Below are 144,179 nucleotides of genomic sequence, written 5' to 3' on the forward strand. Positions count from 1 at the left end.
TACTCTGACGCTGCCTGTTAATTATGCACGCCTCTACAACGGCGTTGAAACACTCAGGCACACCTGCGTTCGCATCTCCAAATCCCCGTTATTAGTGTCCTACCCTGTTACCACCCACAAACGGCCTCTCCTGTCACTCATTACCCTGGACTGCCTTTGCTGGGCGAGTGAGAGGGTTGTGATCGCAGTGTGTAGTTCACGCACGTGCAGAAAGAATCGTGCGCATGCGCCTACGCCGAACATCGGGCCGCTTGCGAACGCACAGCACGAGTGAGCGGCTCTGAATCAGGCCTAGTTCATACACCAAAACCTTTTTTTTTTTAAACAAAATATTTTAAGATGAATTCCAATTGTCCACTTAAGTCAGTTATCTCACAGACAGTCCTCTTGCCATGGCACCGCACCTGGGGTCTCATTCAGACCTGCTCACAAGCGCCTATGCGCTCGCAAGCAGGTCGATGTCGAGGCCATGCGCACGCGCAGCGGCCGCACTGCGTGTGCGCAAGCCCCGGAGCGAGAGAGAAATTCTCTCGCTTCGGGACTCACTACAAAAGGGGCGGCTGTCGATGATGATCGACAGCTCGCCCCTTTTTGTAGGCGGGGCGGGGGAGTGGCTACACAAACAGAGGCGTTCCTGACGGAACGCCTGCCGTTTGGGGACGGCCCCACTGACATCAGTGGGGCCGCCAGTGTCAGTGGTGAGCTTTCGGTTCTAATAGAGCCGAAAGCTCACTGGGGCTTGCAGTAGACGAGACCCTACCACAAGGGTCTCGTCGCAAGCCCCGATGGTCGTGATGGTCTTGACCATCACGACCATCAACCTGCTCTTCCACTCATCCACAGTGTTTGGAAACTAGAAAAATAGTAAAAAATGGGTTATAACATGAAATTTTTTTTCTCTTTTTTCCTTTATATAGACTCCCACCCAAGAGCCAGATTTGTCCTCAACTACGGACATCAGTCTGATACACCATCCTTAAATTTTGGATTTTCTGATGGACTGTTTTGCATCCGAAAAACAAACTTTTTGGTGTACTCCAACAACTCCTCCAACGCTGCCAATTTTTGGGTCTTATTGCGGTATTGTCTACAGCTTATCCGCCATAGACATTCTTTGGACTGCAGGATCTCCAGAAATCCAGTGACAAATTTGCACTCGCTATCAATAGACGTTCCTAGGAAGGAGAAAAATATGGACATATACAGTTTTAGCAATAACTGTAAATAGCTTTGAGATTTTTAATGTTGATTTTTTAAATTTTTAGGTAAATTTTTAAGTGTTTGTTCATGTTATGGTGTTTTAATATGTTTTTTTTACAGGATTTTAATGTTTGTTTATGGTGTTGTAATATATTTGTTTATGGTGTTGTAATATATTTGTTATTGTATTTTAATATGTTTGTGGTGTTTTCATATTTTCTAAGTATTTAATAGGTGGGTCGTGACATTGGTGGGCAGTGGGTGGCTCACATTGGGGGACAGGGTGTATAATGCATGGCCGAGCCACCGCCCGCATTATAGAAGCAGGCGGTGGCTGGGTCATGCATTTATAGGGGGACAGTGGGTGGCTCACATTGGTGGGTAGGTGGGTGGCTCACATTGGGGGACAGGGTGTATAATGCATGACCCAGTCACCGCACGCCTCATATAAGCGGGCAGTGGCTGGGTCATGCATTTATAGGGGGACACTGGGTGGCTCACATTGGGGGACAGGGTGTATAACGCATGACCCAGCCGCCGCATGCCTCATATAAGCGGGCGGTGGCTGGGTCATGCATTTATAGGAGGACAGTGGGTGGCTCACATTGGGGGACAGGGTGTATAATGCATGACCCAGACACCGCACGCCTCATATAAGCGGGCGGTGGCTGGGTCATGCATTTATAGGAGGACAGTGGGTGGCTCACATTGGTGGGCAGTGGTGGTGCATTAATGCAGCAGCAATATACTTACCAAACAAATAATGTCCAGACTTAGGTGTGCAGGCTCTCAAATCGAGTCCTTCCTTCTTCAAACCACGATGCTGCACAAGATGGCGATTGGGCATGTACAGGGTCCTGTCAGTCAAATTACGCGACATACGATGGATTGTGCGATACATCGTGAGTAAAAAGTACTCATGATCGGCACCACATCGTGTCCCAGATTGGCAAATCTGCCCTACAGCATGGCAGATCTGAAGATGCGATGTACGACCAGTGGGTACATGCATCGGCATCGTGAGTGGAAACTGATGGTTTGGGCATATTTTACATGATTCGTCGTTACGATTCGATGAAATCGGGCAAAGCATGTTAAAAATCACCAAGTGTGTAGGCACCTTTAACCATAACTCTCCTTTTCTTTTTCAGGGTCCATAGGGCTCCACAGGGGAGACAATGAAGAAAGGTGTGGACAGTAGACCACGTAGCCGCCTTGCATAGTTGTTCAGCTGAGGCGCCATGCCGAGCTGCCCACGAGGGATCCACAGAGCAGAATGAGCAGATACTGTAGCTGGCACAGGAAGGACAGTCTGCACGTAACCCTGTGAGATAGTTATGCGAACCCATCTGGCCAGAGTCTGTTAGCTGGTCATCCTTTCTTATGGAATCCATATAGGATGAAAAGGGAGTCCAATTTCCTGATGGAACTAGTACAGTCCATGTAGATCTTCAGAGCATGGACCACATCCAAGGAGACCTCACCTGCCAAGAGGTCTGGTGATTGAAAGGCCGGGACCATGATTTCCTCATTAATATGGAAACGAGAAACCACTTTGGGAAGGAAACCCAGGCGCGTTCTAAGAATAGCCCTGTTCTGATGAAATATTAAAAAGGGGGAGCGACAGGAAAGTGCCCCTAAATCTTAGACCCTACGGGCAGATGCTATAGCTAGAAGAAACAGAGGGCCTGATTCAGAGCCGGACGCTCTGACAGAGCGCTCGCTGTGTCGCTCTGAATCAGGGCCGGGCATTTTTTTTTTCAGAATGGCCTCCTGGCCACTCGCATAGCTGTGGGTGACCACAACAGGTCTGGTCATAGGGGAAGTTGTAGAGGAACGACTATGGAGAGACTTTGCAGGTCGGACTACCAATGGCGTCTGGGCCAAGCCGGAGCTATCAACAGGACTGTGCCCCCTTTGAACTTCCGAAAATCTCAAGGAAGGTGTTTGTTGTAGACCCGGGGTGGTAACAGGGGTAAACACCGGAACAGGTTTAAACTGAAAAGTAGGTTGTTTAATGTGAATGTTGGTTGTCGAAGCCAGATAATTGGCTGAGACAGGATCAGTTTAAAATTAGATCAGAGCGACGCCATCTTGCAAATGGCGACAAGAATCCATCTTAGAAATAGGTCACACAGCGCCATTTAGCAAAATAGCTAATGATTAGCATGAGAACACTTTTTTTAATCCTTCTCAAAATCATACTGTCAAAACAGTATAGTCAAAACACCTAAGGATAACATTCCAACACACTGCAACACTTACACAGCGCTAGTTAGCGCTGTTCTCCCTGCACTCTCAGTAAAACACCTAGCCACGAGGTTAACACAAATCTCATAGCGCAGAGAGTGTAACATTGTTAAACTGTGCTGTGCGTCTGAACCGCATTAGAACACTTTATACAATCCCCACACAACCAATACTGACTTAGTCCCACACACTCAAAGATACCCTTCCAGCCTAGCGCTGCTTGCCAAGTACCCCACAGACTCCCAGACACACAACGCTATTTAGCATTGTTTTCCCTTGCATACATACACTTAAAGCAATAGTTCCGTAGTGCAAAAGGGTTATTACGCGATTCATTCACAATGCCAGCATGTAAAGAAATGACTGTTTTCTGCAACTAAGGTTTAGTACATGATAAACGGACCGTGTTTGGTGTTGTACTGATCTACTCTGTCTCAACAGATTTCCGGTACCATCGGTGAGAAGATCGGAACATGCATCTGCGAACTATGGACTATAGAGAGTTAAAACATTAAAATGTACTCTGTGATGTTAGCTTAGATTTGCATGCAGCGTGAAAAAGGAGACAAAAGGCTGTCGGAGGCTGACCTGTGTCCATTTGAATTGACCTGCTAACTGTCCTGTAACAGAAGCATCGTGACGGAGAACCAATGGAATCATGGCAAACTTGCCTATTGTATTGCCTATCCCTGTAAGAGTATATATGTGCGCTCTCTGATCCCAATCGGGAGTCTTCTTGCTGATGCTGTTGACGGAGGTTTCTTGCTGATGCCGGTAACTGGTCCAAGACCACGTGCGTATTTAACAACTGTACCTTGGGTCTGTATGATTTATTTGCGCTAATTGTCTTTAGATCACAGCGTGTAACCATCTGTTTTTATGTTGAATAATAACTTTTTGTGCTTTGGAAACACATTCAAAGTCTGAAGGCATTTATTTACTATATGACTCATTACCCTTAAGTACCCAGAAACAGAACGCGATATGCCAGAGAGAGCAGGTGACCCACAGACGATTGGCCTGCTATGTCACATGGCCAGACAACATGGTAGCGCCCAGACAGCCATGACGCAGAGATGCCACTAGTCTTACCCCTGTCAGGACGGCCCAACACTGGCAGAACTCTGCGCACACGCAATGCCAATCTCCACATGCCAGCTGCCTCGCCAGAAGGACCGCGCCACGGTGCCCTCACTGGTAAGGACCACAAACCTCCACGCCATGAAACCTGGGTTGTGACAGAAGATTAATTTCACAGATAATGCATCCACGAAGGCCGTGTTGGGGTCCCTTGTCCTGGCTCCATACCCTGGAAGTTTGTGGTTGTGTCTCGAGGCCATTAGATCCACATCTGGGAGACCCCATCTGTCCATCAGAAGCTGAAAGACTTCTGGATGTAGAGACCACTCTCCTGCAAGCATATCGTGACAGTTTAGGAAATCTGCCTCCCAATTGAGAATTCCTGGGATGAACACTGTGGAGATGGCTAGGAGATGGTATTTGGTCCATATGAGAATGCGGGACACTTCTGCCATTGCTGCTCAACTTCTAGTGTCTAGAGTTCTAGAATGTTGATTGGTAAGACCAGTCCAGCAGCCCTGAAAGAAGTGCTGGCCGGTCACTGCACCCCACCCTTGGAGACTTGCATCCGTGGTTAGGATTACCCAGTCCGGGATCCAAAAGTCGCGTCCCTTGTCCAAGTGGGATGTCTGTAGCCACCAGGCCAGAGACAGGTGGAGAGACTCATCATCTGTGATCTGAGCAGATGAGGCAGCTCATTCCACCTGGAGAGGTTCAGGTGTTGTAGGGGCCTGGAGTGAAACTGAGGCGAACTCCACCATTACGAAGGTGGACACCATGGATCCCAGGGTCTGCATTGCAGAGTGAATTGACACTGGGTGACTGTGTAGTAGTCTGCGCACCCGGTGCTGTAATACCAAGCTTTTGTCTGATGTTAGGAAGATTCTCTGAACCCGAGAGTCCAGGAGGGCTCCCAGATGTACCATTCTTCAAGAAGGTATCAAGGAAGACTTTTACCAGTTGATCAGCCAACCATGCGTTTGTAGAAAGGCAATGGTTATTTGTAGATGGCACTAAAGCGCTTCTGGGCAGCTGGCCAACATCAAGAGGTCATCTAAATATGGGAGCAGTCTGCTTCCCTGACGATGAAGATAGGCCGCCATAATTGCCATGATCCTGGTAAAGACCTGAGGAGCCGTTGAAAGGCCAAAGGGCAGAGCCTGAAATTGGTAATGTAGCTGTAGTATAGCAAACTGGAGATATTGTTGATGAGAAGGCATTATAGGTACATGTAGATAAGCGTCTGTTAAGCCACGGGTGTGACTCTTGAGGGTATTTTTCCTGCAACAGCCTTGAGGGCTCGTATGTCTTGGCTAGATGCGCCGTGAAGCAGCTTTGAGAGGTGATATGCCTTGGCTTGATGGGCTTGTGGGCCGTAAGATACGATGCAGCCTTTGGGCCATGCAGCAGCCTTGAGGGCTAGTATGCCTTGGCTAGCTGTGGCCTGTAGGACAAGATGCGGCCTTTGGGCTGTGCAGCAGCCTTGAGGGCTGGTATGACTTGGTTTGCTGTGGCTTGTGGGCCGTAGGACAAGATGCGGCCTTTGGGCCATGTAGCAGCCTTGAGGGCTGGTATGCCTTGGCTAGCTGTGGCCTGTGGGCCGTAGGACAAGATGCAGCCTTTGGTGCAGCAGCCTTGAGGGCTGGTATGCCTTGGCTAGCTGTGACCTGTGGGCCATAGGACAAGATGCGGCCTTTGGGCCGTGCAGTAGCCTTGAGGGCTGATATGACTTGGCTAGATGTGGCAGATGAAGGACTAGAGCCACAGAAGAGACACAGGCGTTGGTATGCAGGATTGCGTACTTTGGACGCTGTAGTGCAGCCTGTGCCGCTGGGTTGACACAAGCAGCTGATGCTGGAGTGCAGCCCGTGCCACTGAGTTGACACAAGCAGCCGCCACTGGAATGCGGCCCGTGCCACCAGGTTGACACAAGCAGCTGACACTGGAGTGCGGCTTGTGCCGCCGGGTTGACACAAGCAGTTGATGCTGGTATGGATACCTAATTAAAACCTCTATGCAATCCTGTCTATACCTTCTAAAATCCTGCCTATACCTTGAGTTGCACAGTGAATAAATGCTTTCAGACTTTGAATGTGGTTCCAAAGCACAAAAAGTTATTATTCAATATAAAAACAGATGGTCACATGCTGTGATCTAAAATCAATTAGCACAAATAAATCATACAGATCCAAGTTACAGTTATATACGCACGCGCTCTGGGCCCAGATACCGGCATCAGCATTAGAAACCTCCGTCAACAGCACAGCAAGAAGACTCAAGACTGGGGTTAGAGAGCACACATATATACTCTTACAGGGATAGGCAAAACAAAAGACAAGTTTGACATGAGTCCATTGGTTCTTCTTAAAGGTGCTTCTGTTACAGGACAGTTCATAGGTCAATTCGAATGGACACAAACAGCCTCTAACAACCATTTGTGTCCATGTTCCCGCTGCATGCTAATCTAAGCTGCTATCATTACAGAGTACATTTTAATGTTTTAACTCTCTATAGTCCATAGTTTGCAGACTCATGTTGTGATCTCACCGATGATACCGAAAATCTGTGGAGATACAGTGGATCAGTACAACACCAAACACGGTCTGCTTACCATGTACTAAACCTTAGATATCAAATAACCTTTATTACAAAACATTAATAATTACTGCATGAACCTTGAATATTACACTTTAATGCTAGGGAACCTTTTATGTAAGTGTGCAGTGTGCAAGTATTGGGGAATTGGGAAAAGACGCTAGTTAGCGCTGTGCGACTGTTTTGTGGAGTACACCATGGTACGTGTTTTGCGGGATAATCAATTTATATGTATTAGTGGCTGTCTGTATTTATGACTTTTAACTTATTTCTATTGTGTGGGAATCGCACGACGCTAAATAATAGCATCGCCGTATGTACTTATAATGGCAAGTTTCACTAAAATGGCGCTGGGCAGCCAGTAGCAAAATGGAATCTCATTGCGATTCGCAAAATGGCGTTGCCTCGATCTAATTTTAAACCGATCCTGTCTCAGCCAATTATCCGGCTTCGACACTGGAGTGCGGCCTGTGCCGCCAGGTTGACACAAGCAGCAGACGCTAGAGTGCGGCCTGTGTCACCGGGTTGACACAAGCAGCGTACGCAGGACTGCGCACTCTTGGACACAGTGCTGTCCATGCCGCCTGGATGACAAGAACGGCATAGGACAGGTATGCGGACCGTGCCGCCTAGATGACCCAAACAGCAGGTAGATTGTATGCGAACTGTGCCGCCTGGATGACACAAACAGCAGTATAACAATATTGACAGGAGAACTGGAGCTCGACTGGATAACAGGAGACAATGCCAGAATCGGAAACACGAAAACTCTATCACCGGCATCAGAGCAGCCTTCGCACTAGCAGGAAATAGCCACAGGAGCCAATCCAGATCGGGCCAGGAATGATGAACAGCTGGTAGGAGGAGTTCAGCGAACGATCACCCAGCGGCGGCTTGTGACAGCGTCCTGAATGTACAGAGACACCATAAAGTCCCCAAGGCTCCATAGCCAGAATAATAGAGCGGAGAAGTTGTGACCAGAGGTGTTGTATCTGGCGGTTCATGGTCTCTGCCTGTGCAGGTGCTTTGGTGCGGTCCTAATGGTGGGGGTGCTGGTGTCTGGAAGTTAGCGCGAGGTGTGTGTGGTTGTTCCAAGGGTACATGCCATCTGGTGACAGGTGAGACTGGCATCGCTGCCACGATGGGGGCCACCATCTTGGTTTTGGGCATGTGACCTGAATGGGACAATCAGGTTGGAGCTTCTGGCATGTGACTCTCAGCAGCCTATAATGCACTTTCCCATGGTACTTAAGGGTGTTCAGCACACCCTATAGTTGCCAGTACAACGTGTACACAGCGCAAGCTGTGTGAGAGTTCTCTGTGCTCCTTAGCTCAGTGTGATTATTGCAGTCCCAGCAGTGCTTCATTTAATGCTCTGACTCCACCTTAGGCTGTTCCCGGATACCCGTGTCTACCCTGCTATACCCAGTTACTCACCCCACGGTTTGTGATCCCTTCAGCTCTATGGACTCAAAGCCCACTCCAGTACTTCAAACCTCTGCTACTCAGTCACATCTCCATTGGACTTTGTATTCTCTACCTAAACACTTGTTTTCAGCTTCATTAATTGGACTTGGTTTCCCTGTCAGTCACTTATAATTCAGCCACACATCACTTGGGTTTGTTTATTTTCTGTCAGGTTATATATTTATCACAGTTTCATGAATCATAATACTCCTATTAAACCTGCTGCATTTCAATACTGCAAACCCATTCGTTTTCTCTCCTGCATCCATCCCAGGTTCCAAAAATAATCCAAACCTGACAGGAGGGTTTCCATACGAAACCTGGACACCCTGATAAACTTGAGGTTGAGAATGAGACCCGTTGGGTTTCTGAACTAAGAAAAGGGTACGGAGGGAACCATAATTATTACCTCTGAGAGTAGTAAGAACTGAATGGCTTTTTGGATCAGCAGGGCCTTGCTTGGGTCCGCTGGAGGGCCTGTGCAAAAGAACTGCTGGGGGGTGTTGCCTCAGGAAGGATAGTGGGAGACCACTTCTCTTACCCTAGCGTCTGTTGTGGTCTGACAACAGAACTGGGCGAATTGAAGAAGTCGGCCTCCCACCCTGGCAGCCCCCAGGGAGAGGCCCGCCCCGTCAGATTGAGGGCTTGTCCTCAGATTTGGTAGGTTGATGTCTAGTGGCCCAGGTCTGCTGGGTCCTATGCTTGGAAGCCGTAGTTGATGCCTGATGACTTGAAAAGGACTAGCTTTTAGTTTTCCCTTGAGGATGAAAGTACCAAAAGGATGATGTCCGAGGGTTGGCATTATTTGTAGAGGGCAGGAATGCCGTCTTGGAAGTTGCTAAGGTAGTCCCAATTTTGTCCAGTTCTATACCAAACCAGATAGCTACTGAATTAGGCAGAGACTCCAGAGCCTTTTTAGTGTCCGCATCTGCCTTCCAAGAGTGGAGCCAAACAAAACGGCAGGCTAATACATTGTTACGGTTCTCGCACGGTTCTGTAAGACAACTAGAGGCAGGGAGAGGATCTTCCACCAATAACAGCCACCCGCTGTTCCCTTAGTGATTTACTTACACACCGGTACTTAGGTGGCCACCCAGACTTACAACCGATGAGAGATCGCAGGACTGCTGACCAAGAACACAACAGAGATAAGGAGTGGCAGTCCTTCCACTACTGGTACTAACCGGAGTGCGAGTGAATGGTACAAGATGATATGGACTCAGTACTCAAGCAGCGACAGATGACAAGATCTCAGGAATGTCTTGAGACTTATGGTGCAGCTGGTTTGTTTAGACAAGGAGCGAGGTGACAAACAATACAGGCTGCGCAGCAGGAGTGACCTGAACGGTGTTATTGCAGGATTTAGACAGGACTCTTCCAAACAGGACTGGTAAATAAGAAGCCTAGACTAAACAGGCAAGATAACTTGCAAGGACAAGACAGGCCAATAACAGACATAAACCAGACATACAAAAACAAACAAGGACTAGGTACAAGATACGGCCTTGAAGGCCAAGGTATGACAGAAACAACACAGAGCGGCCTTGAAGGCCGTGGCGCGGCTTTGAGGGCTGAAGCACGGCTGGAGACCTAATAGATGTGCAAGCTGTGATGCGGCCTTGCGAGCTGAGGTGCGGCTATGACAGCCGAGATGCGGCTTGAGAGCCGATTGACGTACAGGCTGTGATGCGGCCTTGTGGGCCAAGGTGCACTATGACCGCCGAAATGCAGCTTGAGAGCTGATAGATGTACAGGCTGTGATGCGGCCTTGCGAGCTGAGATGCGGCTATGACCGCCGATATGCGGCTTGAGAGCAGATAGATGTACAGGCTGTGATGCGGCCTTGCGGGCCAAGATTCGGCTATGACCGCCGAGATGCAGCTTGAGAGCTGATGGATGTACAGGCTGTGAGGTGGCCTTGCGGGCCGAGGTGCGGCTATGACCGCCGAGATGCAGCTTGAGAGCCGATAGATGTACAGGCTGTGAGGTGGCCTTGCGGGCCGAAGTGTGGCTATGACTGCTGAGATGTGGCTTGAGAGCCGATAGATGTACAGGCTATGATGCGGCCTTGCGGACCGAGATGCGGCTATGACCACTGAGATGCAGCTTGAGAGCCGATGGATGTACAGGCTGTGAGGTGGCCTTGCGGGCCGAGGTGCGGCTATGACAGCCGAGATGTGGCTTGAGAGCCGATAGATGTACAGGCTATGATGCGGCCTTGTGGGCCGAGGTGCGGCTATGACCGCCGAGATGCAGCTTGAGAGCCAATAGATATACAGGCTGTGATGCGGCCTTGCGAGCCGAGATGCGGCTATGACCGCTGAGATGTGGCTTGAGAGCCGATAGATGTACAGGCTGTGGTATGGAGATGTCGCGGGCAGCAGAGAGATAAACTGCAACTGCAGAGTAACTGCTTTGGAGAGTCCAAACTGTGAGGACATAGACAGATGGATACATGGCTGGAAAACACATTGGCAGTTACAGGACACCCGAACTGAGGAAATAGGAAAACCGGCTAGAACTCAGGATTCTAAGAACAGACCAACTAACATAGTATGTCAGACAATATCACCGGCATGGAGTGAAGGGCTGGCTGTAACTTAAGGAATACAGGGTCCAATCAAAGCCATATCCTGCAGAGAGCTAGTCCTAATCACAGGCTAGTGTGCACCTGAGCAGCACACAGACAGATGGTGATTAGTGAGCACCTGAGACAAACACACAGACAGACAGGAATGACAGGCTATAAGCTAAACACAGACAACACAGGAATCTGGCTGCCTGCAACAGCGGGAACATGGATCAGGATTAGATGCAGTGTCCCAGTGACAAGAATAGCTGGGACCTGCCATCCACTTTCGCGGATCCTAACATACAGAAGTGGAAGATGCCTTGGAGGCTAGGAGAGCCATATCCATCGAAGCATCAGAGGGAAATGACTCTTCTAGGGCCTCAGGCCAACTCTCAAGGCCATTGCCACCAAGGCCATAGCCCTAGCAGGACGAGTAATAGCTCCTGAAAGAGTATATAGACTTTAGACAAGCCTCAATCCTTCTATCCATAGTCCCCTTCAAGGAGGTTGCAGCATGGATAGGTAAGGTAGCAATCTTGACTAAACATGTCACGTGGGAATCCACTGCTGGGGGAACTTCCCATTTAGTGCAATCAGTAGTGGAAAGAGGATAAAAGGAACTTAAATGCTTAGGCAGCTGAAATCTTTCAGATGGTATATTCCACGTCTCACTTATATGATCAAATAGTGCATCACAGTTGAGGGAATTCTGGTTAAATTACCTTTTGTCATTTAAAAGCTGGCTGTTTTTGCCTATGGGGCAGGTTCTGTCTCTTCTATTTGAACAATAGATTTTACAGCTCTTACAAGTGCAGGTATATTGAATTTAGAGTGGGGTTCCTCATCTCCCGAAGGAGAGTCTAAGTGAGAGAGGTCTGCATCTTTACCCTCTCCAGATGATAAATCAGAATCTAATAGCTGGGATAACACAGCACGTTTAGTAGATTTACTTGGTAAGGGTCTCTCTTTTTGCAGCATTTGCTGAATGGCTGTAGAGGTCTTTGACCGACTCTGCACTGAGGTAGAAAGTACATCTACCCATGGGGGAGGCAAAGGATTTGCAGGGAGTACCTGCTGTGGCCATCCCATAGGGGGAGCTACCAGAGGGCCAGCACCTGTGAAAAGGTTGCCCAGGGTGGGTCCTAAGGAGAGGACATATGGGCTGATGGGTCCGGGGCAGTATAACAAGATGAGCACAGGCCATCCTGAATGAGGTCTTCTGAAGTTAAGTCTGCTCAGCAGGACTTACAAGACACCAGAGTGTGGGGGGGGGGGAGTGGGCTGCTAGTCATTCTTGCCTCTGCCTGACATGGCTGCAAGAATAATGAAACACACAATCTGGCACAGTGCAGTGAGCAACCCAGATGTACAGTCAGGTGCATAAATATTGGGACATTGACAGAATTTTCATATTTTGGCCTCTATTCACCACCACAATGGCTTTGAAATGAAACAAACAAGATGTGCTTTAACTGCAGATTTTCAGATTTAATTTGAGGGTAATTACATCCAAATCAGGTGAACGGTGTAGGAATTACAACGGTTTCTATATGTGCCTCCCACTTTTTAAGGGGCCAAAAGTAATGGGACAAACTAAACAATCCTAAATCTAACTTTCACTTTGTAATACTTTGTTGCAAATCCTGTGCAGGTAATTATAGCCTGAAGTCTGGAACGCATAGACATTACCAGATGCTGGGTTTCATCCCTGGTGATGCTCTGCCAGGCCTCTACTGCAAATGTCTTCAGTTCCTGCTTGTTCTTGGGGCATTTTCCCTTCAGTTTTGTCTTCATCAAGTGAAATGCATGCTCAATCGTATTCAGGTCAGGGGATTGACTTGGCCATTGCATAACATTCCACTTTTTAGCCTTAAAAAACTCTTTGGTTGCTTTTGCAGTATGCTTCGGGTCATTGTCCATCTGCACTGTGAAGCGCCGTCCAATGAGTTTTGAAGCATTTGACTGAATATGAGCATATAATATTGCCTGAAACACTTCAGAATTCATTCTGCTGCTTTTGTCAGCAGTCACATCATCAATACAAGGGAACCAGTTCCATTGGCAGCCATACATGCCCACGCCATGACACTACCACCAGCATGCTTCACTGGTGAGGTGGTATGTTTTGGATCATGAGCAGTTCCTTTCCTTCTTCATACTCTTCTCTTCCCATCTCGTCTGGTACAAGTTGATCTTTGTCTCATCTGTCCATAGGATGTTGTTCCAGAACTGTAATTGCTTTTTTAGATTTTGTTTGGCAAACTCTAATCTGGTCTTCCTGTTTTTTTGTGGCTGACCAATGGTTTACATCTTGTGGTGAACCCTCTATATTCACTCTTGTGAAGTCTTCATTTGATTGTTGACTTTGACAAATATACACCTACCTCCTGGAGAGTGTTCTTGATTTGGCCAATTCTTGTGAAGGGGTTTTTCTTCACCAGGGAAATAATTCTTGTCATTCACCACAGTTGTTTTCCGGGTCTTTTGGTGTTGCTGAGCTCTCCGGTGCATTCTTTCTTTTTAAGAATGTTCCAAACAGTTGATTTGACCACACCTACTGTTTTTGCTATCTCTCTGATTGGTTTGTTTTGATTTTTCAGCCTAATGATGGCTTGCTTCACTGATAGTGACAGCTCTTTGGATCTCAAATTGAGAGTCGACAGCAACTGATTCCAAATGCAAATGTCACACCTAGAATCAACTCCAGACCTTTTACCTGCTTAATTGATAATGAAATAACGATGGAATAGCCCACACCTGTCCATGAAATAGCTTTTGAGTTGATAGTCCCATTACTTTTGGCCCCTTAAAAAGTGGGAGGCACATATAGAAACCGTTGTAATTCCTACACCGTTCACCTGATTTGGATGTAATTACCCTCAAATTAAATCTGAAAGTCTGCAGTTAAAGCACATCTTGTTTGTTTCATTTCAAAGCCATTGTGGTGGTGAATAGAGGCCAAAATATGAAAATTCTGTCAATGTCCAATATTTATGCACCTGACTGTATGTGCAATATGGCACAGTGAAGTGCACAACAGCAGTAGTATGTGATAGCCCTCACAAATATATGGAAATGTGACATACAATGAACCCCTTGTACCTCAGTATGCCAGGGTTATATCGGAAGAAAGGGAAAGGTATAAGCTGACAGTCATGTGAAAAAGAAAACAGACAGCAGTCACATACAATGCAGAATATACAATATAATCGCAGTGGGCACTAAAATCAACTACACAGACCGCAGTGGCTGGTAGGCTATAGCGCTGAATAACCTGGCCCTTGGGAGAGGTATACAGGGAGACTGGACCCAGTGTTCCCGGATACTTGCATGCATAAAATGGCTGCTGTGAGGGGGCAGAGGATGAGGGAGGAGCAGTTTAGGAGGCAGCAAGACTGCAGTGGAATAGCTCCCTGAGGTGGGGGAGGGGCCACAGGGAGAGCGCCTTGTTCACTATGCTGACTTTCACCACTGGGTCCCCTGGCCCTACAAAATGCCCTTCACCAGTAGTATTTATGCCCTGGTGGTCTAGTGGAGTCCCGGACAACCTGGTGTCCTCGTCAGTGCCTCTGGTCTGTCTCCCAAGACCGGAGGTAAGACTGCACATACACGCGGATCCCTGCGAGCGGGGTTCTGCCTTACCTGTCCCCTTGTTCCTGGCTGCAGTATGGGGTCCAGGGACCCTCTGCTAGCTTGGTCCCCCTCAGAGCCCTGCCAAGATTCCCTAGCCGAGGGCTGGTGTCACAGCGCAGCGGAGGTCGTGGTGGAGCAGTGCAGACGTCCCCTAGACTGTCTCGTGCTGATGCTCATAGTAGATAAATAAAAAATACATTAAATCATAAAAGTAAGCTTGGGCTGCTTAATAGCAGTCCAGTGTTAAAACGGTGGTCCAGCTCCTGCCGGATACCAAGGAAACTGAGTTGCCCTCAGGCTGTGGGTGGGGTATAGGGGGAAGGACTGGATCATCCTGGGATTGAAAAGCTTTGCTGTTGGTGTCCGGTCCTCCAGGTCCCACCTACAGCCCATTGTCTCCCCTGTGGAGCCCTATGGACCCTAAAGAAGAAATCTTGTTTATAGCACATATGTTGCTTCTATGTAGTGTTTAAGAGTGGAAAGGGCCCCCTCCTCTCCGGCAGCACAGTAGAGTCTGGCTTTGGGCCAGAATATGCTACGCATGCTCAGGTCTCTGAGACCATGGCACCCGCAGTGATCTTGAAGTATTATCTTTATTAGAATTATTACACAACAAAATTCCACAAATCTTGTAGAACTAACTTCAGTATTTGATATTACAAATTGCACGTTTATAAACATTTATGAACAAATCTTACTTAATCCCCATGCAATATAAAGGAGACTTTGTGGAACGTTTTTATGAAGCCACACTAGATTTTTGCCTTGTGTGAAAAACTGAGATGTCCCCTTGTGATTAATCTAAAAAAGAGGGGCAAGCAATAGAAAAAATTATTAGTATAAGAAATAAACCTGCAGACCTTGAGTGGTGGTGGAGACCTCTATCACAGCAAGGCATATAGACCGCTGAATTATACCAATTTTATCTGTAGTTTATTACTAATCCAACTTTTGAATTTCAAGAACACCTGAGATGTCTCCTAGCTGCCATTCCTGAGGTTGAAGAAATATCCATACTTGGAACTTTTTATTCATCACCTACCCTTTCACTGCTACCACTTACCTCACTTTCCCCCATGGATGGCCCATTATATAGGGTACCGAATCCCTTACCACCAATCTTTCTTTTTTTGTGTGTATACTTAGTTACAAGACTACGTTGCACCTTCTAGACCAGTGAATTGGATGGATAGCTATCAATTTTTGACATGTAACATTACGGGGTAAATCCTATTAGCCACGATGATCTCGGCAGTGCGGGTCATCATCTGCAGTGGCCGCACTTTATGGCAGCCCAGATTCACCTGATATTGCTCGCAGCCCCATAGGGCTTCGAGCAAAATTATGCGAATCCAGGCTCATCCTGAGTAGCGAAGGGTGCGAGATGCGGTGTCATTGCCAGCGTTTAAACACAGTTGCAAGGGCACATAGCACCCTTCACACCTAATAGGATTTACCCCTATATCTTTATAAAGAACATACCCCACTCCAAAGATATACAGGAAGTTAAAAAGTATTTACAGGATGATGGTGCTCTCAGATGTAACAAAAAATTTTGTATTCTGTAAACTTCTTACGCAAAATTATTTATGTTTTGCATTCATATTGTTATTTACAAATATGGGGGACTGCCATGGGAACCAGGTTTGTACCAAGCTGCATCAACCTCTTTATGGGACTCTTTGAGGAACAACATATGGGGTGCACCTGGTTCTGTATGGGATGGGTGTGATGTATCTATTGTTTCATCCACTGGTTGCCTCAACCACAGATTATTTTGTTTTACTAGCTTGGACAGTTTTTTTAAGCATCAATTTTTTGGCTATTGCTCTTACAAAAAGGGTGGGTACAATATTTAGAGACATGTACTAGAAATAGATTCTAACAATTATGTATCCTATAATAGCTGTCACCTCAGGAACTGGGAACAATAATCGAAAAAAGTAAATTTCTGACTATTCACAGAAATTGTTCTACAGATAATGCGTACATTGGACAGACAACAAGATTTATAGATATGTTTAAACATCAAGAAAATTCTGAAGATATTATTATTGAAGTTTTTTAGAAGTTTCAAGGATATATAGAATACTCTATTGTTCTCCACACCGAAAAGGAGAGATTAATAAAACGAGTACAAATGATAAATCTTTGCTATTTGTATCTCAATTTAATTCACACTCTTCCAGTGTTAGAATAATTCAGAAAAAAATGTTTTCTTTTAAAAATTAGTCTTAAGGAATTCTAACAGTCAAAATATATCTTCTCCATTTTTTTTTTTTTTAAAGGTACTAATACAGTATTATAAAGTCAGGACAACAACAGGAACACTTATCCCAGTTACCGGTAAAACACGATGGTTTCTATAAATGCGTCAGAGAGGTGTATCACAAGCCACTTCTGCTGAAACATTGTGTTCATTATTTTAATATGCTTTACACCTTAAATTCCTAGTTATTTCCACTTATATTTTGCCCTCCTCACATTTCTACATGAATATGTCCATCTTCATGTTGGTATTTTCTTAAATCCTATTTTTGACTTATCTGGAGGACAACCAGCACCCTTTCTAGGGGGTCTGCGAGTGGAGCAGTAATCCAGCACATGGAACAGCAACCCTGCACCAATCCTTTGGATGCTCCAGGCAGGCACCCAGTCTGTGCAGCCAGTCTTAGCATCCTCAGAAAGCTTTGGGCAGTACTGCACTTCCCGATGCTGGCAGGACCAAACCCACTGTTACATTATGGTGTCATGCACTCAGGGGGTGCGGGCCAGCAAAGGGTGCTATGCAGCCCTATTATGGCTCTGAATATTAACAGTAATAGCATCAGTATAGAACAAATATTAATCATGTTACAGTTTATCCCATACACATTTTCACAGGAGGAAGGGTCCCAGACAGTGGTGGTTTCTACCATTTTCAGTCCGGGGGGCTGCAGCTCAGTGCCAGCCCAGACTGCATTATTATCTATGTACAGAAAATCTAGCCGGGGAACTGTGCCAGATCCTACTATGACCACGCATGGCTCTGGGAAAATGGCGCCGGTGCCATTTCCTGGTGAATTCATACTGTGCATGTGCTGGCACCATCTTCCTAGATGAAGCTATGTTGCTAGATAAGTATATTGAATGAGTGCAGGGTGTTCCCCCCCTTGACTCAGGGGCTCATGTTCCCTGTACACACTGCACCCATTATAGATATGGCAGCGCATTTTACCATATTTTCTTGGCTTATACAGCAAGATTGTTGCTCATGCTCTATGATTATATATTGTCCTCTCCCCCATTTTTAGCATTCCAGATAAGTCATGGATAGTATTATAAAGATACAACTGATTCACTACTATTTCAAAGACAACATCCTGACTAGCTCAGTGCAGCCTGTTGTACAGAAGTATTAGTACGATACTACAGCCACACTAGGGATGGACATCGGAAGCCGATGGTTAGCACCCTTCGTCCCCAATCCCATGGAAATACTTTTTCCATCAAATTGCAGGTTTTCGAAGGTTGCCAGTTATCAGATACAGCTTTCTGAGGCCCATCCAATGGCTGACAATATTGTATGTAGCCATTGATGTGTATCTTGAGTCAAATTACTCTGGGTTGCTTAAGAGGAGCATTCAGGAGAGGGATTTAGTGTTGATTCATCTCATTTGGCTGCGGCCTGGATCAGAAACCGGTGGCTCAATGGTGTCTAAATTAGACACCAACCTGCGGAAAGCATTAAAGCCCTTACTCCGAGTCGTACACAAGTTCCAATGAGCATGCTCCTTAGGGTACATACGCATTTTTATGCATCTCTGAGAAATTCTGAGTAGGGCACATCCGAGATGTGTCCTCCACTCTGACCACAGCTCATTTCCTCCACTTTGGCCCCTGACCACAGCTTGTGTCCTCCTCTCTGGCCCCTGACCACAGCTCATGTCCTCCTCTCTGACACTGACCACAGCTCAGGACATGTGTCCTCTCTGTCCCCTGACCATAGCTCGTGTCCTCTCTGGCCCCTGACATGTGTCCTCCTCTCTGGCCCCTGATATGTGTCCTCTTCTCTGGCCCCTGACCACAGCTCGTGTCCTCCTCTCTGGCCCTGACCACAGCTCATGACATGTGTCCTCCTCTCTGTCCCCTGACCACAGCTTGTGACCTCCTCTCTGTCCCTGACCACAGCTTGTGTCCTCCTCTCTGGCCCCTGACCACAGCTTGTGTCCTCCTCTCTGGCCCTGACCACAGCTCATGAGTCATGACATGTGTACTCCTGACACTGACCACATCTCAGGACATATGTCCTCTGTCCCCTGACCACAGCTCATGTCCTCCTCTCTGACCCTGACCACAGCTCATGAGTCATGACATGTGTCCTCCTGACACTGACCACAGCTCAGGACATATGTCCTCTGTCCCCTGACCACAGCTCATGTCCTCCTCTCTGACCCTGACCACAGCTCATGAGTCATGACATGTGTCCTCCTGACACTGACCACAGCTCAGGACATGTGTCCTCTGCTCATGTCCTCCTCTCTGTCCCTGACCACAGCTCATGACATGTGTCCTCCTCTCTGTCCCTGACCACAGCTCGTGTCCTCTCTGGCCCCTGACCACAGCTGGTGTCCTCCTCTCTGGCCCCTGACCACAGCTCATGAGTCATGACATGTGTCCTCCTGACACTGACCACAGCTCAGGACATGTGTCCTCTGTCCCCTGACCACAGCTCGTGTCCTTCTCTCTGCCCTGACCACAGCTCATGACATGTGTCCTCCTCTCTGGCCCCTGACCACAGCTTGTGTCCTCCTCTCTGGCCCCTGACCACAGCTCGTGTCCTCCTCTCTGGCACTGACCACAGCTCATGACATGTGTCCTCCTCTCTGGCCCCTGACCACAGCTCGTGTCCTCCTCTCTGGCCCCTGACCACAGCTCGTGTCCTCCTCTCTGGTCCCTGACCACAGCTCGTGTCCTCCTCTCTAGTCCCTCACCACAGATTTCTGGCCCCCGACTATGTGGCACACGCAGGTTAGCTCTCAGCACAGGGAAGATGAGATGTGTCCGCCATGTGGGGGAGATTTGCTGCTGGACTGAAGTGGACACGGACATTAGCGGGTGCAACAAGATGGCGGGACGTGTCAACTTGTCAAGCGAACGTGGGTGGAGCAAGATGGAGACCTGGCGCTGACTGACAAACCCGGCCAGTACTTCCAGAGCGGTAAACGGCTTGTTACCATGGCAACACGTACGCTGGAACGTCACCTCTCAGAATCAATGACGTCATACGTCAAACGCGAGCCGAAAATCTGCAGAGACCTCCCGAGAGGACAAGAGACAGCGAGAGACATGCCAAATAAAGCCAAGAAAGACAAGGTGAGACAGCTCCTCCCTGTGCGGATTTATGTATAGTATAGAGAGACAGTTCCCACCCACAGTGTGTGTCCAGAGAGACAGCTCCCACCCACAGTGTGTATCCAGAGAGACAGCTCCCACCCACAGTGTGTATCCAGAGAGACAGCTCCCACCCACAGTGTGTATCCAGAGAGACAGCTCCCACCCACAGTGTGTATCCAGAGAGACAGCTCCCACCCACAGTGTGTATCCAGAGAGACAGCTCCCACCCACAGTGTGTATCCAGAGAGACAGCTCCCACCCACAGTGTGTATCCAGAGAGACAGCTCCCACCCACAGTGTGTATCCAGAGTCAGCTCCCACCCACAGTGTGTATCCAGAGAGACCGCTCCCCACCCACAGTGTGTATCCAGAGAGACCGCTCCCACCCACAGTGTGTATCCAGAGAGACCGCTCCCACCCACAGTGTGTATCCAGAGAGACCGCTCCCCACCACAGTGTGTATCCAGAGAGACCGCTCCCCACCACAGTGTGTATCCAGAGAGACAGCTCCTTCCATCAGTGTGTATCTAGAATGAGAGAGAGAAAGCTCCCCACCCACAATGTGTATTCAGAGAGACCGCTCCCTCCACCAGTGTATTTAGAGACCGTTCCCTCCTGCAGTGTGTTTCCAGAGAGTGAGAGAGACAGCTCTTATCCATAGTGTGTATCCAGAGAGACAGATTTCTTCCTCCACCAGTGTGTAACCAGAGAGAGCAGTCCCTCCAACAGTATATATCAAGGGATATTGCTCCATACACCAGTATATATCAGAGAGAGACAGCTTTCCTCCACCAGTGTGAACTTTCACTTTTTAATACTTTGTTGCAAATCCTTTGCAGGCAATTACAGCCTGAAGTCTGGAACGCATAGACATCACCAGACGCTGGGTTTCATCCCTGGTGATGCTCTGCCAGGCCTCTACTGCAAATGTCTTCAGTTCCTGCTTGTTCTTGGGGCATTTTCCCTTCAGTTTTGTCTTCATCAAGTGAAATGTAGCGTTCCCGCTAGGCTGTTTTAGCGAAGCGCGGCGCCCTGCCCTCCTTCTGGAGGGCAAAAAGCACCCTGCCCTCCAGACGGAGGGCAAAAAGCGCCTTGCCCTCACAGCCTGCGGGTGCCATCTTCACCCGCAGGTTGCAGTGTCCCGCGGGTAGAGAAATGTGCGGTGACCCGGTCACCGGCGGAGAATAGACGCCGGGCGCATGCGCCCGGCATCTATTCTCACTGTCTGCAGCGCTTGGGGGCTGCCCGGCGTGTCCGTAAGTGCCGGGCACACCCCAAGTATGATGAAAAGGGGACACGTCTTGTAGACATGCCCCCTTTTCGGACAGGCGCGCACAAAGTTGCCCTGTCTAGCTCCGGCTCCCTGCCTGCCGCCGGAGCTAGAGTGAACGCTATGAAATGCATGCTCAATCAGATTCAGGTCAGGGGATTGACTTGGCCATTGCATAACATTCCACTTTCTAGCCTTAAAAAAACTCCTTGGTTGCTTTTGCAGTATGCTTCGGGTCATTGTCCATCTGCACTGTGAAGCGCCGTCCAATGAGTTCTGAAGCATTTGACTGAATATGAGCATATAATATTGCCCGAAACACTTCAGAATTCATTCTGCTGCTTTTGCCAGCAGTCACATCATCAATAAATACAAGGGAACCAGTTCCATTGGCAGCCATACATACCCACGCCATGACACTACCACCAGCATGCTTCACTGTTGAGGTGGTATGTTTTGGATCATGAGCAGTTCCTTTCTTTCTCCATACTCTTCTCTTCCCATCACTCTGGTACAAGTTGATCTTTGGGGGTCATTCAGACCCGCTCGTGAGCGTCAGGACGCTCGCAAGCGGGTCGATGATCCCCACTGCGCATGACGGAGGGAGCTCCGTCGTGCGCATGCGCGGGACCCGGGGAGCGACGGGCCATCCATCGCTTCGGGTCTCGCACCAAAGGGGGCGTGCTGTTGATGTTGATTGACAGCACGCCCCCTTTGGTGGGCGTGCCTGCCAGACGGAGGTGTTCCCATGGGAACGCCTACCGTCTGAAGCCGGCCCCACTGACATCACTAGTGATGTCAGTGGGAGTGATTTTGGCTCAGATAGAGCCAAAATCACTCCAGGGCTTGTGGCTGGGAGACCCTATCACAGGGTCTCCGTCGCAAGTCCGATGGTCGCGATGGTCAAGACCATCGCGACCATCTTTTTGGCCTCGCATATGCTGTGGGTGGTCACCCACAGCTATACGAGCGGCCAGGAGGCCGCTCCATTTTCATGGAGGAGGGCCCTGATTCAGAGCGAGCGCTCTGGTCAGAGCGTTCAGCTCTGAATCAGGCCCTTTGTCTCATCTGTTCATAGGATGTTGTTCCAGAACTGTAATGGCTTTTTTAGATGTTGTTTGTCAAACTCTAATCTGGTCTTCCTGTTTTTGAGGCTCACCAATGGTTTACATCTTGTGGTGAACCATCTATATTCACTCTTGTGAAGTCTTCTCTTGATTGTTGACTTTGACACTTATACACCTACCTCCTGGAGAGTTTTCTTGATTTGGCCAACTGTTGTGAAGGGGTTTTTCTTCACAGGGAAATAATTCTTCTGTCATCCACCACAGTTGTTTTCCCTGGTCTTCCGGGTCTTTTGGTGTTGCTGAGCTCTCCGGTGCGTTCTTTCTTTTTAAGAATGTTCCAAACAGTTGATTTGGCCACACCTAATGTTTTTGCTATCTCTCTGATGGGTTTGTTTTGATTTTTCAGCCTAATGATGGCTTGCTTCACTGATAGTGACAGCTCTTTGGATCTCATATTGAGAGTTGACAGCAACTGATTCCAAATGCAAATTTCACACCTAGAATCAACTCCCAGACCTTTTACCAGCTTAATTGATAATGAAATAACGAGGGAATAGCCCACACCTGTCCATGAAATAGCTTTTGAGTTGATAGTCCCATTACTTTTGGCCCCTTTCAAAGCCATTGTGGTGGTGAATAGAGGCCAAAATATGAAAATTCTGTCAGTGTCCCAATATTTATGCACCTGACTGTACATTGCTAAATTAGCGACCATGACACCCAAATAGCAACAGAGCATAAGCAACCAAGTGTTAGGTGCCCTAGTGGGGAGTAAGGAGTAGATGAAAGTAAAGAGAAGCACAAGAATGTAGAGGGCCCTGCTCGTAAGAGCTTACATGGGGAGGAGCAGACAAACAGGCGTGACACAGATGGTGTAGACAGGGAGGAATGATCATCCGGAGGGAGACTGCACCCCCACCTGTATGTATCCAGAGAGAGACCACTCCCTCCAACAGTGGCTGTCCGGAGAGAACGGACACCACACTAGTGTGTATCTGGAAAGACCTCACCCCCCCCCCCCAGCAGTGTATATCTGGGCAGACCTCTACCCCCACCAGTGTGTATCTGGGGAGACTGCCCCCCCGCCCATATCTGTGTTTATCTGGGTAGAGTGGTAGACCTTTACCCCCACCATTGTGTATCCAGAGGGAGACAGCCTTCCCCACCAGTGTGTGTCCACAGAGACAGCTCCCACCCATAGAGTATATCCATAGCAAAATAGCTCCAAAAGTTTGTATCCAGGGAGGCAGCTCCCCCCCCTTCCCCGCTGTATATCCAGAGAGACAGTTACCTCCCCATGTGTATCCTATCTGTGTATCCAGAGAGAGTTACAGCCCCTCCTACAGTGTGTATCCAGTGAGAGAGAGAGACGGTCCCTCTCGCAGTATGCATCCAGAGAGGCCGCCCCTCTCGCAGTGTGCATCCAGAGAGGCCGCCCCTCTCGCAGTGTGCTTCCAGAGAGGCCGCCCCTCTCGCAGTGTGCTTCCAGAGAGGCCGCCCCTCTCGCAGTGTGCATCCAGAGAGGCCGCCCCTCTCGCAGTGTGCATCCAGAGAGGCCGCCCCTCTCGCAGTGTGCATCCAGAGAGGCCGCCCCTCTCGCAGTGTGCATCCAGAGAGGCCGCCCCTCTCGCAGTGTGCGTCCAGAGAGGCCGCCCCTCTCGCAGTGTGCGTCCAGAGAGGCCGCCCCTCTCGCAGTGTGCGTCCAGAGAGGCCGCCCCTCTCGCAGTGTGCGTCCAGAGAGGCCGCCCCTCTCGCAGTGTGCGTCCAGAGAGGCCGCCCCTCTCGCAGTGTGCGTCCAGAGAGGCCGCCCCTCTCGCAGTGTGCGTCCAGAGAGGCCGCCCCTCTCGCAGTGTGCGTCCAGAGAGGCCGCCCCTCTCGCAGTGTGCGTCCAGATAGAGAGGCCGCCCCTCTCGCAGTGTGCGTCCAGATAGAGAGGCCGCCCCTCTCGCAGTGTGCGTCCAGATAGAGAGACCGCCCCTCTCGCAGTGTGCGTCCAGATAGAGAGACAGCCCCTCTCGCAGTGTGCGTCCAGATAGAGAGACAGCCCCTCTCGCAGTGTGCGTCCAGATAGAGAGGCCGCCCCTCTCGCAGTGTGCATCCGGATAGAGAGACAGCCCCTCCTGGAGTGTCTATAAAGAGGAGGGGCTACAATGCACTTATGAAGCTGGTGCCCATTATACCAAGATATTTTTATATACGTTATGTTGTTGCTGTTTAGGAACCTGTAAAGGTGGCAGCTGGGAGACCGGCAGTGAAGAGCAGTAAAGATGGAGGAGGGATGCCTGAGGAGGTGAGTGCTGGGGCCTCTGCTATAGAATACTGGCAGACACTGTGTTCTGTGTGTTGGTTTGTTGTGAGAGAGAGAATAGTCAGTAGGTATTATCCTAAAAATCTAAACCTAGCCCTCAGAACAGCTGCATTATTAGTGGATAGCATAGGAAAGACATTGCATGCAATAGGCAATAGATCATGTCCATATAACAACTTATGTATTTTGGCCAGTAGAAGGCTCTACGGGGAATACACAGTCTATATGTGCTATTGTTCACAATATGATATCCATGACACAATTACACTGTTTGTATGGAAGAGAAATGGAACTGGAGATATCCTGCATCCTGCAGTGTCTTATACCTTCTAACCCCAATCGGTTGTCCTGTAGCAGGTGCACATCTGAGTTGGAACGTAATGGAGGCATAACTTGGTCTCTGAAGGAGGCGGTTTAGGATCACAATGGGCCTGATTCTAAGGTGCACGCAAAGCCGGTGTTCTCGCAGTTGAGTGATTTTTTTTTTTGACGCCATTGCAGCGTCCATCTCTGAATCAGGTCCAGTATTAGCTGCTGGAGGCCTGGTAATTGGGTATACCTACTGCAGTAATACACAGTATGTTAGTCAGGGAGAGACTCGTGGGACTGTAAGGAGCAGTCTCCCAATCTGTCACCCAGAATCCTTTTCACTCACTGTGATGTGGTTATGTAATAAGTTTTGAGTTTAAGGGACCAGAGTGTTTTTGTTGAGTATTTGTGAAAAACAGCCATATAGCTAAATGCCGCTTTAAATTTACCAGCGAACTCCCCGAAAATACAGCCATATAGCTAAATACTGCTTTAAATTTACCAGCGAACTCCCCGAAAATATCCTGGTTTCATAAACTCGGCAACAATGATGGCTGCAACAGATAATGCTTCACTAGAACCAGATACAGGTTTTATGAACCCAAAGGAGATGTATAATGTATGCTGTTTTTGTTTCCTGATCTCAAATCACTCTGTCTAAGGATCTAGTTGGGTGGCTGTTATAGTGGGGTGGGATGGTCATCTGCTCTGTTTAAGTAGACATGGGGAGGGGGGTTCACAGTTGATCTCTTTGTGTGGGAGGAGTGGGGTGTGAGACACATGCCCTGTGTGGGAGGAGTGGGGTATGGGGCACCTGCCCTGTGTGGGAGGAGTGGGGTATGGGGCACCTGCCCTGTATGGGAGGAGTGGAGTGTGGGACACGTGCCCTGTGTGGGAGGAGTGGGGGGCTCTTGTTCCCTTTTAGTAGGAGTGGTGGGGATCTCTCTGCATTTTAGACCACAACTTAAGCGACCAATGATCTACTCAGGAGTAAGTCAAAGCGCCACTTCTACATACTTGTCTTTTATATATTTGAGGAAGTCATATGCTAATTCTATTGTTGTTTAAACCACATGGGTACTTTGATCCTGGGTGGTAGATATATCAAAGGAGGAATTAATTTACCAGTTCCTGTGAAATGTTTGCTGTATTTATATTTTGGAAGACCGCTGTCTGAATTGTGTACTAAGGTGTATCAGCAGGATCACAGCCTGCTGTATTGGGATGTAGTCGCGGCCGCCGGTCTAAATGCCGACGCTGATATCCCGACAAGGGAGTCAAGATAGGCGTCAAAATACTGACGCCTATCTTAAACCCGATGCCGGAACGCAGATGGACGGATGCCCGAACGAGGTAAATCTGGGGCGCCCGTCCTCCTAGCTGCGGGGGTGTGGAGGATTAGGGCAGTTAGCGGGGTTAGTGATAGGATTTGGGGGGAGGGTTAGGGGTAGGCACCCCTAGGGGTGGGGGTGGGGGTTAGGGTCGGGCACCACTGAGAGGGGGGGGGATTAGGTTTAGGCACTAAGAGGGGAGGGATAGGTTTAGGCATGAAGGAGGGGGACTTAGGTTCAGGAACTAACGTTGACGGTTAGGTTACCGGGTGGGGAGGGTTAGGGTTAGGCTACCAGAAGGGAGGGTTACAGGGGGGAGGGTAAGTAATACTTACCCAACCCCTGTCGAGATACCAACCATCGGGATGCCACTGTCGGTATTCCGACAGAAGGCATCCCGACAGCTGGCATATCATACTGATTCCGCTGTATCATGTCATCTTAACTATATAAATGACTCATGTGCCTATGTAAGAGAGTGTATCCCCTGACCATCCAGAGAGGATTGTACTTCTGTATGCTGTGATTGTCCCAAGCACCTTCAGCAAGGGACTTGTCTTTTTAAAGGCATTTGAGCAATAAACATCTTGCCTTAAGATGCCAGCATCTGATTTTATCCTGTGACTACCAGAGTAGCGCCAAATGCTACTCTGTTTTGTGGCTGTTCTGGATTGAGCCCAGTGTCTCCAAGCTGAAACATTCTGCAAGCTATTCCGTGCAGACTGGCCCATAGTGAGGGACCAGTGGGAATTAGCTAACACTACCCTGGAGGGGTTGGAGCAGCCAGAAGTAGGTGGGTCATTGCATCTGACCCACGTTACATTTAGTGTTAGTTTTAGAAGTTTAAATGCACCACACATAATAATGAAGCTGAAACTCAACATTTAAAAAAAAATATGGCAAAAATATATTTGGTACGGTCATAACTAATGCTTAGAAGCAGAAAAAAAGTTTACTCTTAGTAGTAAAATGTTATTGTTTATATGTGTGACTCATGTTACAGCAGAATGGACATAGGAACTTAGGGGACTTTTATATTTATTTAAACCTTAATTATTTTTACAATATGATTGTTATACTATACACTTATAAGACCCTAAACTTATGATTGACACTCAAACAAAAAACTGAATGTTAACCAAACTATTCTTAAAATAAAATATGAAACGTGACTCATGTTACATACGAATGTGACTCACATTACATTTATGTCCCCAGTCAAAGAGCTCTGATGCAAATTACTAAAACATGTAGAATACATGTGAATTAATCAATGTAGGCACGTTTATCTTCCTGATTACTGTGAAGATGTATAAAATATTTAATAAGGTGATGATAGCCATTTCCTGTTGCTGCCAGCTTGCTCCTTTGTGCTCACTAAGGGGCGGAATTCAATTCTTTCCAGCCCCTATCATGCCCGACGGAGCTATTCAATTCTTGCTCCTGTCGGGCACGATGAGCTGCCAGCGCTACATTTCAGCTCGCAGCCCCTGGGGGATGAGAGCTGAAATGTGCGAAAAGTGACACGTTTGGGTGCCCAAACATCACTTTTCGCGATCGCGCCCATCACTTTGGTCGGGTTTAGCTGCTTTACGCGGCTAAACCCGACCTCTATGGGCGCGATCAGCATGAAAATCTAGAGCAATTGCATAGCGGCCCGCGATCTCCTGTCACTTTAGACGGGAGATGCGGGCCGCGAAAGCATTTGAATTCCGCCATAAGTATTCACCATCTCTGATGTCCTTGATCTCACCTGGGAAACTCTTTCCATCATATTCAACATGGAACCAGTCACCAACGGTAACTATATCATCTGAAGTTACTGTGACAGTTACATTAAGTTCATCAGTAGAAAGAAATGAAGTGGAAAATGTCATCTGCTGTGATACAATTTAGTTTTCATGTATTGTGTCCTATATTTCATGGTATGAGCCAGGTGGTTATAGTTGTGGATGGTAGGAGCCTGTGTGGAACTTCAGAGGTTTCAGGTGGCGGTGTAGGAGCCTGTTGGTGTCAACGAGTTACACGTCCACTTCACAGTGGGAGCAGTCAGTGACTTGCGGTTACTGATGGCGAGAGGTAATTCCTAGGAATGGTGAAATAAGTCCACTAGTTACTAAGGGACGAATAACCACCCTACGTTCTATCCGTGTCGAAAATCTATGATCGCTTCGCAGAGCGAGGTCACCCAGTCACATATACCATGCCTCCCAACATTTAGGGGTCTATTTACTACGCAGTGTTAGGAGACAGTGTGAAAAGTGATAAGGTGCCAGCCAATCAGCTCCCACCTGCCATCTCAGTGTTTGAAAAATGACAGTTGGGAGCTGATTGGCTGGCACCTTATCACTTTCTTATCACTTTTCACTCCGTCTCCTAACACTGCTTAGTAAATAGACCCCTTAGACATGCAAAATTGAAACAAAATAAACCTTTTCCCAAATTTAAATATAAAGGAAATAGGGCCTGATTCAGACCCACTCGCGAGCGGCTGTCCGCTCGCAAGTGGGTCGATGTTATGGACTGAGCATGCGCACGACGGAGGGAGCTCCGTCGTGCGCATGCGCCAGACGCGACGAGCGAAGGAAAGTCCTTCGCTCGTTGTGTCCGATCAAAGGGGGCGTGCTGTCAATGTTGATTGACAGCACGCCCCCTTTGCTAGGCGTTCCGGGGGCGTGCCTCCCTGACGGGGGCGTTCCCACGGGAACGCCTCCCGTCAGAAGCCGGCCCACTGACATCACTAGTGATGTCAGTGGGAGTGATTTTGGCTCTGATAGAGCCAAAATCACTCCGGAGCTTGCGGTTGAAAACCTCAACCGCAGGCTCCGGCTCGCAAATTCGATGGTCGCGATGGTCTCGACCATCGCGGCCATCACAATGCACGCTCGTATAGCCTGTGGGTGGTGACCCACAGCTATACGAGCGTCCAGGAGGACGCTCCATGAAAATGGAGCCCGGCCCTCATTCAGAGCGTGCGCTCTGCTCAGAGCGTACGGCTCTGAATGAGGGCCATAGTGCTTAATGGATCACACTATTTAAAGATCATCATCATCATATGCGGCTAGGTTGAAAAAGGTTTTCTAATAATATACATATAAAAGACAATTCAATTAGAATGATCAATCACAGAGGGCTGCTTCAGTTAGATTTGCAGAGAGGTGCAGCCGCCGGGTGGGGGGTCCTGCTGTGTTGCACGATCAGTGATGGGCAGCACGACAGACCCCTGGGAAATGATGCAGAGGGGCCAGGAAGTCTCTCTGCCATTGGCATCTGTTGGAAGATTAGCTTCAGGCAACTCCCCAGTGTGCGTTTCTGACTGGTTGCATTGCTTTCCGACCATGTCAGGTAACGCACAGCCTAGCGTGAAGGCAAACCATGCAAACACACCAGGCAACAGCTCAACTCACAAACAGAACAGTCATGCTCCATCTCTCCACCCCCAAACCGGCTCCAGTGTGTCAATCACTCTGCTAGAGAGTTCACAGTGCGACCGGAGCCGCAACAGCATATCTGCACATGAGCACTGCGGCTTTGGCGCAAGAACAAAGACATCGGTCAAATACGATGTAACTAAATAGCGTCTACCTCTGAATCTGCCCTTTGAATAATAATTTATTCAGATGTGTTTAAATAGTAAAATATAGCCAATAATTACATGTCATTTTCTCTTTGAAGCAGAAGAATGGATTTAATGAAGATACCTATATATAGAGGTGTTTTACTGATGGGAAAGTGGTTTTTGAACTTGTAGGTAGAAGTTACAAACTTTTTTTTTTTTCACCCTTATCTTACTACTTATATATAAACCATTATAAATCACTATAGAGATATTTTAATGCACCCTAAAATGCTGTAAACACTATGGCGTAAATTTACTAAAGTGAGAGTTTTTAGAAGTGGAGATGTTGCCCATAGCAACCAATCAGATTCTAGCTATTCTCTTCTAGAAGGTGCTAGTTAAATGTTAAGTAGAATGTAATTGGTTGCTATGGGCAACATCTCCACTTCAAAACATTCTCACTTTAATATACCCCTATGACTTGCTGAAATACAATTTCCGGCTACCATTCTTTCTTCTTTTGGTAAAAATCAACCATTTGACACCATGTCACTGCCCCCGATACATTGCTTATGACCAGTAACAGCCTCCTGCACAGTCCTGCTGTCTAATTTGTGACTATTTTGGGGTTCAGGAGGATTTCCTCACTCTTTCATGTAGTTCACTTGTTTCTCGCACACTGCGGTTAACGCTCGATATAACCATGATCCCCATGTTTTGCCATTTTCTAAGTGACTTGTCCGGAAATCGGGGATTTGTATGACTGGTATCTGGCCGATAAATGGTGAATTGGCCAGATAATTGCATAATGTATGCCCAGCATTCGATTACTGTGATATACTTGAGTCGGATTGCAAATCTTTATACAGATATTGCAGTGGTTCTCAAACTCTATCCTCAGGACCCCACACAGGACACTTTTTCGAGGTCACCCAGCAGATGCACAGGTGTATTCATTCCTCACTGACACATTTTTCACTTGTGATTCTGTGAGGAGACCTGGAAAACATGTACTTTTTGTAAACCTGTGAGATATTGAGTGTTCATAGGGGTCATATGTGTAAACCCCTGACAGGTGGGGTAGATCTTCCTGTGGATTAAATGGAAGATCAAATCAATTCTCTTTTTTTTTTTTTTTTTTTTTTTTTTGGGGAAATACATCACATTATTTCCATTTTCCGACTGTGGGACTGGTTTCTAAACTTGAACAACACAAAAGATATTTGGAAGTGAGTCTAAAATGGTGCATACACACGGTCAGATTTCCCTAGTCGATTTGAACAATAACGATATCGGTCATATGGTTATCGTGCAAATCTACCAGTTTCTGGCCCCTTCAAACGACCAAACAATGGTCGATGTGCGGGCACGGATGATCGATATCGACCATCGGCCCGTGCATTCAGGCTAACCTGGTCGATATGGACCAGATTGGCCTGGTTACTATAGGGACTCGCAATCGTTAATTGCAGGTAGTTATAGTCGATGGGGGGGTTGGTGCATGTGCTGGATGTTCGGATGCAGGACGATCAGACAACGATCGTTATCTGATCGACCAGAAGTCTGATCGTTTGTATGCACCATTATATAGGGTTTTGTTAGTGACAAAGTAACTGTTCTGCAAACAACAAGCTCTGTATTCCCTCTACCAGACACTCCTGGTAATATATGTTTGTGGCCTTATGGTTTTTTCATATTGGCACTGCGTGCCTGATGTCACTGTGAATGCAGGAACTGTATTTTTCTGGTAATTTGGTAAAAAACAAACAAACTTTGCAACTTTTTTAGATCGGAAATGTCATATTAATGAAGCATTTGGTTTGACGACGGGATGGGGCTTGCTTGACCACCAGCACAGGGGCTCCCTGCACGTCTAACCGATATAAAAGAGGAACCATCTCATTGAAGAAATATACAGATTTGGGGGTATGCAGTCGGGAAGCTGGCAGACCTAGTCCCGACAGCCGGCTTCCTGACTCTCATATCCCGGCAAGGGTCTAAAGACAGGCGTCAATATGCCGCCGTCTGTCATTAAACATACACCAGGAACCCGGCATCCTAATCGAAGTGACTCCAGGCGCCGATAGCTGCGGAGGGGGGGCTGAGGTTTAGGGTTCCCGGAGGGGACTTAGGGTTAGGCAACCCCCCTGGAGGTTACGTTTAGGCTAGGGGAAGGGGGGTTTAGCGTTAGGCACCCCTGGGCGGGACTTAGGGTTAGGCACACCCCGCCCCCCCCCCCGGGGGACTTAGGTTTAGGCGGCGGGGAAGGGGGGGTTAGGTTTAGGCACTGGGGGGGAGGGTTGGGGTTAGACACCCCTAAGGGAGGGTTGGGATTAGGGGGTAGAAATGGGTTAGTATATACTTACCTTTGACGATCGGGATTTCCTCCTCTGCCGGGATGCCACTATCTGGATTCCAACCGCCGGGCATGGGTCCGGCGGTAAATCGTACCGATTCCGATTTGGGAACCCCAGGTTACTAGCAATTGTGTTTTGCATCCAGTTTCAGATGATGCGTTGCATACTATGAACTAGATATACCTAATGATGCATTAATATTAATATGTAATAGCCCAGCCCAGACTTGGTGGCACCAGGGTGGAGGCAATGCACGACAGTGTGATAACATGCAAGATTGTGATAGCAGCCTGGATTGGATAAAAGGACAGATGGATGTATTCCTCCCTATCAGCGTATGTGAAAGGGCAGTATAGCCCCATGTAGAGAGTGTACCAGCTTGTATGTTTGGATTAATACATCAGTAGGGATATTACTGTATGAGCAATAAACACCATCCTGCTAACAAGATCCTGCACGTTTGCCTGCTGTGACCTGTGAATCCATTGCCCGGCTGTCCTGTGTTGAACCCAGTGTGCGGATTTAGCAATCTGTCTTCTACCCTGCAGTCCTGATTCTAAGTAAGCTGTCAGAACTAACAAGCCATAGTCATCTGTATTCTGGAGAGACTTCAGTTTATATAAGTCCCATTACTATCTAAATGTAGTAAACAGACAGTCCATCAGGGCCAGGACTTTCTCCTGCCTTCAACAATTTTAATTTAGTTTTCTAAATCTCCTCCTGAGTTATGTCAGTGTAAATGAGAAAGTGTAATAAGGGGGGGGTCTTACAGTGCCGGAGGAAAGATTGAGTTACCCACTTACACTCTAACGCCCAGATTTATCCTGTTTGGAAGGTCCGTCCTATTTAATCTTCTCCCCATTCAGGTGTGTGAGTTGGAACACACCTTATTAGCGGATGTCTTTGCTCGTACGTGTTACAGCACAAGACGATCAGGTTTATTAGCATGCCTGTAAAATGTTTAGTGTGGCTGCAGGAGCATGAGATTGTGAAATGTTGAGTGCTGCATTTAGCTGTTTCATTATGGGAGTATCCAGCTCACCTTCACCTATTGCCGTCTGTCCGCCCTACTGAACGATTTATGGGCGACCCACAGCCGTAGCAGGTCGTCCTCTAGTGTTTGGTCGAAGATAGATATAGTCAGTCCTGATTATGATTCCTTCTCTGTGATGGCCAAGATGGATTTGTTCAAACACCAACAGCAATTACTGTGTGATTTGGGAAGGAATATATACACTGTGGGCCTAGAGCCGCAGGCAAACCGCACAAAAATCCGATATTCACGTAGTTGACCGATTTTTTTTTTTTTATTATTATTTTTTTTGCTTGTAACTGCGCATGTGCAAAAATTCCTACAAACTCCTACAGTGCATGTGTTACACAGTGTGTACGCAGAAAGGTGCTGCTGCCATCGAGATTCACGGTTTCACAAATGTTGATGGACGTTCCTGTGTGGTGATTAGGACGTGGATACAAAATGCTGGCAAAAATAGTCTGTTCAGTGGGCCTGTTGTGGGAGTATCGTGGTTGTGTCAATGATAGCATCTGCATACACAGACGCATGGCTGCAGGCATAGGAGGCCATAGTTAGACGGAGTATCTGCACCTGCCATAGGGCTGGTGCAAGTTTCGATGGTGCGTCCTTAGACGCCACCAATCAGTGCACGGATGCTAATAGCTGGCTTCTCAGTCCTTGCACATTCGAACGCATGGATGTGCACAAGGGAAGGAGATTTTAGTGGCATTTATTATTATTATTAATATCCTTTATATGGCGCCGCAAGTGTTCCACAGCGCCTTACATAGTACGTAAAACTAATAAGTGAACAAGAAACAAGTAACTTTTACAGTACATTACTGGGCCGGACAAGGACACGATTTATATACATTGCTGCAAGAGCGATTAAAGCACTCACAATAAGCAGCCGGGAGTTGGCAGTCACGTGTTAGGTGCCCTTATGGGAAGTAAAGAGTAGAAGAAAGTGTAAGGAGAAGCACATGAGGGAAGAGGTCCCTGCTCGTGAGAGCTTACATTCTAAAGGGGAGGGGCAGACAGACAGGCGTGACACAGAAAGGGAACATGGGGAGGAAACGGCATGGTGGGTTAGGATGAGAGCTGGAAGGCCTTGATAAAGTAGTGGGTCTTGAGAGCCCGTTTGAAGATTTGTAGAGAGGTGGTGAGTTTGAGAGGGAGAGTTTCCAAAGGTAGGGAGCAGCACAGGCAAAATCTTGGAGGCGGGAGTGGGAGGAAGTAATCAGTTGGCAAGAGAGGCATTTGCATAAAGTCGCCAATAGATGCTGCTCCGTGCACTTCTGCATCCACCTCTGAATCAGGCGCACTGGGTGCTATGGGAGAAGTACGGTACTATGTGACTCTATAAAATCCATGTTCTCCCTGAATTGTTTCTGAGTGGCGTGTATTCATCTGCTCCGATGTCCTGGTCATGTAACTATAAGTAGTCACCGGTTTCTGCCATATGGGATGATCTAGGATTTGGTTCTCAGTGAATGTAATAATGCAGGTAAAACGTGGCTTGTTCTGCTGAGGATTGTGTGACGCTTGTGAAATATGTTTCGTCCTGTGATAGTGTAAAGAGACATTTTTTCCCCTCTGTACGGGCTCTTGTTTTCTATGCTGAAATATGTTGTTCTTATACTAAATATAGGTACAACAAGGGGTAAACAAACGCCCCAGCCCCAGCGCACCTCCCCCTACTCAGTTGAACAAGATCCAGTATGGTGGCGGGGGCCAGGTGGTGAAGAAAGAGCGTAGGCAAAGTTCATCCCGGTTCAGTCTCAGCAAGAACCGAGAGCTCCACAAACTGCCCCCCCTGAAAGGTAAAAAGTGAACGAGTTCCTCTCATCTGTCCTCCGTAATACCAGGAAGATACCTCAGAATCTGCTGCTAAGAATGAAGTACTATTGCTCCATAATGCCTTTTATTACGGTGGTCTTCACTCTTTCTTTTCAGATTGTCCCCCAGGTGAGGAACGGGAAACCCTCTTTGTTCAGAAGATTCGGCAATGCTGCGTCCTCTTTGACTTTGTGTCAGATCCTCTGAGTGATCTGAAATACAAGGAGGTGAAGAGGGCGGCACTCAGCGAGATGGTAGAATTCATCACACACAGCCGTGATGTGCTGACTGACTGCATCTATCCCGAGGCCGTGCATATGGTGAGAGCGTGTTATGTCTGTAAATATGTATAGTATGGACGGAGAGTGTTGGGGGATTGTGAGTTGTATATAAATAAGGGTAATGGGCAGGTTACGTTGATGACATATTGAACGTATATCAGTATCTAACCACTGAATAACCAATGTAATTGCGCTCTCTCTCTCTCTCTCTCTCTCTCTCTCTCTCAGTCTCTCTCTCTCACAGTCTCTAATGTTTTATCCCTTTTATGATTTATTTTCAGTTCTCGGTTAATTTATTCCGGCCCCTTCCTCCCTCTTCAAATCCAAGTGGAGCAGAGTTTGACCCAGAAGAGGATGAGCCAACGCTGGAGGCTGCTTGGCCCCATTTACAGGTAGAACTCTTTTTATGATGGTCTGAGTTCTGCAGTTGTTCATGACGATTTGGTGACCAGGGCACAGTTTCCTGAGTGGAGCCAGTGGTTTGTCCTGAACAAGCAGTAACCTCTACAGAAGTGGGAGAGCTGGGCAGAGAAGCGTTCTCAGGGTATCGCTGTCCTATTTCTGTGGAAGTTAATGGCAAACTGCTGTTAATTTGCGACTGGCAGTGACTTATTTGCATGTAGCGCAGATATCTGCAACAAAGTGCAACATATTGGAGGGTTCATAAATTGTAACCTCTTCCCGGCAGGAAATTGTGTGTTGTCTGATAGATGTTTATACCTCTCTGTTGTCTTTATTCTGCCGTAATTACAACATGATTCTGCCCATCATTCGCTTTCATATATCTCAGTACATTATTTTTCTTTATTGAGAACATAGCATTTTAGTATTCACTCTAGGTCAGGCTTCGGGCAGCGCATCTGTAAAGGGGGCATGGCCACAAGAAAAGGGAGTTTGACTTTAAGACACTCCCCCTTTTCATCACTCCTGGGGGAGTGCACGGCACTTACAGACTTGCCCGGCTGCCCCCAAGCTCTCCTTTTTATGTGAATAGATGCTGTGCACATGCACACGGCATCTATTCACCGGCGGTGATCGCGGCACCTCTATTTTTCCCACCGCGGGACACTGCGGCCCACGGGTGGAGGCGACATCCCGCCAGGTTGTTTTAGCGGGGCGCCGCCAAAAGGGCAGCTACCCTTTTGAAATCTGGCAGGGTGCGTTGCCCTGCTAAAACAGCCTAGCGGGAACTCTAATGTTTTACTCAGCACCGTACACACCCTGGTCAATTGAGCCTGCAATTTAATTTGGTGCCTGGTATACAAGGTCACAACAATTACAGCTGTCTGTTAGGCAGTCTTGGGGTGGGGGGGATTCAATTCAGCGCGATGGCCTCAAAGTGCCCTCTGGAACGGTTGCAGCCAGTAACATAACACATTTTCGATCACGCCCCATAGAGTTGCACGGGAATATTGCCAATGTTGGACCAGTAATGTGCACGGCCGAATAGAATAGTGGCACATTGTGGCGAATTGAAATTACTTTTTCATGTCAATGTTACCTCTCCTTCCTAACATGGTTGTTATATTACATTTTTAGGTTGGTGTTTGAATGTTGGTAGCTTACTTCCATTATCTGACATGTGTAATTATTTAAGTTATCTGTGCTGACTGCAGGACAATGTGGCTTTAAGTAGTTAAAGACGTTTACATCGATCACCCACAATCCAATGCATGCTTCTATATAATACACAAATTGTGATCTTCATGAGACGAGTGCACGACACTGACCTACATCTTCTGCCTCTGTTCTTCTCCAGTTGGTATATGAATTTTTTCTCCGATTTCTGGAATCTCCCGATTTTCAACCCAATGTGGCAAAGAAATTCATAGATCAGAAGTTTGTGCTGTCGGTAAGACCCATGTGCTGGAGGGCAAATCCCTTTATTCTATGTTCAGTGTAAACCCAGCCCTTTACAAGCACCTGTGCTATGTCATTAAGCTGATATAAGCAACCACCATACAATTTATCTTTGCTATTATTTTGTATTCCCTAAGTTCATGTGCCATTCCTATTATTATTATTTTGTTTTTATCCCTGTGTTGTTTCTCGTTCTCTCTGTTTCACAGGACACAGTTTTTATTACCCTGTGAAACAGTGAGAACGAGAAACAACACAGGGATAAAAATAATAATAGGAATGGCACATGAACTAAGGGAATACGAATTAATAGTAAAGATAAATTGCTGAAGAAATAGCCTAACCCTGTGTTTTCAAGACTATAAAAACTTGCCTGTTATATGTGTTGAATGGAAATGGCAACAAATGTTTCCTTCTTTAAATTGGTTACAATTATAAGTAACATTGTACTTTTGTATGCATGACTTGAGATAAAGACTTCGTACAAGAGCTAACAGATCCCACTTTATGTGGATAATAATTTAGAAATAGATCTAGCTAAATAGCATTTATATCTGCTAGCCTAACTAGTATGTAACGACAACTAATTGTTTTCCAATTAATAAATAACAGGAATAAACTGTCATTTTTGGCATAGACCTTATAATAAATTGCCGGTTTAAATATAATAACCTTGCAAAGTTAAACACACACGTGTATGAGAGGTAATATATATATATAGAACTGATGACAGCACGCGACCTTATTTTTAATATATTTTTAATTCTTGTCACATAAATAAAATATTTTTTTCTTTCTTGTCTATCACTCTGTACTTTTGTGTAATAAGATAATTTTTTATTGATATTTCGCTTCAGAATGCCCTATTTTAGGGCATACGGAGAAATGGGGTATAAAAGATTAGTTTTGAGCAATAGCTAGCATTTCATATTATACATTGAATGATAATTGTAAGAGGCAATATATAGCCTCTTTGTATACTTTCAAGCCAGAGTATTAAAAATAAAAGCAAAATGTAATTAATTTTTTAAAGCACACCTAATAAAATTTATATATTTTATGTGTTTAAAGGGGTTTTGAGTGCACCCTCAATTAAATTGATTCCTTTTCTTTCTTTTTTGATACAAGTATTCCTAATTTTGAATCAATGGGTAGCACCTAATGACAATAAGCACCTATGGTTTAATTATATATTGAAATTCATATGGTTAGCTGAAAGATTGTCCCTACTTATATAACAGATGTATTATAGATAGCCTGGTGCGGGATCTCTTTGACATTGTGTGGTACTTGTGTCTATACTGTACATGTGTGATCGGTGGAGGAGACACATTATGTTTGTACATGCGTGACCTGCGTGTGTTTCCCCAGCTCCTGGATTTGTTTGACAGTGAAGATCCCAGGGAGCGAGATTTCCTGAAGACTATTCTTCACCGAATCTATGGAAAGTTCCTGGGGCTACGAGCCTACATGAGACGGCACATGAACAACATATTTTACAGGTATGCACACCCTAGTCATAGACTACTCGTGGCACTGACGTGTACAGGGAAATACCTCCACCACGGTTGATGCAATTCGGGGAACTGGAAGGTTTATCTGTATAATAATGGCCTGTGAGTTAATTGCCCTCTCTCGGTGGGGACAATAGTAGCAGGGACTCTGTCATTAGTAGGAACTAGGGATGTGCAGGCTCGGATAGGTTCGAGTTTGCACGTGGAGTTCGGATTTTTCCCTCCAAAAAAAAACGGAACTCAGAACGAGGCAAAACGTCATCTTACATGGACGAACATCATCATTCCTGGTCTTTTGTCCAGGAATGATGATGTTCGTCCATGTAAGATGACGTTTTGCCTCGTTCTGAGTTCCGTTTTTTTGGAGGGAAAAATCCGAACTCCACGTGCAAACTCGAACCTATCCGAGCCTGCACATCCCTAGTAGGAACAAGTAATATTTCCGAACCTAGGGTGTCTGGTAATTCTGTATTCACTTATCTTGCAGCATTGAATGCATCTGGAGTATTAATGCAAATAATCACTTAGGAATAAATTCACCAAAGGTCGATTAATTAACATCAGTGTTCTGTTTCAGGGGCTAAATCGCACATTTACTAACCGACGAATTTTGCTTGGCCAAACCAACCTCTCAACAGCTGTGAGATTCAACTGCATAGTGACTCAGTTGTAGATGGGTAATTGCTGCAACAAACGGGCTCCTTCATTGGCTCCTGTGACTGTTTATGCTCCTAAGATGAAGCATTGCTGCTGCTGTGACTGAATCCCATCTGACTACTATAGATCAGGACTGCTGGGTAGTGGGCAGACTGCTGTTTGCAGGGCACTGGGCTGAATGCAGGATTATAATGTCACAAGAACACAGCTGGCACAGACAGGTTCTCAGTAGTGATGATGTTTATTGCTTAAATAACAAAAGCTGTCACACTGCTAGAAGGAAGTCATGTTGTTTTATACAGTGTTACACCCAGGTGCTGGTGGGGCAAACCAGCCCCCAGTCCCATTATTCCAGACTGAGCCTCTCGTGTATTTACATTAGTGGTAAGGTGGAGTATTCACCCCCCCTGTCAACATCTCTGCCCTGTACCACTGAGCCTGGGCTGGGGAAGTTAACCACAGGATCTGGTGTAACCTCAGGAACCTTGGCCAGATCCCTTGTGCACGGTCCGGAATTACAGGGAGCTGGGCTTCACTGCCAGGAAACCCAGGATTACTTTAGTTAAATATACATTAATATTCTGTTCACAATGTGCCTGGTGCACCAGTAGGTGTGGGAAGGGTTAACAAGTATTTGTCATTTCACTTTTTCTCTCTCATCAGATCTGTGTCTGTTATTACTAAACATGGCATTAACGTGAGCGTCGGCGCGTACTTCTCCAGTGGCGTTGTATTAAAGTATAAAACTGATTAGAAGTGTTAATGAGGATTTATGTATATATAATATATTTATAATATATATCATAATATATTGTCTTTTCACTGCAGGTTTATCTATGAGACTGAACATCATAATGGGATTGCTGAACTCCTGGAAATACTTGGCAGGTAAATATATATTATTATTATTCTTTATTTATATGGCGTCACAAAGGTTCCACAGCACCCTTAGCGCACAAGAAAAAACGTTACTAACAGCACAAACACTGCAGGACAAGGACATGGTTTATAAACATTGCTGCATAGCTATTAAATGAGCAGCAGGGTGTCAGCAACCAAGTGTTAGGTGCCGGGAAGTTAGCAGTAAATTATAGTATAAGTAAGGGAAGGAGAAGCACGTGAGAGAAGAAGACCCTGCTCGTGAGAGCTTACATTCTAAAGGGGAGGGGCAGACAGACAGGGGTGACAGAGATGGGGGTAGACAGAGAGAGCATGGGACAGAGGGTTAGGATGAGAGCTGGAAAGCTTTGAGGAAAAAAGTGGGGCTTGAGAGCCCGTTTGAAGATTACGAGCCAGGAAGCAAAGTTATCAAGGAATTTGGAGTAAAGGCCAGGGGAACGTTAATTGACAGCTACTTTAAGGTGAACAGGTTGGAAGAGGTGAACAGCATGAACCTGGAATAGAAAGAATGAAAGGGAGGGTTCAGAAGGTAAGAGTTGGTAGGAGTGACCAGAGGATAGTAGGACCCCAGCACCACCACCATGGTGATCCCCTGGGCGGTGTGTATGAGAGAATGCGAGGCTACCAAAGGCCTGGGCGGTGTGTGTGAGAGAATGTGAGGCCACCAAAGGCTTGGGCTGTGTTTGTGAGAGAATGTGAGGCCACCAAAGGAGATAGCTGCAGGAGAAGTAGTGTCAGAGGGGGAAATCCAGGATTCGGTGATGGCTAGGAGAGTTGGAAATGAAGCGGTCCTAGATGGGGACCAGTTTATTATAGACTGATCTGGCAATCCAGAGGGCACAGGAGAGAGGGACAGAGTTAAGAGGATATTAAAGGCTGAAACGCCCATATTAGTTCTCCGCATTTCCTCTTTCAAATACCCGCCCAATCGCCTTACATGAACATACTCAACTTAACCGTTAATAGAATGGCTGTACTCCATTTACACATATTCTCTCTGCCTCCAACCTGCGTATCATATAGAACTATGTTTCTCTGTGAAAGAATCTTCTACATTCCGTCTGTTCTGTCTCCTTCCAGTATTATTAATGGCTTTGCACTTCCACTGAAAGAAGAACACAAGATGTTTTTAATCCGTGTCCTGTTACCTCTGCACAAAGCCAAATCGCTGAGTGTCTATCACCCGCAGGTAATATGTCCATTGGGAATATTTTGAGCATTAAGCATGTAAAAGATGATCTATCATTGTTCTAGACCTAGCTGTCAGGAGCAGAACCCTCCCTGTTTATCTAGTCTGTACCTCCGTCATTAAGCTCCTGGGTGCTTGTCCTGTCTGTATTTGTAATTTGTGTTATATATGATTGTGAGTCTGACTCTGGCACGGCAAAGTTTTGTGGTGCCTTACAAATAAACAGTGATATTTGTGAGCCATGTTGATGGGTTCTTTGTATGCAGGACAGTAGGTCCAAAAGGGAGCGGGTCCTCTGTATACAGGACAGTAGGTCCAAAAGGGAGCGGGTCCTCTGTATTCAGGACAGTAGGTCCAAAAGGGAGTGTGTCCTCTGTATTCAGGATAGTCGTATCAAATGGGTAGGTTCCCCCTATTCGGGAAAATAAATTCAGAGGGGAGCGGGTCCTCTGAATACAGGACAATTGTTCCAGAATGAGGTGGGTTCTTGGTATTTAGGAGAGTAGATCTAGAAGGGAGCGGTTCCTCTGTATTCAGGACAGTAGTGGCAGAATTGGGGTGGTCTTCTGTAGTCAGAACAGTAGTTCCAGAATGTGGTTGGTCCAGAAGGGAGTATGGGGGTCATTCAGAGTCGGTAGCAAGTGCTGAGCGCTCGCAACCGACTCGATGTTGCCCCACTGGGCAAGCGCACGACACAGCCGGCTCCGTTGTGCGCATGTGCGAGACCCGGCTAGTGACGGACACTCCGTCGCTAGGGGTCTCGCAGCAGACGGGGCGAGCTGTCGACTGTGAGTGACAGCTCGCCCCGTTTGGGGGGCGTGCCTGCCCAAACTGAGGCGTTCCCACCGGAACGCTTACCGTTTGGGGGCGGCCCCACTGACATTGCTTATGTCAGTGGGCAGCTTCCTGTTCGATCAGAGCAGGAAGCTCCCTGGGTCTTACGAGTGCCCAGACCCAACCTTAGGGTCTGGTCGTAAGCCCCGATGGTCGCGATGGTCTTGACCATCGCGACCATCACCCATGTCGGTCGCTAGAGCTGTGGGTGTTAACCCACAGCTTAGCTATCGACAAGGAGGCGGTCGTTCAGGATGCATGCGGCCGCCCTGATTCAGTGCGACCGCTTGCAACTAACGACCGCCTCTGAATGAGGTCCTATGTCCTTGGAACTGAGGATAGTAGATTCAGAAGGGAGTAAGGACCTCATTCAGAGTCGGTCGTTGCGGCCGCTCGGTTGTACGCCGCCGATGTTCGCTAAACTGCGCATGCGTAAAATTCGCAATGCGCGTGCGCAAACTAGCTATTACGATCAGAAATTTCTCTCTCCTTCAACTTGGCCAGGTCATTAGTTTGAGTGACAGGATGAGGCGTTTGTGGGTGGTAACAGGGGAAGGTGCTTGTGAACGGGGGAGTGGAGATCCGAACGCAGGCGTGCCTGACTATGCAAACAGTGTTTTATGGGAGTGCATAATTAACTAAGTAGTGTCATGGCACATGTGACATGGGAGGTTTTTACACTGACTTGATCGTAGTGCTTAAGAGAGGGTATGGTCTATCTTAAGCTCTACGACCAGCTCCGATGGTCTCGATTAATCCTTATATGCCCGGAGATGACGTGTATTGCGAACGAGAAGGGGGCGTATTTTTAGTCTTACGGCCGCATCCTCCCCTCGCTTGTCCAGCTAACGATCCCAACTTAACGATGCAACTTGCGAGCGCTTCATTTGCATATCCGGCCCCTTTTACCTTATGACCGAGCGGCCGCAACAACCAACTCTGAATGAGGTCCTATGTCCTTTGTATTCATGACAATGGATCCTAAAGAGAGTGAGCCCTTGGTATTCAGGACATTTGTTCCAGAATCTGGGTGGTATTCTGTATTCAGGACAATAGATAGAGAAGGGAGCGGGTCCTCTCTATTCAGGACAGTAGTTCTAGAATGGTACGCGCCCTTGGTATTTAGGACAGTAGATACAAAAGTGAGCCGTGCTTCAGTTTTTTGGGCAGTTGATCTAGAAGGGAGCAGGTTCTCTGTACTCAGGACAGTAGAACCAGACAGAGGCAGGTCATCGTCGTTCAGGGCAGTAATTCTGGAAGTGGATGGGCCCTCAGTATTTTGGACAGTAGACCCAGTAAGTGGCCGCCCCTGGGCTTCAGTCCATTAGACCCTGAAGGGAGCGATTTCTCACTATGAGGAACAAATTCACACAGTCATCATCTTAGTGTTATTGGGGAAACAAACACTTGTTACCCCTGAGAACTGTTTGTGTGCTCGTGGCCATCATGTGCTGACTGCTGTTTTAGCCAGAAACATTCTCCTGCTCATTAACTATTGTAAAACTGTTATTTACAGAGTTGAAATAGAAGTGCAAAGAACGGTCTGAATGTTTCCCATTGTGTGAGTGAGTGTAAGCATGGAAGTGCTGATGCATTTACTGTATGCCAGTGTTTGCATTACACACAAAGTACTTTTCCTCCAGTGTTGCCTTCGTGTCTGAATTCATCTCGATTCTGCATTTCAAGTGGCATTTAAAGAAAGTGTAAAACATGTTTATTCAGGGCTTCTAAGCTTCCATAGCAGCAGGAGGCACAGGACTATCCCCTGCTCTCTCTGTCTCTCTCCTCCTCTATGTCGCTCTCCCTCTCTCTCTCTCTCTGTCTCTGCCCTTCTCTGTCTCCCTCCTGCTTTCTCCTTTCCTGCTATATGTTTGCACTCTCATGCTGTCAGGTGTAAATCATCTCTTTGTCCCTTTTTCAAGATGAAATGTTTTTATGTATGTGCGGTACCAGTGTATTGTAGAATACATTTCTACTGTATGTAATATTTGTTACCATTTACTACTATAGAACAGTGAGAAATACTATCACACATGTGGACACATTGTATGTAGCGGAGCAATGTGACATTCTGTTCTGTATACGCACAGTCATTAGAAAGGTTGAGAGATGCATGGAAGTCTCCCAAAACATGGGTATGGGGCTTGTATAGTAACCTGGGACAAACTGATTTCTATTGTCATGAAAAAAAAAAAAAACAGGACACAAACAAATGAATCTGGCAAGTAATCTTGTGTTTCAGTGATCAGCAACTGTCATATGGTAATAATTGCTGACATCTCTCTCTTTCTCTCCTGCTAGCTGGCTTACTGCGTTGTGCAGTTCCTGGAGAAGGACAGCACCCTCACTGATCCAGTAAGTACATGACTTCATGTGCCCGACTCATGCTGCACACTACAAAACTCACCACTGCTCCATTACCTCTGACATGTATACCGTGAGGTGACATCTGCACCGGCTGGCTGGTTCTAGAATAAATCATTCTAGAAGTGACGAGGACAGGCTTGTTAGGGCTAGAAGCAGAATAATCTAGAGGTGAGTCTGAGAGGTTGGCTCTAGAAAGTTTGCTGCAGTGTGTCAGGAGCAAAGGTGTGAGGCGAGTCTCAGAAGTGGACACTGATTTACACAGAGAAAAATAGTCTTCATTATCTAAATTGGGGAAGAGAAGAGAATGTGTTTGACCGTACACACAATGCAATCCTATCCAGCAAGATCCGTTCTCCGATCTCACCCTTCTTTAGCGGAAGGACATAACCTCATGTCATGTTGCCTGTCTATGTGTAACGCCGTGGAACCATAATGTTAAATAGCTTCTGTACAGCAGTCATTTTAAATCCCCAACATCATCCGTGTAGTTTCCATAAAGGACCAGTGACTCACAGAGCGTGTGCCCTCTCTCTCGTCTCCCCCCTCTCTCTCTCCCCCCCTTGCTCTCTCTCCCCCCTCTCTCTCTCTCCCCCCCTCTCTCTCTCTCCCCCCCTCTCTCTCTCTCCCCTCTCTCTCTCCTCCCCTCTCTCTCTCCCCCCCTCTCTCTCTCCCCCCCTCTCTCTCTCCCCCCCTCTCTCTCTCCCCCCCTCTCTCTCTCCCCCCCTCTCTCTCTCTCCCCCTCTCTCTCTCTCTCCCCCTCTCTCTCTCTCTCCCCCCTCTCTCTCTCTCTCCCCCTCTCTCTCTCTCTCCCCCTCTCTCTCTCCCCCCCTCTCTCTCTCTCTCCCCCTCTCTCTCTCTCTCCCCCTCTCTCTCTCCCCCCCCTCTCTCCCCCCCCCCCTCTCTCTCTCTCTCTCTCGCATTATAAATAAAAGTTATACCCAGTAAGTCTGTGGGTGATTGCAGTAGGGCGGTCACACTTTTCTACACACGAGAGGATGCGGTAGTCTGGCTGGATCATGGCCATTTGAAGAGAGCATAAATCTGAAGCTGTCGCCAGTCTCTGTAAGGACCTGCCAGCTGGTGTCTCAATGCCTGAAGGAGACTGCAGGATCAGTGTCTCAGATAATAGTGTAAGAAAGTACGTACCTGATGATTTCTGGTTAGGTCGAATGACACACATAATGGTTAGTGAATTCTTGGCCTTGATGAACATATTAAATGGGTGCACTTACTATGCTACCCATGACACAATGCGCCATTTTAACTCTAATTTGCAAATCGCTTACATTTTGAGATTTTCATACAGATCCTGCAGGGAAATTGGGATTCTATTTACAAGGGTGCGGGTTTTTAGAAGTGCAGATGTTGCCCATAGGAACCAATCATATTCTAGCTATTCTGTTTTAGAAGGTTCTAAATAAATGTTAAGTAGAATCTGATTGGCTGCTATGGGCAACATCTCCACCTCCCAAAAACCCGAACTTGGTAATAATACCCCTTGGTCTATATATATAAGTGGTGACCACTTTCAAGATAATGGCAAGCAATGTCGTACTACATAGACATAAGCACAACAGATATATAGTGCAATGTTGCATCTAAATACAAGTAAAACAGCTTATCTAATCCAAAATGTTTCTTAAAATTGTTTGTTCCACATATTAAGTCCTGGAGCTATCTGTAAATGTAAGTAGTGTCCAGTAAATGAAGAATATATCGCTGTGTTTCATTTGTTAAATAGACTATCTTAGGGGGAAAATGTAATATATAATGGCCTGGACTACCATTGACTTGCAAATGATACTCAACTGTACATAAGGGGTTAGGTATGGGATGATGGTCAGAATAGCGACAGTGGCATCCCGATGCGGGAGTGTCTAACGACATAGAAATTTGTATTACTGTATGTACGAACCTGAAAGTGGGCGTCTCAGTTCTTGCATATCAGTCACACGGAATTGTACACTATGGGAGGCGTTTGCAGTGGCATTTGCATAAAGACCTCCAAGAGACACCTCTGTGCGCACTTCTTAACGTTCCTAATTACGAGTATTTAATCTTCATGACATATAATTATTACACTTTATTTACATTCTTTTCATATCACTATTGTACAAGTATTTTTTTTTTTTTTGTTTGAAAGGTTTAGAAAAAGAAAGGTGGAACAGCGTTGTGCCTCTGTATATCGCACACACATCACTCGGATTACAGCACCGTTCACCAGGGGTGTCTTAAGAGAGGGGGTGCCATGTGCATTCCCCGTCCGGGGTCCCCTCCTTTCTCTACGGCGGCTGGCAGCTGACTGACGTGGCTGGCCGGCCACTGCAGCATCAGTAGACTCTGGGCACTAGACACATGCGCAGATCGCCGGGGGAAATAACGCGGCCACCATTTTCCCAGCGATTTCCGCACTGCGCATGAACAAAACGCTGGAAAAATGGCCGCAGCTGTTATTTTCCGGCGTTTTGAGCAGTGCTGAGGCACACGACGTGGGATCTCGGAGAGGTAAGTTTTAGATAATACGGGTGCAGGGCTTGCAGTGCGGGCTTCCCCTGGACTTTGGTATAAGGAGCCACACAGATAGCTTTTGCAGAATTGGAGATTCACATGAATGTGCAGATGACAGTTGACTATTCATTAAGAAATTGAAATGGTCAGAAATCTCTTGTCACATGACTTACGCATCTTTTGCTTGTTGCATTTCTTTTCAAACTCTTTTCCATCACAATTGTGCTAGCACTTTAGTCATCTTACTAGAAATATATGTATATAGAATATGGAAAAGTGTATGGACCAGCGCCAAACAATAAATACTCTAAAAATAACAATCTAAAATGTCTGTGTATCACAAGTGCAAAAACCACATTACCCAGTGATAAGGGGGTCCGTTCACATCAATAATAATATAGTATTGGTAATATACTATAAAAAGTTAAACTGCAAATAGTGGAATTAATAAATAGTGACCAGCGTGTTTAAAATATATATGATAAATAATATTCTTTTTCTTTTATTTTTCCCCTCTGAACACAGATAAGCATAGAACCTCCTTTTTTTTTTTTTTTTTTTTTTTTTATGATATATATATATATATATATATATATATATATATATATAATAAATATATATATATATATATATATATATATAATGTTTAAAACACGCTGGACTATATATATGTTTAAAACACGCGGGGAACCTGGACGGCGGCTAGTGGTTAGCGCTGGGGTGGCACACACTGGGACGACGGCCGCTACCATTATCTTAATCTTCTGCACATGGGCAGAGGCTCATACAGAACTATGAGGGGTAAATATACTAAAATGAGAATTTTAGAAGTGAGTTTTAAAACTGATTTTGCCCATACCATCCACTCAGATTATAGTTAACATTTAACTAGCACCTTCTCGAAGATAATAGCTAGAATCTGATCGGTTACTATGGGCAAAATCACTTTTAAAACTCACTTCTACAACTTATCACTTTAGTAAATTTACCCCTAAGTAAATGCCTGTGCCTTGAATCGGGCGGCTCTGCAGGTTGTGCTCATGCAAAGTAAATCTGGAACTGGGAGAGGGCTGTGGTGCTCACTGCTGGGAGAGGGGTGCTCTGCTGGAATAGGGTGAGGGTGGGTGCTGACACCATGCTGTGCTAGGTGGGGGTTGCCTCTGTGCTGTTAGAGGGGGTGCTGAGCTTTGTGAGGGCTTGGGTGATGAGTGCAGTGCTGGGAGAGGGGTGATGGGTGCTGTGTAATGTGTTGTGCTGGGAGAGGGGTGTTGCGATCTCTGCTGTGCTGGGAGAGGAATGCTAAGTGAGGGTTCCTGTGCTGTGATCTGTGCTGGGAGATGGGTGCTATGCTGGGAGATGGGTGAGGGACACTGTGATCTGTGCTGGGTGAGGTGTGCTAGGAGCACAGCACAGTGAGGCCACACCTCTTCCATGGAGCCACACCCCTTTTCAGGATCCCACGTGGGGGGGGCACAACCCAAAATCTTGCCTGGAGCACTAATTTGGCTAGGACCGGCTCTGCCGACGCCCATATATGATCAGCACAAAAGCGCGATCGCCTCGAAGTTCCCTCTCTGCTAAGAAGTAAAGCTAGGAGGATTCTACACCCCCGAAAAAGCAGAAGAACATCCATCTTAGTAGTTCTTTATTGGGAAAACTTTTAGCATAGTTTAGTTGGTTAGTAGGTTTCTCAGTAGATTTGCAGAGACTGTTGAAGAGAAGAAAACGAGCAAAACTCCTCACGTTTGCGCTGCATATACAAAATCTTTAGCTGATGGTGGGGCATTTATACAGTGTCGGACTAGGGCATAAAGAGCTCACCCGGGAATGCAGTAGTAGGGCCCAAACTTAAAGGGTGTGGCCAGCTAGAGCTGAGGGAATTGTCCAACCATAAGAGAGGACATGCAAAGAGTGGAGCCCCTTTCCAAAAGAGGGGAAAAGGGGAGCGTGAGGACCCACAACATTGATTTGCAGGAGAGCTATTTTTGGTGTAGTTTCCATTGGAACAAACCAACCATGATCCTGCTCCACCAATTTACTGATCCCTAGTGGAGGGGATGAGGCTCTCAGCATTGGGGCCTCTCTGGGATTTCCCCTGTACACCTGTGGGCCAGCCCAACCCTGCATTTATATGTACCGAAGACCAAAGAAACCCAGCTCTGCCTCCTCAACAAATTAAACAGTTGCCTAAGACTGTCACATCAATGCTTAATATAATGGGGCAGAAGTGTGGACATATAGGAAGTACAGCCTGTTCCCGCAGGTGCCAGTGAGTCCTTGAGGTCTCTTTATAAACTTGCTTGGTCTTGGTCACTATATATTTAGATGGCGAGAGCGATGCTGTCCCCATTGCCAGCAATGTGGACCCAGCGCTGCCTTTCAGGCTTCAGCGAAGCCTTCCAGGCACTGCTGGGTTAAAGTGCCATGCACAGACGGACCGTCGTGCATGTGCATTACACAGAAGCCCGTCAATGGCTTATTTAGGCTGCCAGCAGCTGAGCAGAGGACCTCGCCGACGAGGTGGACTTCCCTGGAGAGGTAAGTATTGTTGAACACCAGTGGCATTTTTATTAGTATCACTGCGATACTAAACGAAAAATGCCGTCGGTACTAAGCTTCATTGTTAAATGGGACCCCGAGTCTGTAAATGGCACTTGGAGTGGGTAAAAAGCTGCAGCCACCGCATCATAGCACTTTGCATGCGGATTGAGAGACTCAGTCGCACACAGATATACAAGCGTCACGTATCAAATTAATCAGCACAGTCTCCTGGTGCATCCTAGTTGCATCACATTAGGACTTGGACGCATTTTCGCCAAAAAGATGCCCAGCGCTAGCAGAGTCTCACGGGACCAGGTATGCCAAGTGGGGTTGTTTGGCGCCACTGCAGCAAAGATGAATAAGGACACATCTGTACATCTACCCCTGAGTCACAAGAGTACAGCAAAAGCCGCCTTCAGATCCAGAAGAGGATGGAGGTTCCGTTTTGATCAATGTCATTGGAGTGTTAATGAGTGACAGCAGCTGATTCTACAATGACTGGTTCTGGCTCCCTGTCTTCACTTTCTGCCTCTCTCCTTACTTTCTGTCTCTCCTTGTTTCATCCGTAATGTGACATTGGTAGTGCCACAGAAATGCCATTTACCAAGGGCTCTGCTATTGGCTACTGATAATGCTGCTGCCTTGTAGTAACACTTTCCCATCCAGCTCCCGCAGTTGCCATTCCCTCATGCACCAGGTGTTCCTTCAGCTCCTTTGGGCAGAGCCATCTTTACCTTTTTGTTTCAAGTCGTTATCCTCTCACTGTACAGTGCTAGACTGTCAGCACTTTATTAATAAAAATAATGTTGTTTATTCCCATCCATGTTGTTCGTTTGCATGATAGCGATGAGGAAGAGCCGTCGCACTATATCAGGAGGTGTTTTTATGCAGTGCACAGCCACTGAGGGGAGGGGTGTGTGTCCATGTCCTAAGGGGCATGGTCACTTCCCAAGTATATGACAGCTCCTCCCCCTGTCCCAATTTGGAATCTACCAATCTATGGCCCTGATTCAGAGCCGGACGCAATTAGCGCTCGCTCGTTCAGAAAAAGGGGGTGGCTATTCAAATGACCCGTACGCTCTTTGCGGTCTGTTGCCGCCTCCATGTCTGAACGAGCGTGCAAAACATACGCTCGTTTATTTGATAAAAACGCCCCCTGGCCGCTCGCATCATACGTCATGTCCGCTATTTATTAGATTAATCAAGTACATCGAACAGCGTATGAACTGCTCGCTATTCTTGTGGTTGGTTTTTCCTACCGCTATTTTGCGAGCAGTTCAGAGTAAAAAAAAACAAGTGACGTGGTCAATGACGCGGCTGTATTTATTATGCACTCCCTTAAAACGCCCGCTTTGACCTTTAAGCACGCCTGCGTTCTGATCTCCACTCCCCGTTTTCAAGCACCTTCCCCTGTTACCACCCACATACGCCTCATTCTGTCACTCAAAGTAGCAGGCACTCGCTATATAGCGAACAAACTATTTTCGTCCGCACTGACTGGTTCGCGCATGCGTACTAAAAACCGTACGCATGCGCAGATTTGCAAATATCGGTCGGAACGAGCGTACTGCCGCTTACGAGTGGCTCTGAATGAGGGCCTATATTCCACATTCCGGAGATATTTACTTTTCCTGTCTCTGCTCGGTTGACTAAGGCAACCCATGATGACTGCTGTTTCAAAGGAAAAGAAGTTAATGGTAATAATTGGACTATTTCAGGTGATCTCTGGACTCCTGCGGTTCTGGCCGCGTACTCACAGCCCCAAGGAGGTGATGTTCCTGAATGAACTGGAAGAGATCTTAGATGTGATGGAACCTGCAGAATTCACTAAAATTATGGAGCCCCTGTTCCGGCAGCTCGCCCAGTGTGTGTCCAGCCCTCATTTCCAGGTAATATTTATTGTGACCCACACTCGGCTGTTTCCTTAGTGACGGACATTGCAGCCAATGGACAGACTCTGCCGAACAGGGTTTTTGGAGAATACATCCGCAGCATGTTTCACCTTTTACTTACATATGTACAATAGAATCCATTTATGTAGTTTAATTAATTCAAGACCCATAATTGATTCCAAAGACTAATGCGATTGCTTTATATTTTAAAAATCTATAACTGCAATGCCCCAATTATTCTAACTTTTCTGTCTTACTGTACCTTACCCTATCCCACATATTAGTATATACTCCACCTCACTTTGCCTATGTTACTGTACCTTACCCTATCCAACATATTAGTATATACTCCACCTTACTTTGCCTATGTTACTGTACCTTACCCTATCCCACATATTAGTATATACTCCACCTCACTTTGCCTATGTTACTGTACCTTACCCTATCCCACATATTAGTATATACTCCACCTTACTTTGCCAATGTTACTGTACCTTACCCTATCCCACATATTAGTATATACTCCACCTTACTTTGCCTATGTTACTGTGCCTTACCCTATCCCACATATTAGTATATACTAAACCTCACTTTGCCTATCTTACTGTGCCTTACCCTATCCCACATATTAGTATATACTCCACCTTACTTTACCTATGTTACTGTGCCTTACCCTATCCCACATATTAGTATATACTCCACCTTACTTTGCCTATGTTACTGTGCCTTACCCTATCCCACATATTAGTATATACTCCACCTTACTTTGCCTATGTTACTGTGCCTTACCCTATCCCACATATTAGTATATACTCCATTTCACTTTGCCTATGTTACTGTGCCTTACCCTATCCCACATATTAGTATATACTCCACCTTACTTTGCCTATGTTACTGTGCCTTACCCTATCCCACATATTAGTATATACTCCACCTCACTTTGCCTATGTTACTGTGCCTTACCCTATCCCACTTATTAGTATATACTCCACCTCACTTTGCCTATGTTACTGTACCTTACCCTATCCCACATATTAGTATATACTCCACCTCACTTTGCCTATGTTACTGTGCCTTACCCTATCCCACATATTAGTATATACTCCATCTCACTTTGCCTATGTTACTGTGCCTTACCGTATCCCACTTATTAGTATATACACCACCTTACTTTGCCTATGTTACTTTGCCTTACCCTATCCCACATATTAGTATATACTCCACCTTACTTTGCCTATGTTACTGTGCCTTACCCTATCCCACATATTAGTATATACTCCACCTTACTTTGCCTATGTTACTGTGCCTTACCCTATCCCACATATTAGTATATACTCCACCTCACTTTGCCTATGTTACTGTGCCTTACCGTATCCCACTTATTAGTATATACTCCACCTTACTTTGCCTATGTTACTTTGCCTTACCCTATCCCACATATTAGTATATACTAAACCTCACTTTGCCTATCTTACTGTGCCTTCCCTATCCCACATATTAGTATATACTAAACCTCACTTTGCCTATCTTACTTTACCTTACCCTATCCCACATATTAGTATATACTCCATCTCACTTTGCCTATGTTACTGTGCCTTACCCTATCCCACATATTAGTATATACTCCATTTTACTTTGCCTATGTTACTGTAAATTACCCTATCCCACATATTAGTATATACTCCATTTTACTTTGCCTATGTTACTGTGCCTTACCCTATCCCACATATTAGTATATACTCCACCTTACTTTGCCTATGTTACTGTGCCTTACCCTATCCCACATATTAGTATATACTCCATTTCACTTTGCCTATGTTACTGTACCTTACCCTATCCCACATATTAGTATATACTCCAGCTCACTTTGCCTATGTTACTGTGCCTTACCCAATCCCACATATTAGTATATACTCCACCTCACTTTGCCTATGTTACTGTACCTTACCCTATCCAACATATTAGTATATACTCCACCTTACTTTGCCTATGTTACTGTGCCTTACCCTATCCAACATATTAGTATATACTCCACCTCACTTTGCCTTTGTTACTGTACCTTACCCTATCCAACATATTAGTATGTACTCCACCTTACTTTGCCTTTGTTACTGTACCTTACCCTATCCAACATATTAGTATATACTCCACCTTACTTTGCCTATGTTACTGTGCCTTACCCTATCCCACATATTAGTATATACTCCACCTTACTTTGCCTATGTTACTTTGCCTTACCCTATCCCACATATTAGTATATACTCCATCTCACTTTGCCTATGTTACTGTACCTTACCCTATCCCACATATTAGTATATACTCCACCTCACTTTGCCTATGTTACTGTACCTTACCGTATCCCACATATTAGTATATACTCCACCTCACTTTGCCTATGTTACTGTACCTTACCCTATCCCACATATTAGTATATACTCCACCTTACTTTGCCTATGTTACTGTGCCTTACCCTATCCCACATATTAGTATATACTCCATCTCACTTTGCCTATGTTACTGTGCCTTACCCTATCCCACATATTAGTATATACTCCAGCTCACTTTGCCTATGTTACTGTACCTTACCCTATCCCACATATTAGTATTTACTCCACCTCACTTTGCCTATGTTACTGTACCTTACCCTATCCCACATATTAGTATATACTCCACCTCACTTTGCCTATGTTACTGTACCTTACCCTATCCAACATATTAGTATATACTCCACCTTACTTTGCCTATGTTACTGTGCCTTACCCTATCCAACATATTAGTATATACTCCACCTCACTTTGCCTATGTTACTGTACCTTACCCTATCCAACATATTAGTATGTACTCCACCTTACTTTGCCTATGTTACTGTACCTTACCCTATCCCACATATTAGTATATACTCCACCTCACTTTGCCTATGTTACTGTACCTTACCCTTTCCCACATATTAGTATATACTCCACCTCACTTTGCCTATGTTACTGTACCTTACCCTATCCCACATATTAGTATATACTCCACCTCACTTTGCCTATGTTACTGTACCTTACCCTATCCCACATATTAGTATATACTCCACCTCACTTTGCCTATGTTACTGTGCCTTACCTTACTCTAACCCGTCCCAGTGCCACCCTATCTTTCTGTACCTTACACTACCCTATCCCACTCTATATTACTGTTCCATATGTTACTGTACCTTGCCTTAAACTATCCTGTCCCACCCTATCTTACTGTACCTTACCTTACACTGTTCCATCCCACCCTATCTTACTGTACCTTACCTTACACTATCCTATCACATCCTATATGACTGTACCTTACCTTACACTATCCCGTCCCACCCTATTTTACTGTACCGTACCTTACACTATCCCATCCCACCCTATCTTACTGTACCTTACCCGTCCCACCCTATCTTACTGTACCTTACCTTACACTATCCCGTCCCACCCTATCTTACTGTACCTTAAACTATCCCATCCCACCCTATATTACTGTACCTTACCTTACACTATCCTATATTACTGTACCTTACCTTACACTATCCCATCCCACCCTATATTACTGTACCTTACCTTACACTATCCCATCCCACCCTATCTTACTGTACCTTACACTTGTCCCATCCCACACTATATTACTGTACCTTACCTTACACTATCCCGTTCCACCCTATATTACTGTACCTTACCTTACACTATCCTATATTACTGTACCTTACCTTACACTATCCCATCCCATCCTATCTTACTGTACCTTACCTTACACTATCCCATCCCACACTATATTACTGTACCTTACCTTACACTATCCCATCCCACACTATATTACTGTACCTTACCTTACACTATCCCATTCCACCCTATATTACTGTACCTTACCTTACACTATCCTATATTACTGTACCTTACCTTACACTATCCCATCCCACCCTATATTACAGTCCTTACCTTACACTATCCTATATTACTGTACCTTACCTTACACTATCCCATCCCACCCTATCTTACTGTACCTTACACTATCCCATCCCACACTATATTACTGTACCTTACCTTACACTATCCCGTTCCACCCTATATTACTGTACCTTACCTTACACTATCCTATATTACTGTACCTTACCTTACACTATCCCATCCCATCCTATATTACTGTACCTTACCTTACACTATCCCATCCCACACTATTACTGTACCTTACCTTACACTATCCCATTCCACCCTATATTACTGTACCTTACCTTACACTATCCTATATTACTGTACCTTACCTTACACATCCCATCCCACCCTATATTACTGTACCTTACCTTACACTATCCTATATTACTGTACCTTACCTTACACTATCCCATCCCACCCTATCTTACTGTACCTTACCTTACACTATCCCATCCCACCCTATCTTACTGTACCTTACCTTACACTATCCCATCCCACCCTATCTTACTGTACCTTACACTATCCCATCCCATCCTATCTTACTGTACCTTACCTTACACTATCCCATCCCACCCTATCTTACTGTACCTTACACTATCCCATCCCACACTATATTACTGTACCTTACCTTACACTATCCCGTTCCACCCTATATTACTGTACCTTACATTACTCTATCCTTCACTATATTACTGTACCTTACCTTACACTATCTCATCCCATGCTAGATTATTGTTCCCTATGTTACTTTACCTTACCTTAAGCTATCCCATCCCATGCTATATTACCATAGATTACCCTATCCCACATATTGGTATATAAACCCATCTAGCACTATTTTACTGGACATTACCCTACCCTATCTGACCATACAGTACCCGCCACTACACCATCTCACCCTGTCTTACCATACATTAAATGACAGTGCCCTATCCCACCCTATCTTACTGTACACCACACTCACCCTGTACTTAATGTACTATACAATACCATGCCACATCCTATCTCACTATACCTTACATTACACTGCTCCAACCCATTCTATCTCACTGTACCTTACTTTAGAGTGTCCTACCCCATTCTATTCTACTGGACCAGTGCATTTTTTAAGGCTCATGCACACTAGACGATAAAGTGAATGATATGGACGATATCATTATCGTTCCTAGCCCCAAATATCGTCCAGTGTGTATGCACGATATCGTGCATTGCCTGAACTTGCAGGACAATCTGACGATAATATCCGATTCTGCAAGTTAGGGGATGTGGAGGGTGACATTACTGAACGATATCGTTATCGATATCGTTCAGTGTGTATGCTCAATGTCTTTCCTGACATTGGGATAACACTGAACGATATCGCGCATGGAGCATATCGTTAAGTGTGTATGAGCCTTTAATCATTTTGGTTCCATGGGCAGACCCCCAGCATCCCCTTTCTATATCAAATGTCCCCTCCCTACACAACAATGGTAAAACCCTGCCCTGATTAAGTGCTGGTTTTGCTGCCTTGCCCGTCCCCTGCCCTCCTTTTCTTTGACCTCTGTTTAACCGACTCTCCTCTTTTTCTTCTTCTATTCTTTTAATTCTGCCTCTTCACGCCTCCATCCGGCCTGCTCCTATTCACCGCTACTCTTCACACTCTCTGCTTCATATCATCATTTTTGCAGTGGGCGTGTCCTTTATTGCGCCAATTGCCTTTCACAGAATGGCCTGCGCACAAGTGAATTGGCATTGTGTCCCTGGCTGTGATCGCACGGCCGTTAGTGTGGCCCGGCACTGGAATGTTCCTGTCTCACCTTAAACTGCCTCTTTCCTTGTATCTCATATAATAAAACACAAAGTAAATCGTTTTTTTTCTTTTTTTGTTTGTGCTATAGGTAGCGGAGCGGGCTCTATATTACTGGAACAATGAGTACATTCTTAGTCTGATGAGCGACAACGCAGCACAGATTCTGCCAATCATGTTCCCATCTCTGTACCGCAACTCCAAGAACCACTGGAATAAGTAAGTGACCATTGCCAACACAGGGTAATAAAGGTAGTGTTATCATTAGGGCAGAATAAGGCAGGAGCAGTATAATGTGGTATCGAAGCATCGGACCTACTGCAGATGTAGCACAGTACTTGGGTGACAGCTGGTCACTGGGAAGCACCTCCTCACCCTTGTCTAACGAATACCATGTGAATTGTTGTAAGAAATATTTCCCAATCAATTGGAACATGATACAATAACTTTAATCTAATATGATAAGAACACAGTACAGAAAATGGGATTTAAAGCACAACACAGAAAATAAAAAAAAATGCTCATCTTAAATAAAGTCCCACATTCTCGGAAGATTGTGAGTCCTTGTACTTTAGCGTCTAATTCCAAGAGACACCAGGAGCAGGTCCCAAAGCCTTTTGTCGTTACAGACTTCTTCTGGGATGGCAGTGTGTTTGGAGTCCATTTATATACCTTCTAGTAATAGGGAGGTCCAAATGTTTAATTGGCACCTTATTTTGTACTGCGTATTTGCGCAGTTCGCCCATTTTGTGTGACATCACTCATGACGTCCATGGGTTCCCAACTGGTGTTTGGCAATTCACGTATGTGCAGTGATTTTCGCTAGATTTTCTAATCCAGAAAAAAATCCCAATACCTCTCATGCTGTCTATGGAAGGAGGAAGCAAGTAACACCTGTCTTTTTCATGTGTGCCCATTCTTCAGGCCAAATGCTGTATAGCGCACTGCTGAGATAATCTAGTCTGTCAAAGGGAAATTATTTTGAGACTTTTAATTGTTATTAAAAGTCTTGTTGATAATCTTGTTGTCCTGTACATCAATTGTTGCAATGCTTCATCAAATATATTTGGTGTAACCGGTGGAATGCAGGTTCTTTGGATACAAAAGATTAATGAAATCACTTAAAACATTTATTATGAGATGATCAAAAAGTGTAAGTAAATAATTATAAACAACTGATTATGTGAATATAAGTAACACATTGATTATTAATAAATGTAACTGAAAGCAGAGTATAAATCAACTTAACTAACAATATACAGATGAGTCCACACACATCTAGCCTCCTGGCGCGTTAAACAGCCCTTCTAGTCGCGCCATGCCGTGGTGTGACTCGGTAGCGCCGAACGTATTTTTACCTTCAAATGCGTCTTATTTGCACAACAATGTGAACAGATAGCACAAGCAGCTTCTGCTGATTAAAATGATATACACAATGCCTATGTTCTCTGAGCGAGTGCGGGTGTATCTGTATTCAAAATGCTACGTTACAATGATATAGCCACTGACACTAACATAGCGTTTCACATGCAGATACACCCACACTCGCTCAGAGAACATAGGCATGCCGCATATCATTTTAATCAGCAGAAGTTGCTTGTGCTATCTGTTCACATTGTTGTGCAAATAAGACGCATTTGAAGGTAAACAGACGCTCGGCGCTATTGAGTCACACCGAGCTCCCGCGTTGTGTGGCGCAACTTGTAGCGCACGGAGGATAGATGTATGTGGGCACATCTGTATGTATGTATATGAATTAATACAAGTAACCCACTAAATTTATATATCTTGAAAATATTAGTAAAGTTCAAACAAAGACAAACAATGTATTAGCATGGATATTAATGTGAATATACAATATAAACAGTGCCCAAAAACACTTAGCTGCAGTAATGCTTCTATGCTCTTCTCTGGATACGGCAAGTGTTACGGCAAATCACACTCTGGGTGCCCTCCTCTCGCTATGAGACCAGAGATTTCAGGCAGGAGACACGCTGTGCACTCACGCTCTCTCCACAGGACACTAACAATGACTCTAGGGACCCCTATTCCTGTCAACAGACTAGAGATTCAAATGGAAGACACACAGTCTGATTGCTCTCTTCCCACGAGGCCAAGTTGTTACACCTGTAAGCCTAGTTTATACCCTGTGTGGTGGGTGTGGTAAGGATAATATTATCTCCCTTTGAATGGTCCATATATTCATACTCTACTTTAATATCAATAGGGGCAGTATTGCCTAATATATTATTATTAGTGATGGAATTTACCATTGGATTCTAGATTTCTCTATGACCTACAACGCATTACAATGTATAAAATTATTGAGAATATATGTGAATAGCAACATTTAGCACATCTAATGTTACAATTGTAATATATCTCTCTACTCCTGCAAACAAAAGGCACACAGTGTTGGATACAAATCTATGGTGGGAGTATTGGCCAAAAGACACATTCCCATAGCTGGTACAATGAATTTCTGTTTATAAGCTTCTAAATGCTGTCACATACTTAAAGAGCAAATACAAGTATGGCTCCTTGGCAGCCATTTTGTTCACCCATAACATTTGGAGACGCAGATCGGTAGTCTTGTATTTTATGGTGGAGAATAGAACTTGAAAATGTTCCTGTAAACGGAGGAGGTTGGTTTACTTTTATACATGTGTGTTCTATTGAAGGACAAAGCATGGATTGATGTATACATGGGGCCAAAGGGGGGGTTGGAGCGGGTACAGTTTGCCCGGGCTTGCTAGAGGGGCCCGGTGGGTCCCTGGTCCGGCGTCGCCCCCCCCCCCCCCCCTTCCCACACAGCAGCTAAGCACACAGCTTGTGCTGGGCTGCAGTGTGAGACTGCTCGCGGCTGCTGCAGCAGCCAGAGCGGTATCCTATGGCTGTGGGGGGGGGAGCTGTGGCTGGGGGGCTTACAGCGCCCCCCTCACCGGCGCGCACCGCCACTATGCGGCGCTGAAAATATCTTTTTTTTTCAAGGGGGTGTGGCCACGCTTGCCGCTATTGAGCCACGACCCCTCCTTTACCCGGGCCCGGCCAGGCTGTCTACGGCCCTGGATGTATATAATATTATACTAGTAGTTCAGGACCTGTCAGAGTCCCTCTAGACAACATGGGGTGCGCGCCACAACTTACTTGACTGAGACTTGGCAGTTCATAGCACATTATTATATAAATGTCTTTTTGCGGGGACTATACATAAGCTGGTCTATGTGTTCTATTGCAGGGTCATACATGGGATGCTATGTATGTATATAATATAATGTGTTATTTCTTCTTCACGTTCCATAGGGGACAAAGGGACTACTACGCTGGGTATAGGCTGTGCAGAAGGAAGGACTGGTCACCAGTCCTTGTTTTTTTTATTTTACTTTGAGTGGACAGCGCAGAGAGGACGTTCAGCACTGCCGCTCCACCACTCCCGGCGCCGGCAACCGGGTCAGTGACCTCGGCTAGGTACCCCAAAGGCACAGAGGACCCCTGCAGCAGCCGGATGCCAAGGCATTGGGGCGGCTTCACCCGCTGGCGAAGGAGACCGCCAGCGGGTCTCTGACTAGCGGGTGGCCGGGCTGCCCTCAATCCCGCTGGACCACCAGGCACAGGTAATGGGACCACTATTATAGTTGCGGCCACTGTACTGGCGGATCCTTGTCAGAAGGGGGAGGTAGGCTCTCCCCGTTAGCTTCTCCCCCGGCGCCTGACAGGTTCCCGCATGGAGGATTCCCGCCAGTGGGTTTATTATCCTCCTTCTCTCCCTCCCATAGAGAAGCTGAGCGGCCATTTTATTGCAGCCAGCTACAGCTAGTTTCCGGAGAGCTGGGCTCATGTCTTCCTGTATTCCTCACTCCTAAAGACAGGTTATACAGTTAATTTCCTTCCAGCCGACTAGGGCTTGGACTGTGCTCTGCCTATTATATGTATTTATTGTATTGAATGTACTGTGTGCTTGTTTGTAATTGAAAAGTGTTTTCTTTTCTCTCTGTGTACCATGGCAGTTAGCCGGTGTTACTAGGGTGAGGGGCTTCATTGTGCCTCCCTATATTTACGTCCGCTTATTATCGATGGCAGGACATTACATTCATTGCACTTTCCCCTTGTTGCACACATCTGTTGCTACAGTTTCGTGTGTGGGGATTGCCTTGGATTCTAATATGTCCTCCAAGAGCAGGACACCTGTGGAGGTGACCAAGGAGGTAGGAGCTCCTGTGTTACGCACATGTCTGTTGGTCTCTCCCCGCAGGACCCAGTCAAGGCTAGTCTCTGTATCTGGTACTGCACGGATGCGCAGCGAGAGGTTCCATTCACAGTCTCCAACCAGGAGCTGGCTTGGGCAATCTCCCTGTCACAGGTAAGGTTACAGCTGCTTAACCGTTTAACTTCCCACGTGAGAGTCGGGTCCGTTATCTTTCCCCCCTCCCTCCCGACGGGGGCCCACCCTGCCGCTGGCCCACCCTTCTGCAGTCTAATCTGAAGTCACCAGTTTCAGAGACCTGCTATGGATTAGTTCCCTCCTAGTCAATTCAGGGTTGGGCACAGGTGTCCCCCACCTTCTGGCAGCTGCTGGATAAGGACTAACATGGATGGTCCAGACGGACAAGCATTTCCCTTTGGTCTGCTTATGTCTCGGAATGGTTTCCCCAGGTCCGTTATTTCAGATGTGGGGACTTCCGCTCTCCTGGAGGAATCTTTGTCTCTAGTAGTCCAGTTTTTCAAGCAGCAGAAGTGGTTTTCTGTGAATTCCCAACTAAGTCAGTACGGCTTGAGGACCTCTCAGCGGAGGGTTACACCATTCCTGTGGTCAGGTCTCCCAGAAATTGGCGGATTAGAAGTTGGAAACCTTGCCTAAAGTTTTTTTTTTTTTATTCCCATGAAGGTGCCATCGCATGTCCGGCTTTGGCTCCCGCTTGGGTGGCTAGGGCCATCGGCAGTGGACAGACGCCCTAAAAGAGGGCCTCTGCTCTGGCACTCCCAGTAACCAGTTATTGTCCCTTGTGGTGACACTAGTATCCTAACTCTAAGGTGGCAGCTTCCTCTGGCGCAGCTAGAAGAGCCCTCTGGCTTTGTTTCACTCCAGTCCACTTCAGTGGAAAGTTCTGACCTGTTGGAACGGTTTCTATCTCCTCATCAGGTCGCATCCCATCATACTCTCTCACCTTGTGGAGCTCTTGGTGTCCCACTTGGACTAGGGCTCCCCCTTTTGGACTCAAGTTTAGATCCTTCTCACCACCGCCGCAAGCCTGCGCGGGTGGGGGGCTGAGGACTGCCAACAATTTTTCTCTTTCGACTTATGTGTATATTTCCACTGATCTCGCTCATTCTGCATGTTCTCTGCAGATTTACTCGGGAAGGTGACACCCGTGCTCCTCATAGCACAGTAATCCTCGTGGCTTACGTTTGGCCACGGAGACCTTGCGCGGCTCTTCAGGGTCTCTCTCTGCCTCTTCGACTGCAGCCGGATCTTCTGTCTCAGGGCTTGTGCTTCCATCCGATTTGGGCCCGGGGTGACTCTTGAGACATCCATCCCAAGGGCCAGGGGTTTTTCAGGTCGGTCATTCATATCATGCCCCATGCCCACAAATCCGTTTCACCTAGGATTTATCACTGGGTTTGAAAGAGTTCTTTATCTTGATTTTTCATCAGGGGCCTTGACCCTGGGTCTTTTCGTCTTCCCTGGGTGTTCTCCCTTTCCTGCAGGTGGGACTGGATTGGGGTTTTTGCCTTATGTCCATTGAGGTTCAGGTGTTCGTCCTCTCTGTACTCTTTCAGAGATGGATTGCTTTGTTGCCTGACATTATGACTTTCCTTCATGGAGTCCTCCATGTGCAGCCCCCCTTTGTTCCTTGGGTGGCTCCTTGGGACTTGTACTTCGGGCTGAGGGCTCTTCAGTCTCCTCCCTTCGAGCCTTTTGAGTCGGTGGCCTTTTGATGGCTTACGTGGAAGGCTCTATGCCTTATGGCCAATGCAACGGCTCGGAGAGGGTCTGACATGAGCGCACTGTTTTGTTGCTCTCTGTTTCTGGTCATTCACCTGGGTGGTTTGGCTACCATTCCAAAGGTTGTTTCTCGGTTCCACATCAACCAGGAGATTGTGGTTCCGGCGTTTCAGTCTCCTGATTCTTCGCCGGAGGTGGCCTCTGAATGTGGTGAGGGCCTTCCGAATCTAGATGGACCACACTGAGGATCTCAATACGTCTGATCCCCTTTTTCGTACTCTATGGGTTTCCCAGACGGGCTGGCCAGTTGCAAAGTATTTGTCCCGCTGGCTTCTTTGGACCATCTGCCACATATTTGTGGTGGCAAACCTCCATACAGCGACTGTTGACACTTCTCATACCGCTGGGTCAGTAGGTACTCTTTAGGCAGCTCGCCAGGGTGTCTTGGCAGAGCAGCTTTGTAGGGCGGCGACGTGGTTTTCTTTCTACATGTTTTTCCACCTAAATTCCTGTGCCGCCTCCGCGGACCTCGGCTTTTTGGCAGCATGTTTTCAGTGCAGCTCAGGAGCGTCCCCTCCCTTGGGAGAATCGCTTTGGGACGTCCCAGCGTAGTCCCTATGTACCCTGTGGGACTTGAAGAAGAAAAGGAGACTTATATCTTACCTGGTTAAGTCCTTTTTTTCGAACTCCATAGGGGACACAGAGCACCCACCCTGACGCACCTGGCTTTCTGGGATTTGTTCTGTTCTGGTTCCCCTGTCCATCTCTCCGGTGTATTTAGATAAGTGGGTGTGCCAGTCTTCCTTTTCCTTTCTCGCTCCTGCCTTAGGCTTGCTAACTTAGCTGGCCTGGCTGGGGGCGGGGTATAAGGGAGAAGGAGGCTGGGTTGCCTGGGAAGTCAAGGACTTTGTGTTTGGTGCCCAGTCCTTCCTACTGCATTGCCCTATACCCAGGGTAGTCCCGTGTCCCCTATGGAGTTCAATGAAAAGGACTTAACCAGGTAAGACATAAGTCTCCTTATTGCAGGACTATACATGGGCTGATCTATATACAGTAATATGTGTTATATTACAGGATTATACATGGGCTGATTTATATACAGTAATATAATGTGTTATATTGCAGGATTATACATGGGCTGATCTATATACAGTAATATGTGTTATATTACAGGATTATACATGGGCTGATTTATATACAATAATATGTGTTATATTACATGACTATAAATGGGCTGATCTATATACAGTAATATGTGTTATATTACAGGATTATACATGGGCTGATTTATATACAATAATATGTGTTATATTACATGACTATAAATGGGCTGATCTATATACAGTAATATGTGTTATATTACAGGATTATACATGGGCTGATTTAAATACAGTAATATGTGTTATATTACAGGACTATAAATGGGCTGATCTATATACAGTAATATAATGTGTTATATTGCAGGATTATACATGGGCTGATCTATATACAGTAATATGTGTTATATTACAGGATTATACATGGGCTGATTTATATACAGTAATATGTGTTATATTACAGGACTATAAATGGGCTGATCTATATACAGTAATATGTGTTATATTACAGGATTATACATGGGCTGATTTATATACAGTAATATGTGTTATATTGCAGGATTATACATGGGCTGATCTATATACAGTAATATAATGTGTTATATTGCAGGATTATACATGGTCTGATTTATATACAATAATATGTGTTATATTACAGGACTATAAATGGGATGATTTATATACAGTAATAGTGTTCACTCTAGCTCCGGCGGCAGGCAGGGTGCCGGAGCTAGAGAGGGCAACTTTGTGCGCGCGGGTGAAAAGGGGGCGTGGCCATAAAAGGGGGCGTGTCTATAAGACGCGTCCCCTTTTTCATCATACTTGGGGGCGTGCCCGGCACTTACGGACATGCCAGGCAGACCCCAAGCGCTGCAAACAGGGAGAATAGATGCCGGGCGCATGCGCCCGGCGTCTATTCTCCGGCGGTGACCGGGTCACCGCACATTTCTCCACCCGCGGGACACTGCGTCCCGCGGGTGAAGACTGCACCCGCAGCCTGTGAGGGCAGGGTGCTTTTTGCCCTCCTTCGGAGGGCAAGGTGCTTTTTGTCCTCCAGAAGGAGGGCAGGGTGCCGCACCCTGCTAAAACAGCCTAGCTGGAACGCTACAGTAATATGTGTTATATTACATGACTATAAATGGGCTGATCTATATACAGTAAAATGTGTTATATTACAGGATTATACATGGGCTGATCTATATACAGTAATATAATGTTATATTACAGGACTATACATGGGCTGATCTATATACAGTAATATAATGTTATATTGCAGGATTATACATGGTCTGATTTATATACAGTAATATGTGTTATATTACAGGACTATAAATGGGCTGATTTATATACAGTAATATAATATATTATATTGCAGGATTATACATGGGGTGATTTATATACAGTAATATGTGTTATATTACAGGACTATAAATGGGCTGATCTATATACAGTAATATAATGTGTTGTATTGCAGGATTATACGTGGGCTGATTTATATACAGTAATATGTGTTATTTCTACTTCAGGGTCCATAGGGGGTCCACAGGGTTGACCTTGGGGTTATAGCTGGAACAGGATCCATGGGCACCACACAGTTAAGCTTTTAGCTCCCAGGATGCACTTGGGTCCTCCTCTATACCCTGCCCCCGAGCCACAGGCACCTCAGTGTAAGCTGGTGCCCGGCCGGACTCGGTCACCGCGCAGGGGGGCTGCAGGAGCAGCCCCCAGAAGCTTTTTATTTTTCTAATAGATTTTATTTATTTTAGTTTCTCTTTTTACTACAGACGGCAGCGAAGGGCTGTCTGTACAGACGCCCACGCTGCCGCTCTGATCCCCGACTGGCGCCGCGACGCCAGTACTGATCTGGGGATCGCGGCGGGAGGACAGAGTCCGTACTAGCCGGACTCTGTCTACCTCCCAGGACTGCTGCCGGAGTCGCGGCGGATTCAGGTAAGCCGCACGTCGCTGGCTAGCAGCGGCGCGCGGAATACCTTAAATGCAGTCCTTTAGCCTCCGGTCCTGGGGACAGACCGGAGGCTGCTGGCAATGGCGGCGGGCCCCCCCCATAACCCGTGGGACCACTAGACCACCAGGGATAACCAGCAAGCGGAAAGCCAGCATCCCTGGGGTTAATGGCCAGCCAGGGGAGGAAGCCTTCCCTGTTCAGCGGCTCCTCCCCTCAGCTCAGCGCGCTTTTCAGCCTGCATGTCTAGCGTCCCTGAGCTGCAGTTCACTCGGCCACTCCTCCTCTGAGGTCTCCAGCGGCCATTTTCCCAGTGGCAGCGCAGATCTCAGGGAGCACGCGGACCGGTCCCCCTGTGTACCTCTCCCCTGATTAAGGACAGCGTACACAGCACTATAGCCCTCCCAGACACTGAATCTGGGCAGGTTGATTGTAGTGTAAAGGTGCAGTGAGTATATCTTCCTGCATGGTATGTGACTTTTGCTAGTGCTGCCTGTCTGTGCTTATTTTCCGCTTACTGTCAGCTTATACCTATCCCTTTACTTCTCCTACGGGCCCTACAGGTGTGTGGGGGAGGGGCGTTTCTACTGACCTCACTTATATAGATCACGTATTTGTGAGGTCCGTCACATACAGTTGTGTGCTACTCAGTGCCATATTGTGGGCTGTTGTTCAGCACACCGGTGAGTGCGTTTTACTTCTACCCTGGTGCCAGATATATAATATATTCTGTCATGTCAGACGAGGAGGTTGAGCGCTCAGTGGCTCCGGTGTTGGCCTCCTGCGGACGCTGTTCTGCAGGAGTAGATAGGGAGGATTTGTCACAGGATGGCCTGTGTAGTCGATGCCAGGTGGCTCCTGGCCCATCCAGACCTTCTCTGGCGCAGGAACCACCGTGGGCGATGTTTTCTCAAGTGCTGGTGTCTATTGCGGACCGTCTGTCGGTCCCGACTGCTCTCCCTACTAGGGCGGTGCCCCAGCCGACCATCCCCCATTCCCCGGGTGTCCCGCAGTTATTGCGGAGTCCTCCTGGGTCTCAATCAGTTGGTCCCTATGCGGGGTTGCCTATGTATATACAGGCTTCCCCTGTGCCGCAACAGCCTGTGGTACCTTTTCAGGCCCCTATGGCGACGCCTCCACCATGGGTGGATGTGCTCTCCAACTCCGTGCAAAATTTGGCGGCCGCTTCCTCGGCTTTTCAGTCAATGTTGCAGACTGACATGCCTTCTAGGATTTCTAAACGCCCACTCATGACACGGGCTGATCAGGTATCGGACTCAGAGGGTTCCTCAGATGATGGGGAGGTCCCTGATGACACTGACTCGGACGCCTCGGTCCAGGAAATGGATACCAAGTCGTCCATTAATGTGCGAGCACTAGTTAGGGCGGTGCGAGCTATTCTTCTTATAGTTAATGAGGCACCGGTTCCTAAGTCGAAGTTTCCTAGTTTCAAAAAGACTAAGGTGGCTTCTGCGGTGTTTCCCCTGTCGGATCAGTTGACGGATCATATGGCGGTAGCTTGGCAGGCGCCCAGTAAGAGATTCCTTCCTCAGAAGCGGTTGGCTTCTAATTACCCCTTCCCTGAGGCACATTGTAAAAAATGGGAAACTCCACCGGCGGTGGATTCCCATGTCACCCGTTTAACTCGGGGCGCCACCTTACCATTACCGTCGATATCCTCGCTGAAGGATCCCACGGACAGGAAAGTTGAGACTTGCTTAAAGTCTATTTACTCCCTCTCCGGGGCGGTGGCCCGACCGTCCATGGCCATCTCCTGGGTGGCCAAGGCCATTGAGGGGTGGGCCAATGCATTGGAAGATACCTTCCCAGACGACGCTCCGGATGTCCAGCGGGCGTTGTTGGGACAAATGAGGGACGCTGCTTCTTACATTGGTGAAGCTTCTTTAGATGCTAGTCTGCTGACCTCGCGGGTATCGGCTGCAGCGGTGTCTGGCCGCCGATCCTTGTGGTTGCGGTCCAGGAGAGCGGACTCTGATTCAAAGAAGGGTCTGGAGGCCTTACCTTTCAATGGTGAATTACTATTTGGTCCGGACTTGGACAAAATAGTGGACACCCTGGCTAAATCCAAGTCGGCCTTCCTCCCTTCGGCGGCACTGCCTGCTAAGGTTCGGAGTTCGGCTTTTCGTTCCTTTCGGGTTCAGGGTAAGGCGAAAGGTCAGTCCTTCCCGAGACAGTCTGCGAGTAAGACTGCCTCTAAACCCAAGAAGCAAGTCTGGAGTGCTCGGCGCTCTTCTTCCAAGCAGGAAGATAAACCTGCGGCCTGATGGGACGGGCCTCCCTCTGGGGGTCCTCAGAGTGGGAGGCCGACTTCTTCTATTTGCCCAGTGCTGGCACAATACCACCACGGATGCCTGGGTTCGAGAAGTGGTCTCCCAGGGGTACGCCCTGTCTTTTCGGCACAGACCACCCCACCAGTTTTTCTGCACAAGTCCTTCTCAGGACAGGACCAAGGCGTTACAGGTTCAGGAGGCTATAGAGTCCTTGCTGAAAGCAGGGGTCATTGTTCCCGTTTCTCTATCACAACGAGGGACGGGGTATTATTCGTCTCTGTTTCTGGTGCAGAAACCCAATGGTTCTCATCGCCCTATCCTCAACTTGAAGTCTCTGAACAGATTCCTCAGAGTTCCCAAGTTCAGGATGGAAACGTTACGTTCCATCATTCTGGCGATGGAACCGGGGGATTACATGGTGTCCCTGGACATCCAGGACGCCTACCTCCATGTTCCGATAGCATCTTCACACCAGCGGTATCTGAGGTTCGCTATCCTTCAACACCACTATCAGTTCCGGGCGCTACCCTTTGGTCTCTCCACGGCACCGAGGGTGTTCACGAAGATTATGGCGGTCATGGCCGCACATCTTCGGAACCAGAATGTACGGCTGCTGCCGTATCTGGACGACCTCCTGTTGCTGGCGAGCTCCCCAGAGGTACTGCTTCAACATCTCCACCTGACGATCGCTTGCCTGCAAGCACACGGGTGGTTGATAAATTGGAAAAAGTCCTCCCTGATTCCATCTCAGCGGATGGTTCATTTGGGAACCCTGCTGGATTCGCGTCAGCAAAGGATCTTCCTGACTCCGGAGAAGGTCGCCTCCCTACAGCTGCGGATACACAGTTGCCTGAGCCGTTGCCGCCTGTCGGTCCATTCGGCTATGAGAGTTCTGGGGTCCATGGTGTCGACATTCAACATGGTGGAATTTGCCCAGTTCCATTCCCGGCCCCTGCAGGGGCTGATTCTATCAGAATGGAACGGGTTACCTCACCGGATCCGCTCTCAGATGCTGGTGTTGTCTCCGGACGTTCGGCAATCTTTGGCTTGGTGGCTTCAGACAGCTCATCTGGTCGAGGGGCGCCCATTTTGGATCCCGGACTGGGTCCTGCTCACGACGGATGCCAGTCTCCGGGGTTGGGGGGCAGTGACCGGCTCTTTGTCGCTTCAGGGTCGTTGGTCAGCGGAAGAAGCACTTCTCCCCATCAACATCCTGGAACTGCGGGCAGTATACAGGGCCCTGCAGTCGTCCGGCCCCGCTCTTCACGGAAGGGCGGTACAGGTGCAGTCCGACAACGCCACCACGGTGGCGTATATCAACCACCAAGGCGGAACTCGCAGTCGGGCAGCGATGTCGGAGGTGTCTCGTATCCTGACTTGGGCGGAGGGTCACATTCCGGCGATCTCGGTGGTCTTCTTCCCCGGAGTCCTCAATTGGGAGGCGGACTTCCTCAGCCGTCACGACGTGCATCCCGGGGAATGGTTGCTTCACCCAGAGGTGTTTCAGCTACTCGTGGACAGGTGGGGACTGCCGGAGCTGGACTTGATGGCCTCCCGTCACAATCACAAGTTGCCCGTTTACGGGTCAAGTCTGGTGGACGCGCTGTCGGTGAAATGGACGTTTCACCTGGCGTATCTGTTTCCTCCGCTATCCCTGCTTCCTCGGGTTCTGCGGAAATTCAAGCAGGACGGCGGCATGCTCGTGCTGGTAGCTCCGGCGTGGCCCAGACGTCCTTGGTACTCCGATCTCAGGAGCCTCTCCATCGACGCTCCGTACCTTCTTCCTCAGCGTCGGGACCTGTTGTCTCAGGGGCCCTGCCTTTACCCGGATCTGGGTCGGCTGTCTTTGACGGCGTGGCTCTTGAGACAGCCATCTTGAGGTCTCGGGGCTTCTCCGGTTCGGTTATTGGTACCATGCTCCGGGCACGCAAGCCTGCTTCAGCACGGATTTATCACAGAGTGTGGCACACTTACTTTCAGTGGTGTGAGTCCAGACATTATGATCCTCAGGTGTTCCGAGTTTCTAGGATCTTGGAATTTCTTCAGTCAGGATTGGATCTCGGCTTACGCCTTGCATCTCTGAAGGTTCATGTGTCCGCCTTGTCCGTGTGGTTTCAACGGCGGATTGCAATACTACCAGACGTTCACACCTTTTTCCAGGGTGTTCTCAGGATCCAGCCTCCCTTTGTGCCTCCTGTGGCTCCTTGGGACTTGGCGGTGGTGCTACGGGTCCTGCAGGGTCCTCCGTTTGAGCCTCTTGAGGCGGTGGAGCTCAAGTGGCTGACATTTAAAACGGTTTTTCTCCTGGCAATTGCTTCGGCCAGGAGGGTGTCTGAATTGGGGGCGCTTTCCTGTCGCCCTCCTTTCCTGATTTTTCACCAGGACAGAGCGGTGCTCCGCACTCGTCCTGAGTTTTTGCCCAAAGTGGTCTCGAAGTTCCACATTAATCAGGAACTTGTTGTGCCAGCTTTTCAGTCCCCTGGTCTTTCAGCTGGTGAGACTTCCTTAGATGTGGTCCGGGCGCTTAGAATTTATGTAGACCGGACGGCTTCGGTTAGGAAGTCTGATTCCTTGTTTATCCTCTTTGGTTTTCACAAGAGGGGTTGGCCTGCCAACAAACAAACATTAGCCCGTTGGCTTCGTTCCGTTATTTGTGAGGCTTATGCACAAGAGGGTTTACCTGTGCCAGCCTCTGTTAAGGCTCATTCCACTCGTTCTGTGGGTCCCTCTTGGGCTGCTAGACGTGGCGCTTCTGCTGTTCAGCTGTGTAAGGCGGCCACTTGGTCTTCTATTCAAACGTTTTTGAGGTTCTATGCGTTTGACACCTTCGCCTCTCAGGATGCTTCCTTTGGGCGCCGGGTGCTCCTTTCAGCACAGGAGCATCCCCGCCCTTAGTTGAACTGCTTTGGGACATCCCCAAGGTCAACCCTGTGGACCCCCTATGGACCCTGAAGTAGAAAACAAGAGATATGGTAAGAACTTACCTTTGTTATCTCTGTTTCTACGAAGTCCATAGGGTCCACAGGGCGCACCTGGCTTCAAATGGGCTGTGTGGCTGGTCACCGGTTTTCCGTCTCCTATTGCTGTGAGTATGGTTTCTTGTGTGTTCCAGTCTTCCTTCTCTCTGTTCCATATTCTCCTCCGGCCTAGGCTGCTTACCAACTGAGGTGCCTGTGGCTCGGGGGCGGGGTATAGAGGAGGACCCAAGTGCATCCTGGGAGCTAAAAGCTTAACTGTGTGGTGCCCATGGATCCTGTTCCAGCTATAACCCCAAGGTCAACCCTGTGGACCCTATGGACTTCGTAGAAACAGAGATAACAAAGGTAAGTTCTTACCATATCTCTTGTTATTACAGGACTATAAATGGGCTGATCTATATACAGTAATATAATGTTATATTGCAGGATTATACATGGGCTGATTTATATACAGTAATATGTGTTATATTACAGGACTATAAATGGGCTGATCTATATACAGTAATATAATGTGTTATATTGCAGGATTATACATGGGGTGATTTATATACAGTAATATGTGTTATATTACAGGACTATACATGGGCTGATATATAATGCTCTGAAGCTGTTCATGGAGATGAATCAGAAGTTATTTGATGACTGTACACAGCAGTATAAGGCGGAGAAACAGAGGTTTGTGTATTGAGCGAATGAATTCAGGCTGGAGTTGGGGGCAGTTTGGGTCAGTCTGAGAGGTCACTGGCGGGAATATCAAAGTTTAGCAGATCAGCACAGTCACTTTAAGAATAATGAACCGCTAGATTTCGACAGTGAACAGCAAATAATATGTCCACTTTGCAAACACTGACTGCTTCCTTGTAAAAAGTTGGATTGTTCAATAGTCACGTATCCATGGGCCCAGAAATAGTGAAGGTGCAATGTTTATCATTACAAAGGTATAAATGTTGCACAGAGAATTTGCACACTTTGATGTCAGATCAGTCCTGACGCTTTGTGCGTTGTTAAATAACATGAATCCCATCGTCACCTGTTGTAGTATCCAAGTGTTCTGTCTGAAGGATCTGGGTGCGCTGACGGAGGACGGGCTGTCAGTGTCGCCGCAGTTACTGCGCACACTCTTAGTCTCTTCTCTTCCAGGGGGAAGATTCGAGGGAGAGAGCGAGCAGAAATGTGGAATCGGATAGAGGAAATGGCGCGATTAAACCCACAGGTGGGAATTTACAGACAATTTGCTGTAAGTTCAAAGAAAGTACATTGCAAATTTGTTACAAGTGTTACTTGGGAGTAGAATTAATTTTAGAATTGTGTGTGATCAAATGACCAGCAATACTTTATACACACAGAGTTTATCGTAAATAACATGTTTAATCAGCTTTAATTCCTGTATAATACGGTTCCTCTACCTACAGTTTGCTTAGTATTCCATCTTTGTATAATGTTCCTGTCCCCCTACGATCTCTCTCACAATTTCTCTCTTTCTCTCTGTAATCCAAACCCTCCACAGTACACCATGTTTAATGCTCCACCTGCTCTCAGCCTGATCTGCTCCATGGAGACAGACACTCCAACTGCCGAGGATATTCAGATCTTGAAGAAGACAATGGAAACTGAGGCTGTGCAGGTGACCACTGGCCACCCTCTCCTGACCTCCTGCAGCTCACAGCCACTCCCACCCATATTCCACTCTTCCACTTGCGCACTCATTCTGCCTGAGCCCATTGTAAATATTTCACAGTTGTTCCTGGCCGGTCCCCAAACACAAGGTGTCCTAGAAGCTCTTATTCATCCTGCTGAAGTGCTTTCACGATTAAAGCTTCAGGACAAACCCACATTACCGTATCGCTGTCCCTGTCAGAAGCGTTCCCACTGGGCTGCCGACTGAACTTTTACGGTTCTTCCAGCTCGTTTGTCTTCGCATTGAAACTTCATAAGAAGTTCTCACCCCACTTCTGCTTTCTTGCTGAAGCTTTCATAGCTTGTCACAACGCAGCTTTTACACTCATAATTTCTGCCCTGTCCCGCCATAAATGTTTTACAGTCAACAGATTACATGCACATTATTCCCTCATTCAGTCTCTCCAAATACTAATCTTAATACTAATCTTTTTAATTTGTTTCTATACTTTTTTTTTTTTACCTGACATTTGTGGGTATATGACATGTTACATCTCTGGGGTGGGTTGGCTGCCTCCCTATTAGCCTATGAATGATTGATTATTGGGTGCTCTCTTCCTCTTGGCATGGATCTTGATGACTGTTGGTGGCTGCCTACCTACCTAGAAACTGGTTGACTGTTGGAGGCTGCCTTCTCGAGTAGAACTGGTGCACTGTCGGTGGCTGCCTCCCTCTTAACTTGTGGTTGGTTGACTTCAGTGACTGCCACTAAGCTTGTGATAATTGGTTGTCAGTGGCTGCCTCCTTAGAACTGGTTAAATGGTGATGACTGTTGATGGCTGCCTCCATCTCAGTTTGGGGATGGTTGACTGAATATGGTTACTTTCCTAACGAGAACTGGTTGACTGTTGGTGACTGCATACAAGCTTGGGGTGTTTGACTGTTGGTGGCTGATTCCCTGCCTAGAGTTTTTGACTTTTAGTGGATGCCTTCCTAACTGAAGCTAGTTGAATGTTATGGTTAGTTTCCTTAAATAGAACTGGTTGACTGTTGGTTGGTGGCTGCCTTCCTGATTAGAACTAGTTGTTAGTGGCTACTCCCCTGACTAGAACTAGTTGTTGGTAGCTGCTTCCTTGACTAAGCTAGATGTTGGTGGTTGCTCTCTTGACTAGAACTAGTTGCTGGTGGTTGCTTTGTTGACTAGAACTAGTTTTTGGTGGCTGCCTTCCTGACTAGAACTAGCTGTTGGTTGCTGCTTCCCTCACTAGAACTAGTTATTGGTGGCTGTTTCCCTCACTAAAACTAGTTTTTGGTGGCTGCCTTCTTGACTTGAACTAGATGTTGGTGGCTGCTTCCCTCACTAGAACTAGTTGTTGGTGAATGCTTCTCTGACTAAAATTGGTTTGACAGTCCGTGACTGCCCTGTGCCTAGAACTGGTTCACTGTTTATGTCTGCCTTTCTCTTGGGGTTAGATGGTTGTTGGTTGCCTCCCTGCCTATAACTGGATGTTAGTGGCTGCGTCCTTAGTTAGAACTAGTTGACTGATTCCCTATCTATAAATGGTTGTTGGTGGCCGATTTCCTGACTATAAATGGTTGTTGGTGGCTGATTCCCTGACTAATAGTGGTTGTTGGTGGCTGATTCCCTGACTAATAATGGTTGTTGGTGGCTGATTTCTTGACTATAAATGGTTTGTTGGTGGCTGATTCCCTGACTAATAATGGTTGTTGGTGGCTGATTTCTTGACTAGCAATGGTTGTTGGTGGCTGATTTCCTGACTATAAATGGTTGTTGGTGGCTGCATCCTTGCTTGGAACTGGTTAAAAGTTGGTAACTGCATCCCACTTGGATTGGGTCTGATTGACTGTGGCTGCATCCCTTGGCCTGGGTTGTGTGACTGTAAATAACCACTTTCTCCTTTACCGGACATACATAGGACTGCTTACCCACCTACAGTAGAACTAGACCAGATTGTGTAACCGTGCAGTCCTCCGTAACCTTGTTCTTTCTCAATACTTTCTCCTAAGCATCACTGTAATTTTGAACATTTTCCCACTGTCATATCATATGCTTTTATATGGCTGTCATCTCATCCTAAAATATTTCTACAATACAGTATATAATCATCTGTATCCAAATAGACTGACAAAAGCAGAAATTTTCAGATATCCTAAATCATTTAGACATATTTTCCCTCACTTATTAAAATTGAGGCACATATCTCCCTCCACTTGTCTCTGACAGATTGAGGGGCTCATGCTCAGTTGAACGGAATTTGTGTCTCTATATTGCAGGTGAAAAGTGCACCCCGACAGAAGGCGTATCTTACTTCATTAGCCTTATACATAAGATGCATACAACGCAGAAAGGGTAGCATATGGTCTTCCTTTACTCCAGGAGAGAACAGTAGTATATATGCCTGCTTTACTCCAGAAGAGAACAGTAGTATATGTGACAGGATTACTCCAGGAGAGAACGTATGTGCCTGGGTTACTCCAGGAGAGAATAGTAGTATATATGCCTGCTTTACTCCAGAAGAGGAGCAGTAGTATATATGCCTGCTTTACTCCAGAAGAGAACAGTAGTATATATGACTGGATTACTCCAGAAGAGAACAGTAGTATATGCACCTGCTTTAATCCAGGAGAGAACAGTAGTATATGTGTCTGGGTTACACCAGGAGAGAACAGTAGTATATGTGTCTGGGTTACACCAGGAGAGAACAGTAGTATATGTGCCTTGGTTACACCAGGAGAGAACAGTAGTATATGTGCCTGGGTTAATCCCTGGAGAGTGCAGTAGTATATGTGTCTGGGTTACACCAGGAGAGAACAGTAGTATATGTATCTGGGTTACACCAGGAGAGAACAGTAGTATATGTGCCTGGGTTAATCCCTGGAGAGTGCAGTAGTATATGTGTCTGGGTTACACCAGGAGAGAACAGTAGTATATGTGTCTGGGTTAATTCCTGGAGAGTGCAGTAGTGTCTGTGCCTGGGTTACACAAGGATAGAACAGTAGAATATGTTCCTGGTTTACTCCAAAGGAGGACATTAATATATGTGCCTGGTTAACTCCTGGAGGGAACAGTAGTATAGGCTCCTGGATAAAACATTAGTATACAGTATATGTGCCTTTGCATCCAGTTCTACATGGGTTCCTGCATGTTTATGTTTTCATTTCATCCAACCTAATGGTTGGGTGGAACTAACCAGAGCAAATATATTTTGTTATATTATGAACTTTTTGTAACCCATAAAATCAATCTGATGTTGCTTGATGACCAGTACCATATTTTTGTGAAATTCCAGCCCACTACCCCAGACCACTTATAAGTGGAGCTAAACATTCTTTAAAAAAAAATTAATTTAAGCCCCTATGTATGAGGCATCTTCCCACATGTTGGGGTTTATGTAATAAAGTGCAACTTGCAGCCATTGCGAGAACTCCTGCGAGTCTAAAGCACCAATTATTTTAAAGGCAAAAGCTGGTTTTGCCTTTTAAATTGATTGGCGCTTTAATAATACGGAAAGACTTGCAGGAGTTCTGTCAGCAGTTGCAAGTCGCACCCTATTACATAAGTCCCGTTAACTTGATAAATTAATCATGACCTCACCTTACTGGGAGCTGCTATAATATATTCTCAGAGAGGGATAACTGCGGACTAAGCTAAGTGTGCAATATAAACAGTCTGTATTCTATATTGATACTAGTGAGGGAGCCTGGATTCAGAATGAACTCTCGCGGAAATATGTCACTGTGCGGTAAGCAAATCTTGAACAGGGATGTTGTTAGCCCAGGCTAATACAGGTCACACTTCTCTTCAAAATATTAAACTTCATTTTCAGCTTAGGGTCCACAAAAGTCAATAATTAACAGCACTGTTAGCAGCGACATCTGTTACAGATCCATACTGCTTACATATCACTGAAACAGACAAATCCTTTCTCTGCTTCCTGTATGTAGAACACACCAGTCCCTATTTCAGAGGCTCAAATACTGTTCTTCTTTACTTCTATTCTCACTTTCCGGTGCTGTTACTGTACATTGGCAGCCCAGTTCTTCTCTGGTGGAAATCCCGCAGCAATGTAACTGTCTCCTCTTTTCCAGGTGCTCCGTAGCTCCCCCCAGGAGCAGATGATTCTCTGCAAGAAATCGGAACTCCCGCAGGATATTTATACGATCCGAGCTCTGGAGTCTCATAGGAGGGCGGAGGAATATTTGAGCAGCAGCAAGGAGACCCTCTGACCTACTACGATCAGGACTAACAATCTGCTAACTGTCCTGCCACCCTCTGCAAGAGAGGCCGAGACCTTCACCGGACACCGACTATACCACCAGGAGGCGCTCGGAGGCGCCATATAACTTGTCCTGGACTTAGAGATAGAGGGTTCCTTACTTTTGTTTTGTTTTTTTTGTTTTTTTATTGCAAATATACAGCTGATGAGCACTCACCCAGGAGAACTTTTAACCAGCAGCTGAAACCAGAGATCTTAATGATTCACCTGCCACCCCAGTCAAGCTCGCAGGAGAATATGTACCACCAGTATGCACTTAGACTCAATCCGTAGTGACCCACCAGTACCACAGACTTGTATATCACTTTCACTCCCAAATAACACAGATGCTGCTCAGACCTCCTCTGCAACAATAAAGAACAAGTAAAACCACTTTTGGACATTAATACAATTGCAATTGAAACTAAGTAACATAGCGAAAACCGTTCTGGTGTATCTACTTTGTTATGGCATGTTATCCGTCCCATTCCTTTGCTGAAAGCCGACAGACTAAATGTTAAGTAGAAGTACAGTTCCCCTCGTGCATCACTCTGGGATGGTGAGTTCCATAGAGACGCATAAAAGCTGAACTGGCTTTCAGTCTCCTAGGTAACAACACAAATGCTCTTTAAAAAAAAAAAATCCAAAGCTTACCGGTAAGTCTTTTAAGAATGACTTATTTATTAAATAAAGGAATAAAAAATAGTTGTTACAATGTAATATTTAGATGAATGTCCATATAAACAGGTGGCACAAAATAAGTTTCAATTAGCTGTAGATCGTTATGGTGTGAACTTCAACTCTATAGGGAAAGAGTCTGGGCACAAACACACAGTCTTCCTTATTTTTTTATTATTTTGTCCTTATGGGCGTCTCTCCATGGACAGGTTTTTCGGTTTGAGGGTCTCCGTGTTCCTTTGTCACATTCCTATGAGTTCAGAACGAGACGATTCTTATCCTCGCATGTATTAAGACGATAAACTATGCCTGGGTCACCTGCTTTGGTGGTATGATGGTAGTAAAGTTTATTTTAATTTGTATAGGTTTTAGTGCCTACGGAGGATATTTTCAACATTGTCAGTTAGAAAATGAATCCAAACCTGGTGAAAATACCCATAAATTTTGTTACTTAAAAAAAAAAAAAAACATTAAAACCGCAATGAATGTTAGAATTCTTTTTATTTATACTTAGCTATGGGATTGGCTAAAGGCAAAGTTAGTGGCAAAATAAACAAACATTGGAGTTGTATAAAAAAAAAAACTAGAAAGTTGGCTTAAATAAAATTTTTAAATGTTATCAGACCAAAGTGTTTTAAAGTGAAATGAAGGTCTGATTAAATGTTCTTAACGGAATGGGTGCGAAATACCGGTTCAAATTCCGACTAAAGCCCGACAGGACAAGATCATGACTAGAGCTGGTAAGTACCCTAACCCTCCTTTAGTGGTGCCTAACCCTAAATTCCCAGGGTGGTGCCTAACCCTAAGTTCTCCCTCCCTCTAGTCTAACCCTCCCTGGGGGGGGGAGCCTAACCCTAACACCTCCCCGAGGCTAAGTGCTAAGGCACCCCAGACTTGCCTAGCGGTCCAGCGTTCTGCATTCCGGCATCGGGATTAAGATGGGCGTCTGTATTCCGGCGCCTCTTTCAAGTCCCCCGGCGGCATCTTGTCCGCCGGTCTATTAACTACATCCCTTTTTAACAACATAACAATTTATTTCTTATTGAAACAAAAAAAAAAAAACATAAGCAACAATTGGTGATGTCCTATAAAGGAAAACGTTCCACTTGGCTGTTACTCCATCGCTCAGTTACTGTTATTCAGAAATCATACTTACATAATGCATCAGCTGCGATTTTAGACGCCTAGGGCCTGAGTCGCACACGGTGCTGATGCTCACGTAATTGAGGACAGCATGGGCCGTAGGGGTTTTCAGAGTTTATTGCACGTGTGCAGTTGCAAAAAAAAAACGCTCAATGTGCGCACAAAGGCGTGGTTGCGTTTGGGTCAGACGGTATCAGATATGTGGCAAAAAAGTGATGGGCGTTCCTTGGCGGTGGCTAAAATGCACGCGAAAATGGTCCCGTTCATTGGGCGTGTTATTGGGACTGTTGCGGACATGTCAGTGAAATCGACTGCGTTGCTAGACGCACAACCACAGACATAAGAGGCCGTGGTCAGACGGAGAAACTGCGCCTGCCATAGAGTTTCGATGGTGTCTTCTAAGGACGTACTAGTCATATTACAGCGTGCATCGCTGCGAACAGTGTTTTCTAAGGACGTACTAATCGTATTAAAGCCGCTGCTAACAGTGTCTTCTAAGGACGTACTAATCGGTATTACAGCGTGCATCGCTGCTAACAGTGTCTTCTAAGGACGTACTAATCGTATTACAGCGTGCATCGCTGCTAACAGTGTCTTCTAAGGACGTACTAATCATTACTGCGTGCATCGCTGCTAACAGTGTCTTCTAAGGACGTACTAATCGTATTACAGCGTGCATCGCTGCTAACAGTGTCTTCTAAGGACGTACTAATCGTATTACAGCGTGCATCGCTGCTAACAGTGTCTTCTAAGGACGTACTAATCGTATTACAGCGTGCATCGCTGCTAACAGTGTCTTCTAAGGACGTACTAATCGTTATTACAGCGTGCATCGCTGCTAACAGTGTCTTCTAAGGACGTACTAATCGTATTACAGCGAGCATCGCTGATAACAGTGTCTTCTAAGGACATACTAATCGTATTACAGCGTGCATCGCTGCTAACAGTGTCTTCTAAGGACGTACTAATCGTATTACAGCGTGCATAGCTGCTAACAGTGTCTTCTAAGGACGTACTAATCATTACTGCGTGCATCGCTGCTAACAGTGTCTTCTAAGGACGTACTAATCGTATTACAGCGTGCATCGCTGCTAACAGTGTCTTCTAAGGACGTACTAGTCGTATTACAGCGTGCATCGCTGCTAACAGTGTCTTCTAAGGACGTACTAATCGTATTACAGCGTGCATCGCTGCTAACAGTGTCTTCTAAGGACGTACTAATCGTATTACAGCGTGCATCGCTGCTAACTGTGTCTTCTAAGGACGTACTAATCGTATTACAGCGTGCATCGCTGCTAACAGTGTCTTCTAAGGACGTACTAATCGTATTACAGCGTGCATCGCTGCTAACAGTGTCTTCTAAGGACGTACTAATCGTATTACAGCGTGCATCGCTGCTAACAGTGTCTTCTAAGGACGTACTAATCGGTATTACAGCGTGCATAGCTGCTAACAGTGTCTTCTAAGGACGTACTAATCGTATTACAGCGTACATCGCTGCTAACAGTGTCTTCTAAGGACGTACTAATCGTATTACAGCGTGCATCGCTGCTAACAGTGTCTTCTAAGGACGTACTAGTCGTATTACAGCGTGCATCGCTGATAACAGTGTCTTCTAAGGACGTACTAATCGGTATTACAGCGTGCATAGCTGCTAACAGTGTCTTCTAAGGACGTACTAATCGTATTACAGCGTGCATCGCTGCTAACTGTGTCTTCTAAGGACGTACTAATCGTATTACAGCGTGCATCGCTGCTAACAGTGTCTTCTAAGGACGTACTAATCGTATTACAGCGTGCATCGCTGCTAACAGTGTCTTCTAAGGACGTACTAATCGTATTACAGCGTGCATCGCTGCTAACAGTGTCTTCTAAGGACGTACTAATCGGTATTACAGCGTGCATAGCTGCTAACAGTGTCTTCTAAGGACGTACTAATCGTATTACAGCGTACATCGCTGCTAACAGTGTCTTCTAAGGACGTACTAATCGTATTACAGCGTGCATCGCTGCTAACAGTGTCTTCTAAGGACGTACTAGTCGTATTACAGCGTGCATCGCTGCTAACAGTGTCTTCTAAGGACGTACTAGTCGTATTACAGCGTGCAACGCTGCTAACAGTGTCTTCTAAGGACGTACTAATCGTATTACAGCGTGCATCGCTGCTAACTGTGTCTTCTAAGGACGTACTAATAGTATTACAGCGTGCATCGCTGCTAACAGTGTCTTCTAAGGACGTACTAATCGTATTACAGCGTGCATCGCTGCTAACAGTGTCTTCTAAGGACGTACTAATCGGTATTACAGCGTGCATCGCTGCTAACAGTGTCTTCTAAGGACGTACTAATCGGTATTACAGCGTGCATCGCTGCTAACAGTGAGAGTCTCAGACCTTGCAGATTTGACTGAATGGATGTGACATCAGGGAAGGAGTCTGTAGGGCATTTGCATGAAGTGGCGATGGGCGACAGCCGGTAGGTGCTGCCGGCTGCAACTCAGAATCCGGGCCAGAGCCACCCTCATTATTAGACACCGTAATGCAGATGAAAAAAAAAATAAATCCTCACTGATTCTTAATAAAAGGATTCCTTTGGTGACCAGTCCAGCGAACCAACCTCTGTTCCCTGCCAGGAATGTGGACTGATTCATAGTTGCACGCTATTGCACAGCGACTTCGTACGCAGAGCTGCGCAATCATATGCTAATGCCGCAGGAGACGTCTTGTGTAAATAGATGCCCTCTGCTGGCGTATGTGTTCCGCAGCTGTGCCTGGAGACGTAGCATCGGATCATTCTGCGTGAGCATCAGCCATCGGAGTAACCTACTCAGGGTGGCCCGTGTTTGCACGCAGCTGCAGCCAGTCAAGGTCATAGCCGCTTTAGCAAGCCCAGAAAACGCAACACTGAAGCCAACCCAAATAACAGGCTGCGGCGTCCAGGCACTACGATACAGGTCCTGCCCATGGGCAGATCTCCAAAAATCGGAGGTGTACGTAAACCATCAGATTTACTTAGAACTCTATAACAGCCCAAAATGCATAGGAACTTCACAAACACGACACTGCGCATCCCTCTTATCAATGCATCATCCGCCTCCAGCAGACAGCATAAAATATACATCATTATTACGGGACAATACTTAGTTTAAAATACTATTAAACTCAAATTGAAACACTTACAAGAAAGCTGATGATCGTTATGATCATGAAAACCAAGTGAAACGAAAGCCTCAAAATCCATCTTGCTTCACACTGCAATAAAGCTTTATATCTGCCGGTTGAAGTGTGTGTGATGGGGGAGGGGGGGGGAGGAGAGAGGAAAATTAGATGGGCAGCACTGTTCAGGATACATTGAAGAGGGGAAAGGAGAGTTTGGGGGAGGCCTTTGAGAGGAGATGAGTGTGAGGATGAGAGTTTTGGTTGCATCGTGGGTGAGAACGGGCCTGATCTAGAGATGTTAAAATGGCAAGAGAGGGATATTTTGAATGTGAAAGAGGGAAACGTTAAGGATAACACCCCGGCAGCAGACTTCGGGTAGAGCAGGGAAGGAGATGTTATCAATAGAGGGAGAAATGTGGAGATAAAGGAGTCCTGGAACGGTGAACACAATGGTTTAGGCTATGCTTCATTTGAGAAAGCACTGGGACACACTGGATGAGTTGGTAGAGAGGCAGAAAGAGGTATGACAAAAGAGTATAGGGAAAAGGGGGAGTGGTCATGGGAGGAGCTGATGAGGTTTCCACGGGAGTATGTGTAAAGGGAGACAAGGAGGGGTCCAAGGATGGACCCTTGGGGAAACCAACAAGTAGTAGAAGTAGGTAAGAGGTGACAATGAGAGGACAGACTAAGGGAGGCAGAGGGGACGGAAACCAGATTGGTGAGGATTAAGAAGGGAGAGGGAGGACAGAGATAGACAATCCTCTCTAAGAGTTATAGAGGAGGAAATCAAATGAAGGCTTCTCAAGGATGAATGAGACAAGGGTGTGCTTGGAGGAGGGGGCAGATTGAAGAGAAGAGCAAGGTGGGAGCAAGCTCGAGGCAGGCACAAGGGACATAGAAAGGAATGGGGTCCAGGGAGCAAGTGGAGGAGGAGAGATAATTTTGTTCCATGATCTGTTGACCGTAACAGCTTATTCTAGGTACATGGAACTTGCTGACATAATATGTTGACTTGGTTTAAACCTAATTACCTGCAACTTGCTGTCAGGAGAAGCTCTGATCTTCACTATACCCCACTAAACTTGGTGCTGCGAGAATCCCTGCTCTGTTGAACATAAGAGCTTTCGGTGGCAGCAAATGTACCTCGAACTTTCATACAGATGTTCTGACCTCGCTGTGCCTAGAACCCCTTGCTGGATGAATCTCTGACCATCACTATCCTATTGTGTCTATTACTCCTGTTTTTACTTGGGCAACCTGAAAAAGCCATGTCCCACTCTTTATAAGACTGAGGACATCTCCACCGTCCACCGCCCTGATTCTGAGTTGCACGCCATGCTGTTGTTCGCAGGAGTTTAACTTTTTTTTTTGCTACTGTGTGTGCGTGAATATCTCTAACAGCTTGTACAGCGCACACAGAGGCACAGCTGTCCTAATTCTCCTAATGTCTGGGAAATGTACTGGCCATTCCTGGGAGGTGGCTATTCAGAGGTATAAAGATGGTTCATGTTATGAGTGTGTTGCTGAACTGGTTGCGAACTCAAAACACTTAATCGCTCACATTGGAGGCCATAGCCTCAGGGCGTATCTATAATTGGGTGCAGGGTGTGCAGTGCACGAGAGGCCCGCACCGCACACAGTGGCCATTTTTCTGGCGTTATGCGCAGTAGACTCCGGGCACACACTAGTGCCCACAGTCTACTAATGCTCCGGTGGCCGGCCAACCGCAAAGAGAGGAGGGGGCCCCCGGACAGGGAATGTACACGGCCCCCTCCACTCTAAAGACGCCCCTGCATAGTCTGAAGGAGAATCTGCACCTAGAATGGGGCTGGTGCAAGTGTCGATTGGTATCTTGGATTAATGTATTCACTTTCTTTCCAAGAAGGAGTTTATCTTTTCTTGTGGGGTTTATGAACACCCACGTTTTGATATTTTCCTCTGTTTGACATAACGGGGCTTATGTAATAGGGTGCGATCCGGTGCCGCTGCGGTAACTCCTGCGAGTCTTCCCGTATTTTTAAAGCGGCAATCATTTTAAAGGCAAAACCAACCTGGTTTTGCCTATAAAACAATTGCCGCTTTAAAAATACAGGAAGACTTGCAGGAGTTCCTGCAGCGGCACCGGATCGCACCCTATTATATAAGACCCAACATCGCTGCTGAATGCTGCTCATCTGCAGCAAAATACGAAACCTGTGGTTGCAGGTACAGGATCGTTTGCTGCTTACCCACCTCAGCGATCTGGCTATGCGATGTAACCAGGAACAAGCAGTCAGGGTAGGCAGTGCCTCCTCTGTCATACTCCTGAGATTTGATATAAAAATGATTACAATAATACAAAGAAGATATTTATAACTTATAACTATCTTATTTTTTATGGTAATCATATTTATAGTTAACACTCAACAGCTTTGTGGAGCTCTCTGGGACTGCAGGGAGACGAGAGATGATGCAGCAACAGCTCTGCTGCGCTTCTGTGTAGTCAAACACTGCTTGCAGAGCTGGGGGCGGGGCCACAACACGAACAGTAAGCTGCACAGAAAGAGCGCTAATAGAGGCATGCTTCTGAGTATGGGGGGGGCGTGCCTTGAGCACTGATGGACACCTTGGATGTGTCATGTGACCAGGGAGTGCACTGCAGTGTTTAGAGATCAGAGCTCACTCAGTCAGCATCAGCAAAAGAAGACACAGTGATGCAGGTAGGAGAATCAAAGGACACTGAAGCTTAGTGTAGTGAGGGGAGAGTTAAGGCCCCCATACACGGTGCGATTCAAAGTTGGTACGGTTGCCCTTGAAATTCTTCATAAGATGTACTGAAATGGTGTAAGATTGATCGTTACGATCATAGGATAAGATGCATAGAAGTGTATCACATTGTACTCAAAAGATCGTAGATCACTCTGCAAAACCATCTGATCCGCGATCCAACTAGAGGACGGCGGGGACGCGCATCGTGGTCGCAGAACACACAAAATACACCTATTTTCACACGATTGGTCTGTCCAACCTGTCTTAACTGGCCATATCGTGTAAAAAAAATCGTACCGTGTATGGGCACCTTTACAGTGAGTAGGAGTGAGACAGGCTCCCAGCACTCCACGTGTGCCTCCCCAGCCACTGACCTCACCGCACGTCACTGGATGTGACAATATATCGAGTCATCGTACACGCTACAAGATCCGCCTGACCACGACGCAATATTTAGTTACATGCTTAATGTAACTACTCCGCGTGCGACACATCAGATGGGACAATGCGACCACACAACTCATCAACTGATGGCCGTGGTCAAAGAGTGGTCGCAGGTACCATGATTGCACTACCAATCGTGTAACTGTAGTGTGTACCCAGCTTTATGGTACATTAGGGACCTCTTTTCCAATCTCATTATAAAAATATCTGGAGCATTCAGTTATTTGTAATAAAAACTATTAAAAAAAAAACAATAATAAAGAGGCACAATAGTGATCAGGGATTATGTCATAATGTTGGATTTTACATATGTGAATGCAGCGGAGTGCACGGCTGGCATAGCATTACTTCGTTTTTTTAAAGCACTGAAATACCCCTTTTTTTTTTTTATTTGTGTAAAATGTATCAAACAGTATTTCAGAAACTGTATACAGTGAATTACCAGTTTAAGCTTCCCTGTTATATACTGCTCAAGCAGAGACGGTATGCGCATTGGATCGTGTATACCTGCAAAAAAAAATGGCAGCCAGCTATCCATGGTGAACGTGGTGCGGCTGCTGTAAGATAAAGGGCACAGACTCCTGTTGTCTCATGCTGAGTGTAGGACCAGTATGTGATCCTCTAGGTGAGTGGTTCTCAAACTCGGTACCTCAGGACCCCACTCAGATCACTTTTGCAGGTCACCCAGCAGGTGCACAGGTGTATTCATTACTCACATATTCATTTGACACATTTTAAAAGATCCACAGGTGGAACTGATTATTTCCCTTGTGATTCTGTGAGGAGACCTGGAAAACATGCACTGTTCGGGGCCCTGAGGACAGAGTTTGAGAACCTGCGCTCTAGGTTACTGCTGCTCGGCGGTTGGAGGTGATTTTGTGGCACATTATATCAGATCTTTTGAAACAAGTAGAACAATAGCTGAATGGAGGACCACATTAACAGTCACTGGGGAGGATAGGACAGCAGCCCCAGGCATCCACATAATAATAGGCCTATCACCATGACAGAATGATGATGACCACTTGGCCACACGGTCGTCCATAAAGCAAAAAGTAAAATTTTTCTACTTTGACACATTTAGGGAGTTATTGGGACTGATGGTGTAGTAGGTGTATAAATGCCCAGATGGCACTGGCCACACCCAGAGCTGGAACTTGACTTTTTGATGCTGGTATTTCACATAGGGACAAAAGACGCACATCTGAAAAAGGGGTGTGGCCTGGTGTGGAAGGGGCAGGAGAAATCTGATTTGTTCCATATGGTGATGAAGGGGTACCGCATACTTACCTACATTGCTGGGCAGCTTTCCGGGAGCAGCAGGAGGGGACCTGCTGCTCTCCTCTTCGGGGGGCGGGGCCAGACGATAGACAGCATTAGGCCCTGCCCCTTTACAGAAAACCCCCGTGATTCGCGGGTCCATGAGGAGGGGGCGGGGCTAAATGACCCAATTTGCCTAATTTAGCCCCGCCCCTTCCCGACGGACCCGATAATTTCAGGTAAAATCTCCCCATCCTGCCCACTTCACTAGGAAGTGGGCGGGATGCGGGAGATATGCCTACTCTTCCGGGATCGCGGGGGGTTACCCTCGATTCCCGGGAGAGTAGGCATGTATGGGGTACCGATCCCGTTGTATCAGGTATCACTGCCAAATACAGTGTGAATCCAATGGCTGCAGTATATCTCACCAGCTCTAGATGCAGGACAGAGCTGGCGAAGCTGCACATGCAGCAGGATTTGTCCATCAGAACAGCCGTGCACTTTTGAAAAAGCATTTCAGGAAGATTGTGAAAGCAGCACCTATGATCGTGGTGGTAAAGTGGACGTGTAGGCGCTACATCTGAGAGGCGTGTCATAAAATGGATTTACATCCAAATGTAAATTAGCCCCAAAGCAGTTATGAAGATGCACGTGTTGATGAAAACACACTGATACTTTTCAGATAACGTACGTAGCCATAGGGATCATTGTGCCTTATACAGGGAAATGATACTAATGATCTTGTTTGAATGTACATCTGTTTTTTTCTTTTACATAACAGTTCATAGTGGGGGTAAGGTGCAACCTCACAAAGGTATGGACAGAGGACCACGTGGCAGCCTTGCAGATCTGGACTGCAGAGGCACCACGTCGAGCTGCCCACGAAGGACCCACAGACACAGTGGAATGAGCCCTCACAGAGGATGGAACCGGAAGGCCTTCATGAAGGTAAGCTTCCGAAATTGCCATACGAATCCAACCTGCCAAAGTTTACTTTGAAGCAGGCCAACCCTTTTAAAGGAAGCCAAAGAGGACAAACAAGGCGTCCGACTTCCTAAACGAAGAAGTGCTGTCAACATAAATCCTTAAGGCCCGCACCACGTCCAAAGTGGCCTCACCCACTGAAAGGTCAGGTGAGTTGAAAGCCGGCACAACGATTTCCTCGTTGATGTGGAAACTCGAAACAACTTTGGGAAGGAATCCAGGACGAGTGTGCAGCACCGCCCTCTTCCTATGAAAAATCAGAAAAAGGGGTCTACAAGAGAGAGCCCCTAAGTCAGAAACACGTCTGGCCGAAGCAATGGCCAGAAGGAAAATTGTTTTAGCTGTCAGCCATTTAAGGTCCACTGAGCCCAGTGGTTCAAACGGCGGTCCCTGGAGAGCCCTCAGGACCACAGCTAAATCCCCAGGCGCCACCGGTGGAACAAAGGGTGTCTGAATTCGTAGAGCACCTTGCATAAAGGTGCGCACATCAGGGATTGCAGCAATCCTACGATGGAACCAGATGGACAGGTCAGACACCTGCACCTTCAGAGACGCAAGGCGAAGCCCATGGTCCAGCCCCGCCTGTAGGAGAGCTAACACTCTAGACAGACGGAACTCCCGAGGAGCATAACCTCTCGGTCGACACCACTGGAAGAACGTATGCCACACACGATAGTATATCCTCGCAGAAGATGGTTTCCGAGCCCTTAGCATAGTTTGCACTAGAACTGGAAAACCCCCTGGACCTTAACATGGCCGTCTCAACAGCCACGCTGTCAAAGACAGCCGAGTCAGGTCCGGGTGAAGACAAGGACCCTGTGACAGTAGGTCCGGTCGCAACGGCAACCGCAGAGGAATGTCCACGGACAGCCCCCGGAGGTCTGAGAACCAGTGCTGCCTGGGCCACGCGGGAGCTATCAACAGGAGCGTCCCTCCTTCCTGTTTGAATTTCCGGATTACCCGTGGAAGAAGGGAAAACGGAGGAAATAGATAAGCAAACCGGAACGTCCACTGGACGGACAGAGCATCCACCAGAGACGCCTTTTCGTCTATTGTGCGAGACCCGTACACCGGCAACTTGTTGTTGTGCCGTGACGCCATGAGGTCGATCTCTGGAAGACCCCACCTGTCCACCAGAAGTTGAAAGACGTCCTGGTGCAGAGACCATTCCCCCGGATGAACGTCCTGGCGACTGAGAAAGTCCGCCTCCCAGTTTAGGACTCCCGGGATGAATACTGCTGATATGGCCGGGAGATTGCGCTCCGCCCAAACCAGGATTCGGGACACCTCTACGAGTGCCGCCCAACTTCGGGTTCCTCCTTGCCGATTTATGTAGGCCACGGTGGTGGCGTTGTCCGACTGGACCTGCACGGGGAGACCTTGTAGAACCCGATGTGCCTGCTGGAGAGCATTGAAAACCGCGCGGAGCTCCAAGATGTTTATTGGAAGCTCTGTTTCCACCTGAGTCCATCTGCCCTGGAACAAGTGTGGACCCGTGACTGCTCCCCAGCCCCGAAGGCTGGCGTCCGTTGTCAACAGGACCCAATTCGCCACCCAGAATGGACGACCCTTGTTGAGATGGGTCGTCTGCAACCACCAGGCTAGGGACAGGTGAACCTCCGGAGTGAGCACCATCGTCTGGGACTTTAGACTCTGAGGCAGTCCATTCCATTTGGACAGGATCAATTGCTGCAGAGGTCTGGAGTGAAACTGGGCATATTCCACCATGTCGAATACTGACACCATGGAGCCCAGTAACCTCATCGCCGAGTGCAGAGACACACGCCGACTCTGCAGACAACTGCGCACCCTCAACTGTAAGGCAGAGATCTTTTCCCCCGTCACAAAGATCCTTTGCTGTCTGGAGTCCAATAAGGCTCCGAGGTGCAGAATCCTCTGAGATGGGATCAGGGTGGACTTCTGCCAGTTTATTAACCAGCCGTGCCGTTGCAGTACCACAATCATCAGGTCCAAGTGGCGTAGAAGGAGCTCTGGAGATCCTGCTACCAACAGAAGGTCGTCTAGGTACGGCAACATGCGGACTCCCTGCAGCCGCAGGGAAGCCCCCATGACCGCCATAACCTTGGTGAACACTCGTGGTGCTGTCGCCAGGCCAAAAGGTAACGCCCGGAACTGGAAGTGATCGTTGCGGATTGCAAACCTGAGGAACTGTTGATGGCGTAAAAGAATAGGGACATGCAGGTAAGCGTCCTGTATGTCCAACGACACCATGTAATCCCCAGGTTCCAGCGCCAGAATGATGGACCGTAGGGTCTCCATCCGAAACCTCGGCACCCGCAAGGACTTGTTGAGTGCTTTGAGGTTGATGATCGGATGGTATGATCCATTGGGTTTCTGTACCAAAAACAGATTGGAATAGAAACCCTGGCCCCTCTGGGAGAATGGAACAGGCACTATAACTCCAGCCTGGAACATAGTGTGCAAAACCTTCCGCAGTTCCATGGCTTTGTTCCGGTCTGATGGAAGACCCGTGGTGAAGAATCGGGATGGGGGCCTGTGCCGAAAGGAGAGGGCACACCCGTGAGAAACCACCTCGTGAACCCAATTGTTTGTCGTGGTTACCGACCAACACTGGGTGAACTGCAGCAGGCGGCCTCCCACTTTGGGATCCCCCAAAGGGAGGCCCGGACCGTCAGGCCGCAGGCTTGTCATCTGACTTAGGGGCCGGACGTCTGGTACTCCAGGCCTGTTTCCAGGCTTGGCCGATTTTCTGGGGCCAGCCTGTCGGGGAAAAGACTGTGCTTTAGGCCTACCCTGGGCCCTGTAAGGCCGAAAGGACAACGTACCTGAACTGGAAGGAACTGCAGCAGACGGGAGACATGCAGATTTGGCTGCCGCCAGCGTGGCTACAATTTTGTCCAGATCCGGACCAAATAGGACTTCTCCATTAAAAGGCAAAGCTTCCAAGCCCTTTTTGGAATCAGCGTCCGCCTTCCAAGATCGCAACCTTAAGGTGCGACGAGCAGCTATAGCTGCCGAAGAAATCCGAGAAGTTAGGGTACTGATATCCAAGGCCGCTTCATTGATGTAAGTGGCCGAATCCCGGAGATTGCCTACCAACTCGGTCTGTTCAGCCGAACAGTAGGAATCCAAAGACGCCTCCAAACTATCCGCCCAGCGCTCCATAGCTCTGGCTACCCAACAAATGGCCATAGCCGGCCTGGCTGCCCCCCCCGCAAGGGAATAAACGGACTTTAGGCAGATCTCTACCTTACGGTCCGTAGCATCCTTCAAGGAAGACATGGAGGGCATGGGCAACGTGGCACTTCGGACTAGGCGTGTCACAAGAGAATCCACCTGTGGAGGGGATTCCCACTTAGAAAAATAATTGTCCGCAAACGGGAAAGCCACCGCCAAGTGTCTCTGAGGCTGATACCGTTTACTAGGGTGTTTCCACGCCTCCTCTAAGTGGTCTACTAACTGACCCGAAAGAGGAAACACTGTGGCGTCACCCTTAATATCCTTATAAAAGGCATATTTTGACTTGGACACTGGAGGATCTTCATCCTCAATCACTAAAGCCGTGCGGACTGCCCGAATAAGTCTAGGAATATAAACCTTGGACTTAGCGTCCGACTCTTTAGTACGGAGAGGTTCTTGGTCAGAAAGATCCAGAATCTCCCCATCATCAGACGTCCCGTCGTCATCCTCATAAGGAGCGGACAAAGACGCCACCGGCCGCTTCTGTGGCCACAACACAGACTCCCCTTGTAACACGTCCGACAAATGCTGTACAGAACTTGTCAGTGAATTAACCCACGCAGGCTCCTGAGAGACCTGGGGAGGGGAAATAGGGAGACTGTGGGGTACCATCAATTGTCTCGGGAAACCCTGCATGGGTGACGACACCACTGACTGCTGGGACAATTCCATCTGTGAAAACGCAGGCTGCGGAGCTAACTGGCCCACTAGGGTTGTAAGTGCTTTGGCAAAACAAGCCCAGGGCGGTTCCTGTACTGGAGCCGTGACAGTAATTGGCCGCGCCAATAAATAACACTGCCGACATAGCCCCTCCGCGTTACCCTCCCCCTCCGCTATTGGTACCTTACACGTAGTACACATAAGCTGGAGAGGAAAGTCACTCTCAGACATGATGGTAAGTATGTGACCCCTCTCACTGATACTTGTTAGTATAGTGGGAGAACCACCCTGCAATCACCGCACCGCAAGGGCTTTAGCAGAAGAAGAGCAGGGACAGTGAAATGGCTGACAGTAGAAAGTGAAAGTACAGGCAGCAGATGCTAGCAGAAGTCACATACAATGCAAAAAAATCAATTCCTGCACTATCAGCGCTGATCCTCAACTACGCAGACACAGAGCCTGGTAAGACACAGCGCTGCATACACAGACATGTTACCAAAGGAGGAGAGGTATGCCGGGGGACCCAGACCGCGATGCCACCGATCATCAGCGTCCAGCAGCGCTCACCATGCTTCAGCAAAGATGGCCACTGAGGAGCAGAGAGGAGGCCGGCCTGGGGGAGGAGCGCTGCCACAGGGCCAGTCAGCAGATGCAGAGAGGGCTGTGTGCAGCGGGGGATGCGCCGGCTGCGTACAGGGAAGGCGCGCTCCCCTGGCATGCAATTAACCCCTGGGATGCCGCAGCGCTACCGCTCAGCCGCGGTCCGCTGTCCCAGGGGGGTAGTGGAAGCGCAGGTTAGTTACCTGGCTCCACGCTGCAGCCAGTCCTCAGGGAGCCCCCTGCCTGGGGTCTCTGGACCATGTGCTCAGCAGGGACCCACCGGGGGACCCTAGTGCATCCTGGGAGGCTGAAAACTTTTACTCTATGGTGCCCGATGCCTGACGTAATCACCTATACCCCCAAGGTATCCTGTGGATACCCTATGGACGCTGATGTAGAAAAGAAAGAACTCTGTCCTATTGTATGGCGCATGTTTTGTTATTCATATAAAAGAATAAATCTTTATTAGGTATCCATTAAAAGAAATTGGTTATATAGTACTAATTCAGCATAATAAAAGTAAAAAAATTGGCTATGTGAGAAATAAAGTATGAATAAATGGTGAATTTTTTTGTGAAAAAGAATTATTAATAAAATCAAAATAAGAACCCGCCGTGTGTCTTCATTATCAATTTGTCTTCACTGTTATTATGAATGAAATAGAGTCAAGCAATAATATAATTGGTATATTCCTAAATAGAGTTCTAAATGAAGGAATAAGGGAACTAAAGAGGTGGTAATAAACCTCTTGTTCGCATACAGTGTGAATGTATATAAATGTATTAATGTGATATTTTATTTGGATGAAGGGGGCACCCTCCTACCCGATATCACACATATATTTATTAGTAAAATTGTATTTCACTGTAACATGCCCTTAGTTCAACCCTTTCTTTGGGTATCAAAGTTATGAAAACTGCTACTAATTTAGCACCTAAGGGGCATATGTATCAAAGCTTGATATGAGAGATATATATATCACCAACCAATCAGCTTCTAACTTACATTTTGCTGGCTGTGTTTAAGAAATGATAGTTTGGAGCCGATTGGTTAGTGATATATATTTCACAATTTTATCTCACATCAAGCTTTGATACATAGCCCCTAACTCCCTATCTCTGTAATTCACACTAGGAGATGTTTGTAATCTACTAGAATTATCGCTTTATAATGGTGATCCTTTGCTTATTATTGACTTTATGATAGGAGTCAGCAGCGGGATACACATTATATAGTGTCTTATGGATTCTGAAATGTATTCAGCTGATCGCATATGTTCAGGAGGGATCTCTAGTATATTTCACTTGTAAAGTTATTGAGATAGCAGTGTCATAAATATTGTTTAGTTAATATGCCCTATTTGGTCACTGATGCTCCTTCCCACTCCTATATACTCCCGTGTATTATTGTAGCTGAATCTAGAACATCTAATATCAGTAACATCCCCTAAACTTAAATTACTTGTGTAGTTATTTTTGGGTGGTTGTAACTTGCCTATAAATTCTTTCCCACTGCAGCCAGTCTCACTCTGGTTACAATTACACAAACATGTTTTGCAACAATGTTGCCAGCCACAGCTGTTGGTTCAATACATGAGCTCTCTCACACTGTGGCGTCCTGTCTAACAGGTTCCTTCATATAATTAGATTGCTGACATACAGAATTGTTTTACAACATATTAAATAATTCAGACATTTAGGACACAGAGCTGGCGTGCAGACGCGCGTTTCGCTGTGTGCTTTTTCAAGCTTGAAAAAGATGGCGAGTGGTCTGCGCATGTGCAGAACGGGTCCTGCAATCTCACTCACAGCCCGGCCGCAAAGCTGCTACATGATTGACATGCTGCGTCTTTTGGGGGGTGTGGCTGGGGGCATTTTCCAGGAGGGATGAGGCCAGGGTCTGCGTCCTTTGATGCAGATTTCCTGGCCTTGCAGCTACCAGGACCCGTTCAGGCTGCGGTAAGCTTCAGCTACCAAAGCCAGGCCAAAGGAGCAACCATTGGTCAGCTGCAGCAAGCAGGCGCCAGTTTCCTATAGGCACCTCCTACTGCTTTGCATTTGAGATGGAGGGAATGGCACAGCCGCTCGTGTGTGTGTGTGTGTGTGTGGCTCTGCAATTCCGTCCATTTGGTCTCACACTATGGTCTCCCCATTCTGTTTCCAGTATGGATCATCACTCACTTCCTATAAAAGGATTCCAGACATGAGACATACGAGGTCCAGTGAGGACTGTGGAGTAAGAGATCATCAGCGTACAAACACTGTCCTGGCACCCTACAAGCACGAGGAGAAACTCTCCACCACTTACAGAGAATTGTTCAATGTCAAATCCACTTTCATAGCACCCCTCCCCCACCCCATCATACCACCCGCTTGGTACTTTCCATAACCTGGGTCTCGAGGTCACAGGATCCAAGACAGATTTGTCTTCCTACAGTACCTCATTCCCCCAATCATTCCACTTTTTCAGCTTTATGTTCTTTAGTCTATTCAGCTAGCGCAGCCTTTACACCCGCCCAGTGCACCAACATTCTATCTGTTCCCACTATGGGCCTGTGTCAGACGCATCTCCCGTTCACGAGCTGACTGTGCGTGCATCTGAAACACAAAACGCGGTGTGCGTACACGCAGCACAATGTGTGAGAGGTGGCAAGCGTGTGCGTGCCGCATCTTGTGCGAACATAATCAGCGTGAAGTAGGCGTTTCTGGGCATGGATCAGCTATTTCTTCTGGGAGGGTCATGTGAATGTGGTGGGCGTGTGTGGACATCTTCGTGCGATTCTGAGTTGTGCGATTCGGAGAAGGGACATCTGTTTCTGACAGATCACTTGCACCTAGCATAGGGCTGGTGCACATGTAGGTACTAATGTTGATGCTTCGTCAGTGGATACTAGAACGGTGCTTCTCCGTAAATCCCTGAATTAGGCCCTTAGTTCGGCCGATTGTTGCATTAGTATATGAAAGCAAATACAATGCCACCTCCGGCCGCAGAAGCGTGAACTCAGGCCCGATGTCCCAAATTTAAGACACACCCACACTCCAATTTATGCACAAAATGGTGGCCCAGTGTCCATATATACAATGAATCAGCCACGGGACAATTTTATCCTCATAATGGCCACTTTTCATGTTACCATCTACCAAGATACTGTACTTTCCAGCTGCGAAGAGTTGAGGGGGTCCAATCCCTGCTCCTGCCTCACAGGATTAATAAATACCCTCACAGGTCACAGGGGATTAGATCTTTATCCAGATCTGCACGATATTTACAGACACATTAAACTGTACATACACAAAACATGTATAAAGTCCAGACATTCAGCTGTTATCCCACATTCTCATTTCTTGTGCGATGGGGGCCCTGAAGTGCGGGATTGAATGGTCTGGTGAACAAGGTGCTCCCAATCTGCGTCTGAAATCTGCTGCGCCCAGAGAGGAACGGACAGAGACGGTAACTTCACTCCGGCCATAGCGCGTTTCACTAATTCCACATGATCTGCAGAGATACAAAGTGAACATAAATAAACTAAACAAGTCTATTAACAGTTATAATATCTGACTAGAAGGTGATATCCATAAGAACAGACTACAGGTGTGATAGGCTGCCCCCACACTTATATCCCAGGGAGTGACATTATTACATAGGGTGAATTATATATTCATCCTCCCCACACACAGAGAGAGACGTGTAATATGCATATTATCTGCCAACAGGCCAACAGTGAAATGCGTTGTCCTTAATTCTAGGCCCCATGCAGCCTACGTAAAAATCTCCCAACACTTTGATCACCAGACTCCTCATCCCACACAGTTACAGAATAGCTCAATAACCACCGAGCAAGGCCTATAAGAGATGTTTGTCTCTGGCGTTCCTGAGCGATCAGGAGAGTGCTTTATGCTGCCGACAGTCACAATGGAGTCTCATCAAATGACAACAGGATAGAAATAGCTCTGCTACGTTAATCAACCCCTACATATAAGTCAACTGCTTTTAAGGGGTACTCCAACTTTAATACAATGGTATTGTCCATGCTCTCATGTACCCTTTCCAAACCCATAACGATATATTTCACCACAGCATTCCAGGCAATATTTATGCAGCCCATGGATACCGCACAAGTATTGTATTTATATGAATGGAAAGAGCAGAGCTGGGCTGTATCCAAGGGCATAAGTAAGACCTTGATGAAAAACACAGAAAGAAGCCTGAAATTGAGGACTAGTCACAAAATGGCTGAAAAAGGCTCAATAAATGTGTGTGTTACATTTGGTTTTGCTTAGGTGTGTTTTTGCTATGTCACTGACATGCAGGACGTAAGCTTGTCTGTAACCTACCACAAGTGTGTAAGACTAACCTGCGTGTTTTAGCTGAACAATGTGTGTAACGTGTATCTTATCTTACTAAGCACAAGGTTTCTGCCACGAACATGTAAAGTTATCAGTCTTGGGTCACTTGCAGCTGTATCTGAGCTGCACAGACATGTCAGATAAGGAAACCTTTGGCATTCGGCTCTTCTTACCTTATCACGAGTTATTTAGTAAAAGTTGCAGAAGGGCACATAGATACCAAGTTCCTCCCCTAACTAATAAAGAATTGACAGTGGCTGCTGTCCAATCAGTGCTCTCCAAACAAGGGGTGACAGTAATGTTGTAATGTAATATTCTGTTGTAGCAAGAGAGTGGACTATTATAAGTCAGCATGGGAGGTGGGGGTGGAGGCCCCCGGACACTGGATCTCAACATTTTGCTAGCAGATATTATAGGGGAGAGTAGGGACTCGTCTTCTGTGTGCAGCACAAAACCACAAAGTGCGAGTCCTACTAGATCTGCCACTGAAGGGTTGAGAACGCCCACCAATCACAGCTCTCCGTGGACAGTGCTTGTTTTGTAGTGCTGCAGCGGGAGATATAGGGGGTCATTCAGACCCACTCGCGAGCGGCAGTACGCTCGCAAGTGGGTCGATGTTCCCCACTGAGCATGCAGCCATCGCTCGGGGTCTCGCACCAAAGGGGGCGTGCTGTCGATGTTGATTGACAGCACGCCCCCTTTGGTGGGCGTGACGGGGGAGTGCCTGCCAGACGGAGGCGTTCCCATGGGAACGCCTACCATCTGAAGCCGGCCCCACTGACATCACTAGTGATGTCAGTGGGAGTGATTTTGGCTCTGATAGAGCCAAAATCACTCCAGGGCTTGTGGCTGGGAAACCCGACCGCAGGGTTTCCCTCGCAAGTCCGATGGTCGCGATGGTCAAGACCATCGCGACCATCTTCTTGGACGCTCGTATATGCTGTGGGTGGTGACCCACAGCTATACGAGCGTCCAGGAGGACGCTCCATTTTAATGGAGGAGGGCCCTGATTCAGAGCGAGCGCTCTGGTCAGAGCGTCCGGCTCTGAATCAGGCCCATAATGTGCACTGTGACGCCAAGAATAAGGCGAGGATCTATCAGGGATTCAGTCTCCCTACCACTGGTTCATTAAGGGGGAAGTCTGATCTCTCATAGGAAGGTGCCCCTGGTTCAGTTGTACAGTAATAATGAACAATAAAATGGTTAGGAGGAGGGGGACCCACACCTCATTCGCTGGGTCCAAAATAAATAAATCACCTGCATGATAAAGAGAAAAACCCTCTATTCCTAATCATTTCAAGGGACATCTATATAGCTACTAAATACACATCTATTTCTCAGACATTTGCGCAATTTCATTCTGCAAAGAAATTAAACATGTTCCTCTATTGCGCAACCTCCTGGAAACTATGGAATATACTGGACTAAGATGTAGAAAGGTATTTGATACCTCATTTCATGCATTAGAACGTTTCACAGAGAACAGTGCATGTTTTCCAGGACTCCTCACAGAATCACATCTGAGACCTGGAAAACATGCACCTTGTACTTTCCTACATAATACGCCTTTCACGCTGCTATTTTTTGTGCCTCTGATCTTGGGGTAAATTTACTAAGCAGCAGTTTTTGCAAGGCAAAACTTTTCGGCGTATGTAACCACATAATGTAAAATGATCACAGGAAGCCAGGAATAAGGTAGGCGGTGCCACACAACGCGGGTACATTTCCTATCGGCAGACTTGCAGCTATTCTAATAATTACTTTCAACAATTTGCTGAACTTATTTAGTGTTTAAATGAAAAAACATAATTTTGCAATATATGCCACTTTCTGGGAACGACAATCCCAGTATTGTTATAAAGACCCTACATGAAAGACAAGGTATGACAGCGAGTGTGATATAAATGCCATAGGGTTATGAGGCTGTGTACATTACACACTGCAGTAACCGCGGTATGAAGTGTAAAGGGCACGATTCAGAGATTGACACTAATGCCACCGCCATCACCAATTTGTACGCAGCGGCTCTGTGAAAATATGCAAATGTCTCAGCCGCCGTATGGAGACGCCCACTGGCTACTTTGCTACTCCAAGAGACGACGTACAAAAACGCAGCTCGGCCGCAGATCAGTCATCGGAATTCTGAGTAACTCTATGGTCGTGCAGAATGCCCGCCGGAACCGAGACGGTGCAGCCATTTACACTGCATACGGTATCACAGTCACAGGCAGAGACACGCCCTGAAAACTGTTGCGACACGCCTGCGGTTGAGTCGCCACCGCCCCTTTGACGCCCACAAACTCCGCCCTTCCTGTCAATACTTTGCGAATAAATTCTCACACTAAAAACCTGCATTTTAGTAAATATACCCCGAAGACTGGTAAAGCCCATCAATAAGCCTCTTAGTATAGAAAGAGTTTTCTCCCTTAGTCAGTGAGGTGTAAAGTGGCCACTTCCACCTGTGAAACATTTATACATCACATGAATAGCTCATACCTGCGTCCATTGGAATAGAGCTTTGTGCGGCTTCCCCATCATCCTCATCCTCACTGTCTGCGGGGGGAGCAGGAAGGTGGAGACGCATGGCCTGAAATGGAAAACAGTCACCTGTTAATCTGCACTGGGAGAAGAGGCTGTTCCAGAAGTCTTAGTGTTACAGGGATAGGAAGGGCGTAACAAGCAGGGCTGCTCCTCCCATGAGGCACAGACATTATCTGGCTGGGGGAAAAGGTTTAGGAGGGTGCAGCTGCATTGCCTGGCTAATGAGTGGGGTCTGTCGTGGTTGAGCTGCATTTCCTGGCTGATGGGAGGGGTATAGCAGTGCAAAGGTGCATTTTGTGACAGATGGGAAGGGTCTACAAACAGCTCTATTGCATTTCCTGGCCAGTGAGAGGAGTCTAGCAGAGCTCTGCTGCAATTTCTGGCTGCTGGGAGGGGCCTAGCAGTGCTCTGCTGCATTTCCTTGCTGGTGGGAGGGGCCTAGCAGAGCTCCGCCGCATTTCCTGGCTGGCGGGAGGGGCCTAGCAGTGCTCTGCCGCATTTCCTGGCTGGCGGGAGGGGCCTAGCAGAGCTCTACAGCATTTCCTGGCTGGTGGGAGGGGCCTAGCAGAGCTCTGCAGCATTTCCTGGCTGGTGGGAGGGGCCTAGCAGAGCTCTGCAGCATTTCCTGGCTGGCGGGAGGGGCCTAGCAGAGCTCCGCTGCATTTCCTGGCTGGCAGGAGGGGCCTAGCAAAGCTCTACAGCATTTCCTGGCTGGTGGGAGGGGCCTAGCAAAGTTCCACCACATTTCCTGGCTGGTGGGAGGGGCCTAGCAGAGCTCTGCTGCATTTCCTGGCTGGCGGGAAGGGCCTAGCAGAATGCTCTCATACCTGTAATCTCTCCTGTAAATCACTCTCTGTCTGAGCTCCATCCTCTGGGTCCTGGTTAAGTGGTTGATACTGGTATCCACCCTGTGCGTCTTCTTCCTCCTCTTCTTCCCCACCACTCCAGTCTACATGAAGATCCTGGGGGTCGCCTAGATCCTCGCTTTGGTTTGGGAAGATTCTCTCAGGACCCATTCTGTGCAGGGAATAGAATTCATGTTACCCAAATGTTAAATTACAAACATCTGAGATAGAAAGAGCAGAATAAGGATAAAGGATCGGTTCCAAGAAACACAGGGCCTGATTCAAACCCTCTCACAAGCGGGTTGATGGCCGGGCACTGCGCAAGCTAGCCCTGGAGCGAGTGAGAAATTCACTCGCTCCGGGGCTCGCTACAAACGGGGCGGCTGTCGATGTTGCGGGTCAGGGGGGGTGGCTTGGCAAACGAAGGCATTCCCGAAGGAACGCCTGCCGTTTGGGGGCGGCCCAACTGACATCACGAGTGATGTCAGTAGTGAGCTTCCGGCTCTATTAGAGACGGAAGCTCACTGGGGCTTGCGGCAGACAAGACCCTACCACAAGGGTCTCGTCACAAGCCCCGATGGTCGGGACCATCACCTGGCCGCTCACTAGAGCTGTGGGTGGTCACCCACAGCTTAGCGAGCGTCCAAAAAAAAACAAAAAAAAACCACCACCCTTCAGACCTGCGAGCGGGTCTGAATCAGGGACACAGCACCTAAACCATGCATAGAAGTCCAGTGTGCGAATATCCCTGCCTGAGTCTTACAATTGAATGTACTTCATAGCTTTAAACCAACTTATAATCATTCACTTATAATCTTTACCCCAGCAAGTAAAAGCAAGCAGCTTCTATACAATGGGGGTTGGGGAAGGGAGAGCAGGAGCAGCTAACAGTACTGAAACGCTCCTAAAGCCGCGTACACACTTGCCGATATTATGAACGATAACGATATTGTTATCGTTCACAATATCGGCAAGGGTGTATGCAAGATATCATTAACGCCATCTTTCAGCGCCTGAACATGCAGGCCAACCTTTGTGCAGATTGTCCATGTTCAGGGATGCCGTCGGATGACGTCACAGAACAATATCGTTCAGTGTATAGGCTCAATGTCATTAACGTCATTGAGCCCGGCAAACACTTTACAATATCACTCATGGAGCGAACAGTTAAGTGTGTTTGCGCCTTAAATGTGTTCTAATGCAGTGGTTCCAAACTTTTTCGAATCACGGCGCCCTAGAGTATCAGTATTGTTTCCACGGCATCTCGGGGCCAAAAGTTTCTTATTATGAAATTCAGCAAAAATTCCGTGAAGTAAATTGTGCTTCTATGTCACCCTTAGGGTCAGTTATGTGCTGGCTGACAGGGATGTGCTGCTTTTTGTCCCCATATTTTTTGATTGGCAGCCATTAGCAATGGTTTAGCCTATCACACTGACTAAAAATCATTTTATTTGGTACTGAACCACCAACCCAAGGCAGCCCTCTACAGGGTGCCACGGCAGCCAATTTGGGAACCACTGTTCTAATGTATATTTATTAATATTTGTCGTCAGTGCTCCTTCAATACAACGCCTTTTGTACCAATTCAAATCTGTTTGGTTACTCCTTGTGTGTCATTCATTCATTAATACATGTTGGATGTTAAACATATTACACTATTAATGCTAATATCCCCTCATTCAGTAAAGTACATTACTATAAATAGGCAGAAAGTGTTTATCTTTATACAACATCTGTACGATGGCTAGACACCCAGAGCATGTTGTTCTATTGCGATATCTCTCTTTCACAAGCAGCAATGTGATGTCCTGAAATAGATCAGGGGGCAGGCGCTCACAGTGCTATTTTTGGGTGTTAAAAGACCAGTGGGGGAGACGACAGAGTCCGGCTGGGAGGTAAGATCATTTCTCTGTATAGCCATAGGAGTGTGTCCCCCCTTGCAGCCTCTGCTAGCAGTGTCCTAGTGACAAGTGTATACCTAACAATGTCACTCACCACGTGACCTGTCCATGGGCTAGCATAAAAGTAGGGAGCACATTTCACCTGTGTCTACAACCCATTTTCATTAAGCTTGCCTTCATTACTATGCCCTGAGCATAATGTAAAGATGGGTCCTCACCCATCTAGTCTCCTTGCGCGATAAACAGCCCTTCTAGTCGCGCCATGCCGTGGCTCGGTATAGCCGAGCGTCTTTTTGTGCGACTTTTTACCTTCAAATGCATCTTATTCATACAGCGATGCACAAAAGCAGCTTCTGCTGATTAAAATGATATGCAGCATGCCTATATGCTGTGAGCGAGTGCGGCTGTAACACTGTAACGTAGCATTTTGCAGTCACACACAGAACATAGGCATAATGCATATCATTTTAATCAGCAGAATCTGCTTGTGCTAAATATTCACACTACTGTGCAAATAAGACGCACAGATCTCCCATGTTATGTGTAGCGCACGGAGGATAGAGAGATTATACAATATGTATACATATCCCTAAACTTCATCCAGGCTGTGATGTCACCCTCTAAGATCCTTACCTCCATCCAGGCTGTGCTGTATATGATATTATACAATATGTATACATATCCCTAAACTTCATCCAGGCTGTGATGTCACCCCCTAAGATCCTTACCTCCATCCAGGCTGTGCTGTATATGATATTATACAATATGTATACATATCCCTAAACTTCATCCAGGCTGTGATGTCACCCCCCTAAGATCCTTACCTCCATCCAGGCTGTGATGTCACCCCCTAACATCCTTACTTCCAACCAGGCAGTGATGTCACCCCCTAACATCCTTACCTCCATCCAGGCTGTGATGTCAGGTCCATAATTTATGCAGGCAATAGTGTCATACCAACAATCCTCCCTTCCATCCAGGCAGTGATTGCATCACCTGCAATATTTAATCTAGTCTATGGTATCATCCTATAACATCCCCCCCCCAATGTAGTCAGGCTGTGATGTCATCACCTGGGATCCTTCTTTTAATTCAGGCAATGGTACAGATGTGTCCCCATATATCTAGCCTCAATATGCCACGCAGTGCGACTAGAGTGCTACCACCATTTCCTGTGCTACTCTGCTAGCGGTTTGATTGTTTTTTTTGCTGAAAATGCATCTAAGTCGCAATACGATGCAACTAGGACGCACCAGGAGATTGTTGTGATTAATCTGACATGCGACGCTTGTATATCTGTGTGCGACTGAGTCTGTAGATGTAGCACAATGGAACTTGGAATGAAAAAGCTGTGGCCACTACAGGTTCAGAAACTCACTCACACAGACATACTAGTTTTGTATATCAAATTAATCAGCACATTCTGCTGGTGCTTCCTAGTCACATCACATTGCCAATTAGACGCATTTTCAGCAAAAAAACAAAACTCCCAGCACTCGCAGTGTCTCACAGGACCTATCATGCCGACAGGGGCTTTTTAGCATGACTGCAGCAAAGATGTATAAAGACACACATGTATCATCCCATAAAATCCTGCCCATTATCCAGGGGGTGACAACATTCCCATATTTCCACAGACTATGAAAAACTTCTGGCTTTTGATGATCTGCTCTTCCTTGGTGGAAGAGATGCGAATGTCCAACACAAAAGAAGACGGCTTCCATTTTCTGTAAGGAATGTGTGACGTAGTGTTCATTCTAGCACCCTGAGCCTGTAAAAACCCGTGCAGTTCCTCTATCCGCCTGGGGTGTCACTCACTGGTCTGGTGCGTCTAGCACACAAACTGCTGTATTTCAACAGTTTGTTGCATCCGCTGAGTGTGCGCGGGCTGTGACAGGTACAGGGTGCTAGAATGAAGACTGTGAGACGTCTGGGGTCCCCTTCCAACTGGAATTCCCATCTAGGGACGCAAACAAAGAGTGCAAGTGCGTCTCTGCACCATGTTAAAAGATCTAAGCCCACATAAGATCTTCTGGACTTTAAAGACCACCAGTCCCCAAAATGGTCATTCCAGTGCATAGCTCACTGCCCGAAAAGCGCGGCGAGCAAAGCAAACCTGCGAGAGGACAAGTTTCTTCTTTTGGTAGCCTTTATGGGCATGGTACCGCACGTCCTCCCTCACTCAAATACTGAAGGGGATCTATACACTACCCTATTGGTAGCCCAGGTTAAGAACCGCTACCATACATAAATGATAGCTAGTAGCTGATTGGTTGCTTTGGGCAACTTCCCCACTTGTCCTCTTTGGGAGGTTTGATCTCCCCCTAGCCCCTAACTATTGGGTTCCTGCGAGAGATCTCAACTGATCGGTTGGTTTTGGGAACCCTTGGACAGCGCGCAGCTCTGCATCGTATCCGGCGTCTGGTGATCCAGACTCTTCTACGGGAGGCAATACACTCGCTGGCAGCACCCAGATCTGCGCCACCACCTCGTAACTACTAACGTGGACACCACCACCATGCGCAGTTCTCCTAGTAGTGTCATCTCCAGCACCACTCACCCTGCCATGGAGCCTGTATTAATCCCAGGACACCACAGAGTAGCTTACTGCAGGCACCATACAGTGAGACTATAGAGTATATACACTGAGATCAGGTTCCGTCTCTGGGATCCTCCTGTTCTGTGACAGGAGGATTCCCCCTCACCCTAAGCCTCGTCCCTGCGGGTCCTCTGGTCTCCTCTCACAGCAGGCACAGGCCTGTAACCCTCCTCATCCTCAACTGCCGAGCCCACCCTATAACCTCTGCACCCTCCGCTGTCTGCACTCACCTGCTGGGACCGGTACTCTCGCTGTTACTGCAGTACTGTTACCGCAGTAGTATCTAAACCTGGAATTTCCGGAAGCTGAGTTCTACAAAAAAATAAAAAAAATATAGCAACTTCCGGCGTCCGCAGATAATGACTTCCGGGTGTCGTTGCTTCTGTCTCCAGTTTAGGACATAGTATGCGTTAAAATGTTACAGGACTCCGGTATAATGGCCGTCACATGCTGCCCCCTCCCATATAAAGTACCTAAAAGTCACTTCCGGCAGAGTGTGGCGTTTGGTGTCAGTCACTTCCGGCCGAGTGTGGCATTCGGTGTCAGTCACTTCCGGCAGAGTGTGGCGTTTGGTGTCAGTCACTTCCGGCAGAGTGTGGCATTTGACTGGTGCACTTCCGGCAGAGTGTGGCGTTTGACGGGTGCATTTTCGTTACAGTGTGGGAGTGGGAATAGGTTGCTTCCGAAAGAAGGGTGTCAGTAGCAGCTAGTCACTTCCGGCAGAGTGTGGCGGAAAAGGAGCTTTCCGGATGGAGGTGGCATAGAATAGGTAGCAAGTGCTGGGAGTCGGGAGCAGAGGCCGCCAGGTGATGTCTGTGTGACCTGAGTTATGTTTTCACACCCGTATCCCTGCTCTTGTGGGGTGGGGGGGGTTGTTATATGTCCTATGTGCTGCATGTGTCATATGATCCAGTCAGGTATAGTAAGTGCCCCCTCTCTTCAATGTATGTATATGGGTGACTGACACCCTCCATCCTGGTGACAGTCTGCACCCTCAGTTTTATATAGTATGAACACTCATTACCTGCCTTCTCCATTCTGATATTGGGATCCCATTATTTTCTAGCTTGCTTCATCCTGGCAAAGGGGTTTACTCATTATCTTTTCCCCTCCACCCCAGGATTTAGATCCTCCTCATTTTATTATCTGCCCCCTTCATCTCTGTTTTGGGGTCCCCTGCACCCCTTCATACCAGTAACTGGGTTCCCTCATTATCTGACCCACTTTGTACACTTATTTATTGTTTACACTTGGAGGACACTACAGTCAGTCACCGACCTTCCCAGGAGAGGTGTCCCGACAGTCCCTAACAGGTCTGGCCACATAGCGCTCTGAGAGATCACAGGGACCCCAAACACTGCATCCAGGGATCCACAGGCCTCTGTAAGACTGTGCAATTAAAGGGGAGGTAGGAAGAAGCCCCTTCTTTCTCAAAACACATCACAGAATGACTGGGGTTTGCGGAACTGCATCTGAAAAACACATGAAACTTCTGAAACTAAGCCCACCAGATAGGCCACACAAAACATTTCAAAATGCACCAAACGCAGTGTGTTACCAAAATTGTGGAATGAATCGTAACCATATGCAGTGTAGGGCTGCTATCCAGTCAAAGGACCCGTCTTCTTACAATCATTGCGTACACCGTGAATACACCGTGAACCTATCTTTATACCAGAGTAATCTGAGGCTTGGCTGAAATTGGAGTATGCACCAGGACAATGACTTTAGGGACACCAAAATCTACAGCTCCTTGGAAAAGATTCAAGGCTTTGGGATATATAACTAGGCCTGATCCCCATTGAGATGCTGTGGTGGAGGTGTAGGACAACATTCCCAAATACTATGAGAGAGGCTGATAAACTCCAGGTGTTTGACAACAGAAAGTTATTAGGCATCTGACAGCTTTCAAGATTGCCATACTAGTATTTGTGTATGCTTTGTGGTGTCTCAAATAGGTTGCAGACGTAAAGAATATGAGATGGTCTGCGGTATTGCAGACCTTAGTACAATAGAGTAAATTTTGGCCCTTCAACTTGATGTGGGGCAGAGTATCCTCCTGTTACAACACCTCCGGCGGTGGTTCATGGAGTTCGGAAAAAAGTTTGTGTATCCATGAGGGGACCAGGAAAGCGCAGATGAAGTACTATAATTTCCGCTTTTAAAGGGGAAACCAAGGTCCTTCTATGATAAGAATATGGGGTTAAGATCTCTACTGGTTCAGTATGAAATTACCTGAGGGGCTTCAATTGTGTTTAACTTTGAGTCCGGTTTGGGAAGGTGGACCTCTTCTCCTAGGTGTTGATGAGGCTCTTGTTTTGGTGAACATCTCCTAGGTGTTGATGAGGCTCTTGTTTTGGTGAACCTCTTCTCCTAGGTGTTGATGAGGCTCTTGTTTTGGTGAACCTCTTTTCCTAGGTGTTGATGAGGCTCTTGTTTTGGTGAACCTCTTTTCCTAGGTGTTGATGAGGCTCTTGTTTTGGTGAACCTCTTCTCCTAGGTGTTGATGAGGCTCTTGTTTTGGTGAACCTCTTCTCCTAGGTGTTGATGAGGCTCTTGTTTTGATGAACCTCTTCTCCTAGGTGTTGATGAGGCTCTTGTTTTGATGAACCTCTTCTCCTAGGTGTTGAGGCTCTTGTTTTGGTGAACCTCTTTTCCTAGGTGTTGATGAGGCTCTTGTTTTGATGAACCTCTTCTCCTAGGTGTTGATGAGGCTCTTGTTTTGATGAACCTCTTCTCCTAGGTGTTGATGAGGCTCTTGTTTTGATGAACCTCTTCTCCTAGGTGTTGATGAGGCTCTTGTTTTGATGAACCTCTTCTCCTAGGTGTTGATGAGGCTCTTGTTTTGCTCATTTGACTCATATCTGTTTGTTATTTTTGTAACAAATTAATTTTTTAAGGTTTTGTTGATGTGTGTCTTCAATTTTGAATAAGGGCCACAAGAAAATGGAATCCCAACCTGTATCGCACTTTCTGGTTATGAAGTATCTTTGTTACCGAGAAGATGCAGGATGTAAGTGACTGTTCCATGGGAGCTTCCGGTAGTCGTTGGGTAAATAACCCTCCAGGTAGGGGAAGAAATCTGGGATGTTAGTGGATTCTGCTATATTTCTCACTTTGAGTTTGTTACGCCTCATACAGTTCTCAAGGTTTTTCCACTTGCTCGTGGAGCAGCTCAATGTCTGTTCGCAAGTCGGTCATCTCTTGGTCCACCGAAGCCTGGAATCTACAAAGGTCATAGTGCTTGCATTCCAGGTTGTTGTGACCCAGTACCTGCTTTATGTGCTTGCTTAGTAGCTCTGTAGGATAACCCTGATTTCTTGTAACAGGATTTTGCATGAGTCTTGTTAGTAGCTTTATGTCACCATTCTCAGGGATAGGAGAGTCGTGTGCAGGCTCTGATTGTGAGCATGCAACAGGTACTGTTTTGCTCTTATTGGTGACAACAGCCTGCTGTTTCTTTGTGACATACATTTAGGTGAGGGGTGACCCTGTATACATTTACAGGACACCAGGTAATTGATCAGGTCTTAGGTTAAGGCTGATTTTGTTATGCTTGATTTCACTCGGATGAAGAAATTAAACTGTCCTGGGGGTTCAAAGGTTAACAAGTGATCTTAGTAGCGTTGGGTGGTGCAATGCGAAGAAAAGTAGAAGAGCTCCCTCTTGTGGTTAATACTCATTAAGGCTTGTATGTTTCTAATCAGTGTCTTGCACTGACAACTCTCACTGAAAATCAGGATCACGATACAGTAGAGGGATTTGGAACTCCACCCTAAAATGGGGGTCCATCTGATGGTTCCCAACCTGCAGGATACACTCCCCCTTGCTGGGTCAGTTATAAAAGTTTATTCTGCTTGATTATAATCCATAAGAGATGCTTGTACTGACTATCTTGTGCCACTAAAGACTGTAAGCAAATACTTCATGTTAGCTGAGTTGCTTGAAGTCACATGAGAATTGAGTTCACTGCAGCTAAGAGCTATGTTCAAAATACTGATCTGATCTGCTTCTTTTGTCCATGTGTAGCTCATGATGAGGTGAGTGTCGGACAGGCAGATTTATTCATATCACACTGCTGGGGGGAGAGACAACAGAGGCTGTCCGCCATCCGGAGATTGTTTGTCTCCGCTTTAGTCATTGGCTCTGTCTACGGAGCTACTGAGTCTGTTGCAATGGGTTGTCAGTATTCCTGATGTTTATTGATGCCACTGTCTCATGGGGAAGAAGTTGAAGGGGAGTCAAAGTGTGAAGGCCAAAGTCTTTCTTTAACAGAAAGCTGGAGTTTGGCAGAAGATGTCTGGCTGAACAGTGGGCTTTTTTTGGCCTATTGACTGGGGCAGTACACCTGTCAAACCGTAGCGTAGGTGTCCTAAGGCAAGCTCAGGGAGGACCGAAACCTGCTGTGGGGCAGAAGGACTCTATTAGGGATTATTTTCAGCTGTAGTCCTTCACCCGGGATGACTGCTCTTAATCTCCTTCTGATGAAGCTGGACGCACATTATCCAGCGAAACGCGTTAAGCGATTCCTACTACTGCTGCATTGGTTTTGGAAGTGACTCCTGTATTTTGCGGACTTTGGACACAATGCTGTTCAGATAGCTCCCTTTCCTATTGGACTCAGGACACAGCTACAAGTGGACCACCGAATTCAACTCTTCTGTGCGGTTATCTGCTAGTTGAACTGCTATACAAAGATTATTCCACTTCGTAAATATTTGCTGTGCATGCACTCTGCAATGACTTTTTTCTGAGGTTTCCTGAACACAGCTAGTGTCCAATCCACCATCTAATAAAGGGTCCTCCTAGCAGCTGAAAAGCTAAAGAGTACTGAGTTTACATTTATGCTCCTATGAGACTTTGCTAATATTTTTTTATTTGTATATGTAATAAATGTGAGATATGACCTTTTACACATCCGTTTCTCTACTAATGTTTGTTTTCATTTAATTTTGATACACTTGTTGTTATATGTAAGCGCTGGTTTATAGACATAGATTTTTACATATCCCAGGGGCTGACAACCTGTTGATTGACAGCGCACTTGGTGTCTTTTTACATTATCTCTGTCTACAGTAGAGGAGGCCCCAGTGAAATCGGGGGACTGCTGAGGCGAGATTCTGAGGTCAGCCTAGTTTTCTGTCTGTAGATGGTCCGAGGCTTTTATATCTTCAGCAATTCAGGGGAAGCTGACGTAGGGCCTAATTCAGATTTGGGAATAGAGTAAAGGTGCATACACACTTGCCGATATTTTGGACGACTGAACGATATCGTTATCGTTCACTATATTGCCCAGTATGTACGCTAAAACGATGAACGATAACGTCGAACGACCAATGATGTGCGCTCCCGCAGGTCGTTGGTCAATTTATTTTTTTTCTTGCTGGCCTGAAGAAAAGTTGAATTACTCGTGTGACAGGAGAAGTCATTTAGACTTCTGTGAAGCGCTTGTTTGCTCCAGCTATTTTCCTGCTTGCGCATTTGGTCTGCATGAAAATGTTTTCATCTCCGTGGCAACTCCTTGTAAACATACAAGATATGGATAAGAAACTTATCCACATCCATTTGCTTGAACATGATATATTCCTGCTTTGTCACAGATGTGCACATGTAAAGCAATTGTAAACGCTTAGCAAAGGCAATTAGTTTGTGTTTTGACTTCTGTTTTAAAGTACGTTAACAAATGCATGTCAGATGCCAGCATGTACAATGGTTAATAGCCCTTTCTGCTCCCATATATACGCCAAATGGAACCCAGGCCCTCGTGGGTTAATTATTTTATATTAGTAGTAAATGTACTAAAGTATGTGTACATAAATTTATATTATTGAGTCATAACAAACCTTTTAAACTTCCTCCTGAAATACTGCTATTCACGTGCATTTGTTTCCTATAGTAGCCAGCTTCAGGAATAGCTTTTGCAGAAATACTAGCGTTGCCACATGTCTCTTCACCAGTATAGGGAACACTGATGGGTTTTTAGACCAATTTTACCTTGGAAAAGCAGTGATTTTGCAAAATAATTTTTTGTCCATTTCGTTTCACTTTCTATGGAATGGCCCTCGTGCATTAACATTCCTAAAGGAATACGTCACGTCTGCATTCCCCTTTTTCATGTGTAGGGTTGATGCGCAGAGAAAGTAACTGCTCCATGTATAATTGTGTAGTGCACAAATGAGATCCCTTCTCAATCACTTTTTTATTTATTTTTTCTTAATTTTTGCTGTAGACCGTAATACAGGGGTTCCCAACCATGGTCCTCAAGGCACACTAACGGTCCTGGTTTTAGTGATATCCATGCTTGAGCACAGGTGTCTTAAATAGTACTACACTTATTTTGATTTAACCATCTGTGCTCAAGCCTGGATATCCCTAAAACCTGGACTGTTAGTGTGCCTTGAGGACCGAGGTTGGGAAACACTGCCGTTATATATTCATGATGGCTGTGCAGGTCTGAATGGTGACCTGGTTATTCACTACATGTAGATCTTTAACCTCTTTTCACCATCTGTTTCAACCCCTTCTCTTTCTCCACCATCAGGCTCTGATGTGTTGACACTGGCCCCCGTCGTGTTTCGGCATGCAGTGGGGGGATGCCTCGCTGGACGGTGCACCTAGAGGGGGGTCCACGACGGGTGAATCATGCTGCAGTAGCTGTGGGACATCGAGTGTTCTCCTTCGGTGGTTACTGCTCTGGAGAAGACTACGAGACATTGAGGAAAATCGACGTGCATGTGTTCAATGCTGGTAGGTGAAGTGAGGCCACTGGGTGTCTTCTGTGGCTGGGCGGGTGAGCCACTCGCAGTAATACATTGTATATCTCCTTGTAGTGTCACTCCGCTGGAGAAAACTCCCTCCAGCCAGCTGCTCTCTCTACACGGTTCCCTATATGAGGTATGGACACACGGCTGTACTCATCGATGATGTCATCTACATCTGGGGAGGACGTAACGATACAGACGGGGCCTGCAACAAGCTGTACACCTTCCACACAGGTTGGCCTTATTCTTTGTGCTTCATGCATGCTTTCATGTGTGACTATCTTAATGAGTCGGTCTTCTTTCTGTTACAGGCACTGAGCAGTGGGCAACTCCTCAGGTGGCTGGCCAGATTCCAGGTGCTCGGGACGGTCACTCGGCCTGTGTTTTGGAGAGGACCATGTACATTTTTGGTGGATACGAACAGCAGGTGAGAGCAATGCACAGTTTATTGTTGGGCAATGAAGGGTTCTTGATTCCCCTAACTTTGTAACTGAAGCGTGATTTGTAGGTGTTCCTATGTGTTGGTGCCGATCACATTTTGGGCCGAACTCAATTGGAGGTGAAAAGCCGCGATCAGCGAAAAGCGCGATGATTTCGCCAGTTTTGACGCTATGTTTTTACCATGCGTGTCCCCTCTTTTTGCCCTATTCAATTCCAAAACCAGTGCAAACGCGGATAGGCGAATGTAGTGAACAACGAAACTAGGGAAAAGGACAGCATGTTTTGGGAAAATCAGTCTGAACCCCATAAAAAGCCCAACTGACCCTGGGAATCAATTTAGAAGTGTATTAATAGCCCTAATAAAGGTATTTAGTGATCTTATATTGAGTCAAAGGGCTGTTATATGCATACTTGCATAAGTGTGGAAAAATGATATAAAGCAATGTTTTTTGAGAAAAAAAAAAGTACCGTAGTTAAATTTGGGGTACATGTAAATGAGTACTAGCATATTTTGGTGTCTCTAAAGTGAAAATGTAAAAAAATCTCAAAAATACACCTGCTGCAGCCTCGTGCATCCTAAAAACACCTGTCTTAACCTTGCAGCCCCCCCCCAAAATACCAGTCGTTTTTAGGGTGTTTTAAGGTTTTTTTTGTTTTGTTTTTTTGCCTTATTAGTCATTGTCGGTGGCGGATTGGGGGCTGTCCAAAGGGTTCTGAATCTAGTCCCCCACATTTGTACCCCAAAACAGAGATTTTGCACCTACATTTCGCTTGCCTCTGGGTGGAGAAACTTCATTGCCTCTTTTTGCCTACGGAGTTTTCGCGCAGGCAAAAACGTCCTGGTATTGAATAGGGCGGAAAACAGGCAAACTTTTCGCTGATCGTGGCCTTTTCGCCTCTAATTGAATACGGCCCTATATTTGTTTGTACAATAAGTCCATTATTTAAAGTTTAGCCATCTGATGTAGCGGCGTCCCTCCATAAGGTGACATCCGCTGCGGGGAGGGCTGTTGTGCAGTCGCGCGGGCTGGCAATAAAAGGGGCCTGGCCTCGTGGGAGGGGCTCGGCCTCATGGGTAGGGCGTGTCCCGAACCCCCGATTAAGTCACTCCGGGAGATGCGAGCTGCCCCCGAAAGACAAGTCTGTGTCAAAGTGCCAGCTGCCTCACTGTGTCAGGAGCCGAGTGCTGCACATAATGTTACCGGGGAGTCTGCACTTTGGTTTCACCCCTGAGTGGGTGACAGCCGGGTGCGGCCAGCACCCCCTTGTGACGCCACTGATATGATGTACATAACTTTTCTACATACATTCATTTATCAGCGCATTCTGTGCAATAAACAGCCCATTTGCAGTACCACCCCTGTTCTTACTGCCTCTGTAGGTAAAATCTCTCCTATAACACACACCTCTGTCGGCTCCACTTCCCTTCCTGGATGTAGGTAGAAGTACTTTACCTTTTTGTATCAGATGTTTTTATTAGAGGGGTCTACAATGTTAGAATGTCCATAAACCTTGTGCGTGTAGCAGTCTGTAAATATCTGTGGGCCCCGTCTGTGTGACAGTCCATGAATATGTCTGTGCCTGCCGGCAGCTGTCTGTGTGTGACAGTCCGTTAGTGTCTGTCGGCTCCTGCCCGTGTGTGTGACAGTCCGTTGGTGTCTGCCGGCTCCTGCCTGCGTGTGACAGTCCGTTGGTGTCTGCCGGCTCCTGCCTGCGTGTGACAGTCCGTTGGTGTCTGCCGGCTCCTGCCTGCGTGTGACTGTCCGTTGGTGTCTGCCGGCTCCTGCCTGCGTGTGACTGTCCGTTGGTGTCTGCCGGCTCCTGCCTGCGTGTGACTGTCCGTTGGTGTCTGCCGGCTCCTGCCTGCGTGTGACTGTCCGTTGGTGTCTGCCGGCTCCTGCCTGCGTGTGACTGTCCGTTGGTGTCTGCCGGCTCCTGCCTGCGTGTGACTGTCCGTTGGTGTCTGCCGGCTCCTGCCTGCGTGTGACTGTCCGTTGGTGTCTGCCGGCTCCTGCCTGCGTGTGACTGTCCGTTGGTGTCTGCCGGCTCCTGCCTGCGTGTGACTGTCCGTTGGTGTCTGCCGGCTCCTGCCTGCGTGTGACTGTCCGTTGGTGTCTGCCGGCTCCTGCCTGCGTGTGACTGTCCGTTGGTGTCTGCCGGCTCCTTCCTGCGTGTGACTGTCCGTTGGTGTCTGCCGGCTCCTTCCTGCGTGTGACAGTCTGTTTAGTGTCTGCCGGCTCCTGCCTGCGTGTGACAGTCTGTTTAGTGTCTGCCGGCTCCTGCCTGCGTGTGACAGTCTGTTTAGTGTCTGCCGGCTCCTGCCTGCGTGTGACAGTCTGTTTAGTGTCTGCCGGCTCCTGCCTGCGTGTGACAGTCTGTTTAGTGTCTGCCGGCTCCTGCCTGCGTGTGACAGTCTGTTTAGTGTCTGCCGGCTCCTGCCTGCGTGTGACAGTCTGTTTAGTGTCTGCCGGCTCCTGCCTGCGTGTGACAGTCTGTTTAGTGTCTGCCGGCTCCTGCCTGCGTGTGACAGTCTGTTTAGTGTCTGCCGGCTCCTGCCTGCGTGTGACAGTCTGTAAAGTGTCTGCCGGCTCCTGCCTGCGTGTGACAGTCTGTTTAGTGTCTGCCGGCTCCTGCCTGCGTGTGACAGTCTGTTTAGTGTCTGCCGGCTCCTGCCTGCGTGTGACAGTCTGTTTAGTGTCCGCCGGCTCCTGCCTGCGTGTGTGACAGTCTGTGAATGTTCGTCGGCCCCAAAGGTATGTGACCCTCTATGAATGTCCACTTTCGCCCGAGTGTCTGTTAAACAATGTCTTAGTCGCATCCTTCTGTTATTCTTTGGCAGGCTGATTGCTTCTCTAACGATATTCATAAACTGGATAACAAATCCTTGAGCTGGACTCTGGTGAATGCCAAAGTGAGTAACCAATTTCATACCAGGAAACTCTTCCATATCAATGTATGTTACAGCCAGGCAGGGGTGTCTGTGCACAGAGGAAAGTAAATGACAAATAAATTAGAGGTAACTTTCACTCTGTTGATCAGATAGTATTAACATTTATAAGGTGAAAAAACATAAAAACACTGCACTCTGATAACTATGTTCGGACATAGACGATAACAAATAGATGTGCACAAATATATTCTAGAAAATAGACAATTTATTCCACCTTAGCATAGGGTAAACACATAAGAAAATGTAATAAAACCTATATATTGAATTACACTAGCAGTATAACGATTAATGCAAGACAGGAGTTGATCAAGTTCCTAATCCGCACATATAATTAACCATACAAATATAGCGCACCACTTGGCAAAATAGTTAAAAATCCTAAAAGTACAAATGATTGGGATATCAATTAACAAGACAACAGATACATAATACTGTAGGGCTATTTATATGTAAGTCATGGACTAAAGTTGATTATAATGGGACACGTATGACCATAATAAAAAAGGTCTGGAGAAGTTCCAATGCAAATCCCTGCAGGTATTGATATAGTCCCGTATATTAATGCACTTGTGTATATGGAATATGGTTATACCTGTAGTTGAAAACAACGTAACCCCGAAGGGTGTCTGGACAGCTCAGGTACCTGCCACAAAAGAAACTCCTGTCTCTAATCAGACCAAATGCCGGGGACAATCGGACTAAGGGCCTGATTCAGACCCGCTCGCGAGCGATATGCGCTCGCAAGCAGGTCGATGGTGGCCCAGTGCGTATGCGCACGACGGAGCCGGCTCCGTCATGCGCGAGACCCGGATAGCGACGGGCAAGCCGTCGCTCCGGGTCTTGTACCAAAGGGGGCGTGCTGTCGATGTTGAGTGACAGCACGCCCCCTTTGGTGGGCAGGCCGGGGGCATGGCTGCCCAGACGGAGGCGTTCCCATGGGAACGCCTATCGTCTGGGGCCGGCCCCACTGACATCACTAGTGATGTCAGTGGGAGTGCTTTCGGCTCTGTAAGAGCCGAAAGCACTCTAGGGCTTGCGGCAACGAGACCCTACCACAAGGGTCTCGTCGCAAGCCCGATGGTTGCGATGGTCTTGACCATCGCGACCATCTTCCTGGCCGCTCGCTAAAGCTGTGAGTGGTCACCCACAGCTATGCGAGCAGCCAGGAGGCCGCTCTAAAAGCACAGAAGGCTGGTCCTGATTCAGAGTGAGTGCTCTGTCAGAGCGTCCGGCTCTGAATCAGGCCCTAAGTACAGGAGACAGTCGGGCACTTAAGCTGCATATATCGGCGGCTCCGTGGGTGAAATGTAATTCGTCTGAGATGTGATGGACGAAACTGCTAAAGGACGTGTAGCGGCAGGCGGCCGGCGGTTCCCGTCTCACTTAATAAGCGGAGCTGAAGGACAAGTAGCGGTAAGCAGCCGGCAGCTCCCGTCTCACTGATTTGCAAAGTAGGAAGCACAATCAGGTGATGAGTACAAGCGGGATAGCTGTATGTAATGAATCCACAGTCAACGCCTGTCTCCGTCCCAGTCTTAGCCTCTCCAACGGAATCTCACACCAGTGTAGCAGTCAATAAATCCTCATACCATGCAGGGAAGGAATTAAGGAAGAGAAACAGCAGCAACGCGTTTCGGCTACATTGTAGCCTTTTTCAAGCCAGAATGCCCTCCTTTTTTTAGTTTGAAGTATAAATAGCAGCATGATTGTAGGTATTGGATAATTGAACAACCAGTTTTAACCATTTCCAGTCCAGAAAGAGCTGAATCTAATACTGAGATTAGGAGACTAGGAAGCTGAGCACTGGGGACACTGCTAGTGCTATGGTAGAAGAAGACGTGCAGCAGCGTTAAGAATAGAAGTAAGTGGGGAGGAGTGGATAAGAGGGTGGCCAGAGAGGCGGAGGTTACAATAATCTAGGTGGGAAATGATGAGTGAGTGGAAGAGAGTTTTGGTGGCATCAGGGGTGAATTAGGGCCAGATTCTGGAGACGTTCTATTGGAAGCTGCACCATTAAGATATGGCCTGTATGTGGGTAGAGAGCGGAGTCGACAATGACACAGAGGCATCTGATTTGAAAGGCAGAAGTGAAGGTGGATTGGAGGTGGCAGAGGCCAGATTGAATAGGATCGGAAATGGAGTTGAAGGAAAAATAGTGCAGTGGAAATAAGTCCCCTCAAACTGGGAGGCATAGTGGAGCAGAGAAGTAGGGCGCTAGTTAGAGAGAGAGGCAGTGCGACCCATCCATAGAACAGTCTACCCCATTTTCCCAACTTGTTTATCCCACATTCCCAATGTAACCATTCCATACATCCGAAACAAAGAGAAAGAAAGGATAATAGTCTGGTGCACTTTAGGGATCACTGTGGTTTAGATCAATTTCTCTGTTTGCATAATTAAATATAACTTTTATTTAGATTCATTAAAAGATAATATTAGGTCCAAAATCGTTAGAAGGCGAAATAATTTAAAATAAATAGAGTAGAATGTGTAATATCTATACATAGATATAAAGAAACAAAAAGAAGTGATTTAAAATATCATTATCGCCGGTCTGTTTTCTGTATATATATAATAATTTTTCTGGATCTTATGTACTGTTAGTTTATTATATTCTTAAATAGTAGTCCTATATTTTTCTCAGTACAATTTTAATATCATGGGGAATGTGCTCCCTGATACTGTCGAGATCAATGTGAAATATCCCCAGTATTAAATAAACTGATTGTTTATTTAAAGACTCTATCAATAAACAACTATCAGTTTATTTAATACTGGGGATATTTCACATTGATCTCGACAGTATCAGGGAGCACATTCCCCATGATATTAAAATTGTACTGAGAAAAATATAGGACTACTATTTAAGAATATAATAAACTAACAGTACATAAGATCCAGAAAAATTATTATATATATATACAGAAAACAGACAGGCGATAATGATATTTTAAATCACTTCTTTTTGTTTCTTATATATCTATGTATAGATATTACACATTCTACTCTATTTATTTTAAATTATTTCGCCTTCTAACGATTTTGGACCTAATATTATCTTTTAATGAATCTAAATAAAAGTTATATTTTATTATGCAAACAGAGAAATTGATCTAAACCACAGTGATCCCTAAAGTGCACCAGACTATTATCCTTTCTTTCTCTTTGTTTCTGCTGTATTACTATAGGATTGTCAGGTAGCACCTTCATACAAATTTATTATTATTGTAAGACAAAATTTATGAAGTGTTAGGGTATTAGATCATACAATTTTATCTCTGTATTAGCAAGAATTATAGATACAGGTTGGTGCGAGATCCTATCTTCTTGTGGATGCCATTCCATACATCCATCTACCCCACATTCCCTAATGTGAGCCCTCCATACATCCATCTACCCCACATTCCGTAGTGTGAGCCCTCCATACATCCATCTACCCCACATTCCCTAATGTGAGCCCTCCATACATCCATCTACCCCACATTCCCTAATGTGAGCCCTCCATACATCCATCTACCCCACATTCCCTAGTGTGAGCCCTCCATACATCCATCTACCCCACATTCCCTAGTGTGAGTCCTCCATACATCCATCTACCCCACATTCCCTAATGTGAGCCCTCCATGCACCCATCTATCCCACATTCCCTAGTGTGAGCCCTCCATACATCCATCTAACCCACATTCCCTAATGTGAACCCTCCATACATCCATCTACCCCACATTCCCTAGTGTGAGCCCTCCATACATCCAGCTACCCCACATTCCCTAATGTGAGCCCTCCATACATCCAGCTACCCCACATTCCCTAATGTGAGCCCTCCATGCACCCATCTACCCCACATTCCCTAATGTGAGCCCTCCATGCACCCATCTACTCCACATTTCCTAGTGTGAGCCCTCCATGCACCCATCTACCCCACATTCCCTAGTGTGAGCCCTCCTTAGATCTCTTTTTTCCACATTTCTCTTGGCTTTTTATAAGGGGGGAACATACAGTGTAAAGCGATCCAGCTTCTGACACCCCAAAATTATCCACAGGGCACCCCAGCTCGTTGGAGAGACTTCCACTCTGCCACAGTGATCGGTAGTAAAATGTTTGTATTTGGCGGCCGTGCTGATCGTTCTGGACCCTTTCATTCTAACAATGAGATCTACTGCAATCGAATACGAGTGTTTGATCTAATGACAGAAAGCTGGCTGGAACCACCTCAGTCCACTGCTCTACCCGAGGGAAGGAGGAGCCACTCAGCATGTGAGCATACACCATGTAATTGTTGTCTGTACAGGACACTCAAGTGTCATTATACATATGTGATGTAGGGTGCACAGGACACTCAGGCCATTATACACCATGTGATGTAGGGTGCACAGGACACTCAGGCCATTGTACATCGTGTGATGTAGGGTGGACAGGACACTCAGGCCATTATACACCATGTGATGTAGGGTGGACAGGACACTCAGGCTATTATACACCATGTGATGATGGGAGGACAGGACACTCGGGTTATTATACACCATGTGATGTAGGGTGCACAGGACACTCAGGCCATTATACACCATGTGATGTAGGGTGGACAGGACACTCAGGCTATTATACACCATGTGATGTAGGGTGCACAGGACACTCAGGCTATTATACACCATGTGATGTAGGGTGCACAGGACACTCAGGCTATTATACACCATGTGATGTAGGGTGCACAGGACACTCAGGCCATTATACACCATGTGATGATGGGAGGACAGGACACTCGGGTTATTATACACCATGTGATGTAGGGTGGACAGGACACTCAGGCCATTATACACCATGTGATGTAGGGTGCACAGGACACTCAGGCCATTATACACCATGTGATGTAGGGAGGACAGGACACTCGGGTTATTATACACCATGTGATGTAGGGTGGACAGGACACTCAGGCCATTATACACCATGTGATGTAGGGTGCACAGGACACTCAGGCCATTATACACCATGTGATGTAGGGTGGACAGGACACTCAGGCCATTATACACCATGTGATGTAGGGTGGACAGGACACTCAGGCTATTATACACCATGTGATGATGGGAGGACAGGACACTCGGGTTATTATACACCATGTGATGTAGGGTGCACAGGACACTCAGGCCATTATACACCATGTGATGTAGGGTGGACAGGACACTCAGGCTATTATACACCATGTGATGTAGGGTGCACAGGACACTCAGGCTATTATACACCATGTGATGTAGGGTGCACAGGACACTCAGGCTATTATACACCATGTGATGTAGGGTGGACAGGACACTCAGGCTATTATTCATTGTGTGATGTAGGGTGCACAGGACACTCAGGCTATTATACACCATGTGATGTAGGGTGCACAGGACACTCAGGCTATTATACACCATGTGATGTAGGGTGGACAGGACACTCAGGCTATTATTCATTGTGTGATGTAGGGTGGACAGGACACTCAGGCCATTATACACCATGTGATGTAGGGTGGACAGGACACTCAGGCCATTATACACCATGTGATGTCGGGTGGACAGGACACTCGGCCCATCTTCTGATCCGAATAGGGCCCCCAAAAGTTGTAACAATTTTAAGCTAAATAAGAACTTCATGGAGTGCATCCCGCAAGTCTGGTTTACTAGTGCACCATGGGTAACTCTTCCTCAGCTTACTGTACGGAGATTGTAGTGATAATTTGTTGGAAGAGGAGATTACCCCGGCAATTGATATGAACTTGTCCCTGCAAAGGGAGAGTATAGCAAAATGTGTCCATAAAATAAATGGTTGCCTTATAATTTGAGATTTATTTTACGGTGCATTCGGACAGTATTGGGGGTACTGCTTATGTAAAGTATTTTCTTACAGCGCTTTTGACATCAGGATTACCTTTTGTTACTAATTACTGATGACAGTGGTCTTACTGCCCTGGTGCTCTCTGTGAAGGAGAATAGACAAATCTGCTGCCTATACTGTCAGCTGTATGAGCGAGAGCTCTATGTAGATGGCGACACGGTTAACAGGATATTTTTCCTTCCCGACCCGCCAAAAAGCACTCTATGGTTATGTACTACATTTCCGATGCATTTACTTCCCTATTTTATTGCTTAGTTAATGGTCCCTGTGGGAGCATAGAGAGCTGAGATTGGGAAACCCTGCATATAGAGTTATAGCTCAGCAGATGTAATGATGACACCTGCAGGTGTAGGGAGATATGACGGGTAAATCCTTTACAGATTTGCTATGTTATTACAGTGTCTGGAGACTTCTCCATAATGCCCCAAGATAATAGATTCTCGGGGTCAATGTACAATCAGTAGTACTCCTATATTATAAGGTAGCACAATGTCGTGTCTTTGTTGCAGTTTCATATCGAGGAGAACTGTATGTGTTTGGTGGATACAATGCACGGCTTAACCGTCACTTTCAGGACCTGTGGAAATACACACCTGGTAAGTGCAATACCCGGTGTCCTCTCTGTGACGCATTACACCTGTGTATCTGCTTTTCCACACACCCACTTGATGGCCCTTTGAAAAAATGCTCCCTTGATGCCTCTGTAATGTTGCATTTTCTCCGTCTCTCTTGTCCTACCCCCCTCTCTATTACTCCCTCCCCTGGTGCCATGTTGCATAATGTAGTGTGTTTATGACCGCTTGTGATTTATGGTGTAGGAGATATCTTGCATTTCTACCTGTTGATATATGGAGAAATACCGTTCCCCCTTTCTCCAATTTCTCCTGTATTAGGCCATGAAGGTGTCTATTGAATTGTTTTGGGCAGTACGTTAAGTTGATATGTGTATCGCTCTTGAGGGCACATTTTGAAAAGGGGGTTGATGTGTTGAGACAGGTATGTTATTCTCCTAGGCAATGTGGGAAGGATAGGAGGGCAGCAGTAGAGTTGGGGATAGAATGTGGAGGTCTCTCGGAATGTGAAAAGAGTGAGGTGGGAAGTATAGGAGGACAGCAGTGATGTTAGGGATAGTATATGGAGGTCTCTGGGAATGTGAGAAGACTGAGGTGGGATGTATAGGAGGACGGCAGTGATGTTAGGGATAGTATATGGAGGTCTCTGGGAATGTGAGAAGACTGAGGTGGGATGTATAGGAGGACGGCAGTGATGTTAGGGATAGTATATGGAGGTCTCTGGGAATGTGAGAAGACTGAGGTGGGATGTATAGGAGGACGGCAGTGATGTTAGGGATAGTATATGGAGGTCTCTGGGAATGTGAGAAGACTGAGGTGGGATGTATAGGAGGACGGCAGTGATGTTAGGGATAGTATGTGGAGGTCTTTGGGAATGTGAGAAGACTGAGGTGGGAAGTATAGGAGGACAGCAGTAGAGTTGGGAATAGAATGCGGAGGTCTCTCGGAATGTGAAAAGAGTGAGGTGGGAAGGATAGGAGGACAGCAGTGGTTAGGGATAGTATGTGGAGGTCTTTGGGAATGTGAGAAGACCGAGGTAGGAAGTATAGGAGGACAGCAGTGATGTTAGGGATAGTATGTGGAGATCTTTGGGAATGTGAGAAGACCGAGGTAGGAAGTATAGGAGGACAGCAGTGATGTTAGGGATAGTATGTGGATCTCTCTGGGAATGTGAGAAGACTGAGGTGGGATGTATAGGAGGACGGCAGTGATGTTAGGGATAGTATGTGGAGGTCTTTGGGAATGTGAGAAGACTGAGGTGGGAAGTATAGGAGGACAGCAGTAGAGTTGGGGATAGAATGTGGAGGCCTCTCGGAATGTGAAAAGAGTGAGGTGGGAAGGATAGGAGGACAGAAGTGGTTAGGGATAGTATGTGGATCTCTCTGGGAATGTGAGAAGACTGAGGTGGGATGTATAGGAGGACAGCAGTGATGTTAGGGATAGTATGTGGAGGGCAGCAGTGGAGTCGCGGATATCTGGAGGATGGTGAAAAGCATATTTCTATACAATTAAAGCTGTACTTACTATTTAATTTGTCCTTTCTCAGAATTGGGACGCTGGCAGCGTGTTGAAGTCCAAGGAAAAGGACCCTGTGCTCGTCGCAGACAGTGTTGCTGCATCGTGGGTGACAAAATCCTGCTTTTTGGGGGCACCAGGTGATAAGAATGGAAAAAATGACAAAAATAATAATATAATAATCCAAGATTTATAGTGTGTGTGTGTGTGTGTGTGTGTGTGTGTACCCATCCCCCCCCCCAGCCTAACCTTCCCAGCGGCATACTCTGCGTATCGACATTTCAGGTGCACGTCGACTGTTTGAACCATGTCGACATTGTGGTGTGGACATGGATTGTCGACATGGTTACTGTTGACCTTCTGACCAGATATCCTGTGGGGAGGGAACCCAGGAATAACCTTATAGATGCTGAAGGGAATGGACCTGAAAATAGCTTTATGCAGAGGAGAGTGGACCCAGGAATAGGCTGAGGATTATAGTGATAAGAGAGGACCCAGGCATAGACTGCAGATTATAGTAATAAAAGGGGACCACAAACAAGACGTTGTATAACTGACCTTCCTGTGGTACTCTACTCTTTTCTTCTACTCCAGCCCTTCTCAGGACCAGGATCTCCAAGATGAATTCTATCTAATGGATCATTCAGACCTGTATATTCTGGACTTCAGTAAGTAGCACTACTGTTTGCTAGTTGGAACGTGGATATGGTGGGTAGGAGGGATACTGAAGGTGTACTATTCTGCTGCAATGGTCCAATTTCTATAATAAAGTGTATGTGTTTTAATGTGCACACACTATGTCCAGTGGTGGCCTATGTCATAGCATAGGGTGCTCTGACACCCCCCACCCCTTCGCCTCTACTAGATCCCACTTCTGGTAGCAATGCTGGTTCCAAGTTGTCAGCAGTTGCTGTTTCCTGTACTGATAGTGCTGTTTCCGGTCCTACTGTGACCTTTCTCCACAGGGCAGAAAGTGAGGTGCTGTCAGATGATAGCTGGAGGCTCATGGATCAGGTGGGAGCACTGTAGCAAGGAGAGTGCAACTATATATGTATGTACGTGCTCCCTAGGTTTAGGTCTGATCTGCTAAGGCTTCCAGTGAGTGATGTCTTTGGATTTATAGGTATAGCAATAAGTAGTATTGGTCCTTTGCTTTTTTGTGTATACATTTATATGAATATCAGGTCTTATTTTGTCGCATTACATTGCCCTTGCTGTTACTGAGATTACTAGATAGGAAAAGAAGGGGGGGTGGTTTCATATCTGTATTAGGAGAGAGAAGACTGTGGCTGGATTCTGTGTATTAGGAGAGAGAGGACTGTGTGCTGGATTCTGTGTATTAGGAGAGAGAGGACTGTGTGCTGGATTCTGTGTATTAGGAGAGAGAGGACTGTGTGCTGGATTCCGTGTGTTAGGAGAGAGAGGACTGTGTGCTGGATTCCGTGTATTAGGGGAGAGAGAGGACTGTGTGCTGGATTCCGTGTGTTAGGAGAGAGAGGACTGTGTGTTGGATTCCATGTATTAGTGGAGAGAGAGGACTGTGTGTTGGATTCCATGTATTAGGGGAGAGAGAGGACTGTGTGCTGGATTCCGTGTACTAAGAGAGAGAGGACTGTGTGCTGGATTCCGTGTATTAGGAGAGAGAGGACTGTGTGCTGGATTCCGTGTATTAGGAGAGAGAGGACTGTGTGCTGGATTCCGTGTATTAGGAGAGAGAGGACTGTGTGCTGGATTCCGTGTATTAGGAGAGAGAGGACTGTGTGCTGGATTCCGTGTATTCGGAGAAAGAGGACTATGTGCTAGATTCCATGTATTAGGAGAGAGAGGACTGTGTGCTGGATTCCATGTATTAGGGGAGAGAGAGGACTGTGTGCTGGATTCCGTGTGTTAGGAGAGAGAGGACTGTTTGCTGGATTCCGTGTATTAGAGGGGACTGTGTGCTAGATTCCATGTATTAGGAGAGAGAGGACTGTGTGTTGGATTCCATGTATTAGGGGAGAGAGAGGACTGTGTGTTGGATTCCATGTATTAGGGGAGAGAGAGGACTGTGTGCTGGATTCCGTGTATTAGGAGAGAGAGGACTGTGTGCTGGATTCCGTGTACTAAGAGAGAGAGGACTGTGTGCTGGATTCCGTGTATTAGGAGAGAGAGGACTGTGTGCTAGATTCCATGTATTAGGAGAGAGAGGACTGTGTGCTAGATTCCATGTATTAGGAGAAAGAGGACTGTGTGTTGGATTCCATGTATTAGGGGAGAGAGAGGACTGTGTGTTGGATTCCATGTATTAGGGGAGAGAGAGAGGACTGTGTGTTGGATTCCATGTATTAGGGGAGAGAGAGAGGACTGTGTGCTGGATTCCATGTATTAGGGGAGAGAGAGGACTGTGTGTTGGATTCCATGTATTAGGGGAGAGAGAGGACTGTGTGCTGGATTCCGTGTATTAGGAGAGAGAGGACTGTGTGCTGGATTCCGTGTACTAAGAGAGAGAGGACTGTGTGCTGGATTCCGTGTATTAGGAGAGAGAGGACTGTGTGCTAGATTCCATGTATTAGGAGAGATGTGCCGGATTCCGTGTATTAGGAGAGAGAGGACTGTGTGCTAGATTCCATGTATTAGGAGAAAGAGGACTGTGTGCTGGATTCCGTGTGTTAGGAGAGAGAGGACTGTGTGCTGGATTCCGTGTGTTAGGAGAGAGAGGACTGTGTGCTGGATTCCGTGTGTTAGGAGAGAGAGGACTGTGTGCTGGATTCCGTATGTTAGGAGAGAGAGGACTGTGTGCTGGATTCCGTGTGTGTTAGGAGAAGAGAGGACTGTGTGCTGGATTCCGTGTGTTAGGAGAAGAGAGGACTGTGTGCTGGATTCCGTGTATTAGTGGAGAGAGGATACTGTGTGCTGGATTCCGTGTATTAGGAGAGAGAGGACTGTGTGCTGGATTCCGTGTATTAGGAGAGAGAGGACTGTGTGCTGGATTCCGTGTATTAGGAGAGAGAGGACTGTGTGCTGGATTCCGTGTATTAGTGGAGAGAGGATACTGTGTGCTGGATTCCGTGTATTAGGAGAGAGAGGACTGTTTGCTGGATTCCGTGTATTAGAGGGGACTGTGTGCTAGATTCCATGTATTAGGAGAGAGAGGACTGTGTGCTGGATTCCATGTATTAGGGGAGAGAGAGGACTGTGTGCTGGATTCCGTGTGTTAGGAGAGAGAGGACTGTGTGTTGGATTCCATGTATTAGGGGAGAGAGAGGACTGTGTGTTGGATTCCATGTATTAGGGGAGAGAGAGGACTGTGTGCTGGATTCCGTGTATTAGGAGAAAGAGGACTGTGTGCTGGATTCCGTGTACTAAGAGAGAGAGGACTGTGTGCTGGATTCCGTGTATTAGGAGAGAGAGGACTGTGTGCTGGATTCCGTGTATTAGAAGAGAGAGGACTGTGTGCTGGATTCCGTGTATTAGGAGAGAGAGGACTGTGTGCTGGATTCCGTGTATTAGGAGAGAGAGGACTGTGTGCTGGATTCCGTGTACTAAGAGAGAGAGGACTGTGTGCTGGATTCCGTGTATTAGGAGAGAGAGGACTGTGTGCTGGATTCCGTGTACTAAGAGAGAGAGGACTGTGTGCTGGATTCCGTGTATTAGGAGAGAGAGGACTGTGTGCTGGATTCCGTGTACTAAGAGAGAGAGGACTGTGTGCTGGATTCCGTGTATTAGGAGAGAGAGGACTGTGTGCTGGATTCCGTGTACTAAGAGAGAGAGGACTGTGTGCTGGATTCCGTGTATTAGGAGAGAGAGGACTGTGTGCTGGATTCCGTGTACTAAGAGAGAGAGGACTGTGTGCTGGATTCCGTGTGTTAGGAGAGAGAGGACTGTGTGCTGGATTCCGTGTGTTAGGAGAGAGAGGACTGTGTGCCAGGTTCTGTAGGTGTGAATGTTTGACAGTCTGTGTTTTTTCCAGGTCCTAGTTTAAAGACTCTGTGCAAATTGGCCGTTTTACATTATAATCTGGACCAGTCTTGTCTGCCTCATGACATCAGGTGAGAAGCGGGTGTCAGTGGATGTAATTCCATCAACTTGTTTAGTTTCAGTGAGCCCTTTCCTCCCTGACCCTCGATTTACTCACATCTTTCTCTTTCTTCCAGGTGGGAGCTCTCTGCAATGACCACAAATAGTAACATAAGCCGCCCCCTGCTGTCGTCACACGGATAGGAGAGCGAAGTGTAACGCCATGCAGTAATTACCACACCCAGTGTTATTGTGCACTCACAGGCCGTCACAAGACTGAATTCCAGCCCCTCCCACTGTTTGTGTAACACGGAACTAACCAACGCTCCCACACCAGCTGCCTTTTTATGTCTGCACTTTTTATTTACCCCCCATCATGCGTCTCTAGAGACTTGTTTTATAAATGTTCTTCTCCTTATCACATGGGGGCTAAAGTTATGTAATTTCAATAAAAAATTCCCTTGGAATGTGTCCTTGTATGATAAGTGTGTAGATCTCTTGCACGCAGCACTTCCCTATCCTGTACCTCAACATGTATTTTATGGAGGAAGCGCAACCACCATCTGCTCGCAATGATCTTGTTTTACTCAACGGAGCCCCTCTGCCTGGGAGAACTGTTACTAAGCCCAAACGTCACCACAGCTCGTTGCTAACTGCCGGCGCATCTATTCCAATATCCTCAGTATGGAGTTTATGCAAAGGAGTCAAGAGTAGATAAATAAATATAATATTATTTCTTCTTCAGGGTCCATAGGGCTCCACAGGGGAGACAATGGGGTGTAGGTGGGACTTGGAGGACCGGACACCAACAGCAAAGCTTTTCAATCCTAGGATGCTCCGGTCCTTCCCCCTATACCCCACCCACAGCCGGGGGGCAACTCCGTTTCGTTGGTGTCTGGCAGGATCTGGGACTCACGGCAGCCATATTCTGCATTCAGGTCTCCGGGAACGCTGGGTCCAGTTTCCTTGTTCCTCTCTCAAGGGCCAGGTTTATACAGCGCTATATCCTACAAGCCACTGCGGCCTGTGTAGTTGATTTTAATGCCCACTGCAGTTATATTGTATATTCTGCATTTGTATGTGACTTGTCCTAGCGCTGCTGTCTGTTTTCTTTTTTTCCCTATTACTGTCATTTTATACCTTTCCCTGTATTCTACTATAACCCGGGCATACTAAAGTATAGGGGGTTCATTGTACCTCACATATCCCTATATTTGGGAAGGCTATTGCATATTATGTATCGCTGTTGCGCACTACACTGTGCCATATTACACACACATCTGGGTTGCTCACTGCACTGTGTCAGATTGTGTGTTACATTATTCTTGCAGCTATGTCTAACAGGCAAGAATGACAAGCAGCCTGCTGCTCCCACTCTGGTGTCTTGTAAGTCCTGCTCAGCAGGTTTGGTTTCAGAGGACCTCATTCAGGATGGTTTTTTTGCATCTTGTTATACTGCCCCGGGCCCATCAGCCCCGGTGTCCTCTCCTCAGGAACCACCCAGGGCTACTTTTTCACAGGTGCTGGCAAAATTTGCGGACCACCTAGTGGTCACTGTGGTAGCTCCCCCTGTGGGATGGCCACAGCAGGTACTCCCTGCAAATCCTTTGCCTCCCGCATGGGTAGACGTAATTTCTACCTCAGTGCAGAGTCTGGCAGCTACCTCTACAGCCTTTCAACAAATGTTGTAAAAAGGGAGACCCTTACCTAGTAACCTAGGAACCCCCCTCTGAATTGAATATACCAGCACTTGTGAGAGCTGTAAAATATATTCTTCAAATAAAAGAGACAGAACCCGCTCCTAAAGCAAAACAGCCACTCTTTAAACAACAAAAGGTCGTTTTACCAGAGTTTCCACACTCTGATCAGCTATCTGTTCATATGAGTGAGGCATGGAATATGCCCAGTAAAAGATTTCAGCTGCCTAAACGTTTAAGTTCCTTTTACCCTCTTCCAGCTATTGATTGCACTAAATGGGAAGGTCCCCCAGCAGTGGATTCCCACGTGATACGTCTGGTCAAGAATGCTACCTTACCTATCCATACTGCAACCTCCTTGAACGAGACTATGGATAGAAGGATGGAAACCTGTCTAAAATCTCTATACTGTCTTACAGGAGCTATTACTCGTTCTGCTAGGGCTTATGGTCTGGGTGGCAAAAGCCATTGAGAGTTGGGCAGAGGCCCTAGAAGAGACATTTCCCTCTGATGCTTCGAGGGAACAGCTGTCCTACATATCTCACATTAGAGCTGCAGCTTCCTATTTGGATGAAGCTGCTATGGATACGGCTCTGCTACTTCTGTAGTAGCCCACCGTATTGTTTGGCTCCACTCATGGAAGGCAGATTCGGACTCTAAAAAGGCTTTGGAGTCTCTGCCTTATTCTGGGGAAATCCTGTTTGGCACAGAATTGGACAACATTGTGACTACCATGGCAGCTTCCAAGACTGTGTCCCTGCCCTCTGCATATAATGCAAAGCCTCGGATGTCATCCTTTTGTCCTTATGGAAAAGCTAAAGGTCAGTCCTTTCCAAGGCATCAACTAAGGCCTCCAAGCCTAGGACCAAGTGCATCTGGGCTACTAGACATCCACCTAAAAAAATCTGAGGACAAGCATTCAGCCTGACAGGGCAGGCCTCCCCCTGGGAGCTTCCAGGGTGAGAGGCCGACCTCTTCAATTTGGCCAGTGCAGGCATCGGACCACATCAGACGCTGTGGTAAGAGAAAGTGTTCTCCCACGGATATGATCTCTCCTTCCTGAGACGATCCCCCCCCCCCAGCAGTTCTTTTGCACAGGACCTCCATCGGACGCAAGCAAGGCCCTGCTGCTCTAAAAGGCCATTCAGTCATTACTGCTCTCAGGAGTAATAATTCCGGTTCCCTCCTCACAGCGAGGAAATGGCTATTATTCTACCCTTTTCTAGTTCAGAAGCCCAACCGGTCTCATCGGCCTATCCTCAACTCTTTGAACAAGTTTATCAGGGTGCCCAGGTTTCGTATGGAAACCCTTTGCTCTATTATCCTGGCTATGGATAATAGAAAAAAAGAAAAATAGGGATGATCTCATTAAATATAAGGAAAGAGGAAGCAAAAGTACACCTCAGATACCATTAATTACTAAATATAACAGTAACATGAAGCCTTTAGAAAACATCCTAAAAAGACACTGGAACATCTTAAAAACAGATCCTCTTTTGGAAGAAACCATTCCAGCAAAGCCAGTCATGATTTATAGGAGGGCTGGTACTCTGCAAACTTCTTTGAATTCAAACTACATTCCACTTTAAAGGTGCCTATCTACTAGACGATTAAAATGAGCAATTGAATGATAATAATATAGTTCGATAATCGTTTGAAAATCATTTGCAGATTGTTTAAAAAATTGGTCTTTTAAACATCTATCATCGTGCAAACATGCTGGTCAACCTGACTATAACGTCAGGTTCAGCATGTTTGCAGATAATTGATTGTGCCTGCACTGAACGACTACTCGTTCAGTGCAGGCTCATCACAGTCTAACAAACGACAGCACAGTTACAATGTCGTATTCGTGCAGTCTTTTGCCTGTCTTCTAGTGCATAGGCACCTTAAGGAAACAAAAGTAACCAAGGATTTTATCATTGCAACAAATGCAAGGGATGCACAAATTTAGAAACAGTGGGCCTGATTCAGACCCGGTCGCAAGCGCGGAGCGCTCGCAACCGGGTCAATGGTGGCCCACAGCGCATGCGCACGACGGAGCCGGCTCCGTCGTGCGCATGCGCGAGACCCGGCTAGCGACGGGCAATCCGTCGCTCCGGGTCTCGCACCAAAGGGGGTGAGCTGTCGATGTTGAGTGACAGCTCGCCCCCTTTGGTGGGCGGGCCGGACGGGGGGGGTGTGGCTGCCCAAACGGAGGCGTTCCCAACGCCTGCCGTTTGGGGGCGGCCCCACTGACATCAAAAGTGATGTCAGTGGAGAGCTTCTGGGGCTTGCGGCCACGAGACCCTACCACAAGGGTCTCGTCGCAAGCCCGATGGTCGCGATGGTCTTGACCATCGCGACCATCATCCTGGCCGCTCGCAATAGCTGTGGGTGGTCACCCACAGCTATGCGAGCAGCCAAGAGGCCGCACCAAAAAAAAAAAAACGCCCGGCCCTGATTCAGAGCGAGCAGCTCTGAATCAGGCCCAGTATCCACTAAAGCAATCACCAAGTTCCAATCAAACGTTACCAACAGAGAATACACAGTTAAAGAAAACCTGACATGCAATTTGGAAGGAGTGATCTATCTGCTACAATGCAACTGCGGTCTACAATACGTGGGTCGCACAAACAGAAAACTGAAAACCCTTATAAGTGAATATATCAATAACCTCAAAAAGGCACTAAGAACACACAGCATCTAGGACCATTTCCATACATACCACAACAGCAACCCCATGGGACTAACGTTTATGGCCATGCAAAAAGTTGAGTAAAATTGGAGAGGTGGATATTATATAGAACAGTTGTTAAGAAGAGAAACCAACTGGATTTATGAAATGAAAACCCTGCATCAAGAGGGCCTTAACTTGGATTTTGAACTGAGGAGCTCATTCAGACCCGGATGCTAAGCTGCGCTCTCATGCAGCTAAAAGGGGCCGGGTATGCAAATGCAGCGATCCCACTGTCTGGTGAATGGACGCCCTCTATGTCTTAGAGAGCGACGGCTGAGCGAACGCACGCCGGTATAAAGATGCCCACTTTTCTCTCAACAAACATCATCTCCAGGAAGTGTATGGACAATCGGAACCATCGAGAGCCATCGGAGCTGCACGCAGCGCTTGAGGTAGACCTTACCCCGCCGCAAGCACTGCGATCACTGCAGGCTGAAAAACAACCAAGTGACGTGTACAATGATGCATCTTTGCTAATTATGCACATCCATAAAACTCCATTTTGACGGCCAGATACGCCTGTGTTTGCACTACCACCGCCCCGTCACAAGCACCTTCCCCTGTTACCACCCACAAACGGCGCTGTCACTCAAAGTAGTGCCCAGTCTGTGTACTATGAGCGCATGATTTCCCGACGCAGTGTCTGGTTTGCGCATGCATACTTTGACGCGCATACACATGCGCAAATGTGTGATCGCCCATAGCGTGCGTCCGCAGCTTAGCGAACGGGTCTGAATCAGGCCCTCAGTCCCTTCCTGAAAAAAAAACATAATAAAAACTTAAGAATACTACCCTCTAAGATACTTGCTTTATATAAATATATTCTATATCTCAGTTTCCATCATGATCCTGATCACATAATAACTACTGCCACTCACAAGATTTATTTAATCATACAAAGGAGTAAATACTTAATTTCATGACTCATACTTATTGTTCATATTCCTACATATACATGATATCATTTTATACATCCATATATTTGTACATATAATTTTATATTTCCTGTAATTTTCACATCATATCTAGTCTATTAACCTTGACAACTTTTTTTATATCTCTACTTTTTTTATTTTATAGTTTTATATTTTTTACTTTTAATATTTCCAATTTTATTATTTTAAACTTTATTTTTAACTCCATCTTAAAATGCTTTTTATATGTAGCAGCAATTAAGTGTTTTTATAGTTATACATTTTTGAAAATAAAGTGAATCATTCACCTAATCAATTAGAGACCAGCTGTGCAATGACCCTGTGAACCAATTAGAACAAATCTAAGGTTATATTCGGGAAGGGCAGAGAACAACCTGGCTTCCTTGACAAAGTCCATTACACGGATGAAACGCGTTGGAGCCTATTACTTAACTGTGCTACTACCGACTGGTCCAATCTCAGTGCTAAATGCCAGAAGACCACAGGAATTAAAGCCCAGCTAATTGCGAGCCTGCCTAAACCACCGCACAGAAGACTGAACACAGCCTCACGCTGTTTATCCACGGCAGGACACGTACGCCGGGAAATAAATTCTAACAGCCAACGGATTTAGGGGGAATTCGTGGCAAGCGGCAACAGCTCTGAAACCTTCAAAGAGGATAAGGGTAAGATATGGAAAGTTACCTGCGGCATTGCACCACACCAGCAGGCACTCAATTACCCAAAAAAGAGCATTAACATTTATATTGCTGCTAACTCACGTTTATCTCGTATCATTATTTCTTTTGTCTATTTATTTTGATTTGTTTCGATTTTTTTAAGTGATCAATGTTATTTTTATTTTATTTCATTTTATAATATACAATTTATTTTTTTTCTTTAAGTATCGCATATATTGCCTACAATCACATTACGTTACATGAGGTTTTTAAAGGTTCTATCCATCATTCAATCAGTATAAGGATCACTTTGGTACACAGTGACACTGCCAATTCTCCTTTTGCGTTACATATTAATACAATTACATTTTACACATAACCCGTAAGTCAATACACAAAGCTCTTCCCCGACATTAAATATTTCCTACTTCCTATTTATAATAAGCACGGAAGCAGCTCAAAAACACCAGGTGCTTTATATTTGCATTATTAAGACTTGTATTACACTCAGACTGGCCTTCCTGTGCCGCCTACAGTATCTGCTCATTCTACTCGCTCTGTGGGTCCCTCGTGGGCAGCCCGGCGTGTCGCCTCTGCTGAACAGCTATGCAAGGCGGCCATGTGGTCTTCTGTCCACACCTTTCTTAGGTTTTATGCCTTTGATACATTTGCCTCTCAGGATGCTTCCTTTCGGGCGAAGGGTTCTCCTCTCAGCTCAGGAGCATTCCCTCCCGCCCTTGAACTGCTTTGTCTCCCCATTGTCTCTCCTGTGGAGCCCTATGGACCCTGAAGAAGAAAAGGAGAGTTATGGTAAAACTTGCCCTTGTTAACTCTTTTTTCGAAGTCCATAGGGTCCACAGGGCCTTGGGCTTGTTAACAAAACTGAGACCTGAATGCACAATATGGCTGCCGTGAGTCCCAGCTCCTGCCGGACACCAACGAAACTGAGTTGCCCTCAGGCTGTGGGCAGGGTATAGGGAGAGGGCTGGAGCATCCTGGGATTGAAAAGTTTTGCTGTTGGTGTCTGGTCCTCCAAGTCCCGCCTACACCCCCATTATCTCCCCTGTGGACCCTATTGACTTTGAAGAAACAGTTAACAAGGGTAAGTTTAACCATAACTCTCCTTTTTTATGTATTAATATCTTTTATGCATTTGGCCCTCTGTTTACAAGTTATTAGGAAGGTTAAGAACCTAAAAAAAAAAAATCATGAAGTCCATGAGGGAATTGGTATGTAATGCCGGCTGACTAAATGCTGACGCTGGAAGCATGAACTGTCAAGACACTGACAGGGGCTGGTAAGTACCCTAACCCTCCCTTACTGGCGCCTGACCCTAACCTCCCCCGGTGATGACTAAGTCCCCCCGGGGGTTACCAAACCCTCCCCCCCACGTCTAAGCGCTAACACTGCCCGACTTACCTTCGTTCGGGATGCCATCTGTCTAGATTCCGGCGTCGGGATCTAGACGGGCGTCGGGATTTTGACACCTATCTTTAGTCCCGCGTTGAGATTTAGATGCCGGGATTTAGTCAGACAGCTTCCCGGCCGTCGGCATTTTGACCACATCCCACTGCAAGGCACTATATATTATGAGATCAAAATATATATAATATACAGTGCATCTGGAAAGTTTTTCCACATTTTGTTATGTTACAGCCTTATTCCAAAATGGAATAAATTCATTTTTGTCCTCAAAATTCTACACACAATACCCCATAATGACAATGTGTAAAGTTTTTTTGCGATGTTTTTTTTTTTTTTTTTTGCAAATTTAATAATAATAGAAAAAACAACAACTAAGAAATCACATGTTCATAAGTATTCACAACCTTTGCTCAATACTTTGTTGATGCACCTTTAGGTAGCAATTACAGCCTCAAGTCTTTTTGAATATGATGGCACAAGCTTGGCACAGCTATCTTTGGGCAGTTTCGCCCATTCCTCTTTGCAGCACCTCTCAAGCTCCATCAGGTTGGATGGGAAGCCTCGGTGCACAGCCATTTTCAGATCTCTCCAGAGATGTTCAATTGGATTCATATCTGGGCTCTGACTGGGCCACTCAAGGACATTCACAGAGTTGTCCTGAAGCCACTCCTTTGATATCTTGGCTGTGTGCTTAGGGTCATTGTCCTGCTGAAAGATGAACCGTCGCCCCAGTCTGAGGTCAAGAGCACTCTGGAGCAGGTTTTCATCCAGGATGTCTATGTACATTGCTGCATTCATCTTTCCTTCTATCCTGACGTGTCTCCCAGTTCCTGCCGCTGAAAAACATCCCCACAGCATGATGCTGCCACCACCATGCTTCACTGTAGGGATGGTATTGGCCTGGTGATGAGCGGTGCCTGGTTTCCTCCAAACATAACGCCTGGCATTCACACCAAAGAGTTCAATCTTTGTCTCATCATGGTCTGAGAGTCCTTCAGGTGCATTTTGGCAAACTCCAGGCGGGCTGCCATGTGCTTTTTATTAAGGAGTGGCTTCTGTCTGGCCACTCTACCATACAGGCCTGATTGGTGGATTGCTGCAGATGGTTGTCCTTCTGGAAGGTTCTCCTCTAGCCACAGAGGAATGCTGTAGCTCTGACAGAGTGACTATAGGGTTCTTATTCATTTCCTTGACTAGGGCCCTTCTCCCCCGATCGCTCAGATTAGACGGCCGGCCAACTCTAGGAAGAGTCCTGGTGGTTCCGAACTTCTTTCATTTATGGATGATGGAGGCCACTGTGCTCATTGGGACCTTCAAAGCAGCAGATATATTTCTGTACCCTTCCCCAGATTTGTGCCTTGAGACAATCCTGTCTCGGAGGTCTACAGACAATTCCTTGAACTTCATGCTTGGTTTGTGCTCTGACATGCACTGTCAAGTGTGGGACCTTATATAGACAGGTGTATGTCTTTCAAAATCATGTCCAGTCAACTGAATTTACCACAGGTGGACTCCAATTAAGCTGTAGGAACATCTCAAGGATGATCAGTGGAAACCGGATGCACCTGAGCTCAATTTTGAGCTTCATGGCAAAGGCTGTGAATACTTATGTACATGTGATTTCTTAGTGTTTTTTTTTTTTTTTTTTAATTAAATGTGCAAAAACCTAAAAAAAAAAACTTTTTACACGTTGTCATTATGGGGTATTTGTGTAGAATTTTGAGGACAAAAAATTTATTTATTCCATTTTGGAATAAGGCTGTAACATAACAAAATGTGGAAAAAGTGAAGCGTTGTGAATACTTTCCGGATGCACTGTATATTTGTGTGTGTGTGTGTATATATGTATATATAAAATATGTATATATAAAATATATATATATATATATATATATATATATATATACATACAATGTAAAACACTAGAAAATGTCCACAAACTTGTCCCATGACAGTAAAACGACAGAACGAAACACACTCTAGCCACAGTTTAACCATCCAATTTATTATAGTAACAGTGGTTTCAATAATGCAAACAGACTTTAGTCAATGAAACATAGAATCATACGTTTGGGTTTAAAATATTTAAATAAAGTAAAATCGCTCCACACAGCATTGTGCAGAATAAACTGCATGAAGCTGATCTCTGATCAGCTAAAATAATTGTAGTGAAGAACATTTAAAAATAGACAAAATATCAGCAATAAAATCAGAAAATTGTAAATATCCACGTAAACACCATATAGCTCATCTACAATCTAATTCTGTAAATTGTCCTATCTCCATCATGCACAGCAGGAGCCAATGGTGCGCAAATCCCTGCTAACGACGCCTGCTGCCACCACAGTCAGCGTATCAGACAAGATGCCCGATCCTCACAGCTACTGCAGTCTACAATCTGAAGACTCAAAACTTAGAAGTTCCACTTTGATATCTCAGGATTCTCCGTCAAGACATGTTATTTTTCCTGGTCAGAATCGTAAAATTAATTTTTTTTTTTTCTTCTCGTCCATATTTTTTTTTTATTACAACACTATGGTACAAAACGAAGATCCCTGTATGAAATCCTTTCTTTTTGCAGTTTGTTTTTAGGGGTGTGCTATAAAGAGTCAACAGATTCTGTATGTCTACATAGACTTTAGGTCGATGAGCAATATGTCGACATCGTTACAATGTGGACGTGTCAACGCAAAATTGTCGGCATACAGTTTTTTGCTTAGTTTAGCCTTTATTCTGAAAATAAGCAAGAAACTGTATGCCGGCATTCTGATGATTACATTCTGGAGTCAACATGGTAAATGTTGACATTATGAACATGTCAACATATTGCTTATCGACCTAAAGTCCATGTTGACATTCTGACCGGATCCTTGTTTTTAGAGTTACAGGACATATAATGATAATAAGGCAGCAGCCATTACTGGCCTGCTTTCTCCCAATTGGCACCACCAGCGTAAAGCAGGCTGTTCTATTTATAGACACTCAGAGATAGTCACAGGCTCCACCTCCTACGTCCAACTTACCCCACCCCCAGACCCCTCTATCCTTCCTTCTTTGTCTGGATGACTCCAACTTCACGGTGCATGAACAGTGGTGGCCAATTTTCTTGTTTTTTTATAAGATTTAATTTTCCTGTTGGGCCATGAAACCTGCTGCTTTTCCTGATTTTCATGACAAAAGAAAAGGTATGTGACAACACTGCTAAAGAGGGAGGAGCCTTGAGCTAGAAGGGAACAAACTACTTATAACTCCTGATGGACGAAGTGGAGGGAAAGCAGGGAGATGTGGACGAATGACCAGAATGACAGGGATCGCATGAAAGTTGGCTACGCCACTGAAGGGAACTGCGTATGCTTGGAAAACAGAGGAAGGGAGAGGGCTAGTGACATTGGAAGAGACAGGAGAATAATTAGGTCTTGGCCATATCTGGATGGAGTAAAAGGAAAAAGAGAGACTTGGAAGAAATGGGTGAGGAAAAAAAAAAAAGAGGAGACAGGTGGATGGTTGGGACGAACAGGTAATATATAAAAGGGGAAAAGAACAGAACAAGGTGGAACCAGGAAGGAAGGAAGGATAGAACTCGTAAGGGGAAGAAAAGAGGAAAAACAGGAGGAAGAGGGGGTGTGGAGAGAAGATAAAAGAAATAAAAGGAGGGAGATCAGAAGAAAGAGACCAAACAACTAGTGAACAGGCGAATAATGACGGACACAAAATACTAGTAAAATATAATTCCTTAACATATGGCATTAATTGGAGAGTTACATAAAAAATAAATTCACCTTGATAAACAGATCGCTGGTTTTCCTGTAAATAATAAAAACTATTCAAAATTACATGTTTAGTTATTTTAAGAATTGATTCCCAAAATATTATTTCCTATGACATACATTTCTGGATCATATGCATACAATAGTAATATAACAAAATCTTCTAGGAAATCCAAATGTCCAATAATAGTATGAGTAAAATCCTGCATTACATCCCAGCCTAAATGTAACAGTGGCCCTGATTCAGAGCCGGACGCTCTGACAGAGCGCTCCCTCTGTTTTTTTTTTAGCGGCCTCCTGGCCGCTCGTATAGCTGTGGGTGACCACCCACAGCTATAGCGAGCGTCCAAAAAGATGGTCGCGATGGTCAAGACCATCGCGACCATCGGGCTTGCGACAAGACCCTTGTGGTAGGGTCTCGTTGCCGCAAGCCCTGGAGTGCTTTCGGCTCTATCAGAGCCGAAAGCACTCCCACTGACATCACTTGTGATGTCAGTGGGGCCGGCCCCAGACGCTAGGCGTTCCCATGGGAACGCCTCCGATTGGACAGCCATGCCCCTGGCACGCCCACCAAAGGGGGCGTGCTGTCACCATCGACAGCACGCCCCCTTTGTAGCGAGATCTATAGCGACGGCTTGCCCGTCGCTATCCGGGTCGTGCGCATGCACACTGGGCTAACAACCCGCTTGCGAGCACTCAGCGCTCGCGAGTGGGTCTGAATTAGGCCCAGTGTTCACTATGAGAAGAGATTAATAATACATAGAATGAATTAAAAATAAAGGAGATGTTACTTTGCCAATGTCAATAATTTAACAGCTACAAAGAATGGTCACATTTTATTCTATTGCAGGAGTAAGACCTTACCCGTCACAGTAAGAAATAGGGCGTATAGAGAGATGATATAAAACATGGATGGAGGAATATTGTATTTGCTGTAAAACCTCACGGAGAAATAGGAAATTCAGTGTAATGACAGATGAAAGGAAAGCTCTCGGAGAATAGATAGTAGCAATGTTACACTGAAGGCAGTGCCCATGATACAAAGCCATGGATTACTTGGAACAGTGGTTCTCAAACTCTATCCTCAGGGCCCCACACGGGTCATGTTTTTCAGGTCTTCCCAGCAGGTGCACAGGTGTATTCATTACTCACTGACACATTTTTTTTAAAAATCAACAGGTGGAGCTAATTATTATATATCTGTGAGGAGACCTAGTATTCACGCACTGGGTCTGGGGACCGAGTTTGAGAACCTGTGACCTGGAGGATACACTTCTGAACACTGGTCCCCGCTACTAAATCTCAATTTGTGTTAAGGTACCCACACACATACCGATGTCCTCACGATACGATTTTATGGCCAATTTCCTCATGAACTTTCACGGGAGCTCCCTTGCCGTCGTGATCACGATTTGGAGTTAAAAATGTCCAATCTGACTAAAGATCTATCTTGCAGCCAATGCATTGTATCCCAGATTGGCTAATCTGCCCTACAGCACGGCAGATCAGAAGATGCGATGTACGACAAGCGGGGACGCGCATCGGCATCGTGCTCGTGAGTATAAACTCGCGATTTGTACTTTTTTTACCCGATTCGTCGTCACGATTCGTCGAAATCGGCCAGATCGTGTAAAATGTCGCTATATGTGTGGGCACCTTTAGAAAAGATATTTAAAAGTTTGCAGACAAAGCGAATATCCATAAACATTAACAAAAATAGCAGGGAGACCTAGGGCCGTATTCAATTAGTGGCGAAAAAGGACATTTTTCGATAAAAAAACAGGCGAAAACAAATTGGAGATACGTTTTCTCCATCCCAGACCAGGCGGGAAAAAAATGCAAATCTCTATTTTTGGCTAAAAATGTGGGGATTTCTTTCAGAATCCTTTGGACCAACGTTTCATTGTATTTTCTTAAGGGTTACATAGAAGAATAAACGTACCCTATCTGTAAGGTGCTCCCTTTCACCAGCTGGGAACTATCAGCATCAGCCCCAGTTGTTACTCCCTACGACAGGGTTGGCCAACCAGTCAGAGGCAAAGAGCCCAAAAATATCTGTAGGTATGTCAAAGAGCCGAGATCATGAGCACGCCGAAGGCGCATGTGCAAAAAAGGCGTAGTCATCTAGGTCACGTCCCTGTAATGATTTTTGTAGAAGCATGTAAAAGCGCATGCACACAATCATAATGGAGGTAACTATTAAATGGAAAGAAAAAGCCAGAACAATATAAAAAAAACATTGAAAAAACCAGATCCACATAAAATACACTGAAAAATCTACATCCACATAAAATACATTAGAATAAACAAAAACGGATCCACATAATGCAATCCAACTCCCCCTGTTGTCACTCCAGCCTGTCCATGCGTCACTTCAGCAGCCTCTCATGTGTCACTGCAGCCCATTTGTCACTTCAGCAGCCCCCCATGTGTCACTTCAGCAGCCCCTCATGTGTCACTCCAGCCCCTGATATGTCACTCCAGAAGACCCTCATGTGCCACTCCAGCCCCCCCTCTCTCCCCGGGCCTCTCCAGCCCAACCACCTTCTCACACACTCCCTCCCACTACACGGGTCACTCCAGCCACCCCACATGTCACAAATAAAAATTAACCCCCACAGCAAGGTTAGTACCCTCGCAACCTCATAACAGTTTTGAGAATAAAGTAGAACTTTATAAATTCAGTCGGAATATTAGACTGAGAGAATTTTTTTGCAAAAATAATCCCAATAAAAAAAACATCTATTGCTGTAGAACCAATTAAGTCACAATCTAATTTCGATCCGCCTTTCCATAATATGTAAATTAAAAGTTTTTCTAGGGTAATGGAGAACCATATATATGAACAAGAAAAATCCTATAAACCACGGGGTTCTAACCTTACGAAAAATCAAAAAGTGGCTTTAAAAAATCTCAGCCAATACCAAGACATTGTAATTCGTCCCGCCGACAAAGGCGGGGGCATTGTTGTTTTAGATACAGAATTCCATAAAAAAGAAATTTACACACAATTGACAGAAACATCTGTATATAAAAAATTAGATTCTGACCCCACTCTATTGTCAAGAAGGAATTGGATAACATATTAAAATTGGCAGTGGAACAACATCTGATCACTCAAAAATGTGCAGACTCCCAACATTACACTTAAAACCATTCTCACTGCCTTTACTCACCTTGACAAGATCTTGGTTTCTGCCTCCTACACAGAAATGCACTATAAACTCTTACATCTTGCGTATTACACACCTAAGTTACATTTTTTGATGGGGTTTTCCACTGATTCTGTTTTAAGTGTCATGCGTCTGAAGCTGACCTCTATCATTGTATGTGGAATTGTTCAGAAGTTAGAAAGTTTTGGTCCATAATTCACATATATATTAGAGATGTTTTGGTATATCGATTATTGTTTCTCCTGAATGGGCACTGTGGGACATCTACCTAACTCACGACCAGACCAAACCCTTGCTGAGGCATCGTATGTTAATAGCTAAAATTGCTTCTGCTGGGAAGAAAACTATTCTATCCCAATGGATATCCTCAACCTCTTTAACATTACCTTTACTTATGCCATGCATTTCTTATTTATTTCATATGGATTGGCTAGAAATGTCAATTAATAAGGAAAAAAGGACTCAGAAATTCTGTTATATTGTTACCGTATATTTATACTCTACTTCCCAATATTAGGGACAAACTTCGATGTGCAGTGATATGGACATCCTGGTACAATTTAGAGGTTATTTCCAGAGGAGGTCCACCTTTCTAGAATGTATGCTTCTATGTTCACAGATGCTTAATTGAGCAGCACGCAGTTCTCTCACTCCATATGTATTATTGTATTATACATGGTGCAAGTTGCATTAATATTGTAATGGTTACAAATCTTTGTACACAAAGGATCGTGTCATGTTATATATACAACTGTTATATCGTACAGTTTACCAAGAAAATATTTTGAAAAAAAAAAACTGTGCAGACTCCATGATGATAGATAACCCCAGAGTTCCTATATTTTATACCATTCCCAAACTCCATAAGCATTCTACACGACTTCCCGGCAGACCCATAATATCTGCTATGGGCTCCATCTATTACAAAGTCTCACAATATCTGGATTTTTATTTGCAGTCGGCAATACAACAACAAAAATATATTTTTAAAAGATACAATGAACCTAATATTACGCTAACTAGAAATTATTTTTTGTTCCATATAATTCCATATGTGTTCTTTCATAGTTTTGATGTCTTCAGTATTAATCTACTATGTTGAAAATAATTTAAATAAACAAAAAACATTGAATGAGAAGGTGTGTCCAAACTTTTGACTGGTACTGTATATGTATGACTCCACATATATGTGGAGAAGAGAAACAGATTCAGAATATCATAATAACTCATATGCAGACCATGTACGATACCAATAACTATCATCGTCATCTGTATTCTGTTATGTATTGTATCGCAGCGACTCTTACAGGCCGGAGGAACATACAGCACCGGAAGTAAGAAGCTTCAAGGTGTTTATGGAGGTAATGCACCGTATAGTGTACACCGGGCGGCATGGCTGACTGAGTGTGAGAGGCAGGCTGAGGGCGCTCCACGGCCTCCCCCACTCCCGGGTAATAGTGTGTTATTACTACAGGCGACCGCCGGGCACCACTCTCTGACGTAGGGCAGGCGCTCAATCTATACGGGATAGTGATTGGTGGAGCCGTGGAGGGCTCTGGTCTCTCCCCCTCCAATCAGACTACAGAAAGATGTCTTCTAGGGATGACGGTGTCCCACAGTAGCCAAACTTCTGGTGCAGCTGCTGAGCTCCATAGGACAACAACGTGGGAGAGCAGGCGAGTGAGTTATATATCCACCATTGTGCCTCTCTGTCCCTTACATGGGCTCTATGTGTCCTGTGTGCTGCTCCCCGGGATGGAGGTTGTGTCCTATATAGTAGTAAGATGTGGTTGGAAGGTTATTTCATTATAGCGCATGGCCACTATTGAAAGTGCCTGGGACAGTTGTGTGTGAGTATTTATGTATGCATAGGCTTACCATACTATCCCTTTAAACTGGGACACCCATGAATTACACAGGTTGTGTGGCTGGCTGACTTCAAGCCTTGATTTCAATTGGTTTTAATGAGCCACAGAACCTCTTTAAAGTGTAATCCATGAATGTCCTGGTTTATGGGGATGCTATGGTAAGCCTATGTATGCACATACATAATATATGCAGCAGGATGGCTGAGGCATATGCGGATAATGGTATAATGATGGAGATAATGGGATGTACTCAGGATGCCGGCGGCCGGAATGCCGACCACCAGAATCCCGACACTGAAAGTCCGGCATGGGACTAAAGATAGGAGTCTAAATACCAACGCCTATCAGCCCCACGCCAAAAGACCAACGCCGGGCATGACGAACGTAGGTAAGCTGGGCGTCGAGAGCTGTTAGCCGCGGGGATGGGTTAGGTTCAGGCACACCCAGGGGGCTTAGGGTTAGGCACCCACTCGGGAGGGTTAGGCACTACTGGGGGGAGTTTAGGCTGCGGGTAGGGGGGGTTAGGGTTAGGCACTGCAGGTATGGGACTTGGGTTAGGGACCACCCCTGGAGTCTTAGGGCTAAGCACCCCCAAAGGACGGTTAGGGGGGAGAGGGGAGGGTTAACTATACTTATCAGCCGGTGTCTGGATTTTATGCTGTCGGGATTTGAACCGGCGGCTTTTAAGCCGTCGGTATTTCATACCCAACCCGGAGTTAACATTGCTGGCTGTTTCTCTCATGTGCCACATGCATTAATACTTTCTTACAGGAGGGAAGTTGATCCAGGACTTCCACAGCCAAACATGTTGACCGTTGGAACAATACGCAGCACGTTTAGTGGGTCGGACTCTGTTGGAGAAGGAACGGGCAGCGCTGGTCATACCCTTAGGAGACAGTCAAAAAGCGTGAAGAACTCCGTTAGAGGCAAAGAGAAACCACAGCAGCAGAAAGTGCCATTGAAGTCGCAGCTTCTGAGGAGACCCAATCCTACAGCAGAAATAATTGTAGACACTGATGAGTCAGGAGACTCCA

The 144,179-nt window shown here is 46.4% G+C and overlaps 4 protein-coding genes across 14 annotated transcripts in view; 3 read left to right on the plus strand and 1 right to left on the minus strand.

Annotated features, from left to right (window-relative positions):
• Nucleotides 1–19,981: 19,981 nt before the first annotated feature.
• On the plus strand, nucleotides 19,982–78,379 carry PPP2R5D (protein phosphatase 2 regulatory subunit B'delta). Of its 7 annotated transcripts, none has more exons than XM_088450696.1 (16): nucleotides 19,983–20,152; nucleotides 24,729–24,800; nucleotides 35,041–35,212; nucleotides 35,346–35,548; nucleotides 35,791–35,901; nucleotides 37,269–37,361; nucleotides 38,741–38,871; nucleotides 40,369–40,428; nucleotides 41,521–41,629; nucleotides 44,765–44,818; nucleotides 51,598–51,768; nucleotides 57,599–57,726; nucleotides 72,354–72,455; nucleotides 72,921–73,017; nucleotides 73,288–73,404; nucleotides 77,508–78,379. In XM_088450696.1, the coding sequence occupies exons 1-16, from the start codon at nucleotides 20,015–20,017 to the stop codon at nucleotides 77,643–77,645; spliced, it is 1,896 nt and encodes a 631-aa protein (XP_088306822.1). In that variant the 5' UTR covers nucleotides 19,983–20,014; the 3' UTR covers nucleotides 77,646–78,379. The 7 variants fall into 7 exon arrangements, with proteins under 7 accessions (XP_088306825.1, XP_088306822.1, XP_088306823.1 ...); XM_088450697.1 differs by having other exon boundaries at nucleotides 72,921–72,993; XM_088450702.1 differs by lacking the exon at nucleotides 19,983–20,152 and adding an exon at nucleotides 20,373–20,469.
• Nucleotides 78,380–95,796: 17,417 nt separating this feature from the next.
• Nucleotides 95,797–105,155, minus strand: MEA1 (male-enhanced antigen 1). Of its 3 annotated transcripts, none has more exons than XM_088450708.1 (4): nucleotides 105,033–105,155; nucleotides 100,285–100,474; nucleotides 99,413–99,503; nucleotides 95,797–96,065 (listed from the first exon to the last, which is right to left on the minus strand). In XM_088450708.1, exons 2-4 carry the CDS (start codon nucleotides 100,471–100,473, stop codon nucleotides 95,908–95,910), a joined length of 438 nt encoding a protein of 145 aa, XP_088306834.1. In that variant the 5' UTR covers nucleotide 100,474; nucleotides 105,033–105,155; the 3' UTR covers nucleotides 95,797–95,907. The 3 variants fall into 3 exon arrangements, with proteins under 3 accessions (XP_088306834.1, XP_088306835.1, XP_088306833.1); XM_088450709.1 differs by lacking the exon at nucleotides 105,033–105,155 and adding an exon at nucleotides 104,909–104,932; XM_088450707.1 differs by lacking the exon at nucleotides 105,033–105,155 and adding an exon at nucleotides 104,764–104,844.
• Nucleotides 105,156–105,412: 257 nt separating this feature from the next.
• On the plus strand, nucleotides 105,413–127,373 carry KLHDC3 (kelch domain containing 3). Of its 2 annotated transcripts, XM_088450703.1 has the most exons (11): nucleotides 105,415–105,608; nucleotides 111,344–111,549; nucleotides 111,633–111,797; nucleotides 111,875–111,990; nucleotides 114,844–114,915; nucleotides 118,995–119,208; nucleotides 121,329–121,415; nucleotides 122,938–123,046; nucleotides 123,501–123,574; nucleotides 126,856–126,934; nucleotides 127,040–127,373. In XM_088450703.1, the coding sequence occupies exons 2-11, from the start codon at nucleotides 111,396–111,398 to the stop codon at nucleotides 127,104–127,106; spliced, it is 1,137 nt and encodes a 378-aa protein (XP_088306829.1). In that variant the 5' UTR covers nucleotides 105,415–105,608; nucleotides 111,344–111,395; the 3' UTR covers nucleotides 127,107–127,373. The 2 variants fall into 2 exon arrangements, with proteins under 2 accessions (XP_088306830.1, XP_088306829.1); XM_088450704.1 differs by lacking the exon at nucleotides 126,856–126,934 and having other exon boundaries at nucleotides 105,413–105,608.
• Nucleotides 127,374–142,685: 15,312 nt separating this feature from the next.
• RRP36 (ribosomal RNA processing 36) overlaps nucleotides 142,686–144,179 on the plus strand; it is a 20,082-nt gene continuing 18,588 nt past the window's right edge. Inside the window, exons 1-2 of one of the 2 annotated variants that reach the window (XM_088450705.1) lie at nucleotides 142,686–142,953; nucleotides 143,917–144,179. The exon at nucleotides 143,917–144,179 is cut by the window's right edge and continues 105 nt beyond it. In XM_088450705.1, coding sequence (XP_088306831.1) covers nucleotides 142,880–142,953; nucleotides 143,917–144,179 — 337 coding nt within the window. In that variant the 5' untranslated portion in view covers nucleotides 142,686–142,879. Of the gene's footprint in view, nucleotides 142,958–143,916 lie in introns of both variants that reach the window. The other variant, XM_088450706.1, reaches the window with a different exon arrangement.

This window comes from Taudactylus pleione, unplaced genomic scaffold, assembly GCF_031769625.1.
Source record: "Taudactylus pleione unplaced genomic scaffold, aTauple2 ptg000522l, whole genome shotgun sequence".
Lineage (NCBI taxonomy): Eukaryota > Metazoa > Chordata > Amphibia > Anura > Myobatrachidae > Taudactylus > Taudactylus pleione.

Coding starts and splice junctions, on each gene's coding strand:
- MEA1 (XM_088450707.1), bottom strand. Junction 99,504..100,284: donor ATTTACAGGAGAGATTACAG/GTATGAGAGCAT, acceptor TTTCCATTTCAG/GCCATGCGTCTCCACCTTCC. Junction 96,066..99,412: donor CTCTATTCCAATGGACGCAG/GTATGAGCTATT, acceptor GTATCTCTGCAG/ATCATGTGGAATTAGTGAAA.
- PPP2R5D (XM_088450696.1), top strand. CDS start 20,015: ATGGCAACACGTACGCTGGAACGTCACCTCTCAGAATCAATGACGTCA. Junction 51,769..57,598: donor TGTCCAGCCCTCATTTCCAG/GTAATATTTATT, acceptor TTTGTGCTATAG/GTAGCGGAGCGGGCTCTATA. Junction 73,405..77,507: donor TGGAAACTGAGGCTGTGCAG/GTGACCACTGGC, acceptor CCTCTTTTCCAG/GTGCTCCGTAGCTCCCCCCA.
- KLHDC3 (XM_088450703.1), top strand. CDS start 111,396: ATGCCTCGCTGGACGGTGCACCTAGAGGGGGGTCCACGACGGGTGAAT. Junction 123,047..123,500: donor CTGCTTTTTGGGGGCACCAG/GTGATAAGAATG, acceptor CTTCTACTCCAG/CCCTTCTCAGGACCAGGATC. Junction 126,935..127,039: donor TGTCTGCCTCATGACATCAG/GTGAGAAGCGGG, acceptor TCTTTCTTCCAG/GTGGGAGCTCTCTGCAATGA.